General features: G+C 46.8%; 2 protein-coding genes across 3 annotated transcripts; one reads left to right on the forward strand and one right to left on the reverse strand.

The window, feature by feature from the left end:
* The first annotated feature begins 11,902 nt into the window (after positions 1-11,902).
* Positions 11,903-69,611, forward strand: CALU (calumenin). 2 transcript variants are annotated; one of them, XM_086918857.1, is made up of 8 exons: positions 11,903-11,947; positions 18,478-18,711; positions 34,325-34,518; positions 36,082-36,248; positions 61,546-61,606; positions 62,644-62,843; positions 63,804-67,596; positions 67,774-69,611. In XM_086918857.1, exons 2-7 carry the CDS (start codon positions 18,491-18,493, stop codon positions 63,906-63,908), a joined length of 948 nt encoding a protein of 315 aa, XP_086774983.1. In that variant the 5' UTR covers positions 11,903-11,947; positions 18,478-18,490; the 3' UTR covers positions 63,909-67,596; positions 67,774-69,611. The 2 variants fall into 2 exon arrangements, with proteins under 2 accessions (XP_086774983.1, XP_086774984.1); XM_086918858.1 differs by lacking the exon at positions 34,325-34,518 and adding an exon at positions 34,074-34,267 and having other exon boundaries at positions 11,904-11,947.
* A 40,334-nt stretch (positions 69,612-109,945) lies between these two features.
* On the reverse strand, positions 109,946-133,298 carry OPN1SW (opsin 1, short wave sensitive). Its single transcript, XM_086918855.1, has 5 exons — positions 132,953-133,298; positions 118,436-118,604; positions 115,616-115,781; positions 110,766-111,005; positions 109,946-110,431 (listed from the first exon to the last, which is right to left on the reverse strand). Exons 1-5 carry the CDS (start codon positions 133,296-133,298, stop codon positions 110,309-110,311), a joined length of 1,044 nt encoding a protein of 347 aa, XP_086774981.1. The 3' UTR covers positions 109,946-110,308.
* Between the last annotated feature and the right edge of the window lie 10,881 nt (positions 133,299-144,179).

The raw sequence follows: 144,179 nt of genomic DNA on the forward strand, positions 1-144,179 counted from the left end.
ACAGCAACAAACACAGGGGAAACAAATACCGCCATCACAGGAGACAGTGGCAGGTTACAAACGGGCAACAGGGGAGAAAAACCAAGCAGTTTGCAGGCTGAGTGTCTAAGTACAGAACCAAACAAAGAGTCGACATGGCACACATCCCTGTATAAACTCAAAGGGCTCTTTTCTGTTTAAGACTTTTTTGCACTTTCTTTACTTTCTTTACTTTTAGAAGCACTGGGACATTCTTGCATCTTCTATCCAGCTATAATCGTCTATTTTCTTTTCTCTATATTAAGGACTGTATCATAGGCATTCTTGAGCAGGTAACTACTGATATATTATCATATCGCAAGCATGTTTTAATTTTATTTTTTCCATGCCTTAGAATAAGTGGCTATTGTTGCTACACCGTCTCTAACTGACCATCGCTTTACTCCGCGGGTAATGGATTATTAACCAATCGGTTTTAGTGTTGATGCTTTGTGTGGAAGGTCATTTTCCTTAATATGCGTGTTATGACGTAAGTCACACACATTTTTATGCATGCCCAATGTACATCTTCTCCCCTCCAGACCCTCTCTAAGATGGCGACCGCTAATAGCAGTTTTGTTATTTCCGATTGAACAGCGCTATATTCTCATTTTCAGTGTAGGTTTTAGGATCCCCGCTATCGAGTATACTACAGTTTATGTTTAAGCATTCTTAACAGCAGAGTTTTGATTTTAGCAGTATTGATCTTGGATGCGGTTCGCTTTCAATATGGCGGCCTCTCTCGTGGCCAGTAGTCCTTCTTCTATTTCCCTTCTACAGCGTTATTAGCGGCGAGTCACGCGACGGACCCGCGTTTGCCTAATTGATCTAAGCATTTTCGGAGGGTGTTGGTTTTTCGCAGCGTATAACTTTAAAAATAGAGATGAGTACGAACATAGGTTTGAGTCAGGATTACATTATGATATATGTTGCTAGCAGTCAAGTGGAAACAACATTTATTCGTTTTCACAGATTTGTTAAGCAAGCAACCAGGGGACAGTACTGGGTTGCAACCAGAGGAGTGTGGTGTTATCTGCTCGGCGTCATCCCCGCCGGTAAGTGGCAGGAGCGTCATGGCTCATTAAGTTTGTTTAGCATAAACCTTCACTTTTGGCGTGACTAAGTGGTATACACTACTTTCGTTTCAGCAAACGACTTTTATTGGCACCTCTATTGATACAGCAATTGTTGGACAGGGTTCAGCCCTGTTAATTATCAGGTAGGCGGCTTTGTTGGTTTTAGAGATTAGTGATGGCATGTTGTAGAGGTTCATGTAAATAGGTAACCACTAGCATTTTTTGCCTGTTTCTTATAGCTGGTGAGATGTTTTTTCAGCCAGGTAACTTTACACTAATTTCTTTCATTTCCTTTTAAATTTCTTCTTGTAGTCGGGGTACTGATTAACATCACTTATATCTTTTTCCAGCACTGTGAGTGACAAAGTTTTGGTGTTTTGGTTTACCTTTCTATGATTTGATGGCACTATGTGGTGTTGCCACTGGAGCACCTTAGCATATGTGTGATATGCTTGCTTTACTACGATACCAGTGTTCATTTTGAAGCTACACTAAGTCATGACCGGCACATGGTTTTGTCATTATTTAAAGTGCATAGCTCTTTGTTTTATTTGTAAGCATACCTTACTGTAAATTTTGAACAGTCATTTTTGCTTTTACAGATTTCCCCTGAAGAAGGGACATCACTGTCCCGAAATGCATCGGGCATTGCTAAGAAAGTCATTGTTATAAATTAATTGATCAACGATGAAAAACTGCATTTCAATGTCAAGCATTAATTAATTGGTGTCATGATGTAATGGATCTAACAATTGATTCATTTACTGTTAATTGAATGAAATGTGATAAATCAGTTTGTATAAACCAATTGACATAATATATGAGGATACATACATAAAGGAATAACAGGTTTATCCCTTGGAAAAATTGTTGAATATGTATGATTTATTGGATAACTTTTTTGATTTGATTTATAGAGTCCAGTTGGACTACACATACACAGTGCGTTGCGTTCTCTGTCAGTCTTGGTAGTTTTCATATTCTACTGACACATATCTGTGTGCCATGCCCACAGAACCCACTGCCCTGGCATATTTCAGTCACCCCTCTAGCTGGGTGCCCTATGCCAGAGGCGTGGGCACAGATGCATGAGCCCTGTACCTCTACAGTACCATTCCTGGGCACTGTAAGTGCAGTGATGCCATGAAGAGTATATGGTGCTGGGAGGTTGTCATTACGAACTCCACAGCACCATATTGGCTACACTGAAGATTGACAAGTTTGGTACCAAACTTCTCAGCACATTAAACCTGCAATGATGCCAGTGTGGGATTTAATGTAAAATACACCAGAGGGCATCTTAGAGATGCCGCCTGAAAACCTAGCCTATAATCCAAGTCTGGGCTGAGTGCCTGCAGAGGGTGCCACACAGCAGACATGTTGCTGGACCCCTGGGTGGAGAGCCCCCGCTCTCCTGGGCCTGCAACAATGCACATGCTGGGCGAGGTGCTAGGTCTACTCCCCCAGGATGGGCAGGGGGAACCTTCAAAGGCATGTCGCCTCTGTGAGCTTCTCTAGACCATTTGCTGTACTGAGCAACTGGCCCCCACCAGTCCTCACCCCCACTCTGGCGGGAAGACTAGCTGGAAAAACTATGTCAGGAAGGGGGGTGTGCCAGCCTGTGCCAACCCCACCCCTCAGGTGGGGGAGACGAGGTGAAGCACAACCCCGTGCTCCGGCTATCTTGAAGATCGGGAGCCCTGCCCAATCACAGTTAGGCTCCTGCCCCCCTCCCACAGGAGAGGAGCAGGCTAGGGGGTGTACCCACCCCAGGACAAGGACCTATTGGTCCCTGTCCTTGCCCTACCTGTAAATCCCCTAAATTCAGTATTTAGGGACTCCCTGAACCTTCTTTCCTCAGATCCCGATAAGAAAAGAAGTAAGAAGATCAAGAAGAAGACCCGCCGTGCAACTGCTAACAACAGGACGACAACAACTGACTTGGCCCCAGCCCTACCGGCCTGTCGATCCTGGAACCTGCTCCTGCCTAACCCCGGCGACTCCTGCGGACAGCAACCTTGGGACACCCAGAGGACCTGCCTGCCTTGACCCTCTTAAAGCCTGGGACTCCCATCAGCAGAGGCTCTGCTGCAACAACACCCCTGGTGCCTGCCAGGAAGCTCCGGACCAAACCACTCTGCACACGCCGAGCCCGGCCCATGCCCGGGTAATCCAGGACCACGAGGACGTCCCCCCGGAGACTGAGACCCGAAGTCCAGTGCCCAAAGACCCTACTCGACGACCCCGATGACGCCTGCAGCCTCAGGACTGAGGACCCCTCCGACCATAACCAGCAAAGGGTAAGATTTACCAACCTCAAAAGACACCCCTGCACCCGGCGCCCCACGGCCCCCTGGGCCAACTCCTGGGTGCCTACCCATCCTCCAAGATCCCAACTTACCCCTCGAAGTGTTGGTCGCTCAAGAAGATCCTTCGTCCTCGAGCCTGCAGCCTTTGTTCTCTTTTCATGTTCCTCATTGAATAACATTGAGCGCCCGACAACTCAAAAGCACCCTGCACCCAGCCGCCCGAGTGCCCCTGGCAGTGCAACCTGCACCCTATCCTACTTCCCCAATTGCCCTGAGAAAGTGACCAGGAGCCCAGCTCCCACAGCTGCGTGGCTTGCTAGTCAGCAGCCACCAACCGGAGGCCCCCTTTCCCTCATTGGATAACATTGGGCTTAACTACCTCTGCACCCGGCCGCCCCTGTGCCGCTGGGGGTGAACCAACTGTACTTACCTGACCCTGGGGGACCCCTGAGTTTATGCCCAGAACCCTAACTTCACCAGCCAAGTACTCACCTGGAAACCGATAACTCACTTACCTGCCATTGGATAACATTGACTCGTTTGACCTGAAAAATCTTCTAAGTGTGAAGTTTTGGAAACTAAAAATATTGATATAAAATCACCCGAATTCCAAAGTACTCACCTGTGATCAGGGGAGAAGCCAGTACTGTACCTTGTAGCCCAGTACTGAACCGCAAAAGTAATCCTTACCGGGTTTACTAGTAATCTGTATTTTCTCCATAGGAATCCATTGTCTGCTTTTCTATTACATTTCATCTAAGTGTCTACTTTTGAAAATTTTAAATATTCTGTAAAAATCATACGAAATACTGAAACACAATTACTCACCTGTTTTACGTTGAGACCCCAGTGCTGGACCCAGGAGCCCAGTACTGGATTACAAAAGTAACGAGATCATACTTTACCTGCAACCTGAACTTTCTCCAATTGGATAACATTGCCAGTTTTTCATTGAAAAGTTTCTACGTGTGAACTTTTAAAACAGATTTATATTCCTGAAAAATCACTACCATAACTAAAACGATTTTACTAAATTGGTTTCAGCTTAGACCCCAGGACTAAACCTAGGATCCAGTCCTGGAACTACCAAAGTAATCTAGAAAGTAATCAACTGTACATATATGATGAAAACCCATTGAGCTCAATGCTATTGTGTGTTTAGAATTATGTTGCCTACTGCAACCCCTGTATCTATTGCGTTCACAAAGTCTATTGCCTCTTTGCAAAGTAATTACATGAGAGTACTCATATCGAGAAAAGTATATTTTTACACTTGTTGGTTCTAAAAATAAAACAACTATGTCTGTTGATATAAAAACAATTCGCCTGGAGTTCAGTCCTTGAGTGTGTGAAACCGTTTGCTGACTGTGTACAACAAATGCTTTACACTGTCCTTTGGTACTGCCTTCTGCTCGAGCAAGCTACCACTTTTGAGAGTAAGGTCAGTCCTGACTTTAACCTCTGTCATACCTCGGGGGTTTGTGGACTCTATACACACTATACCTTATTCTGGTCAAGTATATATAGAGCCACTTTCTCACACTCCATCACCGTGTAACCTTGCTGGGTCGATTCAGAGCTTTTCACAGAATCGCTCCCAAAAACACAGAGAATGACGCTACATTCCAGTGTGTTAATGTGCCCCCCCCCCCCAAGTTAAGCGGGTCTCCCTGTAATAAGAGGGCACTACCTTTTGTGACATTACTTCCTGTTGTGATGTCACTTCCTGTGACACCACCTAACTTGGAGAGTTCCACCACCACTCCATCTTTTTTTAGGTCGAGGTAATATCCGGTCTGCCAAAGGTAGAACCGGAAGTACAGAGATTGAATGATTCTTAGTATGCACTATTTGTCCCGCCTCTGTTTTTGCCTCTCTCCCATTTGCTGGCTTCCTAAACGGAGGCCAGCCATTGGAAGAGAGAGCTGTCCCTCCGAATAGGCTCCGTCCTTTTCGGATTTGGAGAGTGTTCGGTGTTCTTCTTTCCACTTTTAGGCCACGCCCATTCTGAGAACACCGAACACGCCCCCGAATCCGAAAAATTTCGGAAGCTTGAGGCCGCCATTTTGCTGCTGGTAAGGTTGAGGTAGGCTGCTCTTGCTTTCCTCGTTCCCGCCGTCTCTCGCTTTCCTCGTTCTCGCCGTCTTTTTTCCCGCCCCCTCCCGCTGTCCGTGTCTTTTCTTGGACTTATGTACAGGGGCCTTCTATTATGGGATGAGAGGATGGGCATGTAAGCTCCTAAACCACACCACTTGTAAACATCTCGGTTTGGGCACACTGAATGTTTAAAGTTAATCAAAACCTAGAGATTGTACTTTAGGTGAGAGGTAGCCTGCTACACTCGTACATGCCTGTATTACGGCATTCATTAACAGGAAAAAGTGCACACACGCAACCCCTCCCTGCTCGTGTCTTTCTCTCTTCCACGGAATTAAAGAAAAAAAAGATTGTATCCATATGTTGCAACTGACACAAACCAGGCTGTCTTCCCATAGGCTTGACAGGAAGCGCATATCCGAATTTAAATAAAGAACGGACACAAAGAAGGGACACTTTAGGTATTGACTCAGCATCCCGCCATTGTCTATAGCTCTGCGAGAAACACGGACCTTGAGCCGTAGTGGGTGGATATAAAACCAGGCTGTCTTCCCATAGGCTTGATAGGAAGCGCATATCCGAATTTAAATAAAGAACGGACACAAAGAAGGGACACTTTAGGTATTGACTCAGTATCCCGCCATTGTCTATAGCTCTGCGAGAAACACGGACCTTGAGCCGTAGTGGGTGGATATAAAACCAGGCTGTCTTCCCATAGGCTTGATAGGAAGCGCATATCCGAATTTAAATAAAGAACGGACACAAAGAAGGGACACTTTAGGTGTTGACTCAGCATCCCGCCATTGTCTATAGCTCTGCGAGAAACACGGACCTTGAGCCATAGTGGGTGGATATAAAAACTATGTAAAATAAAACATAACTTCCTGCAAAAGTTACAATTCATCGAGTTATCACAGGTCCACTTTTTTACAGAGCCCCTCCTGGAGGGTGGGCGTCTGTTTATCAGTAGCCACTCAGCCCTCTCCTGTCCTTTGCATCTCCCTCCTGGAAGGCAGGATCAAGAGGCTGCCCAATGTTCATTAAAGCTGCCCGCTGTGTTACAGAGCTCCGCAATCAGGGTCTACAGAGTTCGTTGGAAAATATTGTTTCATTTGTCTACAAATCTATATGATTTAATCACCGAAGTGTGAGAGGTTTCTGTGCCCCTCTCGTTCTTGATCGACGCTCCTTGCTGCTGGCCTCTCCCGCCCTCTCTTACGTTTTGTAGGTCTTGTTTTTGTTGGATTGTTTGCTACAGGAAATCGCTGCTATTTGGCGCGATGCAGTCACTGTGCGTGGTGGAGCCAGCGGTCCTTGCCAAGCGTCGCTCTGCACAGCTACCTCCTGCCTTTCCGTTAGCAGGCACCCTCTGTGTTGTCTGTACTTGACTAAACACCAGAGAAGCTATGAATGAACACACGCTGTTCGTTCGCAATGAGGTAGGTTTACCTTTTAGTTGAAAATTACTTAGCGGGTTTACCTGCACTAACCCAGGACACCTTACCCGTTGAAGGGTCATGTGCTCACAGATGCGTGTGCTCACCTTTCAGCGGGTTGGAGTACTCTTCAGTGCACACTCACCTTTGAATAGGCCGTCTCATTGTTTGAGAACCGAGATGGCAAGTTCTGGAAATGTAGATGACTTTTTTTTACTTTTTTCAATTCAGTTCATTGCGTTTACAAATTGATATTGTAATCCTCAAGAGAGTGCCAGTGTTCGTATTTCTTCTTCTTCAAAATGTATTACATTTTACCCACACTGGGTGGAATGTTGTGATCTCCTTAGAGTCCTCGGGCTATAACAGTTGTGAAAGCCGGTTATCATGGTTACACACCCTTGTCGATGGTTCAGGCCTGTAACTATCTCGGGCCCATCATTCATTATTGCCCTCAGCAGGAATCTCTACTGCTTAATAACTCTTCTTTCTCTTTGGAAACTATTATACTGCCTAATAATGATTTGTCTATCTAAATATTTATTACCTTACAGTTGCGTAATGACCCATTTTTGCTTACTGAATATGTGTGCACATTTTGAAAAAATATAGGGCTTTGCTGGATATCTAGCCTTGTGTTGCAGAACCTAGGCTCAGTATTCGCAGGAAGGCGTGTAGTATCATTGAAACAGTGCTGCCTTTGGACTATTTAACAATATATTTGACTTGCTCTGTTTATATCACTCATAGTTCCATCTCAGTCTCTCTGGCCTCCCCTCAACTCCATTTTCACTGTCTCCCTTTCTATCTATGTCATCCACTATTCTATATCCCTTTTGTTCCCCTCTCATATCTACCTTATTCTCAACTCAGTCTTTGCATCTCTCCACCCTTTCCATAGCTCCATCTTCAGTCTGTCCCCCCCCCCCCCCCCCCCAACCTCTAGCACGCACTGGCATCTATCTTTTCCGTTATATTTATCACCATCAGGCCTCTTCAGAACTTTTCGTCCAAGATTTTCAATACAACAGATCATGGAGCAAATCCGCATCTTGAAATGGCATATAAACATGTTTTTGTAGAAAACAGTGGGCATATAAACATATGTGTTTTGTAGACATAGAATAGTTAACAGCACAACATATGAACTATTTATATGCTTAGAGTGAAACCACAAAAAAGCTGGTCTGCATATAGAAATTCAACATGGAAAATGCCTTCCTATTTGTAATGTGTACAAAAGGCTGATCATCAATCTAGAGTGGACTGTCTATCGTTTCCCATCTACTACTGCGCCTAAATTGTGGCAAGAGGGTCATCAATTGTATATACCACTTTGTAGTCCTGATGATGGTCTTAAGAATAACCATAATAAGACCGAAACGTCGACCTGTTTAGTCCAATTCTGCCTAGTTTGCCCCTAAGTCATCTTTTGATTTTCTTCTGACTTCGGGTAATAACCAATCAACCGCTGAGACGCAGCAGTTTGGACTCTAATTTGGATATGTCCAAGGAAAAGCAACCAAGGCCTTGAATATCCTTATTGTATATCCATGTATGCACCCTGTGTTCTATGATTATTCATTGTTTTTGTACAGATATTTTGCCTTGAAGTTTAATAACAACTTTCAGACAATAAACCCTGGTTCCTTGTTTTATTGAGCATTTTTTGCTCTATCGTGATGTTAGTGTGGTAACATCCTATGTTTATTTTAATTGAATTTAACAGCCACGGATTGAATTCTTGTTTGGGTACTGTGATTAAATAACAAGTCCTAAAGGTGCTGTAAAGATCCTAAAAAACAAAATCCCTTGCTGGCCATTTTTCCTATTTGTAAGGCACTGTGAAGGAAGCACATTACTGTTATCTTAAGAAATGATTTTGGGCACATAAGTGATGTGTGTCAAGACTATGGGCCAGATGTAGGTAATTCGTATTTACTGACTCTTAAATACCGAATTTTACCAATTCGGTATTTAAGAGTCGGTAAATATGAAGGGGGTAGATGTAGGTATTACAGATTCTGTAAATACCGAATCGTTAAGATTCGGTATTTACCGAATCTGTAAATACCGAATCGGTATTGCCCATTGATTCCTATGGGCCTTAAAGCCCATAGCAGGGCTCGACAAATCATACAAAATGCTCTAGACCTGCAGGTCTAGTAAACTACAAAATCTCCTCGACCTAACTTAAATGAACTTGACCTCAAACTCTGAAAACTGAGCAAATGTGACAAGTTAACAAGATTTAAAAGCATTTTTATTGCTCATTTGCGTTGTGAGCAATAAAGATGCCTTTAAATCTTGCTATCTTGTCACATTTCCTCTGCTTTCAGAGGCAGAGGTCAAGTTTGTACTCCTACTCGCCAGAAAGGGCGAGTAGGACCTAAAAATAACTCGTCCTTAATCAATCTCACTCGCAAATGCGAGCGGTCGAGTGAATTTGTCGAGCCCTGCCATAGGAATCAATGGGCAATACCGATTCTGTAATTACAGAATCGGTAAATACCGAATTTTGCAAGGGTGCAGGGGGTGTCACTTTGACACCCTCTGGCACCCCAAAAATAGGCATGTGCGCCATGTGGCACACAGACATGCCCTAAGGGCATGTCTGCCTGTCACATGGCTAGGTGTGCATGCACACATGTGCATGCACACCTGAATTTGGTATTTTAACACCCAATTGGATTGGGTGGTAAAATACCGAATTTGTAGGGCCTTTGGGACTCAGAAGAGTCCCACCTACATCTGGGAATTACCGAATCGGTAAAAATACTGATTCAGTATTTTACAGATTCTGTAAATTTACTGATTCGGTAAATTTACAGAATCTGTAAAATATGGCGCCCTACATCTCAAGATGCCAAATACCGGTCGGAAACGGCCGAATTCGGCCGTTTCCGACCGGTATTTGCCACCTACATCGGGCCCTAGGTCTTAAGTTAACAGAGATTTCTTGGAGAAATGTTGCATGCATATTGTATTCCCACTGCAGGTGGACAAGACTTTGTTAGTGAGAGAATCTTTGTTCTTAGTAGATGAGGAGGTATGTAAAGCTGCAACTGGTATGAAAAAATGCGATAAGATGGGAGGAGAATTATCATGGGACAAGGAGACGAGACAGAAGACGGCTGGAGTAACGATTTATGAGAACAGCAAGGCAGTGCATAGAAACCAGTGTGTTCTGATAGTATGGAAATTTACTGCTTACAGTTTGTGGAACGTCCTTTGGATATGACTGATGCTATGATGTAATGTGGTGAGGGATAGTTGAGATTCTGACTTAGGACACCTTGAGGTACAGATCTCTGCTTTGGTTAGTGTGGCTTTATGCCACTTGACCCATGTTGGAGTTTCTTCTACGGAGGACTCTCACAGCTGACACCGTTCTAAATTTGCCTTAATTTAAATCTGTCTGTTTGTGTGGCTCTGTCTTTTTGTGTGGCTCTGTCGGTCTGTGTGTGCAGCTTTTTTTTGTAGGTGGCTCTGTGTGTGTGTGTGTAGGTGGCTGTGTGTGTGGGTGGCTGTGTGTGTGGGGGTGGCTCTAAGTGAATGACTGTGTGGGTGGCTCTGTGTGTGTGTGTGTGTGGCTCTGTCTGTGTGCGCATGGCTCTGTCTGTGTGTGCGCGTGGCTCTGTCTGTGTGTGCACGTGGCTCTGTCTGTGTGTGCGCGTGGCTCTCTGTGTGTGCGCGTGGCTCTCTGTGTGCGCGTGGCTCTCTGTGTGCGCGTGGCTCTCTGTGTGTGCGCATGGCTCTGTGTGTGCGCGTGGCTGGCTGTGTGTGCGCGTGGCTCTGGCTGTGTGTGTGTGGCTCTGTGTGTGTGTGTGTGTGGCTCTGTGTGTGTGCGCGCGTGTGGCTCTGTGTGTGTGTGCGCGGCTCTGTGTGTGTGTGTGTGTGTGCGCGCGCGCGCGCGCGGCTCTGTCTGTCTGTGTGTGCGGCTCTGTGTGTGTGTGGATCTGTGTCCGCGAATACTCTCTACTACTCTCTAATGCTCACCTATTGCCATTGTAAATGACAATACCATTTATTTTTGTTTTTTGAAAGAAAAAAAAATGTAATGAGCAATCCCAATAGCTCTACCTTTAATAATGCAGAGACCTTTGTATTGTAAATGCTTGTTTTAGGACTTGGGCCCCGTTTGTGAGTGATGTGGGAGCTAGCTTTCATGTTACTGTCATAGTTATGGGTAAGTCAGGATGAGAGCTAGGGCATAGGGTTCTTAGGCGCCTCCAGCCCTGTCAGGAATTACATCCTAGGGAATATCCTGTACATTCTACGAGCTGCCCCTTCCGAAAACAACAATTAGAATCTAACCAATTCACATTTGGTCCACCCCTTTCGGAATATGCGCGGGGATATTCGGCCTTTACCGCACATACAATAAGCATTAGAGGGCAACAAGTTTTATCTGTACAACGCAGGTGTAACAGGATGGCAAGCTTACTTTACACAAAACTAGTGCAGCAGAAGTGCGTTATTGCTCCGTATGAAGCTGCCTCTGACACCCCATCGTTCTCTTTATCCCATAACCGTTTCCACCATGGCCATAAACCTTCCTCTACGCTCGCGCTATTAAAGAAGCACACTCCAATGCCGGGGTTTCTTTTTTCCCCCTTAATTTTAGAAGTCTTCACATCACATCATTCTTTAAGGTTGAATCTTTCTTCTATGTCTCTGGATTTTTCTTCTTGCTTGGCTTTGACTCGCTGGCGAAGACCCTTCGGAAAACAAAAGCGCATGCGTGCTTGTACGCGCGTACCGTCGTGAGACAACTTCGAGCCGCGCGTGCCCGTGTGGACGTGGCGCTTCCACCCAACTGTGCCCCGCCCAAACAAAATACGTATATATTTTCACCAATCAGCTCGAGGCTATTGCAGCATGTTCTTTTTCCGTTGGCTAAATGTCGTGATGGGCGGGGTTTCAGAGTCAGCACGCCGGAGGGCGGGAGTTTCCGGCGGGGGTGGGGGCATTTGAGTGAAGCAAGTGAGAGAAGAACACAGATCTGCAGGTAACGGGCGTTATTGGGGTGATCTAATGTACTTGTAATTTTGCTGGTGCTGTAAAATATAGCGGCCACATTTTATTAAAAAAAAAAGCGAGGCTCATCTATTTCTGGTATTTTTATTGTTTACTGTACCATTAAACAGATTTCCCTTTTGCCCCTACATTACACCCTTTCGTTTGTTCCCGTTGTCAGTATTCACTGCACCCTAGTTAGGGTGATCAGGCGTCCTGTTTTCTCAAAGATTATCCTGGTAGCTTCAACTAATTTAGAAACCGGTCTTGATTTTTGGAAGAGGGTTAGGTGAATGTGCACATAAATGGACCTTTTTACTCGCTTGCTTTTCCATCGACCCACCCGTTACACCATAGGGAATAGTGTATTTCTTTAAATATTCGTCTGCTGTGCTCCTTGCCTCATTCATAATGTTAATGAGCTGTGTATCAGTTTCAGAGAAACCATAATCTAATGCTTTGGATTGCCAGGGTGTCCCAGGAACTCACCATAGCACGTGGGAGGGGGTGTTTTCTTCCAGGTGTCACTCCACAGGGGTTTGCTCCATTATTTATATTGGAAGTTGGCAAAGCAACCTCAAATGTGTTCTTTTTAATCCGTAGTGCAGTATGCAAATAATTGTATGCGCATTCGTATACTCTTAGAGTGCAAAGAAAGTGAAAGTAAACGAGCTACACTTTTGTGACACAACATGCAAATTCCATCTCCGTTCTTGTTTCTTGGCTGGGAGTTTTGTTTTTAAATGGAACAAAGTGCACAACTTATAGTCTTTCTACGATGTGGTTTTTTACATCAGTTTGGTTGCTATTGCAATGCGGTCTTTGACAGTGGATACTATATTGTAGCCTGTAAGTATCCCAGGCCAGTGCCACCATTTAGTTCTACTATTGTTTGTACTGATCACGGTTTTTGGCTCTGAAAATTTGGTTGCCACTGTCCCTGTTAATAGTTAAGATTTTTCTTTTGAAGTTTCATAGTACTTGAAGAGGTGCGTACAATAACATTCTTTACGCTGAACGTTTTTAGTCATTTATTTAGAAATGTTTGATATAGCGCGAACGTCACCCGTGAGGGTATCAGAGCGCTGTACAAATTGTCATGGAGCACTGTAAGGCAAATAACACCTATTTGGAGATGATCTAGGATGTAGCAGCTCCTAAGGTGCAGGAAGTTGCGATCGTTGGGTCCAAGGTGACGAATATACTTACAAGCTAGTAACCATCCAACCATGGCCTGAACAGCTATTTTGCTGACTATGTCCAGGGTTGACCTTGTCATCTGCCGGCATATAGATATGACCAGCAAGTACTTGATTCACGGAGCCATTGAATGGGTTTGATGACAGTCGCACATGTTGGCTCTGCCCGTGATTACATACTTCGATCCCATTTAGCATTTTGTTCTTCATATTCATTCCTATTATTCCCTTCTCATCCGTCTCCTGGTGGTTCAGTTTGCCACTTTTTTAGGACCCATTGCATCTGCCCATGTTTTGTCGCCGTTATCCCCATCTTAGTTGTTGGTTTTTATAATGCCCCCACCTACCACCTCTGATGTTTTCCAAACTAGCAACTTCGTGTTGAACTCTATAATGGACCCCACGGGTTTCTTCCATTTATGCCTTTCTCCCCAGGTGTGTTCCCATTGCATAGATATTTTTTATTGCTTCCTACTGCGCCCTTAATGCAGCTGCTTTTCAAAGCTCGCTTCCCTCCTCTAAGTTGCAGATCGCATTACCCTTGATGCTGGAGCCTGTGGTTTTCATTTGACGCCCCCTCTTATGTATATTTTTGGACAGCCCTTGTTAATCTTTTCGTCCGTGTTAGTTAGTTGTTGTTGCCTTTGTTGATTTCCAGTTTTCCTTCTGCATTGGTTACCCTTGCAAATCTTCTTCCATTGTGATTGTCGCTATTGTTTGGTACCCACGTCCCACCCATCTTGCTTCCTATTAGAAACCCCTCTTATTGCATTGGTTCCCGTGGCACACCACACCCTTTCTTTTTGCCCACCCCACCTTCAATTATTGAGCCTCTTATCCCTTGCTTTCAATTGTACTTCTTTCTTCTCCGCTCCAATTATGCCCCTCCTCTGTTGACACCTATGGCTGTGTGAACATTACATTTCCACAGGCCTACTTAGTCCTGTTGTTTTCCTTTCTCCTTCATGATAGTTATAACTGCCTTGTCTGTTTCCCACTGGTAATGTAAAGAGTTTTTTGTAAGGTGCACTTGTTACGTTCATGAAAAGTTTTGCGCTCTGGGTGGAGTTCTACGGGAATTGGCTTAAGAACTCCTTTATCTTTGTGTTTTCTTGCTGTCCGGTGCAGTATAAACTTACTAAGTGCTGATCCCAAAAGAGTTGGTGTATAGGAATGAGCAGCAGGTGGGGTGGTCACTTGTTTCATCAATGAGAAGTCTAAGTCAGGAACAAACTACTACGGAGTGAGTTCTCTTTATTCTATTGTCTGAATTTGTATAGGGCAAACCACTGTTGCAGCATCTTAGTTCATCCTCATTCTGAGATCCTTTGTGTATTGGTGTGGAAAGACCGGCTATCAAATTGTATGTTTCGTTGTTTGATGTTGTCTTTTGTTTAGTTGGTTGTGGTTAGTAGAAAGTTGTTGATCTCTTTAGGGCTGAGGGTTGCCTGTTGACATCCTCTGCACTACCGCCATATTCCTAAACACGTTGATGAGTTGCTAGCACTAAAACAGAAAATGCTTCTGTATTTCTCATTAAAGAATTTCCTTTTTCAAAATTATAGTTGAGACTCCAGTAACAAGCTTCCCTCGCGCTCCAGTTTTGATTATTTTATCAAAACTGGATCCCGGTGGGTCCACTCAGCCTTTCATCCATCTGAGGTCGATAAAATGAGTATGTTTGAGTTGGGTAATGTTAGACCTGGCTTCCTTGGCGTGGGTCTCCTTGCATTCTCTCCCCTAGGCCTCCCACGTGAATGACCCATTATTCAGGCTGGACTCGTTCATGCTCCACACAATAGCCCCGTGCGAGGCCTTCTAATGATAAACTAACCTCTGACTTCACAGATTCACTATGACGCCGGGGAGGTAACAGAAACTCCAGAGTAGCTCCCCCGATCTCCAGGGTTCATGAGACATACTTGTAGAGAATAACTGTAGAAATCCCCAGTGTAGAAATAGCCCTGGTTCTCAAGATCCATGACTCCTTATCCGCAAACCGGACTTCGGGCCATGAGAAACGTGGAGGCCGAAAACACCATGCCAAGTTGTATCCCCAGCCTGGTTTAGCTGGCAGCCTCTAAGTAAGAGGGTGGGAGTAGTTTGTCGAGCTTCCTGCCTCCCCCAGGGGCCGGCCCCACTCCCCGCTGGCCGTCTGACGACCCTGCCGCCGACTTTGAAAGGAACAAGGTGCCATCAGGCAGGAAGCCCCCACAATCAGGGCAGGGGCACCAGGGAACCCCCTGCAAGATCAAAGAACTTCAAAGACATCAGACACTAGAACTGGAGGTCCCTTTTCTGCTCCCAGTTAGATGACTTTTGGAACCCGAGAGCCCTGCTGACTTTGTCCCGGCTCGTCCGACCCGTACCTCAAGGACGCTTAGTTTCCCACAGCTCGAGCCCTGCTGACCTGGTCGCGGCTCGACTCGTATTCAAGGACGCTTCATTTCCCACAGCTCGAGCCCTGCTGACCTGGTCGCGGCTCGACTTATTCAAGGATGCTACGTTTCCAACAGTTCGAGCCCAGCTGACTGTGTCGCGGCTCGACTCGTACGCTTCACCTCCTGTATCCTGAGCCCTGCTGACCTGGTTGCGGCTCGACTCGTACTCAAGTACGCTTCGTCCCCTACCTCTGAGCCCAGCAGCATTTCAACGCGGCTCGGGACCAGCGAGCCGGATGCCAGGTACGCTTTGTTCCCAACAGCCCAGCAGCATTTCAACGCGGCTCGGGACCAGCGAGCTGGACGCCAGGTACTCTTCGTGCCCAGCAGCATTTCAACGCGGCTCGTGACCAGCGAGCCGGACGCCAGGTACGCTTCGTACCCAACAGCATTTCAACGTGGCTCGTGACGCGAGCCGGGCGCCAGGTACGCCTCGTACCCCCCTCCGCAAACCAGCAGCTACTCATCGCGGTTCCCCGGAACTGACCCGGACTGCCGTACGCCTCGTACCAGTGGATTCAAACCCACCTCCCGGTTAACTGTGAGTACCTGAGTCGCCCATCACGACTCGAAACTAGACCGAACTGTTCCTCGTGACACGCGCATGGGTTCGCCGCTGTCCCCAGCCTTATTGTAGTGTGTACCCCTTTCCCTTATTGACCTGGTGATAAATGTTACATAAAGAACCCCCCCTATTTTTTATATACAACTGGTGGGGTGTCCATTTGTAGTGTGGTGAGACCTTACTGTGCATGACCATAAATGCGTGACCCTCTCATCTGAGGATCAGTCTAAAGTGCTCGGCAACGTTACCAAGGGGGGGTAACTGTCTACCCACCCTAGAGGAGGTGGGTCCCTGTTTGCCAGAAATATCTACCTCGGCCAACCAGAGACCTCCAAATCTAACAGGTAATAATAAACATCTGTTAATCAGCGCCAAGAGACCCCATTGGGATGAACGTGCGCTTTACAAACACACATTATGTTATAACTAAGCGCTATAAAAAAAATAGTGTATTTCGTTCACATTCCATTTCACAAAATATTTTAATTTCTTGAAAATGGGACAGATGTGAAATATTACACAAATGACTTGTGCATCTGTTGAGTTTGTGGTAATTTGCAAATAGAATGCTATTATTTTGTTACAAAGTTATTTATTTTGTGTTGTTTCGAGACAAAAAAAAAAGATTTCTTGCTTTTCCTTGTATTGTGTCTACTTGATAATGTCGCCTCGCTTGTCCTTTGTGTTTTTCATTTGTCCTTCGTCAGGATGTCAGTGGGTTTAGCATTTTTTAGTGTTTACTTACACTGCAGGGCTTCTGTTTCAACTGTAGTGGCATCAAGTGTGCATCTACCAGTTGCTTTGATTCCTGTTAATTCAGTTCAGAAGGTCGGTCCCTTACCAGAATACTATGCTGACCTTTCCAGACTCTCTTCCTAGTGCTAAAATAGGACTGTTGTATGATTGTAGTCTTAGTCGTATCTGTGATAGCCAGAACATTGAGATCCTTCCTTCTCTACAGTAGGAAGAGGTTGGAGTCGGTGTTTGGCAGGTACTGCCAGATTCTGAGTACCTTTGCCTCCTTTAATTTTAAAGGGAGAGTACCTGCACTTTTCAGTGAGTGTGATGTTTTTGTTGGAAGTGTGCAGGGACTTCCCAGAGGCAGGCCTGTACTCTAGGATAGTTAGTGCTGAATAGTGGGCATGCTGAACCGGTTTCATTTGAATGAGAGTAATGCTTTTAACTTGTTCACTGAGTTAGGGATGCACTCTTGCAAATAAGAGACTTTGTTTAAAATATCAGTATTGTGTTCTTTGTTGGCCTGTTTGAATACCTGACTAATGTCAATACTATGTAAGTGCACCTGTTGGCTAGTAGTAGGGTTTTCATTAGGAATTTAGTGCCAGTGGGCATGGTGAGATGGAAGTTGAGGCACGCCTCTGACCAAACGCTCTATTTATGTTCTCGGTTAGTAGGACTGCTCCATAGCGTACTGTATTGCAAATTGACCAAGTTAACTGAATTTTCAGGCTGTAGCTAGACTTTTAAAAATATGTAACCATTTGTAGGTGAACCTGCACAATCACATTATGAGGTCCATCGTTACATGTAGGCATACGTGCTGGGCGTACAAATGTTCTTGAACGAAGATGCAGCAATTCTTTCAATTTGTGTATCTGCTCTAGAGTTCACTCTCCAAGCTGTACAGTGGGAAACTTTGCCATAAATTGAGAACAAACCTTCTGGTTGGACTTCAATCTTTCGGGTTTAACTTGACAGCATCAAATGTTTTTTCTCCTGGTGCTTCTGTAGCTTGTACTCAGTGAAAGTTCTGTCCGATGCTTTTGAAAATGGACGATGCCCCTAGATGGGCAAGCAGTCACAGCTGTCATGCTACAAGTTCTTTTCCTGTATTTCTCCGACTCTGCTAGTGAGAGAAGACCAGTTTTAAGAGTAGTATTACATTTGATTTTGCGTGCAGAAATCTTATCCATTCTTAGGCGATTGGTAGTGTCAGTAGTCTGAAATCGGAGCCCCAATCGACAGTCCACAGTTTTCTCACTGACTATCTAGAATGAAGCAGGATTTGTTGCCATTTCACAGCCTGATAGTTCCAACCATTGGGTGTGGTTTGTTAGCTGGTGAGGGTTAGTTGAGCTAGATCCTTAGGAGAGTTTCAAGATATGACAGTGGCTCTCACAATGCCTCATGTTTAAAGACAAGTATTTTATTACATTGTCTTGCTAAGTTCATAATGAATCCAGCAGTGGAAGTGATTGATTGAACTAGAGCCTTTGGTATGTCACTGTCACACAAGATGACGGGTATAAGATACAGCAGTAGGCTCTTTACTAACTGGACCGCTTTCTTTTTCAAGGTACACCTCCGCCATGGATGTGCGCCACTTCCTCCTGTGCCTTTCATTCTGCACATTGTGTGCTTTGAGCAAACCAACAGACAAGAAGGAGCGGGTTCACCACGACCCTCAGCTTAGTGATAAGGAACATAATGACGACCAGAACTTTGATTACGATCATGATGCTTTCCTGGGAGCTGAGGATGCCAAAACATTCGACCAGTTAACACCAGAGGAGAGCAAGGAAAGGCTTGGGTAAGAATATATGTATTTTGTTTATTAACCAAATTGTATTGATTTTGGGAAATCTTGTACATCAAATGATGTGTGTGAGGAAATGAGTTAATTAAATGGTGTAGTTGTGCAAACTCACAGTGTAAGAAAGTACATTTCGTATCTAGTCCAGTCAGGTTTGTTTGTAAGACCATAGACTAGTCCTGGGTAGCTGTGGCTCAGAGCAGTTGGGCTTTAGAAATAAACACATATAAAGCATTTAGTACTAAAACAGTTGAATAAGAAGAAAATGCAACACTAGTAATCAGAAAATATTTTAAAAAATAGGCTGTATTTTTATCTCTAAATAGGATTCCGGAGATCTGAATTTTTAAAAGAAACAATAAATCACAGATTCTCACTTAGCACAATAAATCATTGTAATCTGCGATTCTTATGTTTAGAATTGGCCACGACAACTTGAAAATGGCTGTAGAAATTCTTGTGATGACCAGTTCAGGCAGGGTGCCAATCACTGGGACAAATAAGGTCCAGTTGAACAATTACCTTGCAGTCAAAGGAGTCTCCAGTCCAGTTTCAGGCACTATAGGCAAACTGCCATAGACATTGGTGGAGTGGTCCTGATGCAAAGGATTCAGAAGATACTTCAGGGTGCTGAGAATGCTGAGCCGGTGTTGGAGGTCTTCCTGGGGCCACCCCTCGGTCCCAAAACTTGGTGGGGCGACTTTAGACACAGGGTCCGATGGCCCTTGAACTACGGGTGAAGTCCAGACAAAAAAGTTTCTACTGGTCTCTGGTTACAGCGAAACCAATGGTTCCCTTTAACTGGCAGTAACTTCCTTACTGTGTGACCAAACTACATTCTAACATCTCTCCTGGGTCTAGAAGACTTTATTGCAACTTTTGAGGGCCCCGCATCTGTCTCCCAGGCTGCACTTCGGCAGTCAGCGGCGATCAGGTGCTCTTGGCTACCAACTCGCCGTGGCAGACTTTGTTGGCTTTTATGGCCCTGTGGCTGTAACAGGGAGCCAGCCAACTGATTGAAGTCACCTTCTCTGTCGGGTTATTGGGAGTGACTTTTTCTCAAGCGGGAAACCACAGGCACATTTCTTTTTGCTGACCCCAGGTGCAGTAAAGGCTTTGGTGCAGCCTGTCTTTGCTTGGTTCAGGGAATAGCACGGCAGGCCTTCTTCGGTCCTGACTCCAGTACAGATGTGATCTGAGGTCTGTGTGCCACCTTTATGCCCACTACAAGCTCAGAAGGATGGCGTGGCTTACTACCCAATCAGCCTACAAGGTCCCTCCTGCCTGATGACAACTGCCTGTGCAGTGCCTGTGAGCAGCTTCTAGCTTGTTCTGCACTTTTCTGCCCACTTTCAACATGGCAGAACTATTCTCTTGGTGTGTGGAACTTCCCTAACCGGTTCCAGAGGTGTGGCTACCTGGTGGCTACAACCCCCTTGAAAACCTAAACTATTTGACAACAGCTTCTCCTTCTCTGTCAAAGATGCCAGCCTGTCTGCTAAAACAAAAGAGCACCTCCCTTTGAAGCTCTCCATTTGGGCTCACATTCTGTTTGGTCTACTGGGAGGGTTTAAGGTATTCCAGATTCGGACAGGCGCGCAACCAAGTAACCGCAAGGTATTGTACTGCTAGGGGGTATCAGAATCCAGGCAAAAGGGCGGGCGGTAATCCCTCGTAACCGCTCAAAGGTGGATCACAAAATCCACACAAACTTACACAAAAACAACAAAACCCCTGCACTGGGAAACCAACAATAATGTCTGAGTGATTTCTAGTTACTGTAGCATAAGTAAAATGTGCACATCGAAAGTTTCTCAAAGTCAATAGATTGCAAAGTGCCGAGAAAGGAATTTCAATGAAGTAGAGTTCTTGGTATAAAACACCGGTTTATTGTTCCTCTTGTACTGGCCAACACGTGTTTCATCGCAGGGAAACAGACTGCGAATCTTCAGGGCCTCTTGAAAGAAAGAACCGGAAGTGGTGTTGTGGCCGACGCCCGAAAGCGCTACTGCTTCAATCTCTTCTCCTCCCGGTTATGGCCTCCTTACGACTACACTAAGGAACCATCAAACTACGCGAGTAAAGTTCATCACCCATATTTCGCCCTTTCGGGCGTCGGCCACAACACCACTTCCGGTTCTTTCTTTCAAGAGGCCCTGAAGATTCGCAGTCTGTTTCCCTGCGATGAAACACGTGTTGGCCAGTACAAGAGGAACAATAAACCGGTGTTTTATACCAAGAACTCTACTTCATTGAAATTCCTTTCTCGGCACTTTGCAATCTATTGACTTTGAGAAACTTTCGATGTGCACATTTTACTTATGCTACAGTAACTAGAAATCACTCAGACATTATTGTTGGTTTCCCAGTGCAGGGGTTTTGTTGTTTTCACATTCTGTTTGGCCTTGCTGACAAGGCGAGGTTACACCTCCTGTCTTGACAGATCCATTGTGTAGGAAAGTGCCCTTTCTGCATGGTTGCCTCTAACTTTTTTGCCTGATGCAATTTGACTGAGTATTGTCTGGGTCCTGGCCAATCAGGCTCCGAGGGCTTGTGTTCTTATCTTATATCTGTATAATTTTTTTTTTTTGTAAGGGGTACCTATGGCACCAAGGGAAAGGCCTCTGAGGGCTGCAGCATGTATTATGCCACCCTCCGAGACATCTCCTCGCAAACAGGCACCACTGCCATTGCAGCCTGCGGGTTTTGGTGCAGCTAAAAGTGAAGAGTTGACACGGCACACATCCCTATGTGCCATGCCTGCCCAGCTCTGCATGAGGCCTAGGTAAATCACTCTTATGGTAGGGTGCACTCTCTCTCATGTGAGGGCCTATCAGAATGAGAAGACAGGCCTCTATAATATCTAAGGACATTCTTGGATATTATAAGTGCACAGTAAAGCCATCCTGAGTATATGGTCTGGAAACTGGTCATTATGACTATCCTAGCAGCCACCGAAGTCATCTGTGGCGTCCCGCAAGGATCATCACTCAGCCCCACCCTCTTCAACGTCTACATGAGCCCCCTCGCAACCATCGCACGTCAACACAACCTCAACATCATCTCCTACGCTGATGACACTCAGCTGATCCTCTCACTCACCAAAGACCCAAACACCGCCAAAACCAACCTACATGAAGGGATGAAAGAAGTAGCCGAGTGGATGAAGCAAAGCCGTCTGAAACTGAACTCGGACAAAACGGAAGTCCTCATCTTAGGTGCATCCCCTTCCGCCTGGAACGACTCTTGGTGGCCAACGGCCCTAGGAAAAGCTCCCATACCGACGGACCACGCACGGAACCTGGGCATCATCCTGGATTCCTCACTCTCGATGCCCAGACAAGTCAACGCCGTCACATCATCATGCTTCAACATCCTACGCATGCTCAAAAAACACTTTGCTGGATCCCCGCCGAAACAAGAAAAACGATCACCCACGCACTGGTTACAAGCCGTCTGGACTACGGAAACACCCTCTACGCCGATACTACCGGAAAACTGCAGAAAAAACTCCAACGCATCCAAAATGCTTCAGCCAGACTCCTACTAGACACCCCCCGCACAGACCACATTTCCGTTCACCTGAAAGACCTTCACTGGCTCCCCGTCAACAAGAGAATAACGTTCCGTCTCCTCACCCACGCACACAAAGCCCTCTACGAACTTGGACCCGATTGTCTCAACACGCGCCTTTCCTTTTACACCCCACCCGCCAGCTGCGTTCGTCCAACCAAGCCCTCGCCTCTGTTCCGCGCATCCACAAAGCCACCATGGGGGGACGATCCTTCTCCTACTTAGCGGCCAAAACCTGGAATTCCCTTCCCATCCACCTCCGCCTTACTCAAAACCACTTAGCCTTCAGAAAACAGCTTAAAACCTGGATATTCGATAAATAACCCCCCCCTTCCTCAAGCGCCTTGAGACCCTCTGGGTATGTAGTGCGCTATATAAATTTTGACTTGACTTGACATGATGGCTTTACTGAATCCGGGGATGTTTGATATCAAATATATCAGAATAATAAACCTGCACTGATCCCAGTGTCAGATTTATTATTCCCCACACTCAGGGGTTTCTTTTAGGGGGGAGACCCCTGAACCAAACCAGCCTCTGGTGGGTTTCTGACTAGTGACCACCAGCTTCCCACCACGAGACAAGTATCTTGACCCCCTGGGGTGGGAGCCTTCGCTCACTGGGCCCAGAAATAAAGCCTTTCCTGGGCGTAGGTGTTCACACCTCCCCAGGTCAGGCAGAGCCATATTCAGCAGGGGCGCTTCAAAGCCCTTGCTACCTTTGCAAAGCTATCCCCAGCCTCTCCTACTGTCAGAACAGGCCCCCTTCCCACCCCCTTTTGGGCAGGAGGCCAGGCAGAAAAAAAGTAGACCAACCCTGAAGATGTGCCCACCTCTGCCGACCCAACCGCTCATGCAGGGTAGGCAAGGTGAAGCCCATTATTCAGTGCCCGCCATCTTGTAGATGGCTGGCACCTTTCAATCGGGTATAGAGATGGTGCCCAACCGCCCAGATGGGGTGAGCAGCCTAAGGGTGTAGTAGGACAGTAGCCCATTGGCTACTACCTTGAGACCCCTAAATACAGTGTTTAGGGGGCAGCCCTGAACCCAGAAGCTAGACTCGACAAGAAGAAGGACTGAAGAACTGTGCTGCAGAAGAAGAGAACAATGAAAACTGCTTTGGGACCAGCCCTACCGGCCTGTTTGCTGCTTCGGATCCCCTGCCATGTCCTGCACCCAGCAGTCTCTAAAAACCCCGGGCACCTGTCCTGTCCAAAAGACTCTGTTCTCCTGTGGAGACTGGATTTGTCCAACAGCAACCCAAACCAGGACTCCACAATTCAGCTGGAACCGTAAGACTCACCACTCTGCACTTGATGCCCAAGTCTGAGTGGCCCAACACCCCAGCGAGGTCCCCCCGGCGATTCTGACCTGGGATCCAGCGTTGGGCGATTTCCTCTTTCCCTCTCCTCGACGCCTACATCCTCATCTTGAAGAGTCCTCGGGACCGAAATCTGTGAGAAGAACCCGACCTGAAAAGACAACCCTGCACCCGCAGCCCCTGAGTCGGGAGGTACCCAACCTATGGTGTCCAGCAACTCTTCAACTTCATCCCCCAGTCGTTGGTTCCCTTCGTCCAGTATTCTGGCCCCAGCCTGCAGTCCTTTTCCTCGACCTGCAACCTCCATAGGAAAACATTGGGCTCCCGACGCCTCCTAAGCACCCTCCAACCGCCTGCTGGTGATGTGGACTTGATGCTGACCTGGAACCCCCTTTGTCTTAATCTTAAACCCTGGAGCTTGCTCCCCAAGACAGAGTGGCCTGCTCGTGAGCAGCCCCCAACCGAGGTTCTGCCTAGCCCCATTGGCTAACATTGGCACCCTGCACCTGGCCACCCTAGTGCCGCTGATGGTGCACCTCGAGTGCGGACCTGAACCATGGTTCTACCCCCTAAAACTCTGTTAACAAAACCGTTTCTAAAGTACTTGCAACCTATTTCTTTGACTGCAAAGTGATTTATATGCTTCTACAAAAAAACAGTGCACACTGTATCTTGCAAAATACAATTGTATTGAAAGTATTACTTACCTGCTACTAAGTAAGTCTTGGTTCTAGAAATAAAAAATAATAAAGTAACAACTTTTCACACAGGCAGTTGGTCTTGATTCAGTCTTTGAGTGTGTGACATCATTTCTTGCCTGAGTGTGTACAACAAATGCTTACCTTTACCCTCTGCTAAGCCTGACTGCTCAACCACACTTCCACAAAAGAGAGTAAGGTATTATCTACTTTAGCCTCTGCTATACCTGTCGGGGTTCATTGGACTCTGTGCACACTATACCTTACTTTGGTATAGTATATACAGAGCTAGTTTCCTACACATTTTTTCTTTCCAGAGAGTCGTTCACATCATTCCCCAGGAGGACAGAAGACTATCTTGAGGACATCAGCTTGTGTGCAACCGTAAAGAGTCACTAGAAAACGTTGGGCAGCAAAGTAGTAAATTTTTAAATTGACATTTTGTGAAAAAAGTTGCATTAAATTAGACTTGTGAGTCTGAGTGTAACAGTTCTTCTGATACTTTGAAGTAACTATAGTAGTCCCGTTCAGGAGTTTGCGCAGCTGAGTTTGTCAGTCTGTAACCTGTACTCGCCAAAGGGGCTGCTAGCCTTTCTTTAGAAAAAAAAATGACAGTGTGATGTTTTTACTGTCTGGACATGTAAAAACACCTCCTACATTTTAGTATACAACACTCTGCCTTAGGTCTCGTTAGGCCTGCCTTAAGGGTAACTTATATGTACTAAAAGGGAAGTTTTGGGCTTTTCCATTAATTTAAATGGCACAGTAGAGTTAGAAGTTTAAAACTGCTCTGCCAGCCTGCAGTAGCAGTCTGTGTGTCATGTTTTACCTTCTTACACTCGTGGTGGCACAACCAGTGCTACAGGCCATGAGTCACTCTTTGAATTACAAGCCCTCGTTGCAGGGATTCTGCTCAGGAACAGAACTATGCTTGGGACCATAGAACATAAGCAGGTAGGGAATAGGTCTCCATACCACCTCAGTGCCATGAGCTCGAGTCTGACTAGCTTTAGTGTCTCATTTTCCCTCCTACTCATAACCAAAGGAACAAGTGACTTGACACCCCAGACCACAATACTACTGACCCTCTCAGGAATCGTGGTGACGGGGCACTCCCTTTTGCGCACACAATGGTACTCCATAAGATACGAAAGAGACACGCAGGAAGTTTGAAATGTTTATTTAAACTATTGTGCTCTGAAATGCAGTATTCGTGCCACAATAAGAAAACAACTCCCTAGCAAAAATACCGTTAGCATTGTCAATAAACCGTAGATTATAAAAACCCTGTTATATTAAGACTGAATACCCTAACCCCCTCCCCTTCTACTGGAGCAAAACTGATTATACAGCAAAGAGCTCTAGGTTTAGTAGCATACACAGATGAATGTATTACATCTCCGATGCAGCTGTGATCGTCTCTCAGGAAAAATCGATCTCTCTCTGTGTGTTACATTACTGTGCGTACCTCTTTAACAAGGTACATGTGTTCATACACAACATCTGCATTTCTGTGTTGTCGGTGTGAGTGCCTGACCAGCACATCATAACAAGGGACATTGTTGTTTGACCTTGTCTGCTGTTCAAACTAAATCCCAGGAAAGAACAGAACAAGAAAACAACTGCAAGTTCTGTGTGAAAATATAATGTAGCACAAAAGGAAACATGATTATGTTGTAATGTGTGCAAATCTAACGCCTCCTGTGTTGTGCAGTCACGCTAACATAGGGGAAAACTACAATTGGCCCTGGTACAAAATACAAGGGCCCTAAATAAGTTACCTTGTGCTAGTTGGGTATAAACCAATTAAGCATACACATTTAAGAGTCAGAGCACATGCACTAAGGCCTGATCAGCAGGCACTAGAGTCATTACATCAGTGCCTAATTAGACCCCAGCACAAAAATGGAAACTTTGCAGCACAAAAATGTAAATGTTGCTGCATTATTGCAGCACTTTATTTTACTTGTAATCATTCCTTTTCAGTCTTAAATCCATGGAAACTGTATTTAGCAGAGTATTCTACTTTGAAACAGGCATGTTGAAAGTGGCAGAGAGTGTTTATCTTCGCTCATGGTATTGCCAGAAAATTACTTTTCTCCTTACCAGATTTAGGGCCCTCGTTGTTTAAAAGCGGTCATCGAACGTGAATAGATAGTTTCATCAACAGCTATTATGTCATAATGTAGTAGCTGTAGAATGGTAAGAATACTCGCATGCAGATTACCGGATCCTTTTTGAAACATTCAGATTATGGATTTAAGCAGGATAATGGCAATAGGCACCCCATATACCTTTATCTGTCATCTGTGCATACTTCCTTTGTTGGCACAATGTATGATTGACAATTGCAATTACTCTTCATAGAATGCTGCATATTTTTGCAACTATTTGTGTGCAACTTTTGAGAATTCCATTTAAAATTATTGTGTGGAATTATTTTAACCAACATAGCAAAGAATAAAAAGTGAAAGGAGTGTGTCATGGATGGGTCGTGTGAATGCTTTGCATCAACGCGCTAAACGCTCGCTGCTGACATCTAGATAACCTGTAGGTCACATATTCTTACTATATCAGTGTTAACTCGGCGTTTTGTACTTTCAAGGTTGAGGAATTTAATACCATTACATCTGGTGCAGGTATTGTCATTTTACAACCTTTAAAAGAGCAAAAGTATTTAAAATAACAGGATTATTTTTTATTATCTGAAAAGGAGCATTTGTACTGGATAAGCACAGATTTTGTCGAGTAAATTTGGCTTTGAAATTTGGGTTGCAAAATTTGAGAATTAATTGTAAAGTGTGCATGATTGTTGCAGTGCTTTTATTTTAGAAAGGTTCAGAAAAGTTTCGAAAGCTGATGAATTGTTCAAAAACAACATAGACATCTCTAGCAATAGAAAGCTTTCTTCAGAGATGTTGTAGAATTAATTGACTTTGTAAACAAAATTCTTATAGAAGTGAGAGTACAGGAAAATATCCCCTCCACGAAGTACTGGTATCTTCCATACGCCCCGAAGGGCAATGGGGACAGAACTTGCCATGTTTCAATCTGGCATAACTAAAATATTTAACAAAAATTACTGTCACTATGAATAAATTAAGTGACGGCCAAAGGAAACAGAGCACAAAAAAAGAGTGGCCAAAGATGTAAAGTGAGGGGCCACATTCTTGTGGGAATCGCTGCACTGAATGATGTTTTAAACAAGAAGCTTTAGAAGCCAAACTACTCTCTACACTCAAGACGGGCAGTCTTTCAAATGTGTCTGCTGCAGCCAGCTGTCATCATCTGTGCGGTTCTCAGGAGGATGTCGACCATGCTGCCATAAATTGCTGCTGCCCGCTCTCTGCGACCGGCTTCCTCTGCTGTTTCAAGATTTTGTTCTGCACTCTTCCTGGGGTGTCAGGCTTCTGCTGCTCTCTTGCAGAGCTTAGGAGTCAGAAGGCCGGCTGCATCGTTGATGGACATGGCTTACTTGAAGCTCACACTGCACCCGAGCCCCAAAGCAAAAGGCACCTGTGGGGCTGAAGAGGTGGGGGGTCAAGCTCACCATTAGGACTCCTGAACGTAGACCGAGAGGGGCTTGGCTGCCATGGGGACAGTCGGACCCAAAAAGACGTGATTATTAGGGCGAGCCCAGCAAGATTAAAAACAGTGCCTCTGTGTCTGCCAGCCTGCTGATTTAATCAATCTCCTTCCTGTGTGCAGGGTCATAGGGGTAGATCACTCTCCCGGCACAAAACAAGGCAAGACATCACCCGTATCCGTGAGTGCCCCTGTCTACCCTGGCAATGTCGAATTCCTTTGACATTAGGACTGGAGCTACAGCGCATTACATACCGGACCTGTCTGCTTGCAGAAGCCCTGCTTGTGTGTGACCAAGTCCGGTGTAGCCTATTTCTATTCCCTAAACCTCGCTGTATTTCCTGACCGACAGCTGTACGTAAATGTAAATGTATAGGCATTTATATAGCGCACTACTTACCCGGAGGGTCCCAAGGCGCTTCGACCGCTGCGAAACCCTTCCTGGCTTCCCTGAGAGATGGTCCCTTTATGGGTATCTCCAGGGTGAGACCAGGCATCCCCAGCGGTCTGGTGGGGTCGTTAGTGAAGATGAGGCAAGCTAATGCCCAGAGTTGCCGAGTGTGATCGCTGATCAGAGTGGGCACCGAGGCGAGAGAATTATCGAGTCCGCTGACCCTGGTCCAGAAACCTGCCGCGCCGGGAATTGAACCCTGGTCCCGGGCCGCCCTCTGCTCTCGGGTCTGCCGCCTCTAACCAGTGAATCAGTGTGTGCATGCTGATAATTATAATGGGCCAGTCTGCCGCGAGACCTTTTTTTGCAGATAGAAATTTAAATATCGCGCTCTTCATCTGATTGCATGATTATTTTGTGAATCGCATAATCACGAAATGCTGGAGTGTCTGCCTAATGGTCAAAAAGTGGGGGTGAACCTGCAAAAGCCATTTCCTCACACAGTGGAATCACGACAGTAAAAATCATCCCATAGACCTACATCATAATTCATTATATCCATCACACTAAACCATAATAGTTCCACCATTTCCTCCAGATTTTACGATGTTTAGGAGGGCAGCCTCTTGTACTGCAAATGGGGTCCGCTCCTTTCGCATACCAGTCCATTGCAGAACAGTATGATGTTTCAAGATTAATTTTGCCCTCTAATGCTGCCAGGTGCAAACTCAAAGTTAAGTGTTGTTCATGGGCTTCTTTCTCATTTTAAAAGGGACAGCTAGTAAAGAGTGTGGACGTTATAAGTTTCATAGCAAATAACATGCCATTTGGCAAATCCTCAGCGTACATAACCTTTGTATCTTTAGTACTCTCACTGAACGTGTGCTTCCCTCTCTTTCGTATGTATGCTTTTGCATGTCCCATCCCATCCATAGTTTCTATCTATTTCTATTTTGAGGTCATCCATATTACCCCATGAGTGTGCAGCCCTTTTCAGGGCAGGTTGATCAAAGTGGGTCTTGGGTTCGCTTCCTCTGCCTACGGGCAAAACATCGCAATTTCACACCATTCTGGGAGAATGACGTGCTAATGGAACGCACCCTGTTCCGTTTCAGTCCTAATTGCCAATACAAATACCCTCACACCGACCAAAATCCCATTTGTAACTTATGCCTTTTGCCAAGCATTGCGAAGACACCTGTGAGGCCTACAAATCTTTTCGGTCCAAAAAGACTCTTTGGGACCGACATGCGAGACAACAGGAAAAGCAGCGCAAACAATCTGACGATGTCCCGGACATCTTGTTGTTAAGAAGAGGAGGATGAAGCTTCGCCACACCAGCAGGATTATAGCCTGACAATCTGAAACCCACAAACAAAGAGGATCAGAATGCTTTGATGTCTCTAAGAGCCATACTGGCCCTAGACCGAATAGCCTACCTGAAGCAATTTTTAAGTCTAATTCTACATTATGGGCAGAGATTTTGACACTTTGAAGTATAAATTGTCTTCAAAACAGTGCTACTGAGGGTCAGTCTTGTTTTACTATGGATTCAATACATAAAAAAGGTTCTCCACCCAATTACCGATTGCTAACTCTACCAGACCTAGAGAGTAAATGCTTTTCAAGACTCTTCACATGACACTGGACTAACAGTAAAGGCCTCATCCAGTACTATAAAATGGTTTTTCTATCTTTTTTTCTAACTATAAAAAAAAATGGTTGCCACAAAAGACCGCCTTCTCTATACCGCCTTTATCAATCTGGCAACTGCTTTTGATGGCATTGATAGTGAGGTTGTATGGAAAATTGGCAAGATGGAGAATCTCTCCACTTCTCTTGGGTGCAGTTTTATTACTATATTCACAAATGAGGGAAGGGGTAAGACTAAGCCCCGAAATTGCAGTGTCGGAGACCTTCTCTGACAGAGCTCCTATGGTTGTGTACTTGAGCAGCGTCTTTTCAATTTATATATTCCTTGATGTGGGTTATGATATAAGAACTGCAGATACGTATCCTCCTATACTACTTTTTATGCAGACGATACAGTCTTTGAGCAAGATGCCAAGAGAATCCCAAAATGCCCTGAATTCTCTTCCCAGATACTGCCATGAAAATAATAGAGCAATCAACAAAACTGAACTAAAACAGTAATCTTTGACAGAAGGCTAATGGAAAAAAGGCAAAGGCAGCTAGACAGTATCAATTTAGAGATAGCAAAAAGCCACAAATATCTGGGGTTGTGGCTTGACGAACAGGAGGATGTTCAGCTATCCAGCCAGAGACTCTGAAAGCTAAAGCTCTTACATTAAATTCAGCCTTCAAATGACTGTCCAATACACTTTCCATTTCCGTCCTTTCCAGTAATAGTAAAATCCTTCTTTCCCTTATTTATGGCACAATTGCTGTTTTGGCAACCAGCCTCTTTACCACAAGCACAAGTGCTCCTGGAGTTCAGTTTATGGAGTCAACCCCATGTCCTGCAGGCAGGGTTTTGGATCTGCTACATAAAACTGAGCGTTGCTCCAGCTCACATACTTAACCTTTGAAGTGCACTTGTCGGCCAATTGCTGACACCCACACTACCTCCCAAGTGCAGGTGTCGGCCAATGGCCAAACATTGGGAGGTATGTAAAGGCCCCTCTGGTGTTCTTATCAGAAGACTTAGAGGAATGCTGGGTGGAAGAACTTTGTGCCTCCCCGCAGATTCCAGAACTTTTCATCACAGAACTGTGAGGAGAATGTGTTTTTTTAGTTTAAGTTCGAGGTGTTCATGGGATTCTAGGTAGAACAACCTGGCGATACCCATCCTGGGTTCCCCTATGAGTTTAGTTTTCATAACTGTGCAGATTTGCTAGGTTTCCCTAGGTGCCGGCTGAGTTAGGGCCCAAAATCCACAGCTACCCACTTTGCAAAATAATCAGGTCAGTTTTGAGTGGAAAAATGTGGTGTATACATGTTGCGTTTTGGGAAGTGTGCTCCGCTATTATGGGGTTAAGGAACTTATCTGGAAAAACCTTTTGAAGGGGAAGAATCCTTGGAGTACACACTTTGTTTCTGCTCTAAAAGAATGTGTGAACAGATTTGGAAGAAAGTTTTCCCCATTCTGCATGCTAATGAAGCAAGCTAAACATCTTTCCTTCAATGAGGATCAACAGCTGGATTCATGAAACACTCCTAAATGGTTGGAGCACATATAGATTTAATGAAAGACAATTATTCCTTAATCTCCCTTTCACATTATATCAAAAGCATGCGATATTTAAGTTTTTTTCCTGATTCCTCTTAAAATTTGTCGTAATGGTAAATAAAAGGAGGAAATGAATCTTATCTGTCATTTGTGTGGCCTGGCTATAGGGTCTGTAATACACATACTGTGTATATGTAAATGTAAATCTCTGATCTCAGAAACCAGGTGTCTACTAAGACCAGTTTTCTTTAGAAATGCAGTGAGTGGTAAGGGCATGGTTATCCAACTCAGACCTTCAATTAATTGAAACATTTTTAAAGTGTATGTCAATTGTCTGCAACAAAATCCAAACTGCCCCCATTATTCGGTTTACCTTGTGCTCAACGTGTACTGATTCGAATCTTACTATGTCTCTTATATGTTTTTTTTTTTTTTTCACTACTTGCTACTAGGATTTTATGTCTGTTAAGAGCTCGAAATATAATGATTTTAATGATGCAATAAAAATATTTCTCCTTAAGTAAATGAGATACACAATCGCACATACATTGGGTCAGTCCTCTTCCTAAATTTGTCTGTTAAATTGTCATTCACATATTTCTTCCTCCCGCCACAGATTACAACATGGGGCAGTGGGTCCGCCCACTTCAGCCATTGACTGTTTTAAGACTGTTTTTAATGTGTATGCATCCGCCTAAAAAGTAGAGAACTTCAGAGCCAAGACTCTGGACTAGTGCTTTGCGCTGCTAATGCTTTTATCTTTTCATTCCATATCATTTTATTTAATTTTGTTATTTCTAGTCCTCCTTGTGTTTAAACTGTTTTCAAAAGTATCCTTTCTTTACAAAAATGAGAATCGTTCTCTTAGGACATCTACCTCCTAGAAAGCACTTGCACCGTTCTGTTAAAATTGCATTTGAAAGTGCGTTTTAAAAAACAAATTCAAACTTTTATTGCAAATATATGTCTGCAAATGTGTAGATAGTTCTCTGTCTTCTTTTTTTAATTTAATTTTCTGACATGGTTGCAATATAAATAAAAGTAACAATACCACCAACTTGCCAATGTCAGACCTATTTGCTTTGTCGTTTGTGGTACCCTCTGTGCCCCAAACGTTCTTCTTCTTTTTCCTACCCAGCTCAGTCATGAGAACATCTCATTGAAATGTGGTGATACGTCTCTGTCTTGAGCATAATGTGCACCATAGTGCAGGGGCTGTGCCGCCAGCATCAGAGTGACATTGCTGAAGTTCGGGTGCGGCTCAGGGATAGTCTTGCTTTGCTTTTGCTGCTTTGCTTTTGCATGTGCACTAGTCTTCGGTTTGGGGCTTTGGTTTTCCATTGCTTCACCTGTACAGGGCTGAGGGGTAAAAGAGGAAGTATTCAAATTGTTAGCAATGATTTGAGTAAACAATACAATAAAACAAAGAGCGAGACCATTTTTGCCAATAATCTACTCCCACATATGTGATGGAAGTGCTTACTTAAGTATGTGGGATTTTTCAATTCTGTACAGGTGAACTAAGCAACTGTTCAAGCAGAGCGTCTGTGATAGGAGTGCTGGTACATGCTCCCTTCCCAAACAGAGAAAGCCTCGCTCCTGATACAGGATATCAGCCATGTTAACCCAATGGGTGAATAGACGTTAGTACTCCAGCCTCTTTTGTACCTCCTAACACCGCCGGCCCACAGGAGGTAGGACTTCTACATATCACATGGCCAACCCATGGATCATTGCCCATTACATTTATCTCCCCCCAGTACCCCTCTGCCCTGCCTCTTCAATTACTATTCAACTGGGAAAAGAACCATTAGTACATGGTCTTTGGCTGGAGCTCAGATAAAATACACACAGAGAAGGATCACAAGTACATTCATCTGGTCCAGTAATTGAAGGGCTGGTAATTTTCTGCAAGGGACAGTACCTTTATACTCCCTTTTGTCGCTGGTAAAATATCCCATCAGTTTGAATCGGTAATGATTGTGCACTTCTCCCATTCTTGCCAAAATATAGGGTTATTCTTCCCTGGTGGTGCCACAGTCTCGCTAAGCGTTCTAAGGCATCAGCAGTGATCACAACACCTTTGCAGTTGTTCTTTACATCAACTATATGTCAGGTCTTATGACCATGAAGGAAAATAGCATGGCTTCCCATCTTAACCCCTCCTTTTTTCTAATAAATACTGACAATGCAGGGGAAACGAAAAGACTGCTGTATTTCTTAAAGATTTAGTTTTGGATTCTTTAAATTGGCTTCTTAGAACCACTTTCTGATGGGCTTTATCCCTTCCCTTTTTTCCCAGTATTTATGAGAACCGGTTCTTAAATCTGAACCTCCTGAAAGTGCTACGATTGTCCTGAAATGTGTGCCCTGAATATCTTGCTAATGTGTAGTGGACATGATTTATGGTAAGGGGTCCCTGAAGACTGCTATTTTGATGTGTATCATCACATTATTGACCAAGCGTCCTCTGGTCCTGCTTACTTCTTTTTGGGCAGCATTTACCAGCCTTCCTGCCTACAGACTAGAATTCTTTTGCTTGCAGGTCAATGTAGCGCGTTGCCACTTTAATCTCTTGCTGGATTTTCTGCATTTCCCACAGAAAGATTGTAAGTAAAATAGATGAAGACAAGGATGGGTTGGTCAGCGTGGAGGAGCTGCGTGACTGGATAAAATACGCCCAAAAGCGTTGGATTTACGAGGACGTGGAGCGCCAGTGGAAGGGGCACGACCTCAATGAGGACGGCCTCGTTTCCTGGGAGGAGTATAGAAACGCCACATACGGCTACATTCTCGGTAGGTGCTCCTCTCTCGCGGCCGGCTCTTTGAAACCTGCCTGTTTTGTCTTCGTAGAATGATTGTAGATAAGATAGATGCTGATAAAGATGGGTTGGTGACCGAGGGGGAGCTGACTGCTTGGATTAAGAAGACTCAGCGGAAGTACGTGTATGACAATGTGGAGCGACAGTGGCAGGAATTTGACATGGACCAGGACGGGTTCATCTCTTGGGATGAGTACCGCAACGTGACCTATGGCACCTACCTTGGTAAGGGGATGGTGCTGAATTTATATGTTTAAAAGCCATAATGCTATATGAGACATCTGCTAGTAATGAGAGCAAACCAGAGGCTTGAACCCTCCGGTTTCAACAAAATTACTGCTTTTCTGGGGGTGTTTATGTTAAATTTTGTATCACTTTGCCATTCCTTTTTAGACTGGGGACTTTAAAGTTCTGCAGATTTTAAAAATGAAAGAGTAACTGTTTCAAATAGTTTTGCAGTTTAATTTAGGAAAGCTTATTGTGGCACAATCACTTTAGGGAAAGCATATGGACACATTGGATACCAAATAATTTAATTTATTTATTTATTTAAAGTTTTATATAGCGCGAACAAGATCTTTGCAGATATGAGAGCGCTTTACAGAAACAGTAGGTAGGATAAACAAGACTCTTAAATCAATATGAGATTCCGTAGACAGTGAGTTGCAAAAATAGGGTATCAATCATACAAGAGTATACAGAGTAATAACAATCAAGAAACAATAATATGGAAACAGTACAATGTCTAAACGGATAAGATTATAGCAGTGTTCCTGCTCAAACAAACCTGGTTCTTAGAGTACACATTAGAACGGTGACCCACTCACCATCATTTGAGTCTGTGATCTAAAGGTGAGACCGAAGATCCAGTCACATGTACCTGACACTTGCAACCATCCTAAAATAGATAAGTTTTAGTAACAGGAACAGTGACTGCATGTTCTGTTCCAGCCTGCTATGACCCCTATCTGCAGTAACTGTTCTTACAACAATGAAGATGTGAAAACCCCACTTGATTTGCTTGAAATTAATGGTTTCAGAAGTAAGGCATGCAAACAGAGGTGGAAGGGGACGAAAATCCCTGTGTAAGGAGAAAATCCCTGTGAAGCTTACAGCGAATCAGTTAAGCTAGCACAGTTGGTGATAGGAAACTCCAGCAGAATTTACTGTATAAGGGATCTCTCTGCAGAACCTACATTAACACTGTACATGCAGGCATGGAGTGAACATAATTTGCATGCATAGTTTACTGCATTGAATTCTTGGAATGGAAGCTTTGTGTGGACCCTTCTGTAGCAAGTCATAGAGACACTGGATTAGAGTGAGCCACCTGACCTTCAGAGCTTACAGTCCTTAAAAGCAGAATGGTGATCTTTGGGGCGGTTTGAAGGAACTCTGTGAAAAATTTAAACTGATAAAATATGAATGCTTACAGTAACATGCTGCATAGGCTTCTGAGGAAGCCTCCTGTTGTGCTTACCATAATACAAGCCACGGGCAGGGAGAAAAAAAGACATGCAGACATAGGGCAGCTCACTGTTGAGCTGATAGTACCACAGTTCTAAAGTCTGTGAGGACATTTTCAAAACTGAGCTTTGAATCTCAGGATTTTTACAATATAGGGAGAGCGACATCGCCTGTAGAGAATTGGGTCATATACACAGGAGGCAATGGCTACATCTGCAGCACATGCCAGGCCGTAAGTTCACGGGGGAGACTAAGCCGTCCTCAAACAAGTGCTTAATATTATTATGTTAGTAATACAAGACTCTTCCACTGTCTGCTCAGATGATCCTGACCCTGATGACGGTTTTAACTACAAGCAGATGATGGTGCGGGATGAACGAAGGTTTAAAATGGCTGACCGGGATGGCGATCGGATTGCCTCAAAGGAAGAATTTACAGCCTTCTTGCATCCGGAGGAGTATGACTACATGAAGGACATTGTTGTACTGGTGGGTCACCTAATGCTCATCTCTGTGTTCTATTCAGCTTGTGGTAGAACTCTAAAACTTAAGTGATATTCCATCCAAGCAGGTGGTGCTTAATAATTTCTCTGTGGATAAATATGTTCACAAACTGCAGTTACAACTGCTACATGGTGCCTTTGTCAATGTGGCACTTATTTCATCATTACATTTAAGAGCAATAAATTCTACAAACATTATACTCTGCCCACCAGTGAGCTGGGGGTACATACTATATGCCTTTTCAACCATAGACCTTTATTCTGCTTATGCCATCAAGAAAAGTCAGTTTTGCATTGTTTCTTTTATTATTATTGAAATGAGCACCTTAATTTCAAACTGCTAAATTGTAATACATATTCGTCACTTTTGACTACATTAGGGCTTGAAAATGGGATGTGTGAGGTGTTATGTTATGCAGATTTGTGGAGCGCACTATCATCCGGGAGGCTATCCTGGTGCTGAGCAGGTGTGAGTCTAGGTTTACTCGAAAACCCAGTTCTTCAGCTTCTTGCGGAATTCAGCAAGTGAGGAGGGGGCTTATGTGTGGTGACCGGTTGTTCCATGCTTAAGGAGCACTAGATCTGGTTTTCTGTTAGTGCGGAATTTTTGCAAGTAGGAGTTCAGACAAGTGGAGTTGTCTAAAAGGGTTTGTGAAAGCACATTCGATTATTGAAGTATTCTAGGGCAGTGTTATGTGGTGGCTTGAAAGTGTGGGTGAGGAGGTTAAATTGTGCTCATTTGTGAATAGGGAGCCAGTGGAGCTCCTTCAGGTGTAGTGTGATGCAAGTGCAGCTTTGGAGGTTGAGTGTGATTCTGACCACCGATTTCTGAATGTTCTGCAGCCTTCTGGTATGTTTTTTTGTTCATTCCGGCATAAAGGGTATTCTCATGGTTAAACTTGCTTGTGAGCAGGCCTTGTGTGATTGTTTTCTGGGTGCTAATTGGGAGCCATTTGAAAATCTTCCTCAGCATCTTCAGGCTCTGGAAGCATGGGGCGGTGATGCATTGATGTGTGCAGTCATGTCGAGTTTGCTGCCTGATGATCGTGAGGTTTTTGGTGTGGGTGTCAGTCCTGGATCTGTTGACTACCAGGCGGAGTCCCATAGTGATGTGCTCTTCCCAAAGATCACAATTTCAGCCTTGTCGGTGCTCAGCTTTAGACAGTTGGTCATCATCCAGTAGGCGATTTCAGTCATAGGTGCATTGAACTTGATTGGGTATTAGTCATCTTTTCCTTGAAGGAGAGAAGAAGTGACGTGTCACTGGCTTAGGAGAGTATGTTGACATTGTGAGAGAGGATAATGCTGGCTAAAGGGGTTCTTGTACACTTGGAGAGCGTTGGGCTCGAGAGGACCCTGGCACAACTCCGCATATGAGATTGCAGGTGTCTTGGTGTACAGTGCCAAGCTCACTGGGTCCTTCCACTCAGTAAGCAGTAGATCCATCGAAGTGCGTGTCCTTGGATTCGAATGTTTTGTAGGCTTTGGATGCGTTTGGGTTGAGACACTGTTAAACGCTGCAAAGAGCAGACCCCCAGGATATAGCGGCATAAATTAGTAAATTTAGCGGCACAAAAACATGAATTTTGCGGCACAAAAATTGAAATTTTCCGGCATTTTAGCGGCAAATAATGCTTGTTTCTTTTTAAAAGCAAAACAAAATTTGACCCCAGTGCGCCCCCATTTTTTCTTTTAAAAAGGAAACATTTTTCCCCCTCTATCTCTCTCTCCCTCCCTTCGTTCTGTCTCTAGCTCACTCTTCCTCACCTGCTGAAAACTGAGTTCAAGAAACTGCGCCTGCCCTCTTTTTTAACTTCATTGGTTCCCCTGTGAAATGGGTCCAAAAAGACATAAGAAAACACATTGCTTTAAAATGTTGTCTTTTTTGGACAATTTCCCCTATACAGTGCAGCCTCGGTACAGTAAAAAAAAATGGACAGGGTGATATCTTGCTAAATCAACAGGTAAGCCCTGTAAGCCCCTTCTAACTCTTGATCCTCTGAAGCTTTATTCGCACCAGTAGTATACAGTTTTTATCTTTTTTGGGCGGGACCATGGGCTGGTACAGGGGTGGGCCATGCCTCTCTCCAGGTGCGCAACACCTATTGGATTCACCCCCCCCCCCTATCCCCCCCGGGGGGTGGGGGCATCATTTCTAGGCAAAACCATAATTTCTAGGCAAAGGCGATGCCTATCAATCCGTGGTATGATCGTGCCCACCATGCTTCACCACTGATGCAAGGAAGGCCTTGCAAGCTACAGTGAGAGGTTAGATATCTGAATGAATATTATCCTGAATGGTTGTTGCTAGACAAATAGAATGCCAGAGCGGAGGCTCAAGCAATACTGTGCCAGTCGTGTGGAGGGACAAGCGCGACGCAAGGAGTGCACTGCTCTTACCTGCACCAGGGTCTTCCATTGTTGATGTCTGTACTCACCTCACCTTGTGATTGTTCCCTTCTTTCATTCTCTTTAGAAAAGGTTCAGTATTCAGATACTGGAAGGGGGGTGACAGCGAGGGTTGGAGGGAGGTGGGGGATGGGCGCAGGGCCTCCAGCAAGGGGTGAAAGAACAGCAAGGCCTAATTAACATTCAAATGGTCTGTGAAACGTTCGGGTGTGGCTGTGTGTGTTTGCCCGGGATCTGTCCCATCCGGGGCGTCATACACGACTGCCCCCCCTCCGCCCCCCGTGTGTGCCAGCCCCAGATGAGACAGATCCCGGGCACACACACAGCCACAGCCGAACGTTTCACAGACCATTTGAATGTTAATTAGGCCTTCCTGTTCTTTCACCCCTTGCTGGAGGCCCTGCAGCTCCACTCTGCCGACTGATCAAAGGTTCAGACCCCCCCCCCCCCCAAAAGGCCGAGCTGCAGGTTCAGCATCGGCAGACACCAGCAAGTTAAAGGCTCCATGAGCAGACAACCACCCCGGGTTCCTGGAGCCAAGACCTCGATAAGGACGTGATTTGTATTTCTGCCCTGAGACTCCTAACATAGCCCAGATTTCGCGGCCACTTTTGTAAAAAGCGCGGCCTTTTTACAAAAGTGCCGATTTCGCGATTTTTTTGCAAATCGCGAAATCCTGGAGGGTCTGGTTGTTGGTCGTTGAAGTATTCTATGAGGTGTAAACAAGAGTATCCCTTGGCTCAGTTCAATAGCTATTGAAACCCAAATACTAGTCTTGGACACAAGCAACTAGAGGTTAAATCATAAACATGGCAACATTTTTTGTATGAAAGTATATAAAATATTTTATTAAAATCCTTAACAATTCATAAATATATAGACAGAACCTTGAATAAAAATAGAGTTAAACTACTCTATGCAGAAATTATAAAACATTATCACGAAAAAAAATTTTTCTTTGATTTAAAAAAAAACATGAGTGAAACATATGTATACAATATCAATAAACAATCAATCAAAAGGAAGACCTGCTCAAGTTAAGTAAGGACATAAAGAAAATAGGGGAAAGACGTTTTTGGTGGCAGAGAAATTAAACAAACACAGACAGTCACAATTTGTCATTGAATTTTGCACATTAAATATCCAATCTGACTCAAACCAAAACCCGATTTCTTCTCGGTGTTCTTGGGGCGAGTTTGGTGGTTTAATTGTGCACTAGTATGCGTCGACGCGTTTCGATGGCTTTTTTAGATGGATGCCATCTTTATCAAGACTTGTGCTCTTGTTATTGACTCTGCTACAATGGCACTGGATGGTTGCCTTTGTGTATAGATCCTGTTGATAAATATATTTCAATAAGTATATGGCATGAAGAAACAAGTTTTTGTCACTGAAAATCTTTCTTTAGGCCTGATCGACTTTTCTTAGATAATAAGACCAGCATTAGCCATTACCGTATACATTTATATTGTCCACAGGTTTGACAAAGCAATAATCAGCTAAACCTTCTTCTTATAACATACCCTAATAGTTTTAAGGCACATCCTCTTAGAAAACATCTTTACATAAGAACCTCCTTGTCCTACCAGTATGTGGGCTTCCATTATAAGAATAACCCCAGGGCTCTCAGGCTGGGTATCCGTTATATTATTCCATAGTATTGGCATGGACCCTCCCTCGGGCAGGCCCTGGGGTAATTGCCCATGTATAGACGGGGGTGAGACAAAAGGGTGGATTACCTTATATCATTGTCTTTTCAGGTGTACAGCTCTGGATGTTTTAAATTGATGGATGGTGCTCAGGGACAGGTTTGTCCTGTAAATACAAGGTTTGCCACGATTGGATTCTAGTACTCTGTTTGTAGTTCTATATTAGCGTTATTATTAAAGGAGAGGAGATTACCTGAAAGATATATTCCCTCCTGGCAATGTTAGTCTTGCTTAAACATTCTTGCACTTGGATTTGTAGATATGAGGGCATGGATGCAATCACACCTGCACAGTAGATATAGATATTACTTTACAAAGGTGTTGTCATTTAGTTGTATTTTTATTCTAGAGTCTCTTAGTCACTATTAGATTCCATATGCCCAAGTACCTGTGAATTTATTCTCAGTTTAGTACTCCCGTTTCTTTCTGCTTCCTGTTTCCTAATCAGGAGTGGTCACACTCTGTTAGCTTCATATCCTAAAATAGATGTTAATGGTAATGAGGGTACCGCTACTCTAATCTAATTTTTATAAAACTGGCTTGCTGGGGATATTGCCTTACCTATTAATGACAAATGCAGGGTCTGAGGATCGGGTGGTAAAAGCACGGTGCCCAGTTCCTGCTCAGGAGCGCCTGGCGTGCCTTAGAGGTGATAAAGAAGAGGAGAGTGGTTAGTTCGCTCTCTCGTTTTATAGTTAAGGGCTCCCAGGGTCATGGAACCTTACCTGTATTTCTTTTCCTGTTCTCGTCCCGCCCGTCCGTATCGCTGCTGCTTTCTTCGCCGTCTTCCGAGAAAATGCTAATTCTCGTGAGCGGTAGCGGTCTTTTATATATACCGTGTTTCCGGCAAATGGTTAGCTGATCAATGATCTAAAACAGCTGTGTGGTATAAGCTACTGAGCGGGGATGTATCAGAGCCTGAAGCGACGCGGGTTAAATTACTTCCGCGTTCCAAGTCTCGTGTTGGCTTGATACACGCCTCGTTATGGATGTGCTTTGCATATTTTCATTCGGATCCCGACCGTTTGGATTTCACCCTACAAGTTTTGTTTAAAAGGGCACAATTTGTTACTTTCGGGTTAAAAGACATCTTGGTTTGGTATTATAAACCCATTTGTCTACATTATACAGGGTCCATGAGTTTACCGTCTGGAGTGAAACGCTGACGCGTTTCAAACCTCGTACTGAGTTAATAATCCCTGTTAGAGGCTGAAGCGCATGTGGTGCTATTTCCGCGTTACAAGCCTCGTTTTAATTAGGTGCGCATACCCTTTGCATTGTATTAGCGCACATGCAGCTTTGCTAAGGCTTAACCCATTTATCTTATGCGCACCTCGTGATAATCATATCTCCCCACATAGGGTTCTGATTTACACAAGCCTGTGTTGTGTGCTTTGGCTGTCAACCCTACTCACAGAGGGTAGTCATATTATTCTCAGCTTAACACCATGGATTTGTTCATGTTATTAATGCCTAGTGTAATTTACACGGTAATCCGCCCCTAATTGAAAATGGAACATGAGGGACCCTAAATAAAGTTCTTGTCAGCTGACAAAGTGTTTTACGTCAACCCAGATAAAACCATATACTGATAGGGGTGAATGTTATGAAAATCACTAAAGTTAATTTTACAGATTCAAGATAATTTTCCTCCACTCCTCCCTAGAATTAAGGCCCTTTTCAATGGTTTCCAAATAGCATATGAACCATTGTTCTCGTTGTTTCCTTTTGGCCTCAATACTCCCTCCGCGTCTACTAACAGTTATTTTTTCAAGGATGTACCACGTGAATTCTTCACAGCCATGTTTTTTGTCCTGGTAGTGCTGTGTTAATGGTGCATTTTCTTTATTATTTCTGATTGATGATTTGTGTTCCAGGAGTCTAATCCGTAACTCCCTGCCAGTCTCTCCCACGTAGCCTAAGGCACAGGGACACACTAGCAGGTACACCACATTCTTACTTCTGCAATTATTTAGACTTCTGGGTATTAAAGTTCTGTTATTGAAGATTAATTTCTTTGTCACAATGCAATTCGGGCAAATTGCACAGGATCCACACTTATAGTTCCCTCTTGCCTTAGTATTATCTGTTAAGGTGGTTTGAAAGGTCTCGCAGGGATTTTTATAGGTTCTCACTAGACTGTTCTTAATAGTTTTATTTCTACGGAACGAGAAAAGTGGTTTGGATAGTGGTGTAGGTAAGCCACTATTGATGATTTTCCAATTTCGATATACAATGTTTTTTATTTTATTGCTTATATTAGAATATTGGCTTACAAAGACTATTCTATCTTGAGTTTTATTGGCCCTTTCTTTGTTCATGTCTATTAATTTTTCTCGGTCATAATACCTGGCACGTTTCAATGATTGTTTTATTAATTTCTTAGGATAACCCCTATCTAGGAGTTTCTTTTCCATGGTTTCTGCATGTTTGTAAAAATCAGTTAGATTTGTACAATTGCGCCGTAAGCGTAAAAATTCCCCAAATGGGATATTGTTTTTCTGAGCTTTTGGATGGTTGCTTTTATATTGTAAGAGAGTGTTTTTGTCGGTCGGTTTGGTGTATAATTCTACTTCCAACTGACCGGCATTCTCTTTGATTTTTATATCTAAGAAGTTTACGCTTTTGTTGCTATAATTTGCGGTAAACTTGAGATTCCTGTCTCCAAGGTTTAACCATTCCAGGAATGAGTCCAGTTCCTCACTAGCACCGTTCCAGATGAGGTGTCTGTTTATGATTTTCTCTAAGCCCATGGCCTAGAATGGTAGCAGAGAGATTAGTCTGTAGTTCACCAATGTTGAAGAGTCCGCAGAGGGTTTCTTCAGAAATGGGAGGACAGTTGTGTGTTTCCAAGCATCTGTAAAGGTTGCAGAAAAGGTGGAGGCATTCAAAATGGGTGTGAGTATGGCGCTGATGATTTGCAGTCTGGAGAAAGCATGGTAGTAGTAGTTCGATGGGTCCCCTGAGTCGGTGGACTTCATGGTGTCAAGCGGTTTCTTTTGGAGGTGATGATGGACCATATGGTTATCATTGGTTCTTTTAATAAGAGTGAACTAACTGTGTTGTAGTTGTGAGTGAGCCAGTCCTGTTGATGAAAGGCTCTTTAAACCATGACCATGCTTATGCACTGCCCAGCCAAAGCTGTAAAGGGTCCCCTGATCCTACAGTACTCCCTGTAGCTATCCATTCCTCCGTATAAAAGGTTCTGCACCATAGCACAGGCCCATTCAGTCCAAATTGTGAAAGAGGGCAGGCTCCAATGTTGGTTTGGTGCCTCTTAAAGTTGATATTGTGCTGCCTTTTTTTAACATATTCAAAAGTCCTTTTGGAGGAATGATTTATGAACATAATTTCTACAGAGTATCAAGATGAGTTTGGGCAGTTACAGAGTAAAGGCAAGCACCCACAGTGCACATCTCAAGTGGCCACATTTAGCATTTGACGTACTGGCTCTTAATTTATCCTCTGCTACATCCAGGATTGTGTAGCTTGCGACACCCAAAAACAGTTAATGGATGATTGAAAATACTCCTTATTTTAGTATCCTAGTGCTGACACCAGTAATTTTAGATAGATTTTAAGATTGCTACAGAATAACTTTCTGATGGAAAGTTCCTGCACGTGATCGCCATCTTCAGATTCTTTTTTCCGCTTTTGGATTAGGAAGCACGACAGTGGGGCTCCAAATAATTTCTTAAAAGCATTGAAAAACACCAAAGTTTCCTTCAACAGAGAAACACAGAAGATCACCAGAAAGCACAGCTCTCAAAACTACGGAGAAGGGGAGCCTTCATGACCCAGACACAGGGGACCCCGCTGGTGGGCACTGCGTGGTCAGAGAATGCAGAGACATGGAGAGCACCCCCTTTGAATTTTGCCCCAACTCCCATCACAAGTTCGCACAGATGATTAGTGCAACCTGTACCTCCTAAAGGACCACTGCTCTGAGAACTGCGAGGCTTGTGTGGAATTTGTCCCGAAGACCTCGTAGACACCAGGAGAGGGCGCCCCACACCATGGCTGACACCCAGAGGATCCAGGAGTCCTTCAAGGACCTAGGCCTCTCAGTTAGGATGAGGAGGGAAATATTGAGGTCGAGAGGACGGAGAGTTAGAGACCATAGAAAATGTCATCCACGTCTAAAGGGTCAAAGCCGCAAGGGGAGCAGCGAGAGACGCTGAGAAGGCCAAGTGGGAGAAGGTAACCAAGATACCAAAAGACACAGGCTAGACCCTCGAGACCCACTTCGGCGTTAACTTAACAGCTGAAGGATCGCAAAAGCTTAAAGAGCTGCACGATTAACAAACAAAAGACACTGTTGGGGGCAAATCTTCTAGCCAAATCTCGATGCCAGCTGGCGCAAGAAAAGGGATGAAGAAGGAGGACACAGAACCAATGCCCAAAGAGTCAGCAACCTTAAAGACGAAAGCTTCTTTGATTGTTAAAACTGAACTATAGCTCAAGGTCGTGTGGAAGACACATCGGCTCGAAGCAGAGATGGCACCTCTCCTGCAGCGGAAGGAGGAGTTCAACGACTCCTTTGAGAGATGCTGCATCCCTTCGAAACCCTTGGAGTTGAAGGAGATTGGCGACGACCAACTAGACATTGTGTTACCCTTGACGCAGAAGCCACATGAAGGGGATATGGAGGAACTCTTAGACTGCAAAGGAGGATGAATCCACCTCACTCGAGGGCCAGGGGCAGCTTGGTGATACGTGGCAGTATCTCAACGATGGATCCCCCGAAGATTGTGTTGACAACTACCCCTCGAGGCCCTCGCTTCCAGGTGACATGTCCATTTACAATTGACTAATCAATACGGTGGTAGACGCATATGGGGTCTAACTCGAGGAAGAACGGGAGGACTCATGCTTTCTTCTTGAAATACTGATGCCATCCTAGAAGGCAAACCTGTATCTGCTTATGCTTCCCAGGATCTTGGACCATAGTAAGGAGGTTCCGGAAGCCGTTGCTCCTCCTCAAGTGGAGAAGTACAAATAATACACACCAGATCTCCTGTACATCAAGCAACTGGGCCACCACCAGAATAGGAGAACAAGACCGTGAATCTGGTTGGAAGGAAGATGAAAGAGGAAGCAACTACGCAATGCGGAAACTAAAAATCCAAGCACACTTCTCAACTGTTATGGCCACCAACAATGCGAGGACATGGAGGACCTCCTACAACATCTCCTGGAGGAGTTTGAAAAGAGAGCAAAGGCAGTGGCCATCACCAGCTCATCCCTCAAGTCCTCATTGAGCACATGTGCACAGGTACCACTCTCAGAAATCATTCCTGGCTAAGAGTATCTGGGTTCAAGGCAGAGGTGCAGGCATTGGTGATCAGCTTGCCTCCCACGGGGAAAGCCCTCTTCGGAACAGCTGTGGACTAGGCGTTACCGCAAATAAAAAAGGACAACAATACCACCAAAGCAATCGAGGCATTGCAATTCAAGGGATCCTTCAGGAGAGGAGGAATGCCCACGAGGAGACCAGCAGGCAGGCCAAGTTTTTTCACCAGCTTTATCAACATCGACAGCAAGGCTTCAGCCAACAAGCCACGCAGCCCTCAAAACAGCAGTGGCAACACCCAGCTAGACAGCCCTTTTGTGGGGAAGAAAGAGGGTGAACCCAACCCTTAAGGGGGCGTGGGGGAGCTGCGCATGCTAGCAAGTGACTCTGACAACGACCTCGCCACGGAACACCAGTTGGGGGATGAATAGGAGGATTCTTCCAGTAATAGAGGTCGATGACCTCAGCCAACTAAATGCTAAATATAATAAAGCATAGGACAAGAGCATTAAGAGATTAAGAACTGCAACGATTGCAGCAGGAAGTCAAAGAGTACTCAAACAAGACCTTTACTGGACCTTAAATATCTAAATAATTTCATAAAAACACAACACTTCAAGATGACAACAGTACAGGAAGTAATTGAAAAGGGAGACTACATTGCCACCATAAACCTAAAGACCTTGGTGGACCAAGGACAACAATGAATCACAAAGACGGACGATATCTCACCTTCATCTTAAGACAAAGTACATTACCAGTTCAGAGTACTACCCTTCAGCATAAAATCAGCACCAAGGGTGTTCACAAAATGCTTAGCGGCAGCAGCTGCACACCTGATAAGACAGGCTATTCACATCTACTCATACCCAAGTAGTTGGTTGGTGAAATGAAGCTCAAAGCAAAAGTGCCAACAGGACATACAAACTGTCATCTCCACGCTACAGCAGCTAGGGTTTATGATAAAACACAAGAAACAATCTCCGTACCAGGAACAGGAGAGGATTTTCCTGGAGGCAACACTGATTTCAAAGACCACACACGCATACCCAATACCCAAGAGGGTGAAGACAGTAGAGAAGCAATTTTGCTTCTACCAGAAGGGTCAGTCTGTGACAGAGAGGACTGCTTTGAAACTAACAGGCATGATGCCATTGTGCATCCCTCTAATTCTGCATGATATATTTCACTATACTAATTTTCAACACTAATCCTATATGGGCTCCGGAGTAGCGTGCTACTCGCCAAAAAGCACTTCAAAATCCCATCAGGGGTAACAAGCGCTATATAAATGCAAACCTTTTTTCCCTCTGCTATCCTTTTGAATCCAAATAATTGACCAACCTATCCACCACTTAAATTACTTTAATATTTCACTAGACTAATTCAACACTAATCCTTTATGGGTTCCGGAGTAGTGTGCTACTCACAGAAAAAGCGCTTCGACGCCTCGTCAGGGGTAGTAAGCGCTATATAAATGCAATTACCGTACAATACAATGCGGCCCATACAGGAATGGGTCTGCTACAGACGAGGGGCTAGTAAGATCTAGTGGTTGTCACTCCAAAGGTTCGGAAAGGAGTGAAATAGTGGAACACAAGTAATTCAATTGTGGTGAGACCTTTCAAACTACCAGCTCCCACGGTGACCATAACAATGGATGCATCCCCCAAGGGTTGAGAGGTGCACAAGGGCAACCAAAAGGTCATAAGGCCCTGGAGCCCAGCAAATGCAGTGAAACGCATAAACCTTCTGGAACACAAAACGGGTGTTCCTAACTTTGAAAACATTCCATGCACACATGAAGGAGCTGAATGTGCTGATCCAGACGGATAACACTACTACGTTCTACCTCAACAAGCAGGGAGGAACAAAGCTGTTCTACTATCAGCGTCATCACAGGAGATTTGGAAGTGGGCACTCCACCAAAACACAACTCGGGTGGTGTAACACCTCCCATGAGAGCAAAATGCAGAAGCGGACATACTAAGCAGAGAACAAAACACTCCCCAACACTGGGTAATGTGTTCAGGCAATGGGGCACCCCAAAAATAGAACTATTTGCAAGCCCAGAAAATGCAAAATGCCTTTGCGTCTAGATTTCCACACCACCAGTTCAAAGAGAATGCCCTGTTGATAAACTGGTCGAAGAGATTTCCATACTTCTTTCCACCCATTCCCCTGATCCCAGGAGTATTGTAAAAAGTCAAATAAACAAGGATGTCACTCATAATCATCGCCTCACAGTGGGCCAGACAGATGTGGTACTAAGACCTGCTATAGATGTCCAGGGGACAAATATATCCATAAGGGCATTGATAGGCTTGCTAAAGATGCAGAATGTTGGAAATGCCATCCAGAACCCACCACACTCAATCTAGCAGCATGGCTTCTGAATACCTGGAATTCAGACACCTTCCACTCCCTCCCAGGTTAATGGAGATTTTAGAGAGGCAAGGAGAGGCAAGGAGACAGAGCACATGGGCCAAGTGAACCATATATGTCCACTGGTGCAAGGACCACAAGAATCTAAAGGCAAGAACACGGCCCAGTGCTAACATACCTCACCCACCCACTGGACAACAGCCTGACCTACTCATCATTAAAGCAGACTTACGGATATCCCTCATCTACTACCTACAAGAGACAAAGACCATGAGTAAGGGGAACAAACTCTTGTTTCCTTTGCCAGGGCAAGCAAGAACACACAAGAAACGAAAGGTGTAATCTCACGGTGGTCAGTAGAGATAATCTGCAACTGCTACGCAAAGGCAGGAGGAACTTTACCTATACAACCTAGGGCGCACTCCATAGGAAAGTAGAGTGCAAACCTGGTGTACACGCCCATCAGCATCATCTCTATGACTGTGACATGATCATCCACACACAATTTCACAAAACACTACTGTGTGGGCATCTAGATAAACGAGGAAGCACAGCTGGGACAGAGAGTACTACAACACCTGTTTGCAAACTAGAGCTCATTTCAGCCCGTCCTCCCCAAGAAGACAAATAGCACTATGTAATCAATGCACAGCATGTGAATCCACAAAAGGATTCGAGATGGCAACCACACACATTAACTTTTGGGTTGCATGTCTGACGTCACACAAGGGATGGACTTACCAACAAATGGTGGTCCACAACACCCACAATAGAAAAGACAGAAAATATATCATTCCAAACCCAACCTCTTGATCGTGGAATAGATGCACATCATGTGAATCCAGAAAACATTTCGAGGTGCAAAACTACTCGTAACCATTTTTTCTTACCTTCTGTTGAAGTAAAAAACAACTTCCTCATGCAAGAGCTTCAGCCTGGACAGATCTCCTCGGAACCACTAGTTCCGTTTAATGAAGGCCTGACTGACATTCTCCTGTCTGAATCCTGTTCTTGTCCACCTTTCAGCCGCACGTTGCTACAGACCCACTCCAGGTGACCCTGCCTTTTTAGGTCGAGTTTATTCGAACCTATTGTTGTCAACCCAAAAGCTGACTTTTTACGATCCGGATTCTCAACAGTTCACGTGAAATCACGTGACCACAAGCTCCTTCGTGCACGAGCTTGCATTTCCCCACAGGCTTCCCCCTGCCAGCAGCAATCAAAGGCTTCCGCTGCCCCGCCCCACCGCCGTCACTTATTCACGGCCGCAGGCCCTGACTTCAAAGGGTTGCGCTGCCCCGCCCCCTGCTTCACGGCTATCTGTTCCCCAGCACCTCCCCTCTCTCTACCCTAATTATTCACTGCTGGCCGGCCGGCACATCTAGTTTTCTACGGCTTTCGACTTGAAAGGAAACCTCGCACACCAAGCCTCGCACACCAACATTTGTCTTTATCTACTCCCGATATGCTCGTTCCCTCCCCACACCCCCCCACCCCCGGCTCTTTTATCTACTTGTTTGTCTTCCTGTCTCATTGTCCCTCGGTCTGTTTGTGTATACCTCTATCTCACTGATTCATTTGTTTGTCTTTTTGTATATTCTTAGTATCCGGTTACCTCTGTCCCAGGGCCATCTCGTCTCCTGCGTTCTTGCTTGCCTATCACTTTTGCCTTCATCTCAAAGCCCCGTATCAGTGCCCTGCCCTGTGTACCCGTCAGGATCCATGTCTCCCTGTCCTAGTGAAAGGGCCCAAATGCTTCCTAGTAAAGCTTCATTGTTGAGATGTGCAGTCTGTGCAGCAGCAAAGAGCAAGTACATCGGAGCTGAAGGGAAAGGTGTTCACTCCAGTGTGCGCCTCGAAGACCAGCTCGGCCTCTCCCATAAGCACGAGGAGTGTCTTATGTAGGTTACGTCAAGGTGAGTGAACACGGGATCCGGCATGTACACGCAGGTGTCACGGTGATGTTTACACGTGTCACAGCTGCTTGGCAGTTCCATATGACGTGGGAGGTGACTTGTCAAAAGCAGTTTCAAGACCACGTTATTTGAAAGTGCGGCTGTCAACAAGATATGCTGTCGAGCAACACAAACATTTATTATTCAACAGCATCCTTCAGTGGCCCTCATGCGCGAGAATGGCAGCTGGTGCGCGGAAAACATTGCTAATCACAGAGGAGCCGCAAGGTGGCCGAGAAAAACTGCACAATAACTTTTTGAAGGGATCTCTTGGGGGAAAGCAAGAAACGCGTTGAATTACACATAAAAACAGAGGAGAGGGTGTTTGTGCAATGCCAACAATGAGCAGAGGGTTGAAATTAGAAACTAGTTTTTTAAAGCAGCCGCTCTTAATCCTAAACAAAGTCGGCCACAGGACCCACCCAGCTCTATTTTTACATCATTCAAATTTTTTAAGCAGTGCGGCAGCGGCCCCTAATCACCAACAACAGAGGCCGGGCCATTATTTCAGTGTTTACATTTGCTTTGCATTGTCTCCCTATACATAGTGGGCATCCTCACATGAAATGTTTCATTTCTGTGGTGCAAACATATGGGCAGCCATCTCCCTCGAAACAAGCGCTACACACCAGCCGCTTTATATTTATATTTATATTTTACATTGGCAGCCCACCTTCAAGCTTTAAAGTCGGCTACTCTCTTGCTGTGCTCTCCCAGTTCGGTTTTAGCCCTCCCAGTGCAAATCTTGCACTCCCCCACCCCCCCCAGATGCCCTTTCTCTGCGCATCGAGTGAGGCACCATCCACGTCCTTATTTGGAGGGGGAACGTTTAGAGCCTTTTCTGCAGGTCAATGGCCTGCAGTTGAAGAACACCATGGTATCCCAGAGGTAATACTGGAGGAGAGCAGGAAATACGAATGGGAGAGGAGCAGTTATTTGAGGACTTTTGAAAGGTAGAATTCCAATCTTGCTTTGCTATTCGTTGCTCTTTATGTTTTTGTCACAACAAAATCCTTGCATGCAATATTTAAAAAAAATATATTGATGAATGTTTTCATTAGCTATTACCGCTTTGCACTTATATCTTATGAATAATTGCCTAGTTTGTGTCCTTCTGCCAACTGTTTCAATCGTTTTTTGTGTCCTTCTGCCTTTTGTATCCCTCGTTTTGTGTCCTTCTGCCCTTTGTTTAAATCGTTTTTTGTGTCTTTCTGCCCTTTCTATCCCTCGTTTTTGTGTCCTTCTGCCCTCTCTTTCAATCGTTTTCCCCTTGTTTTTCGTGCCCTTCTGCCCTCTGTATCCCTCGTTTTTTGTGTCCTCCTGCCCTCTGTTTCAATCGTTTTTTGTGTCCTTCTGCCCTTTGTATCCCTCGTTTTTTGTGTCCTTCTACCCTTTGTATCCCTCGTTTCTTGTGCTTCTGCCCTCTGTTTCAATCGTTTTTTGTGTCCTTCTGCCCTTTGTATCCCTTGTTTTTTTTTGTCCTTCTGCCCTCTGTATCCCTCGTTTTTGGTGTCCTTCTGCCCTCTGGCCTGCAAACTATCCCTCCCCCCCCGCCCTGCCCACAAAACTACCCCGACCCCAGCCCCCCTACCCTGAGCCCTGAACTCCATTCCCTACATCCCTAAACTACCCCGCCCTGCCTCGACTTCGTAAACTGCCCCTTCTCTGTCTGCTTTGAGCCCTACAACTTAAGCCTAGGCCCAAATGGATGGATGGGTGGATTTTTTGGTTAAAGTTTTACTTAATGCGATTTTATATAGCGTGAACTTTACCCGAAGGTGTCAGAGCGCTTTACATAAGAACCAGTTGCAAAACATAAGGACTTTGGATTTCATGCATTTGATAAAAGATACAAATATAAAAAATATTTAAATGTCTTCACGCAAAGAAGACAAAGAAGAGACTGTTGATTATAGTTATCTCCTATATATATGCGCGCTCACTCACAACCCATATGCCTGCTCCCCCTCCCCATCTGCGAGCCTGGACATTCATTCATCCACCCACCCATCGATGCATACACCCATCCATCCATGCATCCATCCATCCATGCATCCATCCATACAGTCATCCGCCCATCCATGCATACACCCATGCATCCATCCATTCACCCACCCATCCATGCATCCATCCATGCATGCATGCATCTATCCATCTGCAATGCATCCATTCATCCGCCATGCATTCAAGCACCCATCCATGCATTCGTCCATACACTCATCCATCCAGCACCTATCCACTCCACACCACCACATTATCACTCCGCACCACCACAGCATCACTCCGCACCACCACAGCATCACTCCGCACCACCACAGCATCACTCCGCACCACCACAGCATCACTCAGCATCACCACAGCACCACTCAGCGCAACTCAGCACCACCACAGCATCACTCAGCACCACCACAGCACCACCCCACCATCACTCAGCGCCACCCCAGCATCACTCAGCGCCACTCCAGCACCACCACAGCACCACTCAGCGCCACCACAGCATCACTCAGCGCCACCCCAGCATCACTCAGCGCCACCCCTGCATCACTCAGCGCCACCCCTGCATCACTCAGCGCCACCCCTGCATCACTCAGCGCCACCCCTGCATCACTCAGCGCCACCCCTGCATCACTCAGCGCCACCCCAGCATCACTCAGCACCACCCCAGCATCAATCTGCGCAACCATTCAACAACAACTGGTTCAAATATGTTCTCTCAATGTATCAAGCTTTATTACAAATGTCACAAAAAGATGTTAATATATCACTTCTGTTCTTGGATTTTTGTCACAGTAAAATACACTGAACATAATCTTCACAAAAGTTATTTACAAAAGTTTAAGCTATTGCCATTATAAATTACAATCACTTTTATTTAAGTATTAATTATTTAAAAAAATTAAAAGCCATTGTTATTTGTAATATCAATACATCTAAGTCACGTAAATTCAACATATGTTGCATTACAAATGCTATAGGTGTCACATTTGCAAAAGTTAACACTATTGGCATTGTAAATGACAAAGTTATTAATTTAATACGAGGCTCCCCCGTCTGGGGAGAGAACACCTCTGTGCACAACCGGGGGGACTGAAGTCTTATTCCATACACAAGTTTATACGAGAATCAAAGTTATCCATCTCAAGGTTTTATTTGAGAATGTAGAATATTTAGACATTCCAATCAGGATAAGACTGAAGTCAAAAACATGTCTCTGTGGTAGTTATGTTGTAACATAATAATCCTCACACATCCCGATGCATTTCGGGCAGACGCCCTTCGTCAGGGGATTACTCTGAGTCTCTCAACACAGACTGGCAAGGAAAAGCAGTTCGCTCCCCTACTCCAGACCTGTTGGTTCTCGCCAGGATTTATTCACCTGCACCACGCGCAGGATAAACCTCCTTCGCGGGCTGCGAAGGAGGTTTATCCTGCGCGTGGTGCAGGTGAATAAATCCTGGCGAGAACCAACAGGTCTGGAGTAGGGGAGCGAACTGCTTTTCCTTGGCAGTCTGTGTTGAGAGACTCAGAGTAATCCCCTGACGAAGGGCGTCTGCCCGAAATGCATCGGGATGTGTGAGGATTATTATGTTACAATATAACTACCACAGAGACATGTTTTTGACTTCAGTCTTATCCTGATTGGAATGTCTAAATATTCTACATTCTCAAATAAAACCTTGAGATGGATAACTTTGATTCTCGTATAAACTTGTGTATGGAATAAGACTTCGGTCCCCCCGGTTGTGCACAGAGGTGTTCTCTCCCCAGACGGGGGAGCCTCGTATTAGTTCTACTGGATCTCACACTGCCTGGCCAGACAGTGTTTATCCTCTTGTTGCACACTACAGTCCGTTACAACCCTTCACCACTCCACCATTTGACTAATTTGGCTGTGCGAGTTCCCTCAATTCTTGAAAGTTATTAATTTCACTATTTTCAAAACAAAAACATAAATAAAAAAATTGTCATTTACAATACTAATTCCTCTAACTTTACTAATGCGAGACCTATTGCATTGCAAATGCTTGTTGACCAAGCATCCTACTCTTAAGAGCCTGGTAGTACAGACCTCCACCAGCAGTCTTAACTCTTAATTATTTTCAACTAACCGAACCTTAATATAGAAGAATTGAGGCATTTGGCCAGATTAAGTTTTTTTTTGCTAGCCTCGCTGTTAGATCAATTAGTATTAGCTGTTTGCTGGAAGAGTACTCCCAGTAACATGGGACATGGTAAAAGATTTTGCCAGCAGTTTCTGAAGAATTTCATGCAAACTGATCACAGACCATTCAAGATGGTCAGGATGAGGCAATAATATCAGGCCTCTGCACAACTAATTATTTAGACAGTGCAGTTGGCGACAGCGTGTTGCACCGGTGCCATGCATAGACTAGATCCAGGTTTTGTTTGGGTGTGTTGCTCTTTGATATGCCTTTTGACGCGTCTCACCCTTTTGCAGAGAAGGCCAACTCGGCCCTCGAACGCTTCAAAGAGAGCAGATCCACTGTGTGCTCCCTCAATGTTTCCACACTCACAAGGCAGTATCCCCAACAATTTTGCCTCATTCTAGTAATTGCTAGAGGCTTTGCTTGGAGTACATGTCAAGGCCTACCATCCAGACATGAGGTATTTTCAGCAGGGACAGAGATCCTTAATGCTCCAGAAGCAGCCTCCACACTGCTTTAGTTTGCCCTTAGTGGCAAACAACCAATCTGTGGAAGGCAGTGTCAGCCATTTTCTCCATGGCTTGCAAGCCATACCATCCAACAGGTGGGCCCTGTAGTTAGTCCAATGAGGGTATGCTCTGCCATTCCTTTACTTCCCGGTAGAACATTCAGGCTGTTTTGTACAAAGGAGCAGTAGAGAAGGTCCTAGCCTCTGAGATCGAAACTGGCTGCTGCTCCTGCTATTTCTTGTGCTGGAAAAGGACAGAGGCCTCAATCCTATTTTAGGCCTTCAACCCCTCAGTGTCAACCTGTGGATCGACAAATTCAAGATGCTTGTGCTGGTTCATGTTCCGTCTACGCTGGATCCAAGAGACTGGATCGTTGCATTGGACCTGTAGAATTCCAATTACCATATTTCTTTCCTGCTGGCTAAAAGGTGCTACCTATGGTTCTGGGTGAGCCACAAGCTCTTTCAGCTTACCATGGTGTTTTGGGGCTCACCAGTACTCCGCCGGTGTGGACAAAGGTGTTTAAGGTGGTTGCAACATATCTTCGGAGGTTGCTGGTCCCAGCGTTTCCCCTACCTCAACGACTGGCTGTTGAAGGTGGGTTTTTAATAGTCTGTCGTAGACCACCTCCAGACGACTACAAACCTCCTTACTTCTCTGGGATTCATGATCAATATGCTGAAGTCATTCCTCGCACCTTCGCAGAGGCTCGCTTTCATTGCAGTCATTCGGATATGGTGCATTCTTTAGCCTCCTCTAATAAGTCCAGGAATTTCGGGCCATGATCCTTATGTTTCAGCCTCGGTCATTGGTATCTTTAAAAATGTCTGTTAGGCTTCCTGGCCTGCTGGTTTCCTGCATCCTGCTCGCCGACCATGCCAGATGGCATACACTGACTCTAGTGGGATCGGAAGTCTCAATTGACTCGCCCCAAAGGGAGCCTGTCAGATTCCATCCAAATATCAGAGGAGGCTGCAAAAGATCTTCAGTGGTGGCTGCTAAACCTCCATCGGACCAGCAGCAGACCCCTCTCCGTACCCCACCCAGATCTGACGTTGGTGACAGATGTATCACTGCTGGGTTTGGGGTGGTCATCTAGGAGAGGTGGAGATCAAAGGACTCTGATCTGCAGCAGGAAACTGCTACCACATTAACTTGCTGAAGTTGCTAGCCATTTGGTTAGCATTCAGGTCCTCGTGGACAAACCACTGCCATGTGGTAGTGTAACAAACAGGGTGGTGTGGGATCCTGGGCTCTGTGACAGGAGGCCATGCTCCTCTGGACTTGGCTCAATTGTCAGGGCATTTCTCTAATTGTAGACACCTGGCGGGATCTTTATAGGCCAGGTCAGATGTCAGTCTGTGATGCCTAGTGGATTACGAATAGCAGCTACACCTGGAGGTGGTGCAGGGCATCTTCCAGCAATGGGGAGAACCATGTCTCATTCTGTTGCCCACCACAGAGAAAAGCCATTTTTTTTTTACTCGTTGGAGTTCCTAAGAAGGCTCTCTCTTGGATACACATTCCTGCTTGAGAAGAACAAGAGACTCCTATATTTCTTCCCTCTGTTACCTCTCCTGCCCTGATTTCTGAAGATCAAGAACAACCAGGCCCATGTCATCCTGGTAGCTCTGGATTTGTCCTGGAGAGTGTGGTTCTTGGAACTTCTTGGCATGAACATCTGTCATATGATAAGACTGCCGCTTATGTAGGATCTCCAGTCACAGCAACAAGACAATATCCCTCTCTCAGGTCATGTCAGTCTACAACTCCATACCTCGAGATAGACCGACTCCAGTTGACTGCATTCAGTCTATCCTCAGAAGTAGTGGATGTCATCCTTGCGACTAGTTGTCCTCCTGCAGTCTGACGATTGGACATGTTTGTGGCATTGTGTGACACCTGTACCACTAGGCCGTTGCAGTCCAAACTCTTTTACATGTTACTGTTTGTTTTATCTTTGGCCCAGCAGGCAGGACTTGCAGTGGGCACTATTAAAGGTTACCTGTTCCCTCCCCCCCCCCCCCCCCCCCCCCTTTCGGGCTTGTGATGTGCCTTCGGTAAGGTTTCTTCTGAAGCCTTGCGTGATTCCACAGTGATAGATTAATTTGGTCCTCACTTTTATAATACCTACCCAGTTTGAGCTGTTATACAGATGTTGCCTATGTCGACTGACTGACCCTTAAAAATGCTTTTTTCTCATTGTTATCACCTCGGCTTGTCGTGTGAATGAGCCAGCCACCCTATACCACCTTCTTTCAGGACAAACTGGTGCTGAGTACTAGGCCGGCGTTTATATCAAAAGTCATGACTCCATTTCATGTGGGCAAGACCATCACACTCCCAATGTTTTTTGGCCATGCCTCACCCCTGACATTGGAGGGGAAACTCATTGTTTGGACCCCAAAAGACCGCTGAGCTTTTACATTGATCACACCAAGGGTAATTGGGTGGATGATCAGCTCTTTGTGGGGTTTTCTGAGGCAAAGAAAGACCCTGTGTTGCGGTATTTAGTGCATTGTGAATCTTTTTGTTCAGTCCTCAAACACGGCTCAAGTTTGACTTTATTCAGGATGAGGTTAATGATCTACTCTTCCATGTTCAATTTAATTTAGGTTTACTCCAGTTCTTGCATAAACTATTTCATCATGTTAGATCTTTATCCAACGAGAAATCTTTTTGAAACCAAGCACTGAGATCATATTGTATTTTTTTTATGTAGCGCTTTCAGTACCCCTTGCAAGGCCTAATGTGCCTTCTGACTGGCTAGGATGTATTTTTTATATCTTGCTCCATGCTTCTGTTAGGGCTTTGAAGTACTTCGATTTCCATTGGTTTCCTCAGTCTACCATTCAGCTGACACGATTGCAAGGCTCGGCTCTCGTTTGTGGTTTGTTCTATGTGGAGACATGTTGGTGAGGTTTGATGGAAGATGGAAAGACTGAGAATAGATGCAACCGTGCTTGGAGAAACTTAGCATCTTTTGAGTGGACAGTATTTTGCTTAGAAGTCACTGATGAATGTGTGTCATAAATGGTATATGGAACAAATTGCTGGAGCATCTAGCCACGAGGGGCAGAGGAGCAACTGCTGCTAAACCACCCTGGGGTATTATATGGTGGTATAACCCGTAGCAATAGAGGAGCAACTCATTCGAGGCAGTATTAAATTTGCTGTTGGTGTTTTATGGAGTCTGTCTTGGAGGTACGGATCAGCAAGTCATTGAAGGTACTCTTAAAACAGCAAGGTATATTACATTGTAGTTTACAAGGATGCGGTAAAGAAGCAATCTGGTGAAGCTGCGGTTAACCTCTTCGCTGTCTTTATGATGTACATGTAAGCTATACATTGCTGAATAGTAGGCAAAATTCTGAATTCACCAAGGGATCATTTGTGAAGGTAGCTCCAGACTTTTCCAATCAAGCTGTTTAAATATAGCGAATAAATGTGTGGGGTAAAAGATAAATGGGTAACAAAGTGTTTGAGGCATGTGTGGGTGTAGATACACATGATCTGCATAGTCCTGCCATCTAGTGTTGGTACCGGATGTGTGTAAGTTGTTTTTCTTCTAAGAAGTCTTTTCAAGTCACTAGGTAGGGTGACTCTTCTTGGTGAAAATGTGCATGCACTCCATTGTTAATATAGTTTTCTTTCCTCTGGCGGGTTCAGACGTGTGCTCCGGTTCGACCGTCTTGGTGTCCTTTTTGGTTCACACATTACCTTCCCTCTGTCGGAATTTTACTTCGAACGTGTTCCTCTTCTTCATGTGCGGGTCGACGTTCAAATACATTGATCGAGCCGAGCTTGTATTGAATCCCCCCCACCGCCAGCCCTGGGCCTTGACCTTCGGGGTCTACTCCTGTCTCTGTCAAATCTCTCCACCATGCCTCGACGGTGATGGAACGGACGCCACACGAAATACCCTCTGAACAATCTACGTCGGGTCTTTAATTTGTGCCTGTTGCCGAAACACGAGGCTGACTGCGTCGCTGCTGCTCCTTTTGCTTCAATAAGATTCTTGGCGCCCGTTGCCCCCGTCGACTCGAGATGTTGCAGAGGAGCATAGAAGATACACCAGACTTTTTTGTTCCCGGCTGCGATGAGGGACAACATAGTCCACAGCCATCGGCTGCAGATGAAGATCATCTCCGGCTCCGACCTGATTTTTGACCTGCAGCTCAAGGTCCTTCCACCTACTCAGCAGTCCATGAGTGCGTCACCCTCTCCCCCTTGACACTATCCCGAGCAACTTTCTGCCAAGAAGCATGCAGTCCCTCTGGAACATCAGAGATAGGCTTTCGGTCCGCCACTGCCTTCTGGCCATGGTCGGCACCAGCAACTGCTTCAGATGCCCTTCCCAGCTGTGGCTCTACGCTGAAGAAATCTTCCAGACCGAGTGCTGTGGCTCTGACCACCCTCTCACAGAGTTGACCCTTTGCATCGATTTCATCTGCCTCGGCACCAAGCAGACTATCAGTGCTGAATGCTTTGGCGTTGACCTTCAAGTCTCCTTGTAGTTCCTTTAGCTACCCATCCTACTGTGGAGGTTCAAAGACCATCTCCTCTGAAGCCTCCAATTCTTACCAATGCAACTAGGGCCAGGATACCTCTTCCTGGGGTTATCTCAGATGGTCCTATAGAGGCAACAACACCAGAGGCAGAGGTAAGAATAAATCCACAAAAGGAGCTACAACCACCGTCAAACCTATAAGGGTTATTTCCCACATGTCAAACCATCACCTCAGACCAGTCGGTGCTGGAAACTATCCAATAGGGTTATTATGTGAAGCTCACTTTACCTCCAACCATTCCACCTCTCAAACAGACATTAAACGCTACTAAAAGATGAATTCAAAGCCCTCATTCTCAAAGGGGCTATAGAGCTCTCTCCAGCCATTAGCAGGTTAATATGTGAAGCTCACTTTACCTCCAACCATTCCACCTCTCAAACAGACATTAAACGCTACTAAAAGATGAATTCAAAGCCCTCATTCTCAAAGGGGCTATAGAGCTCTCTCCAGCCATTAGCAGGGTACAAGGGTGTACTCACTATACTTCCTCATAACCAAAAAAGACGAGTCGTTCAGGCCAATCCTGGACCTCAGGACTCTAAACGAATACATCCTGTCTGAACACTTTCATATAGTAACCCTTTAGGATATCTTTCCCCTTCTCCATCAGGGCAATTTTATGGCTATGCTAAAGGATGCCTACTTCTACATTCCAATACATCCTGCTCATCGCCGATATCTCAGGTTTGTGGTTGATGGGAGGCACTATCAGTTCAAAGTCCTCCCCTTTTGGTCACTACTGCATCTCGGTTATTCACCAAATGCCTTCCGGTGGTAGCCCCCCATCTCCCCAGACAGGGCGTTCACATTTTCCCATATCTGGACGATTAGCTCATCAAAGCTGCCACCCGGCAGCAGTGCTAAAAACACGCACAAATAGTAGATCTACTTCATCAGTTGGGGTTTACTATCAACGCCACCAAATCCCACCTCCAACCCCTACAGATTCAGCCTTACCTAGGGGCTCTGCGCAACACATGGGTAGGCTTAGCCTAATTCAATTTTGCAAGGATTCAGTCTTTTCAAGCACTAATTCCCATGTCCCAACCAGATCAACAACTCGCAGTCAGGAGGGTCATGTGCTATTAGGCACGATGGCCTCCTGCATAGCTGTAGTACCTCATCCAAGGCTTCACATGCATCCGTTGCAGGAATGCTTAGCACAACAGGTCCCTCAAATAGGCACAACGCTCAATGCCCAAACTTCAACTCCAGGTCATTCCAGTGGCAATGCACTATTGATGAATTGGTCAGGAATATTTGCCTATGCGTGTCTTCCTCTCCCCTTTTTCCATTTCTGGTTTGGAGGCTTTGGCAATGTCCCTCAGACTGATCTTGGTAGCTCCCACATGGGCTCGCCAGCCGTGGTTTACAGCTCTGCTAGACTTTTCTTTGGTCCTCCATGAGAGGCTTCCCAAGAGGGTGGACCTTCTTATGCATAACTCTCGTCCTCCTGCTTCCACACCCTCCGCCTCCTACCTAAGACCTTCAAATGGATCCCCCTCGAACACATAAAGACCGTCACTCACGCCCTGGTCACCAGCAGGCTCGACTATAGCAACGCACTCTATGCCGGAATAAACAAAAACCTCACCCGCAAGCTAAAGAACATCCAAAACACCGCCGCAAGAATGGTCCTCAAGCTGCCAAGACACTGCCACTTCTCCCAGCACCTACGCACACATCACTGGTTCCCCATCGAATCTTGAGTCACCTTCAAGATGCTAACCCACGCTCACAAGGCCCTCCATGACACCGGACCAACATACCTGAATAGCCAACTGAAATTCCACGCACCCCAAAGGACCCTACGATCAGCCCAGCTCTCCTACGCCGTGGTCCCCCGCACCAGAAAGACCAGATTGGGAGGCCGCTCCTTCTCCTTCTGCGCAGCCAGAGCATAGAACGACCTTCTGCTCCACCTCAGACCTATAACATTGCTCCCCATCTTCAAAACCTTGCTCATCGACCGTCCCCCTCTTTGATGGACTGAAACCTGCGAACCCCCCCACCCTCCCCAGCGCCTTGAGACCCCTACGGGTGAGTAGTCAGGCTTAACAAACACATGATTTGATTTGGTAGATTGTTTTTAAATATAAACGGATACTGAAACTGCTGGTGTGATATAAAAACAGGAGTGCTTCCTTGATTCGTGGCCAGACCAGTGGGGTGGGGAGGGGGGGGCAGTGTTTGGCAGCTCCCTGTTATTTAAGAGCAGCATATGACGTAACCCTTTTACTAGGTGTTTTTCCCTAGCTGAATGTCGTATCCTTCATTTTATTTTAGGAAACAATGGAAGACATTGACAAAAACGGGGACGGTGTCATTGATTTGGAGGAATACATTGGTGAGCACATGCTTTTTTGTATGGGTGCCCATTTCCAGTTGTTAATGTTACAAACTTTTGCCTCAGATTTTTACTCTAAAATGCAGCCCACCATATTCTGTTGTCTGTTCTGAGCCTGCGCATGAGCCTTCTTGCCGATTTACCTCAGTTGTTCCCTACCGGTTTCTTTGCATCTACTTTTGGGCATGAGTGAGCCATCAACTATGGTCTATCCTAAAGCAGTTTTGGTGCATTATTTTAATGTAAGTCATGTGTGCCCTCTAGACTGGTGATGGCCTTGGCATGCATGATGTATGTGTACAGCCTAGGTGATAATTTGTCTCAGATCAGAAGACTGTGCCTGTAGAAACAAACAAAATAGCCACGTAGAAATTTTGAGTTTTCAAATACAACATTGGGAAATTAAACTCAAAGTTTCAGTATACACATGAAATCACCCCATTTAAGGATTGTCTCCCATTTTCAAAGCGGGTGACCAAAACCAGTTTCACAGGAGCGCAGTATACGTACCATGTGTATGCATGTGGCTGCATTCCTTTCCACACTGAGATAAATCTTCCTCAGTTCTCCTTCATTCTGTTTTCTTTGATTTCATTAGAACTCTGGCTACAGTAAGGGCCCAGAACACAATTTAATATGATATTTTCATTTCTGATAATCTGTTAACGAAAACATGCTTCTGTTACCCCGTGCCTTGGGTGAGCGAGAAATTTGAAGCTCTAGTGTTAATTTTCTTATCCATTGTCAGCCATTTCTTTGTGGCACAGGAAAGGAGCTGAAGGCCAAGGGATCCTTCAATGTAAAGCAAGCGCTGTCCTATACAAAACCGCCTGCCTGCGAAATGGGGCACATCATCTCATTTTATTTGTTGCTAGGATCTCTTCTCATGCTGGAGCGATTGTGGGTGGCAGTATTTGCATGATTAGTCGTTTCAGAAAAAAAATATCCATTTAAGAAGTTTAGATAGGGGTTATATTTGTAATTTATGTACACCAGTGTGTTTTCATAGATATTGATATGTGTCTTTATATATGCAGGTGATATGTATAATCAGGATGGAGATGGTGAAGAACCAGAGTGGGTGAAAACCGAGCGGGAGCAGTTTGTCGAGTTTAGAGACAAGAACCGTGATGGGAAAATGGACAAGGATGAAACCAAAGATTGGATCCTCCCATCGGACTACGATCATGCAGAGGCTGAAGCTCGCCATCTCGTATACGAGTCAGACCAAAACAAAGTAGGAGAGCTCTGCCAGTCTTGTCATTGCATATTCTTTAAACAAATGCACTCGAAGGGAGTTGCTTATTATGAAATTTTACACCGACTAGCTTTGTATTCTAATTTAACCCCTTCACTGCGGCGGCTATTCCGCCCGCTCAATGGAATGCTCAGCGCAAGCGCGGAATTCGCGCCGTGCAGGAGCGTCGGGCGGGCCATGACGGAACCGCTCCGTCATCAGCACAGCGCCACCGCAGCGGACGACGGAGCGGTTCCGTCATCAGCAGGGGAGGGGTTAAATGTGTTGGCCTATCAAACGAAGTTGTCCTTTGTGCACATGGTATATTCTAAAAAGCAGTGATATGTACATGATGGTGACGGTGGTAGCTGTGACTTCGAAGAGTCACATGAACAGTAGGGGTCCTGGAGAACTGTATTGTGATGGGATCTTGGATAAATACTGTACGTGACTTTGTCATAGTGTAAAGAAATGATCCATTGTGTCGGCCTGCATACTATCAGAGATTTAAGTGGGCTTAGCTTGGAGAAACTGACCCCCCCCCCACCCACCCCCCCCCCCCCAAAAAAAAACTTTCACCTTCCTTGTATAAAACCACCCACCCTAGAAATGTGCAAGTAGAGTAAGTCGCACCACATTTCTTTCAGCCTGTGTTCAAGTTTCCGCTATTACAATATAATTTACTGTCTGATGTAAAACGGACAGTGGTAGAAGGGATTGAGAGTTGCCTGTGCCGTCACATCCCTTCTCTGACCGGGCTGAGTGTGTCTGGGTATTGATTTATTGATTTTTAACTTGGAAATAATGTGGCCTGTTGGTGGGGGGGTCCTGAGCTTCTCATGAACTAACAAGTTAGTAACATTTCCGGCAATGGCCTGCAATTTGGTTGTAGATTTTGTTTTTTGTTATTGCCTTGCTTTGGATATTTGAGTAACCTTTACGTCTCCTGTTTTTCCACAGGATGGACGGCTAACCGAAGAAGAAATTGTTGACAAATATGACCTGTTTGTGGGCAGCCAGGCCACGGATTTTGGTGAAGCCTTAGTAAGGCATGATGAGTTTTAGGATCCTTCCTACATCTGCACTGGGAGGAGCTCCTCCCAGCCTAGGTCCTGAAAAGAAGTTATTTATTAGGACAGCGGGGGCACAAGAACACATTCGCTGTTGTTGAGGTCTCTGAAGAGGAGTATGAAGTCCAGTCAAGCCCCCACGAGAAGTGAATACTGCGCCCTAATCATGGAGCAAGGACAGCGTTGTGCTTATTCTTTCGTTATCGTTTGATCACTCTTTGCAAATTTTGGGGGGAGGGTTTGAGTGTTGGGCAGTGTGTGATTTGAAGATCATATATTTTTACACTTTAACCATACTAGTATTGTTTGATTTTGCAAATAGAGTGCAGGATTTCTATATCATTATATTGTACTCGTGGTGAGGAGTAGCTTCACCATTACACGAACAACTTCTTGTCCCTCTGCTTACAGGCCCTCCTCCATCTCCTCTTCTCCTAACCTAACAATGTTTACAAGAGGTATTCTGTGTCTCCCAGCTTACTTGTCTGGGCTCAAACTTTGCATTTATTGTCGTGTTAGGCACTGTCTTTTTTTGGATGTATCAGTGTTCCTAGTTGTGTGGCACTTGGTGCATGACCCTTCCTGCAATGCACTCTGTATCACCCCTCTCTGGATATTCAGAAGCTGCTGCAACCTTTGGTTGGCTTGATGTTTTCTGTTAGACTAGAATCTTTACAAAAGCCGTCCTTCAGCAGTTTAAGCTTTATCAGAAAGAAACAAATGCTCAAAATACAGGGCAGGATTTGTTTTAAAAATATTTGTCACTCGTTGGGCTGACCCACAGAAGCAATATATACGGTGTTATCGTATAATTTTTTTAATGAGATCTATGTTAAAATAACTAGTTAGCCACCTCTCAATACATATTTGTTATCGTGCTAGTGCTATGCCATCGCATGTACAAGCTGTTCACGATCACCTGGTAGTGAACGTGAGGGGCTTTGTGGAAGGTGAAAGGTTTCTTATTGTTCTCTAAACTCAAATCATAAAGGGAACAACACATTTTTTGAAACATTGAAAGAAGGCCAAAAACTTGATAGTGATGGACAAAGGAAAGAAAAAGGCATCCTTTGCATGATCATCAGAGCTGTTAGAACCACAAAGCGCCTCAGTGCAGCTTCAATAGCTATAAATATTCATGGCTTACACACAGCCATGGATACAAATTGTGCAGCTGTTGCCACATGTAATTTGCTAGACATCGGTGGGTGAATGCCAGAAGCAAGAAGCTACATGCAGAACTGGGGGCATCCAGAGGTGACCATGGCACTTTTTTTCTGTGCATTAGCTGTTGTCTCGAATGACAGCATTGCAGCTCCTCTCCTGCCTCCTGTGTTACACTGAGGAGGCCTCTGCCATGACTCTATTTAAAGCTTCCTCCGATAAGGGTCTCTTCACAGAATATCCCTTTTTTTGTATAGAATATCATAATTCACATATTTTCATAAACTGTTCATTGTTAGCTCTTCAAGGGCTGCCACATGCGCACAGTCAGACATGCTTTTTCAAACTATGTGAAGAATTCTGTCTGAAGTCCTTTCTTTAATGTGTGTAGGTAGTTTGCACAGATAATTGAAAATAAGTAGTAGTTTTGGGTGATTGCATAGTGTCATGATTAACACTTTAGTCTTGGTAGATGAAACCGGTCTAATTAGAATTTTCTAAAGCAGTGTCAAAATTTGACTGGAGCGTTGCATTGTATTTATTTCGGTATTCTTCCTGGGCAAAAAGGGTAACCACATCGCTCTTTGATCTGCACTGATTCATTTGATGATTTTCTCTGTGGCTTTTTAGTACTTTATTGTATTATAAAAGTGCCTTTTCCGAGAAACACGTTGTTAACATGCAGATGGGTGCTTTCAAATAACAAAGCGAGTGCTGGGTTGAGTGTACCCCCATGGAGATTTGCCCTTTTACTTTTATGGTCATTTGATAATGTAGGATGTAGTGTATTTAAGATCCAGAATCTTTCTTTTACATCTGTGGTAAAGGTGTTTCTGAACGGTCTTCAACGTCACTGGAAGAAGACCGGTTCTTTTAACATATCTGCCTGCCAGATCATCTTTGCAGATCATAAGGGAAGTGGTATGCTTATGTTCACTAATTGCATTTGGAGATCATTGGAGAATTGAATGAACAAGGTCGGTAATAGGAAGCCCCTACCAATATACTTGGTCTTGTTCAGCTGCCTAAATTGCTGCAAAATAATCCTGCCAAGGACTGGCTTGCTAGAGACTTTGATGTTTTTACCAAACTAACTCCAGATAAAGAGAATATGTAAAAATGACAAACTATATATCTTTGTTGGTGGATTAACAGGAGACTTGAGCCCTGCTTTACTGAAAAAGTTGGTTGCCTTGCCAGTTACTACAGAATTTCAAAAGTTTTTTATGGATTGTTTCAGTGAAGCTTGGTGTTTTGACAATGATGTAGCAAAGCTGTGGCTTGAGACATAGCTTCATTTTATTTACAACACTTGGGAAATAGTTTCTGATGTAATCTTAAATGTACTAGATTGACTAGAAAGCCATTGGAGTATGAAGGCCGTGTATCTGGTCTTGGTGAGTGTTGGTGTGACTGAAAACCTGAAGACACTGATGTCTTTGAAATGTGATAAGCACCAATGTTTGCATCGTTTCTAGACGACGACAGGAATCTTTGTGATCTGTAGTGATGTCAGGATTTTCATTCTTAAGCCCCCACACCCTTAGGAAACCAAAGCTAACATCAAACACTGACCGTGCTATGGGTGATTTCAGCATGGCACATTCAACCCTATGTTCTTCTTTGAGATTTAAAAAACTCTTCCCTCCTGCATAGTCCTGTGCAAAACATCATCAATATTAGTGCAGTCTTTGCAGCGATTCTTTACTTTTAAGTCACCTTTTCTAATGCTTTCCTTGCATTAATGTTGGCCTGATGACACTCCATGTTTGTGAATGAAAAATCAATATACACAGTGGAAGAAATTCTATAAGAATTTTTTTTAACCGTGCGTTTCTTATTTCTTTGTGTCAAGTTTTTATTTTTGCTCTTTTTAGACCACTTTTTATTCTTTTAAAATGTGAAGCTGGTTAGTTTGTTGACTGAGCTTAACTGGATGGTCTCCCATAAAGAGTGGTCAGATTATATTTCATCTGAAACAAGAGAATCTCCCTAAAAATAAGAAAAGCCTGTGTAACAAGGTAATCTTGACATGCTCTGGAAATAACCTTCCATCTGATTTTATTGAACTCAACATCCTGGCTTCCTTAAAATAATGTTTGCTCAGCATTTAGAATGACTCCTAAGTAGAGGGCAGGGCAGTGAGGCCATCTAAATGGTAAAAGAAGATGGGGAGGGGGACAAAGAGTTCACACTGAAGAACACGTTGGCAGTGGAAGGTGATGGGATGTGGATCTTAAATTCTATACATTCAGAATTTCCTAAAGTTGCGAAGTACCCCACTGTGTGTCAAGACTTAGAAGTGTTAGGAAGCGCTCCCCTTAAATGTCTGGTTGCTACTTGTCATTGGGAAATGTGTTTGAATAACTTCAACAAACACTTTCAGAAATGTTCTCATAGAATCTTGGCCAGACTAAAAAATCTTGCTTTTCAAGAACAAAAAAAGGTGAATGTAAGGAAAATGACATGTTCATGTGGCTCTTCCTTACTGTTCTGTCCACAGGCATGGTAATTTAACCGCATCGCTGCTGCGGTGATTTTTGCGCTGTGCGGCTGTTTTTGATTAACCGCGATACATGACGAGCTCAGCTCGTCATCCGCACACGTCACCCGTGGCTGATGACGAGCTGAGCTTGTCATCAGCATCGAAGGGGTTAAGAAGCAATGTTCTTTGTACAAGACTCTCGCGTATGTAGCACTGTCATGTGCAAAATTTTACCTGGGTTTACAGTGAATTGCTGCTGAAAATGTTTTCAAAAAACTAATAATTAATAGTGAATTTAAAATAATCCTTTGATTTGTTGCCAACGTCTGCATGACCTCAACACATTGCCCCACTATACTAAATTTAGCATCTAAACGACTGACCATATTCAGTGTAACAAGTTTCACTTAAGTATATTTATACCCTTCTTCTTTCTGATTAAGCTTTTGTTCTTAAAAATATTTAACATTCTGCACTTTTGTAGTAGCTCGCTACTTGTCTGTTTATTCTACTTTTATGTTGAATAGCACTGCTTTTGACCATTAACACAAAATACATTTTTGTAAGAAGTTGTGAAAGTATTGCAGATGATGACTGAAAATGTCACTGTGCTTCAGGTGGTCAAATCAGCATAGTTTTTTAAAAAGCTCTAGAAATGCTGAAACGTCATTGTGTTGTGTTGGGAGAAGTGTAGTGGTAAGAGGGTAGACGGCTAACCTATTTTGCCGGCCAAACTTGCTTTTTGTTTTTTTTTTCATTGTTTTGTTTCTGATGGAAATTGCAGTGTTAGGATTATTAGATGAATGTGGACCCCACATATGGTATTGTCAGTGACAGATTGTTGACTTTCCAGAAAGACTGGCACCTTCGAATGACCGTTAGGTCTGGTCGTTCAGTTGCACGTAAGGTCCTGATTCTGAGTTTTCAGAAACCTGCGCAAACCCATGTTTGCATAATGGTCGGAATCATGAGTTGGGTGGTATTTATCGCACCTAGTAATTACAGGTGTGTTAAATACTTCCTACTTCAGTAAATGCAAGCAGGTCAAACCTGCCAGAATTTAACAGGGGGAAAAAATACAGCATGTACTGTGACATGATTTTGGTGCAATAAGCACCAAAATATGCATATTCTACAAGAACTCTGAATACGTACTATTTAGTCAGAACTCTGGGGAGTTGGATTTTATTGGTGTGCTGATAACAGACTCTTCCGACTAACCCACGTTTGGGGCCTAAGAAAAGTTCTTTGTGTATGTAACAGTCCTAGCCTTCCAGATTCATTTGACTTTGGAAAAAAACACTTTGACTATAGTCCAGGTCTTCTCTGGATGTCAGCTAATTTTTTTTATGTTAAACCTCCTTCCAGGCCATACATTAACACAGTTTTAAAACTAGGACTGCTGTCACTAGTTGTACATTTTGTGTGTAGTGTAGAAGACTGCCAGGATATGAATTCTAGAAACCAATGTTTACACACTTGCCCCTCACACTGTTACTCTCTGTTCATGTGAGATTATAACATCCGCTTTGAAGACCAGTATGTTGGGCGCACATTTTCACTTGCTGCATGTCGATTAATTTGAAGGCAAAATCCCCTTGTCACTTGTGACATTTACCTAATCACACACATGCCATCTAAGAGATGCAGACTGTTAAGATATGAATGTTGACCTAACAGCAACTGAGGATACATTATGCCTCGTTTGAAAGGCGTGTCCTTTTCTCATGGTTTGTAACCATGCCCCTGCTGGATACTAAATCAACCTGGAGCAACAAGCCTAGAGGTGGCTTTCAGACATACATTACTGAATGTAAACCACTGTCGTGAATTTTGGCCACATTCTTAAGGCCCCTCCCCAAGTGTTGTTTATCTACTGAACAGTCAGAACCTCAAGATTCTTATTCCCTTTTGGCAGAAGTATCTACCCCCACGAACCTCGTGTTTTCACCTCTGGGGCTTTCACTTTTCCATGAGTGTAAACATTTTATATTGTGTATAACAAATCACAAATTGTGTTTTTTTTTCAATAAAATTGTTTACATTTGCTTAGGAGTTGCTCTTGTGTTTTGTTGTTATCAGGTGGTGTTGAGTGGGTTTCCTTTTAGGCATTAAGACTTTCCGTGATTGTACAGCTGATGCCTCCATGCTAGAAATTCTGGGTATGTCCCTCCCTTCACTTTCAACACAAACCAGCCGGCAAGACAACAATAGTACCTTTGAAATTCTGTTATATATGTATATTTTTTTAAATGTATATATTGTTTTTAACAAGGTTCAAAAAAGAACATAGTAGGTCAAATATATATGTACATTTTTGTTCGGAATTCCTTCAGGACTCAGCACTCCATAAATAACGGGTATTATCTAAGACAAGAGCAAAGAAGTATAGCAAGGACATTAGTCAATATGGTAAGCAGTAACAGTCAAGGTGAAGACTCTGAGTAGAAAAGGAAATGATAAAGAAAGAGAGGGAGGGGGACATCAGTCAGCTTGTCCCCTGACTGGTTGAAACTAAAACTAGGGAGATAGTGTCAATTGGTGCAAGAGGGGAGGCATTGGGAGACTCTGTAACAAGAGTTAACAAATAAAGACAAAGGGGTTGCCAAATATCCTTGGGTCTGGAGGAGGGGGCTTGCAGTGTGGCATTAATCTTCGCTGGGTCGGTCGCAGTAGGTCATGTTTTTGAGCCACGAGGTCACGGTGGGGTGATGTGTCCCGCTGATCTCTCTCTTAGCCAGTAATAGAGCAATGGCCGAGAAACAGCGAAGATGTTTAGGTTTAGGCGAGACATTGCCCAAAAGTGCCATAAGGTGGGGTAGTCGTGAGGGTAAGTGTGATCATATGTGACTGGGTTTCAAAGGTAGCTATTTATTATGTAGCGAGAATGGTGGCATTGTCCATGTCATATGTGTGAAATCGTAATCTTGTGCATTGCGAGGATTTGGAGGCATCTATCTTGGCCAGGCTAGCTGGGGTGGTATATGTTCTATGTAGAAACCGGAAATGGAGTAGTTTGACAGTGCTTGGGGCATACAAACTTTATTTGTGTGCAGCAATACGCCCAATCCCCATCAGTGAAAGGGTGGCCACGGTCCAGCTCCCGTAGCTATTTACAACAAGGGGTGGTGAGGGACAGAGTCTCTGAATTAAGCAGAAAGCTCTCACCCAGTCAAGAGATCAGGGCTAGATCCAACACCGTTTTTTAGCTCACTGCACCATCCCAGTTTCAGAACCTGGCTGTATGCAAATTAGTCTGTTCCTGTCCCAGTGCATGATGGGAACAGGGCAAACCAAACTACAAAAGCCAATTCTTACACTGGGAAGGAAACAAGCTCCCGGGGACCGGTTTCTGGCATTACAGCCGTCTTCGGCCCGGTTTGCTTGAATCCTGATGGTGCAATGAGCAAGGGTCTCACATCTGAGAATACCCTTCCACGCTTAGGGTGGACAAAAATATTTACAACAAGGGGTGGTGAGGGACAGAGTCTCTGAATTAAGCAGAAAGCTCTCACCCAGTCAAGAGATCAGGGCTAGATCCAACACCGTTTTTTAGCTCACTGCACCATCCCAGTTTCAGAACCTGGCTGTATGCAAATTAGTCTTTTCCTGTCCCAGTGCATGATGGGAACAGGGCAAACCAAACTACAAAAGCCAATTCTTACACTGGGAAGGAAACAAGCTCCCGGGGACCGGTTTCTGGCATTACAGCCGTCTTCGGCCCGGTTTGCTTGAATCCTGATGGTGCAATGAGCTCCCGTAGCTGGCTGACTTTGCTTTCATGAGTGTGTTCAACAGCCATGCTAGTGCGATAAAGTCTAGAGACCAAGTGCTTACTATTTGGGTCTGTAATCAAATGTGTGAGGGACACAGTCTTCAGGTGCCAGTGGACAAGTAGGAAAGCGTGAGTGGACAGTCCCGAGTAATCGTCAAAATTAATTGATCCATCTGTGTGGCATGGGAAAAGTTGGGGTCTGTTGTAGGGGAAAAAAGTGACCATTCGGAAATAAGTCACCTAACGTATGGAGAACATGTGCGGTGAGAGTATGCTGTACCAATTTTTCTGAGGTGAGTGGCAGCCAAGGATTTAGAAATAGCAGTAGTGCTGCTGGATATAAGAGGCCTGCCCCAATGTCCCGCTGAGTCTCCAGAGGGCCCAACTAGTGGTTGAAAGAGTCTGTATTTCTGTGGGGTCGAAGTTGAGGCCTTATAGGAGTAAGGCTGTCGGAGGGTCAGGGTCCGACAGGTTGCGCTCTGACTTAGCATATGGTTAGCAGATGTCGGGTGATACCAATGGTAAGCAAACTGTGCGACTGTAAAATACGTATATAAAAATCGGGGACTGCAAATCCTCCAATCCTCCACGTTATATGAGAGTATACCAGGTCACCCGGCATCTAGGGCCCGCCCAAATCAGCAACCCGCAAAAATTTGTAAAAAAACAAACAAACTGGGAGGGGTATAGGAATATTTTGAAACAATAAAGGAAACTGGGGAGGACAAACCGTTTTATAATTGCGATCCTGACCACCATGGATAAGGCGAGGCAACTCCAGCATTCTATCTGGTCTGTCAGTTTGCTAACGTCCGGGCCGTACGTGAGGGAATAATTTGTTCCTTGTCTCTGTGAAAAATGATACCTAAGTATTTGGTGGTTTCAGTACGCCAAACAAGTGGATACTCAGTGAGATGGATCAGTAGCGTCTGTGAGGGGGGATTGCTCTGATTTTCTCCAGTTGATGTTTAAGTCCGAAAGGATGCCAAAACGTGTTATCTCCTGTAGGATGTGGTCCGCGTTCATTGAAAGGAGTAGCAGGCCTGGCTTGACGTGAAGTCCCTGGTGTAGGTGCTTCTCCTGTAAATGGCAGACCAGGGGGTCCATTGCAATGATAAATATTAGTGGTGAGAGGGGGCACCCCTGTCTGTGGCCTTGTGTAATGGAGAAGGGGTCGGATAAGGAGTCATTAACTCGAATGCGGACAGTTGGTGCAGAATTTGAGAGCGGCCAGGGCAATAAATTGTGTGGGTACGCCCAGCCTTCGTAGAATGGCATGCAGGAAATGGCCACTCTAAGGAATCAAAAGCTTTCTCTGCATTGAGAAGGGCAACAGTGGCTGGTATCTCTGGGGAGATTCTGTTCAGGACTGAGAAAATGGCACAAAGGTTTGAGTGATGTGGATCTGTGGCAGGGAGTGTTAGCCATTGCCTTGGAAAGGATTTTATTTTTGAAATTTAACAGGGATAGAGGCCTGAACGAGGTGCAGAGAGTTGGGTCTTTGTCAGGTTTTTAGCAGGAGAGAGCACAGCTTCTCTCGTGGTGGGGGGAGGACCCCCTTATCCAGAAGCCTTGGCGTACACCTCCAAAAGGTCAGGTATAAGGAGACCCTTGTACAGTTTATAGAAAGTGCCCATGAGGCCGTCAAGACCAGGAGCCCTGGACCCATCCAAGGAGTCTATGGCTGAGTCGAGTTAGTCTGAAGTGAAGGATTCAGCGAGGAATTGGGATTGTCCTGTAGTGTGCCAGACCATGGCTATTTCTTCAACGTAGGCTAAGCCTGGTAAATCCTCAGGGCCGAGGAGTGTAGTGTATAGTGATTTGTAATAGGAGATAAGCTCACATAGGGTATCCTCATTTGCTGTAACCTGAGAGCTGTCTGGAAGAAGCAGTTTGGTGATGCATTCTCTCTCCCAGTGCTGGTCATTCACCCTTGCCATAGCGGTGGGCCTTTTCATTTTTACCGAGGTATGCAGACTCTCCGCTAGGTCTTGAAAGTCTTAGGTAGATAGGGTTGGGATGTGGAGAGTTCAGATGATCGAGGACCGCCAGGTCAGACTCCACTCGGGCCAAATCCCTGTGCAGGGTATGAAGACCACCAGCATGCTTCGATATGCAAATCCCTTGGATATATGCCTTTAAGGCATCCTATAACAAAGCGTAGGTGTCCACCGTGCCAGCATTCAGCCTAAAGTAGTCCTTAATCGCCTCTCGCAGCTCTAAGTGGAACACCGTGTCGAAAAGAGCGGTTGAAGGGAAGGACCATCTGAGTTCCCAAACACCCCCATAACGTATCATGAGAGTCAACCGAATAGAGGCGTGATCTGACAGTGTGTGTGGGAGTACCTTAATATCTTGCTTCCTGGGGATAGCATGTTTGGATAGCATCAGTAATCCAGCTGAGTCTATATCGATTGGGGGGCTGAATAAAACGTATGACCAGGAGTAAGGAGTGTGCTAGGCATCCATGAGAGTATTCGTCCAATATATCGCGAATGGCTCGCAATGTACGGGGCTTGCCACCGAGCCAAAGGGCATCAGCGAATCCCAAGTTGAACAACGATATAAATATAGAACCCAACGGGCCATAGGGGTCAGTGCCCATTATGAAACCTGATATAACTTCAAATATGGGGCGGCCACACAGACAAAACAGTGTCTTAGGGGGACACATTAAAGGGGAAAAAGGGTGGTGACCAGGCATGGCCATCATGGAGTCACTGAATCGCAACCTGGGTTAAACAGGTCCACGCTTGAAGGTAGGTTCAATTTAGTGATGGTCCGCTGGAACTCTGCTGTTTGCAAAAGACTCTGACCTCGGCCGAAGTGTCAAAGAATCTGACTTTGTTGTCCACAATGACACGGAACCTGGTAGGATATAGCATACCATACTTGCTTCCATTTTTTCAGAGAAGTGCCTCGGCGTTGTTGATCTTTCACTTAGCTTTCTGGACAGTGAGGGTACAGTTGGGTAGATGGAGACCGTGGTATTCTGGTATTGCAGAGGATCTTTTTCACTGGCCAGTCTGAGCGCAGTGTCCTGGTCCCAATAGTTGAGGAGTTGTGTGATTCTAGGACGAGGGGGGAGGCCGGGGGCCCAAGGATCTGTGTGCCCTCTCGACGATGAAGGTGGCAGAGAATGACTCCGGACCAAAGATTTTGGTGAGCAGAGATTCAGCAAACCGCTCCGGGGGACCCACATTCATCGTCTCCGCAATGGCCGTTATTTGTGTATTATTATGTTGTGATTGGGCTTCCAAGTCCTCGTTCTTGATAGCAACTGCATTTAGGAGGCGCTCCGTATTCTCCAGGCTGTGTCACAGCGCTTGCGCTGCCCTCAACTCCTGACATCGTTCCTCCACCGTATCCAGGCGATGCCCATGTCCCTCCAGGCTCTCCTCCGATCAAGAAGAGAGATCAGGCATTGAGGCGGACATTCATGGCGCCAAAGCCAGCACGCAGCTCCGCCACGGCGCCATCCAGTGTGTCCAAGGGCCGCATAGGATTAAGGGTTTCCTCTGTGTCAGATGATGTCCCGGGGCGGTCTATGGTCTTGGAGGGCTCTAATTTTAGTCTCTGCTGTTTGGAGTCCCCGCGGCCCATGGCAGGAACGCAGCAGCACACACAAGTGGCCGAAGAATTAGAGTTGGCAATGGATAGGGCAGTCGACGATCACCAAGTGTAGATACCCTATGAGGCAGCAAGATTGGAAATACCAAGGGCTGTGCGCTGCGAGTATGTGAGCCGATGGTCTGGGCATGGGGGGTGGATCGGCCGACCTGCTGTGAGATGCCAAAGATAGAAGATTGGGGAGGGGAATCTTTACAGGCAGCTCGGGCGTCATGAGGCAGCACCACCACAAACATCCCTGACGTCACAGATTGGGAGTCCTGTCTCGTAGCCCCGACTGGTCCACCCAGCAGCCATCAGCACAGGAGCAGGAGATGTAGAACAAGGCCCCAGCCTAGCAGTGAATGATGAGAGGGGGTGCCAGTGGCTGCTGCCGAGCCTCTCCACATGGATGTCTCCAGTAATCCGGGGGGAATGGAAGGGTCCCCCGGATTGCAAGGCGCGGAGGAGCAAGATAAAAAAAACAGCTCAGCAGGACTACCACCCAGGAAGAGGGAGCATGAGGGTAGCGGGGGGAGCAGCAAGGTTTCCAGCCACCACACCGTACCTTTTAATATAGCCCTTCATTTGAGTCGGGACGGCAATACCACTATCCGCATCAAGGAGGACAACATCACAGCCCCAATCCGCGGCCCACTAGTCCGGTCAACACCCAGTGGGCAGAGAGTGCAGCTGCCGGCCTGGAGCCTCCAGAAAATGGCAGCCCAGGTCACTTTCGTTGAACCTCCCGGTGTCATGCAGATGCGACCACCAGTCCGCGGAAGCACAGGTCGGGCTCTTCCATGCCGGTGGCCAGGCAGGAATCAGGCGGCCAGGCAGGAATCAGGCAGCCCCATGCAGTCGGTGGTGATGAATGGGCGAGCAGGGCTCTGCGGGGACTTTAGTAACCCTGGCCTCAGGGTCGCCTGTGGCCCCTGTCGCTGCGGGACCTTCGAGGCAGGCTGGGCGTCAAACACCTCCCCCAACAATGATGGTGCGTATCGTCCAGGCGGCTGAAGTGGTAGGGCTCAGGAGTTCGCCGCAGCTCCCAAAAAGCTAGGGGGGAGGGGTTCCGTGCCCCCTTGTTAGGAAGAGAGGAGAGTCAAGGCTGCAAAGCCTTCATGATGTGGCAGAGGCTCTAGAGCCTCAGAGCCGCGTGGCCTTGTTGGTCAGCGGCTTAGTCACGCCCCTTGAAATTGTGATATACTTAATGGATCATAGCAGTGTCCGTGAACCATATTATTAAAATAAATTCTTAGTATTAGTGTTGTGTAGTACTAAATTAGCATTGACATAGCCATTAATATTGGCTGGTGTTTGTGAAAAGCTTTTCTAAAGCCTAACAAACTTGCAGAGTGTACCATACACAACGTGTGTTCCATACACAGTTTCAACCTGAATTACCTGTTAGATTTCTGAGATGAATGCTGATCAGGTTACCCTTAGAGCATGCCATTGCCATTACTTCCTTAACTTTTTGTGAGGCTGGATAAGATGTACCTGCAGCAGCCAACAGTGCCAGGATATTGTGTTTAACTTGATTAGCTTATAGGTCTAGCTTCATGGTGGTGTTTATTGTTGTTACGAGGTTAACTTGATTAGCCGACAGGTCTAACTTCATAGTGGCCATTATTGTGGTTGGTGGCATGTGCTACATTTAGCAGAGTTGGGGGCATTGGAGGTTCTTGAGCGAGAACTTTACTCCATGCTGCCCAGCTGCAATTTCTTGGTTTCACTATCTTAGAGCTGAAGATGTATGGTGGAAATCCGAAATCTTAACCGTTTTTGGGGTGAAGACTGGCATAGTTATTCTTGAAAGAAACAATTAAGCTAGCCATTCTGAATTTTCAGAATACTACAAGCCTCCCCAGTCTACCATTCTCCAATGGTAGGCCAGGCTCTTATAGTATTCTCAACATGCCTTGCTATATACCCTTTAAGATTGAAATTATGCAATGGGTCCATTAAAAAAAACATAGAATGGATGCCTGATTGAGGTTCTTAACTTTCCAACAACCATCTATTGTTCACCTGGGACAATTCCACAAGGACTGTTCTGTAGCCTCTCCTTAGACAGTCTGCAAGAGGTGTTATGGTGCACCCCCTTCACATCTGATACTCCACTTCTTAGACAATTACCCCATGTAATTACTTCAGAAAACCATTTTTAATGCATTAACCTTAGGGGTGATCATTTTTGAGGTGCACCCTGTTAGTAAGCTGAACATTCTGTCCATACAGGCGCCATTTACTACCTTCTTCTGGATTCTGGCATATTTTCTACTGAAAGCAGTATCACCTTTTGTTATGGGGCAGACCATCGTGCTTCCTGCTTTTTTTCTTCCTACCATATCCCTCTATGGAAAAGAGGAATCATTGGTTGGATTCCAAGACCTTTAGTTTTTACAGAAATGAACTAAGGAGTACCAGGTGGGCAACCAGTTTTCTGTTGAATTCGCCAGTGCTAAAAAAGGAAAAGCAAGTCATAAAGGAACAATGTGCCAATGGATTTTCCAACATCTTTCAATCTGCCACATGAGCTTCTGGCACACCTTTGCCAGGCATTACTGTTTCAGCATGAAATCCTCAGGGAGGCCCGTTTCACCAGCCGGATCCAGTAGGATTTCCTAGCGCAAGTACACGCCTTTGGCTCTAACCTTTTGGGAGGTACTGCGTGGACATCTTCGATGCAGGGGATGTCGAGGACGAACCTATCCAGGACGTTTCTGAATCAAACCCCGCGTCGGATGTCAAAGATGACTATGACGCGGATGCTGAGATGTTCGAGGGCGAAGAAGTCGTCGACTAGGTAGGGGACGACAACGGGGCCCTCGGGGCCATGGAGGATTGCTCGGATGAGGAGCTTCCCCGAACTGACTCTGGGGCCGTGCTGTTTTATAAGGCCCAGGTCGAGGGATCGCCTTCGGGCCTTACCCAAGATCTCGCTATGAGTTCCACGGCCCCGCCTTCGGGCTCGGCCACGGACATTGTTGCCGAGTCACTCCCTGGCAAAACGAAACCGAAGGCGAAACCTACGGTCTCGACGCCAGATACTGCGCAGGTGCCAGCCTCGAAACCGAAAGTGCGCATCGCTTTGGTCGGCTCCAAGGCCTCGGAGACGATCGACACCGGCAAAAGCCTTGTCGACCCGAAAAAGGCTGTGGGCGAGCCGAAGAAGACTCTCGGCGACCCAAAGAAGCGACTCGATGACTCAAAGGTCCTCACGACCCCGCGTCCGCAGGACAAGGCCAAGGGCGCTGCGCCCCAAGGGTCGACTCCGAAAGTGGCCTCGAAGGATTCCATTGAACCGGCGCGCCCATCCGCCGCGTTCACCAAGAGGGTGACGGACTCCCTGCAGCGCATCCGTGAGGGCACCGCGTCGGTCGATCCAAAGGATCCTCCGCCTGCGAAACCTGTGGAGAAACCACTTAAGGCGTCAACGCCAATCCACTTCACGTTGCCGCCTAAAACTGCGCCGAAGGCTTTCGCTCTTAAGGCAGTGGCCGGCGTGCCCGAAAAGGTCTCCTCGGCGCCGAAGGCGTCATCGGTGGTCCACGGCCCGCGACCTCGACGACCTTTGGGGGACGAGCGTCAGGAACACTTCATCGACGCCGAAACGGGCAGGCTTTCCCTCCTGAAGCAGAAAATCACCCCGGAACCCCAACTGGAGTCTTACAAGATCCCTCTCAAGAAAAAGAAGGACTCTGCTTGCTCTCCCGTCTTGGTGGAACCCCTTTCCCCACAGACTCATGATGTGTCGCCCACTTACTCAGATGTGGACGCTGGTGAGGGAGATGATGAGGATGAATACAGTTATCCAGTCTATACAGACCCTGAGGATACCAATGAACCCTGGGCAGCTGGTGGTGACCCTGGGGATCCTCAATCAGGACAAGACCCTCAACTTTTTTCTGCTAAAACGTCCCCTACAGAAGACTCTACTGCTTTCAATGCCCTCATTGAGCGGGCAGCTAACAATCACGACGTCCAGCTACATGCTGACCCTGTGGATGTAGATTTCCTCTTTGACACCTTTTCAGTATCAGAAAAAACTGTTAAAACTCTGCCTATGCTGAAAGGTGTTTTAAAGCATGCTGCTGAGATCTTTAAAGAACCTACCAGGGCAAGGGTGATAAACCCTAAGATTGACAAAAAATACAAGTCGGCGCCTACTGATCCTACCTACATCAAAGGACAGTTGCCTCTGGACTCCCTTGTCGTCTCGAATGCCCGGAAGAGGGCTAATTCTCAGACTTCGGGTGATGCTCCTCCCCCAGACAAAGAATCCAAGGTCTTTGAAGCTTCGGGGAAGAGGGTAGCAGCACAGGCAGCCAACATCTGGCGCATTTCTAGCACACAGGCGCTTCTGGCGCGCTATGACAGGGCACACTACGATACACTGGAGACCCTGTTGCAACACCTGCCTGATCAATACAAGGAAGGGGCTGAGATGCTGATTCAGGAAGGCAAGCTAATCTGTAACGCTTCGATTAAGTGCGCTCTGGACGCAGCTGATACCGCTGCCAGAGCTATAAACACTAGTGTTACGCTTCGGAGACATGCCTGGCTGAGAATCTCTGGATTTAAACCAGAAATCCAAACCACCTTCCTGAACCAAACGGTTAACCCAGATCACCTGTTTGGTGAGACTGCAAAATCCATGGGTGCCTTACAGTCCCAGCAGTTTCGGGGTGGGTCCTTTCGTCGCTCCAGCACTAGAGGCGTCTCCAGGGGCCAGCTCTCCCAGTCCACGCAATACTACAAGGGCAACACTCAGACCACTTACGCCAACAAAAGTCGAGGTGGATATCGTGGCAACAGCGCCAAGGACAGAGGACGTGGAAACAACAGCTCCTGATCCTCTGCCAACAGCAAACAGTGACGCCTTGTCACTGCCCCCCGACCATACAACACCCGTACGGGGAGAGACTCCAGCAGTTCCTGCCCATCTGGAAGTCCATCACCACGGACAGGTGGGTCAGAAAACTTATCCAATACGGTTATTTTCTGGAGTTAACATCCACTCCACCCAACATGCCCCCAAGACACCGTCCTATGTCGGACGAGCACTTGCACTTATTGCAGCAGGAGGTCACCGTCATGCTGCAAAAAGGAGCAATAGAGCTCGTGCCACTGCAGGAGAGAGGCACAGGGGTATACTCCCTGTACTTCTTAATACCAAAAAAGGACGAGTCCCTCAGGCCCATCCTGGACCTCAGGCCTCTCAACTACTACATCCTGTCGGAGCACTCTCATATGCTGACCCTGCAGCAAGTGCTCCCGTTGCTCAGGCAGGGGGATTTTCTCGCAACTTTAGACCTAAAGGATGCGTACTTTCACATTTCACTGCACCCTTCACACAGGAAATACCTCTGTTTCACCATTCAAAACCAGCACTACCAGTTCAAGGTTTTGCCTTTCGGTGTCACCACAGCACCAGGGTGTTCACAAAGTGCCTGGCGACAGTGGCGGCGCATCTCAGGAGACGGAACATCCACGTCTACCCTTATCTGGACGACTGGCTCATCCAAGCGAAGTCAGCCCAGCAGTGTGCCGCCCACATGTCCCACACCATTCACTTCCTGCACGGTCTGGGATTCTCACTGAATTACCCAAAATCCCACCTCCAGCCCGCCCACGTACGGCAGTATCTGGGCGCGACCATAAACACTCTGGCGGCCACAGCACAGCCGAATTCAGTGAGGGTCAGCAGCATTCAATCGTTGATACAGAAATTCAGACATCAAAACTCGCTTCCAGCAAGAGTGTTCATGCAGTTGATAGGCATGATGGCCCCCTGCATTTCCATAGTCCCGCACGCGAGGCTACATATGCGTCCGCTTCAGGAGTGCTTAGCACGTCAGTGGACTCAGGCTCACGGGCAGTTGAAAGACCTAGTGTTGGTGAGCGGTCGGGCATACAACTCTCTGCATTGGTGGAATCCACGAAACCTTTGCAAGGGCCGACCGTTCCAAGAGCCTGTGTCACAGATCATCCTGACAACGGACGCCTCTCTCCAGGGATGGGGAGCTCATGTACTCCATTACACTGTGCAGGGACTATGGACGCAACAGCAACGGAAGATGCACATCAATATTCTCGAACTGATGGCGATCTTCATGGCACTCAAAGCCTTCAAAGTACATCTGTGCAACAAGGTTGTGTTGATCCGGACGGACAACATAACAGCCATGTACTACATTCAAAAGCAGGGGGGAACACACTCTCCGCAGCTGTCTCATCTGGCTCAGAGCATGTGGAAGTGGGCCATTCAGAGGAACATCTTCCTCATGGCAGAACACCTCCCGGGCAAAGACAATCAGATGGCGGACCTGCTCAGCAAGCACAGCCACCAAATGCACGAGTGGGAGATACATCCATCAGTACTCCAACCGTACTTCCAAAGGTGGGGCCATCCAGAGATAGACCTGTTCGCCACAAGGTAGAACGCAAAATGCCAAAGTTTCGCCGCCAGGTTCCCACACCCACTGTCGCAGGGCAATGCGATATGGATGAACTGGTCAGGCAAATTTGCGTACGCTTTTCCCCAGCACCTCTGATACCGCTGGTGGCACACTAGCTCAGGCAGCACTCGATGACTCTCATCCTGGTTGCTCCAACGTGGGCTCGCCAACCATGGTACACCACGTTTCTAGAACTGTCCGTGGTACCGCATCAGAGGCTACGTCTCACACCCAGCCTTCTGACGCAGAGCCATGGCGACATTCAGCATCCAGATCCGCAACAGCTCAACCTGGCAATCTGGCTCCTGAAGTCTTAGAGTTTGGCTACCTGCACTTACCTTCTGACTGTATGGACATCATTCGGGAGGCAAGAAAGCCCACCACCAGAGCATGCTATGCGGCGAAATGGAAGCGGTTTGTCATTTATTGTGCAGACCACAACATTAACCCGCTAGATGCTTCTAATCAGAATATCATCTGTTACCTTTTCCATCTGTACAAATGTAGTCTGGCCTATACTTCCATTCGCATACATCTATCTGCGATGGCCGCTTATCTCCAGAATAGGCAGCACCTCTACCTCTTCTGAGTGCCTGCCATTAAGGCCTTTCTAGAAGGACTCAAACGAGTCATTCCTCCGCGGACTCCACCAACTCCGGAGTGGAACCTCAATGTGGTCCTCACCCGGCTGATGGGTCCTCCCTTTGAACCACTGCGTTCCTGCGAGATTCAGTTCTTGACGTGGAAAGTGGCTTTCCTCATAGCGATTATATCGCTACGGCGAGTTAGTGAACTGCAAGCCCTCACTATCCAAGAGCCATTTATTCAAATTCAATCTAACAGGGTGGTGCTTCGCACTAACCCTAAATTCCTTCCTAAGGTTGTGTCTCAATTCCATATCAACCAGACTATTGAATTGCCTGCTTTCTTCTAAAATCCTGAGTCACTGGCGGAGAGAATGCTCCACACCCTTGACGTCAAAAGGGCCCTGATGTATTACATCGATAGGACCAAGGATTTTAGGAAGACTAAGCAACTCTTTGTCGCCTTTGCACCACACCACAAAGGTAACCCTATTTCCAAGGCTGGTATTGCTAGGTGGATCGTTAAATGTATCCAGATCTGCTATCTGAAAGCCAAACGTACTCTCACCATTCCACCAAGGGCCCACTCCACCAGAAAGTTGGGGGCCTCTATGGCATTCCTTGGAAACATTCCTTTGGAAGACATATGTAGAGCAGCCACATGGTCTACTACACACACATTTACAAAGCATTATTGTGTTGATGTGCACTCCAAACAGCAGGCAGCTGTAGGACAGGCTGTTCTCAAAACACTTTTCCAAACTGCTGCAGCTGGCACGGGCGGCCGCCGTTAATGGAGGGACTGCTATGTATTCTATGCACAGATATGAATTCAGCAGCCCACATGCCTCGAACCGAATATGCTACTTACCAGTATGCATCTGTTCTTGGCATGTAGGGCTGCTGACATTCATATCGCCCGCCCTCCTCCCCGGCGCTTGTAGCAGCTGCAGAATCCACACATACTTCTTGCATGGTCATCATTCACTTAGTTTCACTCCATCTTGGCCACAATGGCTAAAAACAATCTGAGGATGGAGTCGATGCCCATGCGCACTGTAGTCCAGGGGAGGAGCCACCTATCTCGTGATACTTCGAAGACTCTTCCAGGACAACAATGTGCAATCATCCGGACCCAACACTAGGCGGCGATCTATGCACAGATATGAATATCAGCAGCCCTACATGCCAAGAACAGATGCATACTGGTAAGTAGCATATTCGTTCTAAGGTTTTTAAGTCTAACACTTTCTTTAGGGCTCCTTTTTCATTTGTGACACTTCTTAGTCTATTAAACTCATCTGCTCTCCATCCGCAATCATTTCTCTGGTAATTTTGGATTGGACTGGGTAATCCCAGAAATATATTTTGAAACCCGTTATGGTTTCTAGAACCCAAGGATCTTGTGTTATTCTATCCCACTTGTGGGTGAAACATTTTAGTCTCCCTCCTACTTTTATGGTGTGTCAAATAGTCTTGCTCACCTTGAATTTCTTGGTTAGAAGATCTTGATCTTCCGCCACGGGATCTTGAGCCTCTTCCTCTTTGTAGGAAAAAATTGGAGTTCTGGCGATAACCTTTGTTGTAATTAGAGGGGCCTCTCTGATCTTGTGGGTAGAAGTGGGACCTGTATGTTCCGCAGCTGACAACCGGTCCTCTCTTGTCTGCACACCCAAAAAGGGAGCGTGAGCCAAAGACACTATACATATTGGTTTGAGCTTTGCTAAAAGCTGTGAAGGTGGAGATGTACTTTTCCCAGCAACGTAAAGAAGTCTCCAAAAAGAAGACCCTTTGCGTTGCCCATATCCTCCCTAGAGGATGTCGGCTAGTTTTGGGTTCACCCCTAGTAGAACTGCTTTACGTTTTTGGGTGATTTAGTTAGCGTTGGCATTACCTAGAAGGCATATAGCATGATGGGACCAGCCTCTCAAGAGGTCGATATTCACTAGTGTATTATTTCCTCTTGCTTCCTCTGTGCGGGTAAGTGTGCCGCGAATGTCCAGGAGTTTGTCCTGGCATTGTTTTAGACGTTTCTCAATGCCCTTCCTGGGGTCCTTCCCAAACTTAAATAAGAATGTAATTAATTCTAGATCTAGGTTGGATGTATTACAAACTTTAGCCACGGTCGAGGGTCTGGGGCATTCATTTCTCATCAGATTATGAGTTTCTTTGTCAAAACCTTTTCTTACCCATTGAGTCAAATGTGTTGTTACGTGATCCATAGGCCACCATTCTGCACTACGTGGGTGCCTAATGGTGGTGGAGTTGAATATTTTCCCCCTGAAGGGATTTTTAGTCCCTGAGGAAGTTGGAGCTTGCTCCAGATCTTGATCTAACATTTCGATAGTATCCAAGGCGTCTTCTGGATCGAATATAAATGTGTCAATTTGCATTTCATCATAATCAACGTTCTCCAAACAGGAGTTAAGAACATCATTCCCATCTCAAGTGCCACAAGGGTCACTTCTTTCTGTAATGCCACTACGGGCAACCTTTCTATGTGCCCAGAAAGGGTGGCCTTTCTCTCCTATGCTTTAAAGAGCACCATTTTCTGTTGTAGCGCGAAGGCATTTCAGGTCGAATGAAGATGAGTCGTCATGGCAATGCGTACAGGAGACTGAGGGAAGTGTCAACACAAAGGAAGGATGCTCGCCTTCTTAAGTGATGACTCGTTCCCATGATGTGGTATAGCACATCACCTCGTTGATGGCATTACAATGGGCTCCGGTTGCCAGGCTGCAACAAGGAAACCACGGTAAGGGACTCTCCTCATTACGGTCAATGTTGGTTGAAAGCTGCCGGGACATTTGAATTAGGGAAATAGATGCGCGTGTAAGCGCTTCCAAGGACGCGATGCAGATCAAATCAGTGATCGCGTCCTCGGTATCTTATTAAAATCAAGGGGAAATGTTGAATTTTATATTTCCAACAGAACTAGAAAGGAGGTATTCTTATAATAACCAATCTTGTGGAAATACTAAGATTTACCCCTACCGTAAATTGGAAGGGCCTAAAATTAAGGTTCTAAACACTAAGCTTTACGAAAAGGCATTTTTAAGAAGAAAATAGATTTTAAGAATACTAGGAATATGTCTTAAATCATTCACAGTAAAAGAAACATGCCTTAAAAATCTTTCCCATTATAACCAGTAAAATGTATATAATAATAAGGTAGTAGAACCATAGAAGTGAAACTGATATACTTACCTTGGCGATGGGCAGCTAATGAAAGAGGTGGATGAAGTGGTGCACGTGATATTTATAGTGTCTAGATGAACATTCTATTGTTTTGTGATGCATTCAGTATTCTTTGAAGGTCTGCATGTTTGGTCAGCAAATAAGTCATTGAATAATGTTAGCCTCCGTTGTCTTTAATTAAATCAAGATTCTCTCAATAATAATAATTATTAATAATTATTATTGAGAAACGTCATTCTGCCCAACCAAATTCGGTTTACTGCACCATGTTTACACTAAATTAACACTTCTGACAAGCAACTAATGAAACATTCCAATTTTTATGGAAATTAGAAAACCCAAACGCAATATTTCTTCAAAACAGAAAATCTTGTTTGTGCTTAGAAAGAAATGTATGGCAGGAACAAAAATCTAGTGTAAAAAAAGCCAGTGTGTATTCTCTGTCAGGTAATACCATTTGCTCTCTATCAGGACATAACGCCTGTTACTGCTCGTGAGCCTATTAACGTTTACCGCGGCTGTCATTTCGGCGCAGTGAAGGTGTGCTGAGGAGTGGGCAGGGCCACGTCAGCCGTTGGACGTTCGCAGCACCAGGCAGGTAGTGCTCGTGACGGCCGACTGGAGCATGGAAGGGGTTAAGAGCGTACTAAAAGTTTTCAGAGCTGCTAATAACGTGACGCTAAACAACCCTGTCTTTCCCTGAATTCTGGGTAATGCCTGCTGTGATGCACTGTTTGCATTGCAGTGAAAACCACACATCTTGCAATGGCAGTTTCTACATATGTACAATACCACTGTCATACTAGAAGCCACATATCTGAAAAAGACACGTTAGTGATAGATTCCTTACCTTGGAATATCCCAAGGCGTCAGACTGGATCTGGAAATTTTGGCGTAGCATTACCCTTGCGTGTCGGTAGGCGTCGTCTGCGGCTCCGCGTCCTTCGCCGGCGTCATGGGCGCCGTGATGACGTTGTCGGAGTACTTAGACGCCGCCTTCGCGTGCTGAAGTCAGTTCTTCTTTTTTCCGCGCCAGCAAGCGCAGATCTGGAAAAAGCAGTACTTCTATTCACTTTTTGACTAACTTTTTGGATCATTTTGATCATCTTTTCGAAGTCGTTCCACTCTGATCGGTGCCATAGGGATGCCTGGATTCAAGCACTGCGAGGATTGCCACTGCACGATGTCGGTCACGGATCCTCATCACCTGTGTCTAACTTGTCTAGGCGTCGACCACGACGACAAGGCCTGCTCCGACTGCCGGGCCCTCTCTTCGAAAGCCAGGCGGGAGCGGTCCCGCAGGCGACTCGAACTCCGGCAGTCGGCCCGCGCCGCGAAAGGGCCCGGTCCCACGGGAGGTCGAGGGACAGGTCGCGGGGTTGAGCCACCACAGCTCCGAGAGTCGGCACCACTCCTCCGGGTCGAAGTCGTAGTCGGGTAAGAAACACAAGAAGTCGAAGAGGGGGGGAGGAGCCAGGACGGCGACCAAGATGGCCGCGCGGACGCCCAGCTCCGCCGCTCACCCTCGTCTCCCATGATATCCTGCCCGTGATCCTGCACCCCAGCCGCGGCCCCGTGCAGAGGAGCAGCGGCGGAGCCCGACCGTGTGACTCCGGTCCACGCACCGCCCCGGATGGCTGAGAATCGTCGTCCTGAAGTCTCCGGCCTTCAGTCCGGATGAGCCGGGACCTCGGGTTGCGGCATGACCGCCTCACAGGCGATAAACAACGGCCCCGATCGGCCATGATAGTCCGGAGCCCCGGAGGTGAAACCGAAACCACCTTTGCCGCAGGCATCGAGTGCGCTCGCAGCGCCGGACCTACTACCTGCTTACTAAAGCTTTTTGGCTGGTATTCCTGACTTTGGGGAAGGTACGCTGCGAGGCAGAATCTATTGCCCGGGCCAGATTACGACCGAAATGCGGTAAGAGGTGCGTGCCGCTGTGGTTGAACGGGGCTTGAGTGTGACTCTCCGCAACTCCTTTACGAACTGCACGTTCTTTGTTTAAGCCGAATTGCTACTGAGGCGGCTCTTTCTTTGTTCCTTGAGTCCCGAGGTCCCGATTAACTGCCTAGGGTGAAATGGCGCCTACGGTGAGAGAATTTTTGTTGGCCATCAATGACCTGCACAATGCCCTGAAAGGTCTGTGGACGAATGTGCGCCCCGCGCAGCTGGTACCTTCTCCTGTTATGGCACACCTGGTCGCAGATGCATGCAGCAAGGAGTGTATGCCCACCTTGTCCCCGGCTACCGCGGCAGTAGTTGACTCCCAGGAGTGTGTGACGCTGGATGAAGAGACTAGGGAACATTATATCTGGGACGATGCGCCTGCTACCCTCTTTGATCTTCTACCAGCTCATCTGTTTCCCGATCACGGGCGCCCTGCACCACCGCGGACTGTTGGGATGCCCTGGAGAAATGCTCCTTTGCTATTATTGTGGTCTTTGTTGTGGAACTGTGTGGCCCCAACTGGTACTTTTGGTATACTGCGACTCTTTGCGCACGGATTGAGAGGAATGCTGAATTTTTCCCGGACTGGTCAGGGCTGACTGCTGCTTCGACATCTCCTAAGTGACCTCGGTGCCGAAACGGAACATTGTTTGAACTGGAGACTTTGTACGGCTGGGATGACCATACACTAATGCCCGCGCTCCTTCTTAGTGGATTTCCGCTTTTTGGGGGTGGGGGAGGCTGGGGGTGAGCCTGGGGCTGGAGCTACGGCCCTCCTCCATTATTTCCCGCTTTTGGGGTTTCTTGGGGCGACAGGCATGCCTATGGGGGGGTGGGCCGTGGCCTTCCGCTGGTATGCAGGGTGGGGGTTGGGGGATGGGATGTGTTTTGTGTTCTTTCTTTGTTTCTATGGCCCTCTTTCTTTTTCTTCTCTTACTCTGTTTCTTTTCTGTTCTTATATACCTTTTTGCTTAATTTGGGATCGGAGTCCAGTGTTATTGGGGAGTTTACTGTACTGTGTCTTTATGTGACTTAGCTGTTGGTCCTAGTTTCTTGCTGGTGGGACACTGCGTTTCGGCGAATGCTTCCTTTTATCATGCTTCCCGCTATGTGCTCCTTTAATGACGACTGCCCTCCTGTTCTGAGATTAGCTCCAATTTTCTTCTTTTGTTTCATAAAATTGCACGCTATAATATCCTCGAATCCTATTAGAAAAGGCAATCCTCCCAACTCCTGGAACATTGTGGACATATCCATTTATTGATCCTTAATATAAGTCTGCGTTGACCATTGCTGTAATGTTTTCCCTCGCTGCGCGAGGCTTTCTATCCTTTTATGCTGTTGTCGATGATCATTTGTCTGTGCTGCCAATCTCCTGTAATGGTATATTTGAGGATTTCCAATAAAAAAATTTCAACAAAAAAAAAAAAGAAGTCGAAGAGGCGTCGTCGCTCTTCTGACTCCCCCCGACGCTCGCGCGACTCGGCCGGTGGTTCGGGTGACACCGCCCACTCGGCTCCGTCGGAGTCGCGGGCGTCGCGTCCAGCCCCACACCCGGTCCATGGGCGAGACGAGACGCCCGGGGAGATCGAGCGTTTCCTCATGGCCATGAGGTCCCTCTCTCCGACGGGCTCCGCGAGGCCTTCGGGCTCAGCGGACCCGTCTGGGGCCCCTGGCGGGTCTGGGGCTATGGCCCCGACGCCGCTTGCGCCTTCGGGCCCGGCGCCGTAGGGCCCCACGGTCCCAATGCGCCGGCGCCTTCGGGCCCGGCGCCGCAGGACCCAACGGTTCCGACGCCGCCGGCGCCTTTGGGCCCGGCGCCGCGGTACTCCACTGGACCCGCTTCGGAATCTGGGTCGTCGCCGGTGGACCTTACGACCCCCCCGGCGTCGGTCTGTCAGGTGTCACCTCCGGCGGCGCCGTCCCCGATGCCTCCTTCGCTCCGGTTCCGACGTCGGAACGGCGCCACTCTTGACGGCGCTTGGGGAGTTTTACTTCAATGAACCGGCCCCATTGGTTGAAAACCCTGTATTTCAGGAGATGGGTGATGAGGAGTATTGGGAGGGGTGTGAGGACCCTCTGACCTGAGATTGTCAGCCTCTAGAGGACTGGACAGGTGACCTTGGGGATGCCAGTGGTCTGGACACCTCTCCAGACACTGGTTTTGTCTCGCCTCCTACCGTGGCTTCGGAGGAGGGGGCAACATACGGTGTGGTGTTGATGAGGGCTGCCAAGGCCTTGAGCCTTGAGCTCCCCGTCGCGGCCGTGAGGACTAACTTTCTCACTGAGGTCCTTAAACCGCAGTCATGCCAGACAGAGCGTCTGCTGCCGTTTAATGAGGCCTTGACCGACGTTCTTTTGGGCACTTGGTCCAGGCCCGCTACGGGTTCGCCTGTAGATAGGAACGTGGCCAGACACCACCGCCCAGCCCCAGGCGACCCAGTTTTCCTGTCCACCCACCCCACCCCGAGAGCCTGGTCATCCAGGCGTCCACTTCCAAGACCGCATTCCCGTCGGCTCCGCCGGACAGGGAATCCAAGAGGTACGAGATGTACGGTAAAAAGGTCTTCTCCTCCCTTAGTCTGGGACTGCGGTCTTCCAACACCGCTTGCCTCTTGGGCCGCTACACCCACTCTTAGTGGGATACGGTCGCAGAATTGCTGCAAGAGTGTCCGTTGGAGGTACAGGCCAAACTCGGCCAAACCCTTGTGGAGGGCCGGGATGCAGCCAGATATTCTATCCGGTGAGGACTGGATACCACCGACTCACTAGGTAGAGTGATGGCAACAACAGTGGCGATTAGACGCCACGCCTGGTTGAGGTCCGACAACTTTTAGGCTGATGTCCAAAACACATTGATGGACATGCCGTTTGATGGCCGTCGCCTTTTTGGCGACAAGGCAGACCATGCGCTTGAGTGCTTTAAGGACTCCAGGGCTACGGCCAAGCCCTTGGGCCTCTCGGCCCGCGCCAGCAAACGGGTGCCTTTCGCTCCTTTCGTGGCCAAGGAAGGGTCGCCCCCACACATGCTGCTAACAACCAGCGCGGTGGTGGCCGTGGAAATAGCCGTGGAGGCGGTCGGGGACAACGGCGAGGCCAGTCCACACCCTCCCCCGCAGCATCCGCCTCTAAACCCTCCTAGTCCGTGCTTCTCGGCCCATGTGACGCCAGTGGGGGGGCAGGGTTCGCCATCACCACTCTCACTGGCGCACTGTCACTTCAGACAGGTGGGTGCTTCAGATCGGGGCTACTCCCTCCCCTTCAAGACGACCCCTCAAGCCATGCCACCTCAACACCACCGCGTATCAGGGATCATTTGCGGCTTCTGCAGGAGGAAGTTTCAGCCCTCTTGGCCAAGGGGGCCATCGAGCGCGTTCCTCGGCCAGAAGTAGGACGTGGTTGCTACTCCCACTACTTTCTGGTACCCAAGAAGGGCAAAGGGGGCTTACGCCCTATCTTGGACCTACAGAACGTCAACGGCTTCCTTCGGAAGGAGAAGTTCAAAATGCTGGCTCTGGCTCAGGTTTTAGCTGCCCTGTACCCAGGAGACTGGATGGTAGCATTGGATTTGCAGGACGCTTATTTCCACATCCCCGTCCCGCCGGCAAACCGGCGTTGCCTACGGTTCACGGTAGGCCATGAACACTTTCAGTTTAGCGTGCTCCCCTTCGGCCTTACCAGCGCCCCACGGGTGTTCACGAAGGTGATGGCGGGGGTCGCAGCCCATCTGCGTAGGTTAGGGGTTTCAGTCTTCCCCTACCTCGACGACTGGTTGTTGAAGGCGGGCTCGCCCCAGACAGTCGTCAGCCACCTCCAGACGACGACAGACCTCTTGCACGAGCTGGGGTTCTCCATCAATGTGCCGAAGTCACACCTGTGTCCCTCTCAGAATCTCCTTTTCATCGGAGCGTTTCTCGACTCGGCGCAGTTTCGGGATTACCCACCCGAAAAGCGGCTTCGGGATGTACAGGCTCTCATTCCAATCTTTCAGCCTTTATCCAGAGTCTTGGTCAGGTTGACGCGGCGGCTTCTGGGGCTGATGGCCTCCTGCATCCTTCTGGTGCATCACGCCCATTTGCGGATGCGGGCTCTGCAGTGGGACCTAAAGTTTCAGTGGGCCCAGCATCAGGGCAACCTGTCCGACCATGTCCTGATCTCGGAGGGCACTGCGAGACAGCTGCAGTGGTGGCTCACGAACCACGATTGGGTCAGCGGCAGATCCCTCTCCCTTCCCCAACCGGAGCACGTGGTTGTGACGGACGCATCCCTCCAGGGCTGGGGAGGCCACATGGGAGAGGTGGAGATCAGAGGCCTCTGGTCTCCGGCGGAGTCCCGGCTCCATATCAACCTTTTGGAGCTGCGGGCGATTTGTCTAGCACTGAAGGCATCCCTCCCCTCTGTCCGAGGGAGTGCAGGTGTTCACGGACAACACCACCGCCATGTGGTACTGCAACAAACAGGGCGGGGTGGGGTCGTGGACCCTATGCCAGAAGGCTCTGCGCCTCTGGCAATGGCTGGAACATCAGGGCGTGACCCTGGTAGTTCAACACCTGGCAGGTTCTCTGAACGCCAGGGCGGACAAACTCAGCCGACGGTGCATGATGGATCACGAATGGTGTCTGAACTCGGACGTGGTGCAAGGTCTCTTTCTGCAGTGGGGAGAGCCTTGGTTAGATCTATTCGCCACCGAAGAGAACGTGCAATGTCATCAGCTCTGCGCGTTGGAATTTCCAAGGCGGCACTTGCTCAGAGACGCTTTTCGTCGCGAGTGGAGTTGCGGTCTGTTGTACGCCTTTCCGCCTATACCACTTCTGCCCAGAGTGCTGAAGAAGATCAGGCGCGACCGGGCACAAGTCATCCTTGTGGCTCTGGACTGGGCACGAAGGTACTGGTATCCCGAGTTACTCAGTATGTCAGTCGATCCCCCGGTTTGTCTGCCTTTTCAGGAGGACCCTCTGTCGCAGCAGCAGGGGATGGTCCTCCACCCGCACCTGTCCAGTATCCACCTCCATGCTTGGAGATTGAGCGGCGACAGTTGAGGCCATTTGACTTGCCTCCTGAAGTCTGTAACCTCATTCTGGCAGCCAGGCGTCCCTCCACAAAGTCGGTATACGCCTGCAGGTGGAACAGATCTGTGGCATGGTGCACAGCAAAGGCTGTGGATCCTCTCTCTGCCCCTCTTTCTGAGGTTCTTCTCTTTCTTCTTTCTCTTGCCCAGCAGGGCTCTGCTCTGGGCACTATCAAGGGCTACCTTTCTGCTCTTTCAGCCATTTTGATGCTTCCTGATCAACCTTCTTTGTTCAAGTCCCCTATTGTTAACCGATTCTTGAAAAGGCATCACGCATACGTTCCCTCCTGTGCCCTTTGTGATGGCTCAGTGGGACTTGAACTTGGTTCTTACTTTTCTGATGTGCGCTCCCTTTGAGCCACTTCACAACTGTCCTCTTCGCCTTCTTACTTTGAAGACTGTCTTCCTGGTAGCCATCACCTCTGCCAGGAGAGTGAGTGAGCTCCAGGCTCTATCCTGTAAACCTCCTTTCCTTTCGGTCCATCTGGACAAGGTTGTATTGCGGACAAAGCCCTCTTTCCTGCCCAAGTTAGTCACAGCCTTCCACATCGGGCAGTCCATCACCTTGCCCACCTTCTTTCCGCCTCTGCATCCCTCGAGAGAGGAAGAGAGGCTCCACCGTCTGGACGCAAACGTGCGCTCTCGTGTATCTGGATCGCACACGCCAGTTCCGGGTGGATGACCAACTCTTTGTTGGTTACGTGGGCGCTAAGAAGGGGAAAGCGGTGCGCAAACGGACCATCTCGCGGTGGATCATTCTGTGTATTAAGGCGTGTTACTCCTTGGCTAAGAAGGAACCCCCTGTTGGGCTGAGGGCTCATTCCACTCGGGCCACAGCGACTACAACGGCCTTGGGCCGAGGAGTGCCCTTGCAGGACATTTGCCAGGCGGCTACGTGGGCCTTGCTGCATACGTTAGCAGGCCACTATTGCCTGGACAGCCAAGTCCGGAGGGATGGCTTCTTTGGCCGTTCCGTCCTCCAGGACTTTCTGGTGTGATTATTGGTTCGCAGACCCACCACCAGTGTTGGTATTGATGGGGTATCTATTCTAAGGTAAGGAATCTATCACTAACGTGTCTCTTTGAGATGCACAAGTTCTGTAGTAGGGGATCTCTGTTATAGTCCTAATCTAGTGAACAGTCCCGCCCATGTGCGTGGACCCCGGTAATCAAAAATAATCTCTTAAGCAGTCAAAACATGCAGAAAACTGCAAAGACACTTAAGAGAGAATTTAAAGACAAATAATGCAGCCTATATCCACAGGCTACACTGTCCAGTACTTCAACTAGAAATTCCACCAAATAACACCACACATAATACAGCCTGCCCAGTTTCTACCATAGAGAAACTTGCCTCCCCCAGTAAAAGACACTGGAATGATAGAGAGGAAGGCATGGACAGACAAGCCCCATAGGCTGCCATTATGTGACTTAAATAGGATACTGTGCCTTTAAGAGAACTTTCCAGAACTTCTCCCAGTATCCCAGAATGCATAGCAGGTCCATCTACTTTCAGATCTTTTTTCCGGCTCCTGCTTACAGGACCCTGGCATTGAGCTCTCCCTTATTTCAAGGGTTTATTGGATATTTTGGCACTTTTGTGTTTTAAAAGTGTTTCAGTTTACTTTCTTGGTGTTCTCTCTCTCTTTTGTGTGCTCATTCAGGCGTTTTAGGGCTCTAAAAAGCCTGGCCTTTTTGATAAGTGTCCAGCATGTGGGAGGAAGAAGGCCAAGAGTGATCCCCACGATGTCTGCATAGTCTGCCTCCCTGAAGATCATGTCCCTGAGGACTGTGTCATCTGCCAGCAGTTTACTGCTCGGACTCTGAGGGACAGGATGAAGATCAGGCTTCCTGGCCTTGAGGAGAGGCGTCTGCAGGCTGCAGGTGGGTCTGGGCAGGCTGGGAAGGTTCCCTCTGCCTCTGCTGAGGCCTCTGGGGGGCTCCCCAGAGGCAGGAAGTCCAGCAAACGGTCCGGTCTCCGTCGACGTGCATCGACGACGACGTCGAGAGGGATGACGGCGGTGTGCTCCCCTTCTCCCCGGGGCTCCGGGTTGAGACGGCGTGACGGCTCGACGTCGAAGATCATGGAGAGGTCGCCGTCGAAGCCACCGTCGACGTCATCGTCTTCGTCGACGTCAAGGTCTTCCTATCGACGTCGGAGACGAAGTGACAAGCATCGACGCTCGCCGTCGAGGCGACACCGCCGATCGCCGTCGAGGCACCGGTCGACGTCGAGGGGCTCCTCGACGTCGAGCATCAAGACGGAGAAATCGACGCTCGTCGTCGAAGAAGGAACGTTCGACGTCGCGGAGGCGGCGTACGACGTCACGGAGGAGGAGGTCGACGTCGAGGGGTCGGCGTTCGACGTCGCGGAGGCGACGTTCGACGCCGGAGTCGCGGAGGCGACGTTCGACGCCAGAAAAGCGACGCTCAGCGTTGAGAAGAAAGAGGTCGGCGTCTGGGAGTCGTTCAGCCTCTCCAAAACGGCGCAAGAGGGATTCTGGTCCCAGAAGTCAGACTGCCTCTAGTGGAGGGCGCAAGAGGAAGCGATCACCTGCTGAAGGGGCTGGATCTCAGCCCCCCTCGCCTAAGGGGTAACCGGGCTCGGTGTACTCCGAGGTGTACATGCCATCTCGGCCTCAGTCGCCAACTCCTCCTCCTGTTCCTAAAGAGGATCCTCCACCCAACCCTCCACTTCCGTCAGGCGACCCACTACCACGCCAGTCCCTCCGCACGGACCGCCCCACAGCCGAGGGTTCCCCTGCCGAGGTCCATTTCGCTGCCGTCTTTGCCTGTACCTCCTAAGGGGACCCCAAAACCGAAACCCCGAGAGGAGCCAAGGAAGACCCCACCACGGAAACCGGTGGAGAGGCCACGGGCTGGCAGGTCTCGCTCTGGGAGAAGGGAGAGATCGCGACACAGATCGTCCACGAGGTCGAGACACCGCCATAGGAGGCGCGACTCTCGCTCCCATACAAGGTCCTCTGGTACCAGAGACTATTCTCCTACCTTGTCGGAGTCCCCGGACACGAGGGTGTCCCCAATTGATGACCTGGTGGCGTTCCATGATGTCCTTTTGAGGGGCGCTGCGAAGTTGGGCATATCCTTGACGGTGCCTACTCCTAAAACTTCAGTCATTTTTGAGACATTGCATCAAAAACACCTGTCTCGTCCTCTCCTGCCTCTGGTGCCGGGCCTGGAGGAACCGGCTATGGCCCTTTTTCTCACCCCTGCGGTGACAAAGGCGGCTCCATCGAGGCTGCTGAAGAAGTACCGGGCTCCCGACTCGGACCCGGCCTTTCTGAGGGCGGAACCCCCTCCAGACTCTGTAATTGTGACGGCGGCCCGCAAGCAACATGCGGGCCGCCGTCACAAGATAAGGAGTCCAGATGGATGGATTCGGCAGGGAGGAAAGTGTGTGGAACATCGGCTACCTCCATGAAGGCTGCGAGTGCCACGGCGCTGTTGGGACGCTACGACCGCGCCCTCTGGGACTCCCTCCAGCAGTTTGCGGAGTTGTTGCCCCGCGAGAAGCGCAAGGACTTCCAGGAAGTGCTGAATGAAGGGATGCTGGTGGCTAACCAGATTATCAGCGCTGCAGCGGACTCTTCCTTGTTCGGCAGCTCATGGGTTCTGCCATGGGGTTAATCAACGACGTCACGCCTGGCTCCGTCTTACGTCCCTGAAACCGGACGCTCAGCAGAGGGTGGCCAACCTACCATTCTCCGGCGAGACCCTCTTCGGGAAGCATGCGGACGATGAGATGGCCCGCATGAAGACGGAGGCTGAAAAGCTCACGGCTGTGGGCCTGGAGAAGCCTAAAGACACGAAGAAGTCGTACCGTCCATTCCAACGGCGGTTCAGTGGGCAAGGCAGAGGACGTGGCCAGGCTTCGGGACAGTCGCAACAACAACAACAGTTCCGTAAGCCGTTCCAGAAGTGCCAGAAGGGCAGAGGAGGCCAGCAGTCGGCTCCGGCGCCAAAGGGCCAGGCTGGAGAAAAATTACTCAGGACAAGTGGGTGCTGAATATTGTTTGCAATGGATACAGTCTTCGGTTCACCAGCCCTCCTCCAGCAATTCCACCGGTCAGCTCGCAGTTTCAGCTGCGCGAGCTTCAGGCGGAAGCGGATAGCCTGTTAAGGAAAAGGGCGATAGAAGACGTACCGCTGTCTCAGAGAGGAAGAGGTCTGTACTCCCGGTTCTTTCTGGTTCGCAAGAAGGACAAGAACGAGTTCAGGCCCATTCTGGACTTGCGACAGGCAAACAAATGGATTTGCAGGGAAAAGTTTTGCATGCTGTCGTTGCATCAGATTTATCCTCAGTTGCAACAGGGAGACTGGCTATGTGCTATAGACCTACAGGATGCGTACTTCCATGTGCCCATTGCACACAAACACAGGAAGTTCCTGCGGTTCCAAGTCGGCACCAATCATTATCAATACACAGTACTCCCATTCGGACTGAAGTCTGCGCCGAGAACATTCTCGAAGTGCATGGCGGTGGTAGCAGCACACCTGAGGAAGAACAAGGTGTTTGTCTACCCGTACCTGGACGATTGGTTGATCAAGGCATCCTCCTTCTCGGAAGCGCGAGCACACTTCCAGAAGACGTGCGTTCTCTTGAACAAGCTGGGGCTGCACATCAACATGGCCAAGTCTGTCCCGACTCCGGTCCAATGCATACAGTACTTGGGAGCCTCCATCAATACGCTGTCAGCAAGCGTGTCTCCTTCGGAAGAGCGACGATTATCTCTCCTTCGGAAGGCTCAGGCTCTTATGACAACTCCATCTACAACAGTGAGGATGGTGTCTTCTCTACTGGGATCGATGGCCTCTTGTATCTTCCTGACGCCACACGCACGGCTGCACATGAGACCGCTGCAGGAGTGCTTGGAGGACCAGTGGGATCAGAGGAAAGGATCTTGAGACGACAAGATTCGACTGTCGCTGCATGCTCTTCAGTCTCTGAAGTGGTGGTGTTCAGTGGAAAATCTCCTCAGAGGGGTTCCCTTTCACAAGGACATTCCCACGCAGACTGTCGTGACGGATGCTTCTCTCCTGGGATGGGGAACGCACTCCGGGACTCTACAGATTCAAGGAACGTGGTCACCAATGGAGGCCACATATCACATCAATTTCCTGGAACTCAGAGCTGTTCACTTGGCACTGAAGGCCTTTCTTCCGTCCTTCCAGACCAACTCTCTGCTTGTACAGACGGACAATACCACCACGATGTATTACCTCAACAAGCAGGGGGGCTCGAGATCACGCACCCTGTCACAGGAGGCGCAGGCGATCTGGCACTGGCTCCTAGCCAGAGGACTGACGATAACGGCTACCCATCTGCCAGGTGTGCAGAATGTTCAGGCAGACGCACTGAGCAGACTGGTTCAGGAAAACCACGAGTGGGTCATAAACGACGAAGTACTAGGAGAAGTCTTCGCAAGGTGGGGAACTCCAGACGTAGATTTGTTCGCCACCGCCGAAAACAGCAAGTGCAGAGACTTCGCCTCCAGGTACTACCAGCAAGGGACGCTGGGGAATGCGTTATGGATCGACTGGACGAACAGCTTTCTGTACGCCTTTCCTCCCATTCCTCTGATTCCAGCGGTGCTCATCAAGCTGGCCCGGTCCAGGGCTCGGATGATACTCATTGCCCCGGAGTGGCCCAGGCAGTGGTGGTTCACGGACCTACTTCACCGGTCTCTCCTTCCTCACATTCGGTTGCCGTGCAGGCCGGACCTTCTCACGAAGTTCGGGGGACGGATGTTACACCCCAACCTCTCGTCTTTGAGTTTGGCGGCATGGCTCCTGAGATAGTGCAATATGGCCATCTGAATCTGCCTGAGGATTGTATGGACATACTGAAGGAGTCTAAGAGGCCTTCCACTCGAACTTCATATGCTTACAAGTGGAAGAGGTTTTGTATCTGGTGCCAGTCTAAGAACCACGACCCTACGACCTGTAAGGAAGATGTCATCCTTCCTTACCTTTTACATTTGGCACAGTCTGGCCTTAATGTGCATTCCATTAAGGTTCATCTTGCTGCAATGACTGCCTACAGGAAATGCCCTTCACAGACTTCCTTTTTCCAGCTCCCTGTGATCAAAGATTTTCTGGAAGGATTGAAGAAAGTATTCCCTCCTGTCAGGCTTCCCTCGCCTTCATGGGAATTGAATGTGGTGCTGTCCAGATTGATGAAGGAGCCTTTTGAACCTATTCATAAGGCTTCGTTGCAGCACCTGTCCTGGAAGGCGGCGTTCCTCGTGGCCATTACATCGGCCCGCAGGGTGAGTGAAATTCAGGCGCTGTGTTGTACTGAACCTTATACTGTGTTTCATGCTGCTAAGGTTGTTATGCGCACTCACCCTAAATTTCTTCCCAAGGTTATTTCTGATTTTCATGTCAACTTTGCCTACGTTTTTTCAGAACCCTTCGTCTCCAGCGGAAAGGTCTCTCCATTCCCTAGATGTTAGGAGGGTGTTGAAATTTTATCTGGATAAAACTAAAGCTATTTGTAGGTCTGACCAGTTGTTTATTAATTATGGATCAGTCAGGACGGGTCTTGCTACCTCTAAGCAGTCCATCTCTAGGTGGATTGTGTCCTGCATACAATTATGTTACCAAAAGGCTACTAAGACCTTAGGAGGTAAGCCTAAGGCTCATTCCACCAGGGGCAAAGGCCACGACGGCTCTGCTCCGTAACGTGCCGATTTCTGAAATCTGCAAGGCAGCCACTTGGAAGTCGGTTCATACTTTTGCTGAGCATTACTGCCAAGACACTGACGCCAGGGCAGACGCTCAGGTTGGGCAGGCATCGCTGCGGAATTTGTTCGCACAGTAGTGGCGTTATTTTCTTCTCCACCGCCGCTTTGGTGTGGGGATGGGCTAGCCATTCTATTCACTAGATTATGACTATACACAGAGATCCCCTACTACCGAAGGAGTAGTTTCTGTCCTGTAACTCCAGTTCTGTAGTAGGGGTATCTCTGTTATAGTCATAAGCGCCCGCCCTCCTCCCCGGTGGATATATTTCGTCATGTACGGAATGCGACAGGTCTGGTGTGCTTCGCCTTCAAAAAGAACTGAAAGTAGAGGGACCTGCTATGCATTCTGGGATACTGGGAGAAGTTCTGGAAAGTTCTCTTAAAGGCACAGTATCCTATTTAAGCCACATAATGGCAGCCTATGGGGCTTGTCTGTCCATGCCTTCCTCTCTATCATTCCAGTGTCTTTTACTGGGGGAGGCAAGTTTCTCTATGGTAGAAACTGGGCAGGCTGTATTATGTGTGGTGTTATTTGGTGGAATTTCTAGTTGAAGTACTGGACAGTGTAGCCTGTGGATATAGGCTGCATTATTTGTCTTTAAATTCTCTCTTAAGTGTCTTTGCAGTTTTCTGCATGTTTTGACTGCTTAAGAGATTATTTTTGATTGCCGGGGTCCACGCACATGGGCGGGACTATTCACTAGATTATGACTATAACAGAGATACCCCTACTACAGAACTGGAGTTACAGGACAGAAACTACTCCTTACTACTTGTGTAACGATATATCTGTAAGAGACATTAGTTAGTGATAGATTCCTTACCGACCCACCCATCCTCCCCGTTCTGCGAACCGATATCTAGGGTTAAGGTCATCCCCTTTCAGGGCCCTAGTTTCAAGGCACCAGTGTTGGTTTTTAGAATAGCTTTGCGTTTCTGGCGCGGAAAAGCTGTGTCTAAGAACTGACGTCAGCACGCGGAGGCGGCGTCTAAGTACTACGACGACGTCATCACGATGCCGATGACGGACGCGGAGCCGCAGACGATGCCTACTGACACGCAAGGGTACTGCTACGCAAACATTTCCGGATTCAGTCTGACGCCTGGGGATATTCTAAGGTAAGGTATCTATCACTAGCTAATGTCTCTTACAGATATATCGTTTCACAATTAGTAACTTGTGCTTCAGTGGTATGTAAACAAGCATTGGCATACCAGGAATCACATTGGCCAGGTATGTATAGTGCCAATGTCATGCCAGAAACTCATTGCTCCAGTAAGTAAAGCACAGTTGCATTGCAAGCATCCACGTTGTCATGCTTTGCACAGCACCATTGGGATTCTGGCCAAAAGCAGCTTTGGCAAGGCCTTTAAAGCTCTATATTCATGCCAGAATCCACATCGTGCTGGTAGGTGTCACCACTGTCCTGTCAGAAACCAACCTTCTGTAGTAGGGGATCTCTGTGTATAGTCATAATATAGTGAATAGTCCCGCCCATGTGTGTGGACCCCGGAGCAATCAAAAATAATCTCTTAAGCTGTCTTTTGTGCAGTCCTGCATAGACACTTAAGAGAAAATTAAAGACAAATAATGCAGCATATACCTACAAGGCTACACTGCCCAGTACTTCAACTAGAAATGCAAAGGATATTCCACCAATATCACATTTACCACAATCTGCCAAGTTTCACCCACAGAGAAACTTCCCCTTCACAAAATCCTTGGAATGATAGAGAGGAAGGGATGGACAGACAAGCCCCCGTAGGCTGCCATTATGTGTCTGGAAAAGGGATACTGTGCCTTTAAGGAACTCTCAAGAGACCCTCGGTATCCCAGAATGCACAGCCAAAGTCCTTTTACTGTCAGTTCTTTTTTCCGGCTCCTGCTAGCAGGACCCTGGAGCATTGAGCTCTCCTTTTTTGGGTGTTTTTCAATTTGTTGGCACGTTTCCAAGTGTTTTGAGTGTTTCACTCGACGTCTGACTGCGTTTTCTTCCTTTTGCTGGGGTTTTTGGCCACTCTTCTGTCGAATATGCCAGCTTTGTTCGACAAGTGGCCTGAGTGTTCCAGGAAGAAGGCTAAATCGGACGCTCACAGAGTGTGTATCCTGTCTACCTTCCTCTCATGTCCCTGAAGACTGTGAGATTTGCCAATCCTTCCCCAGGAGGAAAATAAGGGACAGGGAGAAAATTTGTCTCGAAGGCCTGGAGGTATGGAGACATCAGGACCAAGGTGGGTCTGGGCATGGAGGGACTTTGTCCTCTGCCCGTGCTTCGGCCTCTGGGGGGCCCCCCAGTCAAGATAAGGCCAGAAAAAGGCACAGATCTCCGTTGACGTCGATAGCCTCGGTGTCAAGAGCGATGACCACCATCTGCTCCCCGTCGTCCCAGGGCTCTGGGGCGAAGCGACGTCGCCGTTCGACGTCGAGGGGACGGACGTCGAGACCTTGGATGAGGTCGACGTCGAAGACTTCATCGACGTCGAGACACCGTCGACGTCCAGATGGCTCCAAGAGGCACCGGTGCACACCGTCGAGGTTGACTCGACGTTCGACGTCGAGGAGACGAGAGTCGACGTCGAGGGACGTATCAAAGAGGTCGACGTCGAGGAGGGAAAGATCGACATCAAGGGGGCGGTCAAGGGCCAGGACTATGTCCTCTGACTGAGTGGTCAGCCTGTCTTCTGCATCCAAGAGCCCACGGTCGCACCGGCGGAGCTCGGCTTCGAAGAAGCCAACCTCGAGAACTTCATCATCAAGGCCTGCGCAGAAGAAAAAGAGGAGAGTGGTTAGGTCTTAGGACTCTAAATATTCTCAGACCTACTCACCTTCTATGCCCAGGACGCCTACGCCTCCTTCATTGCCTAAGGAGACTCCTCCTCATCCTCCTACTCCTCCTCCTCCAATTCCCCCTCATCAACCTCCTCCTTCTCCACCGCGGCCTACTCCGCGGTCTCTATCTCTGCCGCGCCTCCCATCACCGCCCACGAGGCCTCCACTACCTATGGTTCCGGTTCTGCCTCCGCAGATTCCGCCTCCTGTACGGCCAGTGGATTGCCCGAGGCCTAGGAGGTCGGGGTCACGGTCCAGACGGAGACACCGATCAAGGAGTGACCACCGATCTTCGACGCGGTCCCGGCGTAGTCACCGGAGGTACAGGTCAAGGTCCCGTCATACGGATTCTTCCAGTGCCAGGGAGTACTCACCCACCTTATCGGATTCCCCCCGTACGAGTGTGTCACCGGTGGATGACATCGTATCGTTTCAAGAGGTGTTATAGAGAGGGGCAGCGAAGCTGGGGATTACTGTAACGGTTCCCACACCTTCTACATCGATGATTTTTGAGACCTTGCACAAGCGGCAGCTGTCTCGACCCTTGTTGCCCTTGGTGCCAGGGCTGGAGGAACCGGCTATGGAGCTCTTCTTGACTTCGGCGTCAACGAAATCCGCTCCTTCCCGGCTGCAGAAAAAGTACAGGGCCCCAGACTTCGATCCGGCGTTCCTTAGATCGAACCCGGTGCCGTATTCAGTGATGGTCACTGCGGCCAGGAAGCAGCACGCTACTGCCCCGTTGTCTACGGTGCCTCCGGATAAGGAGAGCCGTCTGCTGGATTCAGCGGGACGTAAAGTCTGCGGTACGGCTGCTACGTCCATGAAAGCAGCTAGTGCCACAGCTCTCTTGGGTCGTTATGACCGGTCTTTGTGGGAGTCCCTGCAGCAGTTTCTGGAGCACCTTCCTGGGGACAGGAGGGAGGACTTCCAGGAAATCATCAGTGAGGGCATGATGGTATCCAATCAGGTTGGCTGCAGATTCCTCTCTCTTGGTGGCTCATGGATACTATGAAACATACAACAAAGCAGACCAGGTCGAGCAATGGTGTGTAGCTGTACCAGTAACTGGAAACCAATAGCATGCAAGTGCGCATCTGTGCCGAAGGTAATAAATGGCAACTTATAGCTAGAAATAATCCCATCAGACCACCCTTCTTGGTGGAGTTTGCGTCATGTGGGAGTCAATGATCATACCATAACACTTATGGCCATATAGTGCCGCAGTGGAAATGGATGTCAGTGATCTAGCCATAGTGTATGCCAAAAAGTGGACATACTAATGTGCAGTGCTCAAGTGATAAATAGTGAATTTGAAAGTGAAATAAAATTGACTACCTTAGTCCTGGCAGAATGTACATACATAAACCTTGGTGTCAAGAGATTAATTAAAAACGCCTGGTGAGAAAATCTACCCTATGGCGCTGTGCAGGACGGTCGACATGTTTCAGCCTGTGGGAAGTTCTCCCGGCTTTCTTCAGGACCATAAAACTCCAAAAGCTACTGCAACTGTAACCACAATAAAAGTGTTGGGTAAGAAACTGATACTTATCAATCCAAACGTTTTAGGCGTCCACTAGTGGGAGAAGACTGTCTTCTTCCTGTCGACAAACAAAAAATGATTGTACATGGATACTGCCTTGAAATTAATCTGAGACGCCATGCCTGGTTGCGCCTGACATCGCTGAAACCAGAGGCGCAGCAGAGAGTCGCCAACTTGCTGTTCTCTTGCTCGACGCTCTTTGAAAAGCATGCGGATGAAGAGATGGTCCGCATGAAGGCGGAGGCAGAAACCCTGACGGCCGTTGGGTTGGAAAAGCCAAAAGAGCAGAGAAAGTGATTCCGTCCCTTCCAGAGACGTTTCGGTGTCCAGGGAAGAGGGCAAGGTCGTCAAGCTGGCCAGCTACAACAACAGCAGCAGCAGTACCAGCGGCGGCCATTCAAGAAGCGCCAAAGGGCAGAGGCGGCCAGCAGTCCTCCTCGACGCCCAAAGACCCGGCCGGGTCTAGGCCCTGAGGTGTTTCTTCCTCCTCGTCCGTTACCCGCTCCGGTGGGGGAAGCATACAACATTACTTGGCAGAGTGGAGAAAAATTACTCAGTACAAGTGGGTGCTGAATATTGTTTGCAATGGATACAGTCTTCGTTTCCTCAGCCCGCCTCCAGCGATTCCGCCGGTTTGCTCACAGTTCCAACTGCGAGAGTTTCAAGTGGAGGCAGATACCATGTTAAGAAAAAGGGCGATAGAAGACGTCCCTCTGTCTCAAAGGGGAAAGGGTCTTTACTCACGGTTCTTTCTGGTACGCAAGAAGGACAAGACTAGTTCAGGCCCATTCTGGATTTGCGACAGGCAAACAAATGGATTTGCAGAGAAAAGTTTTGCATGCTGTCTTTGCACCAGATTTATCCTCGGCTGCAGAGAGGAGACTGGCTTTGCGCGATAGATCTGCAAGATGCGTATTTCCATGTGCACATTGCACGGAAACACCGGAAGTTCCTTCACTTCCTAGACGCCACCAATCATTATCAGTACACCGTACTACCGTTTGGTCTGAAGTCTGCACCCAGGACTTTTTCAAAATGCATTGCTGTGGTGGCAGCGCAACTGCGAAAGAAACCTTACCTGGACGATTGGTTGATCGAGGCCTCCACCTTCCAGGAAGCACAATTGCACTTCAACATGACGGCTGTCCTGCTGAACCAGCTGGGTTTGCACATAAACATGTCCAAGTCTGTCCCGACTCCTGTCCAGTGCCTACTGTACATGGGAGCCTCCATCAATACGCTGTCAGCAAGCGTGTCTCCTTCGGAGGAGAGACGCTTATCGATCCTTCGGAAGGCTCAGGCACTCATGGATGTTCCATCTACAACAGTGATGAAGGTGTCTTCTCTTCTGGGTTCGATGGCTTCTTGCATCTTCCTCACGCCACATGCACGCCTCCACATGAGGCCGCTGCAGGAGTGTCTGGAGGATCAGTGGGACCAGAAGCGGGGGAGCTGGGACGACAGGATCTGGCTGTCCCTTCATGCTCAACAGTCCCTGAGATGGTGGTGCTCAGCAGAGAATCTCCTCAAAGGGGTTCCATTCCACAAGGACATTCCCATTCAGACTATCGTCACAGATGCCTCTCTCCACGGCTGGGGAGCGCATTCAGACCATCTACAGATCCATGGAACGTGGTCCCCAGCGGAATCCACGTATCACAACAATTTCCTGGAACTTAGAGCTGTTCACTTGGCACAGAAATATTTACAACAAGGGGTGGTGAGGGACAGAGTCTCTGAATTAAGCAGAAAGCTCTCACCCAGTCAAGAGATCAGGGCTAGATCCAACACCGTTTTTTAGCTCACTGCACCATCCCAGTTTCAGAACATGGCTGTATGCAAATTAGTCTGTTCCTGTCCCAGTGCATGATGGGAACAGGGCAAACCAAACTACAAAAGCCAATTCTTACACTGGGAAGGAAACAAGCTCCCGGGGACCGGTTTCTGGCATTACAGCCGTCTTCGGCCCGGTTTGCTTGAATCCTGATGGTGCAATGAGCAAGGGTCTCACATCTGAGAATACCCATCCACGCTTAGGGTGGACAAAAATATTTACAACAAGGGGTGGTGAGGGACAGAGTCTCTGAATTAAGCAGAAAGCTCTCACCCAGTCAAGAGATCAGGGCTAGATCCAACACCGTTTTTTAGCTCACTGCACCATCCCAGTTTCAGAACATGGCTGTATGCAAATTAGTCTGTTCCTGTCCCAGTGCATGATGGGAACAGGGCAAACCAAACTACAAAAGCCAATTCTTACACTGGGAAGGAAACAAGCTCCCGGGGACCGGTTTCTGGCATTACAGCCGCCTTCGGCCCGGTTTGCTTGAATCCTGATGGTGCAATGAGCAAGGGTCTCACATCTGAGAATACCCTTCCACGCTTAGGGTGGACAAAAATATTTACAACAAGGGGTGGTGAGGGACAGAGTCTCTGAATTAAGCAGAAAGCTCTCACCCAGTCCCCGGTAGCTTGTCTCCTTTCTGGTGAAGAATTGGCTTGGTAGTTTAGTCTGCCCTGTTCCCATGATGCACTGGGCCAGGGACAGACTGATTTGCATATAGCCAGGTTCTGAGCTGGGATGGGGCAGTGAGATAAATAACGGTGATGGATCAAGCCCTGATCTTTGGACTGGGTAAGAGTGGTCTGCTTAATTCAGACACTCTGTTCATCACCACCCCCTTTTCTGAATCGTTTTTGGCCACTATAGGTGTGGCAGGGTATACTCAGACATGAGTCCCTTTCTCACTGCTCCATCAGGATTCAAGCAAGCCGGGCCGACGACGGCTGAAATGCCAGAAACCGGTCCCCGGTAGCTTGTCTCCTTTCTGGTGAAGAATTGGCTTGGTAGTTTAGTCTGCCCAGTTCCCATGATGCACTGGGCCAGGGACAGACTGATTTGCGTATAGCCAGGTTCTGAGCTGGGATGGGGCAGTGAGATAAATAACGGTGATGGATCAAGCCCTGATCTTTGGACTGGGTAAGAGTGGTCTGCTTAATTCAGACACTCTGTTCATCACCACCCCCTTTTCTGAATCACTTGGCACAGAAGGCCTTTAATCCGTCCTTCCAGACCGACTCCTTGCTTGTACAGACGGACAATACGACCACGATGTATTACCTCAACAAGCAGGGGGGCTCGAGATCGCGCACACTGTCACATGAAGCGCAGGCGATCTGGCACTGGCTGCTAGCCAGAGGACTGACGATAACGGCTACTCATCTGCCAGGTGTGCAGAATGCTCAGGCGGACGCACTCAGCCGGATGATTCAAGAAAACCACGAGTGGGTCATAAACGACGAGGTGCTCGCAGACATCTTCGCCAGGAGGGGCACTCCAGATGTAGATCTGTTTGCCACCGCCGAAAACAGAAAATGCCGAGACTTTGCCTCGAGTTATTACCAACCGGGGACTCTGGGGAACGCTTTATGGATCAGCTGGTCGAGCAGCTTTCTGTACGCTTTTCCACCCACTCCCCTGATTCCGGCGGTGCTTATCAAGCTGTCTCTGTCCAGGGCACGGATGATCCTCATCGCTCCGAAAGTGGTGGTTCACGGACCTGCTTCACCGGCCTCTCCTGCCTCACCTGCGACTGCTGTGTCGGCCGGACCTTCTCACGATGTTCGGGGGTCAGATGATGCACCCCAACCTCTCATCGTTGAGTTTGGCGGCATGGCTCCTGAGATAGTGCAATATGGCCACCTGAATCTTCCTGAGGATTGCATGGACATACTGAAGGAGGCTAAGCGACCTTCCACTAGTACTTCTTACGCTTACAAGTGGAAGAGGTTCTGCATCTGGTGCACGTCTAAGAACTATGATCCGACGACCTGCAAGGAAGATGTCATCCTTCCATATCTTTTTCATTTGGCTCAGGCTGGCCTTAATTTCCATTCTATTAAAGTTCACCTTGCAGCGTTAGCTGCGTACAGGAAATGCCCTTCACAGACATCCTTCTTCCAGATTCCTGTGATAAAGGATTTTTTGGAAGGATTAAATAAAGTGTTTCCTCCTGTTCGGCTTCCTTAGCCTTCGTGGGAGCTGAATGTGGTGCTGTCCAGGTTGAGGAAGGAACCTTTTGAACCTATTCATAAGGCTTCACTGCAGCACCTATTGTGGAAGGCGGCGTTCCTCGTCGCCATTACATCGGCCCGCAGGGTGAGTGAAATTCAGGCATTGTGTTGCCAGGAACCTTATACTGTATTTCATGCTGCTAAGGTTGTGATGCGTACTCACCCTAAGTTTCTTCCTAAGGTGATCTCTGATTTTCATGTTAATCAGACTATAACTTTACCTACGTTTTTCCAGAACCCTTCTACTCCAGCGGAAAGGTCTCTTCATTCCCTGGATGTCAGAAGGGTGTTGAAATTCTATCTGGATAAGACCAAGGATATTCGTAGGTCAGACCAATTGTTTGTTAACTATGGGTCGGTCAGGACTGGTCTTGCTACCTCTAAACAGTCCATTTCTAGGTGGATTGTGTCCTGTATCCAGTTATGTTACCAAAAGGCTAATAAGACTTTAGGGGGTAAGCCTAAGGCTCATTCCACCAAGGGCAAAGCGGCTAGAACGGCTTTCCTATGTAATGTTCCCATTGCAGAGATCTGCAGGGCTGCCACGTGGAAGTCGGTAAATACCTTTGCTAAGCACTACTGTCTGGACTCTAATGCAAGAGCAGATGCTCAGGTTGGGCAGGCTTCGTTAAGAAATCTGTTTGCACAGTAGTGGTGTTGTCTTTTTTCTCCACCGCCGGATTCGTTTGTGGGGATGGGCTTGCCATTCTATTCACTAGATTATGACTATACACAGAGATCCCCTAACACAGAAGGAGTAGTTTCTTACCTGTAACTCCAGTTCTGTAGTAGGGGTATCTGTTATGGTCATAAGCGCCCGCCCTCCTCCCCGGTGGAGAAAATGGTACTGTATGGTATGCTACAGGCCTTGCTCTATACACCTTCAAAAAGTACTGAAAGTAAAAGGACTTTGGCTGTGCATTCTGGGATACGGAGGGTCTCTGGAGAGTTCCTTAACCCCTTCCATGCTCATGGCGAGCTCAGCTCGTCATGAGGCACAGTTGAGCTGTGCTGATGACGAGCTGAGCTCGTCATGAATATAGGAGAATAGCAATTTCCAGCACAGGGGAAAAATAACCACAGCAGCGATGTGGTTAAAGACACAGTATCCCTTTTCCAGACATATAATGGCAGCCTATGGGGGCTTGTCTGTCCATCCCTTCCTCTCTATCATTCCAAGGATTTTGTGAAGGGGAAGTTTCTCTGTGGATGAAACTTGGCAGATTGTGGCAAATGTGATATTGGTGGAATATCCTTTGCATTTCTAGTTGAAGTACTGGACAGTGTAGCCTTGTAGGTATAGGCTGCATTATTTGTCTTTAATTTTCTCTTAAGTGTCTATGCAGGACTGCACAAAAGACAGCTCAGGAGATTATTTTTGATTGCTCCGGGGTCCACGCACATGGGCGGGACTGTTCACTAGATTATGACTATAACAGAGATACCCCTACTACAGAACTAGAGTTACAGGTAAGAAACAACTCCATCTCCGTTAACTAAACCCCTCTTTCAGTGCAAACATAATTGCCAAAATTCTAACTGCTTCACCTCTCATCATTCCTCTGCTTCCTCCTCCCCTTATCCTACTCCTCACATGGGACTTTGGTGCATCACGTGTCCGGGCCTACAGGCTGAAGCTGTATGCTTTGGAGTTGCAGGGGCTGTTCTCCCACCAGTGACCAGAAGACCAACATCTTAGGACACTACAAATAGCTGCACTTCCTTCTTCCTCTGTGGTACTTCTTTGTTGACTCCCGTGTTCAGGTACAGGCGTACAGCAGCTGTTTCACTAGAACCTCGCGCTCAAGCCACCTGCCAATGAAAGTTACGCATGTACGTGCACGCGCTGTAGCGCCATATTACAGTCAACTTGTTTTTCCAGCCTGGTAAAATGAGAAACTCGCAAAAGGAGGTGTGTCCTTTGAGTCAGAAGAGCAGGTACGCTATACAAATGCGAATCACAACATAACATGAAATAACATCACCCGAATTAACCAGTACAACAAGGAGAAATAAGAGCTCAACACATAATGTTAGCAGTTGTGGCTGCTTAATTTGCTTTATTGTCCAAGCTACACCAATGCTAAAGTTTCTATCCAAGCCATACAAGTTTAATCTACAATTCTTTTCAGATCATTAGGTTTAAAAATATATATTTGTGCTTGCTGGGCATTTTTTTCACAAATGACAGTGGTTTAAAAATTTGAAAACCCGGGATTTATGTCACTCGATAATTTGTTTTCCGATAATTCAAATAAATGGCGTAATTGCTGTGAGTTACGGAGTTTAACATGAAGCCTATAAAATGTTTGACTCTGTATATTGTATAAAAAGTACTTTATTGCCAATATATGTTACCGACCAGTAATGACATCCCTGTATTCCGGTGATATTTACAAACTATCAAGACACTGTTACCCAGAGAAAAAGAGAGAGAAAATGACATTATGTAGTGTCAGGATACACATATACCTGCGATAGGTTCAAAGAGTATGTTTCCCAGTGCTGCACTGAGACATGTTGTAAATTTACAGAAATTGAATCTATGAGGTTTTGCACCCATTTTGGTAAGCGATTAGGATAATAAAGTAGGCAGAAAATGGGGGGACATTAGGATTCACATTGGTTACCAACTTCTGCATCCCTCTGCTCAAGTTAGCACCTCAGTTCCTTGGCTAGTTCCATGCAATGTGCGCAGACCAATGAAACGCACAGTAGTGCACGATGATCCAGCTGTGATCCAGCAAAAGCAGGTGATTTAGAGCTGCCTGCCAGCTGTGGAGTCGGTGGGCCTGATGTTTGACAAGCAGCATCCCTCGCTGACCTTGCACCCTGATGGCAGTCCACTCTCCTGGGTGGATCAGCGGTGGTGAGGTCATGTGGTCTGGTCTTAGTTAGGGCTGACCTGGCTACTGGAGACGGATGAAACTTCGGTTTTGTTGCTGGAACTAGATACATCGGACTCGTCTGTTATAGGTGTCCCGCACACAGTTTCCATGATGCAAGCACGAAACTAAACAAAAGAAAAATAAATATTTCATTTGTATCTACATTTGCTCTGAAGACAGTCTCAAAAGCTCTGGTATAGTGGCTTACAACATGGAAGACGTTTTTAGGTCTGATTAAAGGAGCCCTACGGGGCTGAATGCTTTTTTACAAACAAATAAATATAAAGGAGCTACTATAACTGCTGAATTTCAATGGTAAGTGATGTGGGCCTCCACCAAAAAAAAGAGTGCAGTGTTTAGCATGTACCCATTGAAAGAGAAAGCAGTAAATGGAACAACTCCTACAACTGCACTATTATCCTGTCTCAACTCTTCCCCTAGCCTAGGCCTGGCTCTTACCTGTTTGTTCATGAATGAGTAAATGATGGGGTTGTACACACAGGCGCTCTTGGAGAAGAAGGCGGGGATGGTGACGAGCCGCAGATCCAACCCATGGTTACGATTGTTCACCATGTACATGGCCATGGCTGCATAAGGAACATAGCACAGGCAGAACGACACCACCATGACGACCACCATGCGCGTCACTTCGCGCTCTGCCTTCTGGGTGGTGGCAGACTCTTGCTGCTGGGCAGCCACCTGCAGGAAATCAGAAGGTATTCAGGACCAGCTGAGCCCATGCAATGTCTAGCCACTTCATTCATTGGACAGTGAGGTCTTAACAAAATCTACACTTTGTGTAAAACTACATCACCACCATGCTCTTCTTCCTTCTCATAGTCCACCCGCCTCCCACCCAGAAACCTTTACACAGAGTGAAGCAATGAAAAACGTATTAATAACCCACTCATTCCCAGAGCTGTGCTCGAGACCTTTTCCCCCCCAATCCTTATTGGCAATTTCCTGTCTTGACTGAGATTGGGATTGGATGTTGAAAGGGCCCCTACTGGTCTTCGGCTTTCATCAGGGGTACTGTGATGATTTCCCACCATCTCTTCCAAGCGGGGCAGCACTGCAGAGTATATGGTCTGTTCTCTGGGACCCCAGCAGTCAACTGACACATGTTTAGCATGTAGAGGTTGTCGAAGTGACATCACTTGCTATTCAGCAAGCTAAGAGTTGACCGCTTGTCCCGCTCTTGATCCCTGAACAGTCTCCTTTTCATTGCTGAAGGGATATGCCAAGGCAGGGATTCTAAAGCGTTGTTTCCTTTCTGTTCCTCCTGCTGTATTAATCACCCCTGAGTCACCGGTAGAAGGGACACTGCCAGAGGTACCTAATGGCTAGCCGGAGTGGTGAGATGCTACTCTGAACAACTACTAACTGGCATCCATGCTTGAGGGAGGAAATAGACTCACCTGTTAAAATGCAGAATCAGGTGGAGAGTTGGGTAGAGAGGCAAGTGTTTAGTTCTTTAAACTGTTAGAGGGGTAGTAATAATCAACCACTTGTGGAGCGTGCAATTGCTTCAGAGAAGCATCTCGGCACGCAGAAGGATTGTAACCTGGCGGCGGAGAATTAGTGAGAAACTTAATAGAAAATAAACTTTTGTATCTTCTTCCTGAACACAGATATCATCGGGGCCTTGCGGAAGGCTAGAAAAAACATATTCCAAAATTTTGAAGCTAGAAAAGATCTGCCACCCATTCTAGCCTTGTGGATTTTGGGACTTGTATTACCAGGTCCATACGCTTAGCAACACTGCTATTCATTATTATGCAATGTGGCACTGAGGCTAACTCGCACCCAAAGTGTACGGACCACCCAGGCTGGTAAATTAAGTTGGGTGTTTCCTCAAGTGCAGGACCTGACCATGTGTGTTCTAAGGTGAGATTTATCATCCTCACAGGATAGTTTTGCTGTAGTGGTGTCATTTCCAACTCTCTGGATTAAGTGGACAGCCATGAAAGCATTCAGGGAATCGTGATACAGAGGTGGTTCTGAAACATGAGGTGCTCGTGACCCATCTTTTAAGTCGTTTTAGGATTGTTCGCCCACAAAGAAGGCCACAAGTACTGGCTTCGGGTTTGTCTCTTATTCAGTTTATCCATCAAATTCATCCCTTTGAAGCTTTAGAGAATGTGGATGTTTATTTCCTGATGATAAAAGTTGTTTTTCTGGTTGTATTAACATCGGCTAGGAGGTTGGGAGATCTGGAATCTATTTTATGCAAAGAGATGGTACAGATGTTCAACAACATGCATTGGTTTTGCGTTCAGATGCGGCGCTCAGGCCCAAAGTTCTTTTAAGGTGTCACTGTGCACATGAGGCAGTGTCACCAGCCTTTTTATCTCCACTCATTGGCTGAAGAAAAAAAGCTTCTTTGTTTGGATGTACCCAGGACCGTGTTGCCCCACCCAAAGATTGATTGATTGGCTGTGGTTTTGTGCATACACATCTCAAGTATAGAGGTGGGCATAACTGACGTAATTCTCTCTGGCGTAATTGCTGCAAAATGACTCATAATTATGTGTAATTAAGCGAGAAGCTTAATCCAGCATTTAGCTATTTTTTCTTAGTGCAAAATGCACCCTTGCATCTAAAATGGGCCAGCAGATGCAAGTTTGCTCTAAGAAAATAGCACTAAATGCTACATGACACGAACACCAATAGCCAGCTGTCGCTCACTCTCTCTAGGTTCGTTATTCCTGTGCTGCTTGGTTAGGATTTTTGCCCCAAGTTAGTCTTAATTACTCAAGCTGGCGTAATCGCGTAATTTCGATAATTTCACATTATGAACATTTCGCCCACTCATGACTAACAACCAAAAAACATTGAGAGCAACAAAAGCACTAGAAAGTCCAAAGAAATAAAAAAAAGTGTGAAAGACGAGCAATCAAAAGAGAAGGATGCCTTGAGGGACCACCTAAAGGCAAAGTACTCCCGAAACCTTGTTTTTGACTGGTAGGCTAAAGCTGAAGGGAATAGTTCGTGTACGGAAGGCAGATCACCTCTGTGACTTCGGCATGTTTATTTATTTATTTATTTGGAACATTTATATAGCGCAACAGATGCTTCAACAAAGAGGCGTCCCGGCGCTAGTAGACATGCCAACGGAGTGCAGAAGCTAGGCCCTAGAAGAGAAGGCTAGGTCCTGGAAAATAAGAAGGTTTTGATCGCTTTACGGAAGGACAGAAGGCAGTCAAGACGGCAAATGTGCACAGGGAAGGAGCTCCATAGTTTGGCAGCAAGATACCGAAAGGACCGACCCCCTGCTCTAAGCCGCTTCACCCGGGATACCGTGGCAAGGAAGTGCTCGGCCGAGCACAGCTGGCATGTAGGTACATAGGGGATCAGCAAATTAGACAGAATCTCAGGAGAGGACCTTTTCAGGATTTTAAAGGTCAAACAAAGTACCTTAAAATCGATCCTACGGGGCACAGGCAGCCAGTGCAAGCGCCGCAGGGCACCCGTAGCAGAACACGTTCTAGGGAGCCGCAAAAGGACTCGGGCAGCAGCATTCTGAACCCTTAAAAGTTGCCTAACTTCCGCCTTATTGGCTCCCAATGTAAGAGAATTAGCATAATCCAGCCTGGACAAAATAGTTGCTTGGACTATCAGCTGGCGGTGGGAGGATCAAAGAAACCAAGCAAAGGTCGTATTCCTCGGAGGAGACCGAAGCAAGAGCCTGCGATCTTCTTGGTATGCTCTTGGAAATCCAGCTTGGTGTCAAACCAGACCCCTACGTTTTTCACAACCGACTTAGGGGTAGGGGCACAATCCATAGAATCCGGCCACCAATGTTTGCTCCATAGTCCCTTGTCTTTCCCCACCAATAGCATAGCATTGAGTTGCAAGCAGTTAGTGGTCATCCACTGCGCAACCGCAGCAAGGCCAGCCTGAAACTGCGCGGCATCCCGAGAGTGGTCTTCAGAAAGGGCCACACCAGCTGTGTGTCGTCAGCGTACGAAATCACAGTCCGACCATGGGCGCTCTTGCTACCGCAGTCAGAGGTTGCACATAGAGGTTAAACAGGACCGGGCTTAGAGCCGAACCCTGAGGAACCCCCTGCTTGATGGCATGAGCATGGGAGAGGAAGGGGGGGGGCCGCGACCTGAAATGATCTGTCAGATAGAAAAGAACGGAGCCATGCCAGGGCCGGACCTACCACCCCCACCTCTTCTAAGCGGCGCAAGAGGATTTTATGGGAGACAATCAGGCATGTGATGGCCGTCGAGAAAGACTTCAGTCATGTCACTGTCATAATGAACTATTTCCTCTCAAGCCGAAATTTTTGTTACAAAAGAAGTGTACTGAATGTCAAACGGGGAAATCGCAATATCTTTGGCTGCAATTTAGCGATCCATCTGGTAGAAGGCTGCATAGCTGCAACCTAGGCAACACTACATACTTTTGTTCTGCGTTAATGACTTATGGTATAGAATGTCTCAGCATTAGAGCTTGTTTCTGATTCATTGTGCAGGATCACGAAGTAAACTGTTTTTTTTATTTTATTTATTTTTTAAGAGTACATGTTTGGTTTGCAGCAGCCTCTTCTGGTTGTTGTGTGGGTTTGATTCACAGGGTCTTTGTGACACCTCATAGAAGGGCGGCTCCTCCGCTATGGCGGAGGAGCGCCGCCCCACTGCTAGAACGAAGCAGACTAAAGAAAAATAAAATGACAATAAAACCATTTTATTGTCATTTCATTTTTCACTTCCATTTTGGAGTCTAGTGCGTGAATGGGCCGTGCCGGAGTGTCAGCCGTAGGGGAAGGAGGAGTGTTAGGCAGGCCGGGCAAACCGACATGCGCACTTGGATATCTCCAGGCTGTTTCTTGGACATATCAGCAGTGCTCAGGGGACCAGGCTCCCAGTCCCTGCTGGAGAGCAAAACCAGCCCACTGTGCCCAATCCCAGCGCTTCTCTCATGCTAGGAGTAATAGCATGAGAGAAACATTGGGATTGCGCGGTGTCTGGGAGACTGTGCTCATGGGAATTACAGTGCTGGGCCGGGAGCAGAGGAGCAGAGGAGCAGCATGTTGCAGGAGCACAAGATCATGGCGGCTGGCAGGGTATGCCTCTATTGTTATTCTTTTTTTGACGGAGCCCTTCTTGCCAGGATTTGAACTTGTGACTCTGAGGTTACACTGGTGCTTTGACCAAATACTATAAACAGTACCATATAGGGGAAATTAACTACACGACAGTCACCCAAGTATAAACATGTTCCTTTCCCACACGTGTGTGTTCTCTTGGTTCCAGATTACAGCATACGCTTCCCAATAGATCCATGGTGTGAGTACTCACAGCTCGTAGGGCTCCCAGGAGTTGAGAGTAGCAGAAGCAGATGAGAGAGAGCGGTATGATGAAGCAGAAGATGAAGAGGAACCAGGTGTAGGTCTCACTGTTGTACTTGGTTCCTACTGTGTACCAGTCTGGGCCGCAGGAGCACTGGAGGCCTTCTGGGATGTAGCTGAAAAAGAAACCCAGACAGAGCAAGCATTCAAGGATGGTACTCTACCCTCTGGTTAGGGCGATAACAGTGGTAACAACATCTGTAGAGGAAGTTTACTGCTGTTATTCACTCCACAGTTATGAGCCAAATGTAAGGCACATGGCTAAGAGAAATTAACAGCTATTAACGCCCAGCTGCATCTGGTCAATAAGGCTATTAACATTCGTCATCCTGCTCTCACCAAACACTGGCGAATAAGCATGCCTACTGCCCCAGTTTCATTAAACTGCTCCTGAAGTTCAGACAAACAGTAGTTAGTGTCAGCATTCTACGCACTTTGATTGGCTGAGAGACTTTTTGACTAAAGTAGAAGGTGCTAATAGGAATAATTGCCCAACAGTCATTGGAAATGTTCTAAAGCCAAAGGTCCGTGAGTTACAAATGAACTACTATCATCCTGACAGTGCAACAGAGAAAACAAGAACCTATCACCACAAACGATACCCCCGTCTTTGAAAACCTCAGTCACATTGGCTCATCTTTTGACTGCTGCTAGAGAGGGCACCAGTATTGTCCGCACCAGCTGTGGTATGTGGGCAACCAATAATAGGAGTGTGTGCGGCATATGCCCTCCATAGGTCATTCCCGTGTGCCAGTGACGTTTGATCTCTTGGGGGCAGTATGTTCTACATTTGCCCCAGAGTCTGCCCTCAACACACAGAGAATAGGATTTTCCTATGGGTCTGAGACCAGTCTGTGGAGCCAGAAGTTTCTCCAGCTCTGACAGGCACCCCATCGGAAAATGCTCCCAACATGAATATGGGGGGGGGGGGGCAGAAAGAAATGATGGAACCCCTACCTCAGCATTAACGTAAGTCAAGGGGTCTCAGTGATTCCTAAAACAAGGCTCTACCTCCCAAACCACACCTGAATGAGAAGCTCTGCTACAATATATTGCTCTGGATAGGGGACAGCTTATAGTTTGTTTTAGTTCATGAGATGCAGAGTTCTTCTGTAACAAACATTAGACAGTCCTATTGACAGCCCTGCCTACACCAATGCAAGGTGCTCCCCTTTAGCCAAGACGCGTTCCTACTGAGGTGTTGAAATAGATGAGGGGGCTGCAAACCCAGGATGAAAGGGGGGGGAGGGTGTGTTGCACACCCAGCTGCAAAGCAATGAAACGCAGTGCAGTTTGGGACATGGGAAACAATGTTTCAAGCGGCGTAGGTGGATAGAGGTCTGCTACAGCAGGGTGGATCACTGCAAGCGTGGCATGGAAGGCCGGGTATGTTAGAGACATGGGTGGGCCGTGTGTTGGGGCAGCAAGTGGAGCAGGGCATGTTGTGTGTTGAGCAAGCGCAGTAGTGGTTACAGTAGGCTGTAGAGTAGGAAGAGCAGTGCCAAGGGAGAGAAAGTCTGATTGCGAGTGAGATTGCAGCCAGGGCCTAGTGGGCACTGTATTGTTACTGGGGCATCCAATGGATTTATACTAAGGATTTTCTGAAATCTATAAGCAACCGGTGTTCTGTGACTTTTTTCTTGAGATGATTGCTGCGCTCCACACTTTCTGAGAACATGGTATGCCCAAAGTCCATTCTAAACCAGCTGCTTAGTTTGACCCATGACTGCTGAGGAAGTTCTTCAGCAGACCTCTTTCTTCATTGTTACCTCTTAGTAGCATTGTACTGCTTGAACTTTACTTGGCACTTGTATTCTGTACACTTACTTCATCAGTCATTCTTTCATCAAGTGTCCCACCCTCTGTTCATGCTTCATGGGGTTACATATGTTTATCCTCTTGTCACACCAAGAGAAAAGAACTGGGCGAGGGAGCTATGTCGGGCACAGAATTAAAGCTTCCTTTGAAATATAGCCTAAAACTCTTGTCATTTCCTTCAATGTGCATCCAGCCATTACTTTACGCTTCCAACTCCTGAGCTGGTCAGCTGTCCTTGCTGGAGCGGAGAACTAATAGTAGGCTAAGAGTGCATAGATTGTTTGCTTGATTCTAGCGTCATCAAAATACTTAATATAGCACTATCATCTCATGCAAATTATGTTGTTTCCTTCTACAGCCACGCATCCTCAAATTGCATGCTATCTCAAAAGTCATCATCTAATTCCTAAAATCTGACATTAAAAAATGCCCTTTACTTTAAAACTTTTGATTGTCACATCATTTTGTTTCCAATGGTCCTCTCCCCCTTTCATCCTCTGCAAGCCTTCTATCTGAACACAACCTTTTCTAAATCGCATGCATGTTTGCCTTAATCTCTATTAATGTACTCCTGCAAATTGCCAACAACTCATTTAAAAGTTCACAACCTACCCTTTGAAAGTCATACCCCTGCAATCCAGTAATACCTAATCTTCTCTAGCTCATCTTTTAAGACCACCAATCCTTCTGCATGAACTTACACAAACACCCCTCACCCCGCTAATGCACACACCTAACTCCTCTTAATTTAATCTACCACAAAGAAACTGGAGAAAATGCAGGGAATGGTTTGCCTGAGTGCCCAAGACTAATCCTAGTAATCAACAAGACCAACAACACTGGACTAACCACGAATTCTGCATATTCAGCACTTGATATAGCACAGAACAATGATCGACTGAGTCTTTCCAACTGATGGAAACCCCTGAGCTTTCTCCGGAGAGTTTCTTACCGACTCCAGCCAACAAGAGGCCCAATGGAAACGCTAAACCCAATGAGCCATGTGGTAAGCACAATCATCAAGGCGTGCTTGGAGGAGAAGCGGAAGTTCCCCATGGGCTTGCAGATGACGATGTAGCGTTCAATAGCAAGGAAGGCCAGAGACCATCCTGTGACCAGACCTGGAGAGAAATAAAAACAGGCATGTTTGTTGAGGAGAAGACAATACTTCTGACATCACCATCAGTCCCCGCAAGAAACTACTGTTTTAGTTACTGCTCCATGGACATAATTAGCATCTTACCAGTATTCCATACCCAAATCAAGAGGTGTTCTTCCAGTCCGACGTTGATATCACAATGCATAGCATCAACACATAAGATCATTTCAAAAAAGCTATTTAGCGCACCATAAAAACATCCCCCACAGGGAACATCCAGCAATCACCAAAATGAAATTATAACTAGTGTCAGCTAGAGAAAGATGTATAAAGGCGGTGAATAAGGAATAGATACATTGAGAGGTTTCTTATGCGCTGTAAAATGTATCCTCACAGTATGATGGGCAATAGTGTGAAAGCTAGACTGTAAAACCCTGTGTCCTATCTCTGTTACACTCAGTGAAGAGGGACAGGCTACAGGCTTGATGGGCAATGACTCGTACACAGTTTGCGATGGGGATAGAGGGCCTGATTAAGATCTTGGCGGGCGGGTTACTCCGTCACAACGGTGACGGATATCCTGTCTGCTGAAATATAAATCCCATTATATTCTATGTGATTTATATTTTGCCGGACGGGATATCCGTCACCGTTGTGATGGAGTAACCTGTCCACCAAGACCTAAATCAAGCCCAGAGTTCATGGATTGTGTCCTTAACCCCTTAAGTGCTGCCTCGGTGCATTGGCCGACGGCAGCACTACCTCCCCAGTGCTGCGCACGACCATTGGACGTCCATTCAGCACTAGTTCCAATGGACAGCGTAGCACTGGGGAGGAATGTTTAATAGCATCTATGAGGTTAAGCCTCAGTAGTTACACCATAGTGCGAGGACAGGCTTGATGGGCTATGACTCCCTCATTGTCTGTTTTCCATCTTGTACTGTAGGAAGATTTCATGGATCAAGTCCTTATGTCATTGTTAAACTCCATCATAAGAGACAGACTTAAAGGTCTAGGATTCTCTTGTGCTTCTTGTATGGTGAGTGGTGGAATCGTACTTCATCGGCTTTGTCCTACGTCTTTGTTAAACCACGTGATAAGAGACAGACTTAAAGGTCTAGGACTCTCTTGTGTTTTTTGTATGGTGTGCAGTGGAAGTGGACCACATGGTGGAGACAGGCATTGTGGCCCAAGTCCTTTGTACTTGTTACTCCATATAATGAAGGACAGATATGACAGCACATGCTTCCAACATTCATCTTTTACAGCGTGAGGAGTAGGCAGACTTAATGGCCTTAGCGCTCCAATGCCTTTTTTTATACCTTGCACTGGGAAGATACTTTATGGATCTTTAGTGTATCATCCACAGTGTTGTGGGTAGGCAGACACAACAAGCCATGATCCCTTTCTGCTGTAGACTAGATAAACCACATCTGCCTTAAACTTCTTTGTACCACTTTAGAGCAGTCAGGGATGGATAGCTTGTTTATCCGCGTTTTTTGCTTTTTATAAAATGATTTTTTTTATCGATTAAGGCAACAACCGAAACAAAGAAAACCTATTGTTTCAGAGCTTGAGCATACATAGTAAACATGTGGAGCTAGTGAAATGTGTTACATGATAGAAATGTCTCTGAGGCAAGTCTGAAAGGTATCAGTAAAGATGAGATGACAGAACTCAGAGGAAGAGGTAGAGGCGGACGGTTGGGCTCCAGAGCCCCATTATGTAGAGATATAGAAGCTCTGTGCACACCCCAGTGCATTATTTTATAGTTAACTATTATTTTATTGAGCCAAATTTAATAAACCAATGGCCTCATTTAGCATTCGAAGGGAACCTAAACTTCAGTTTCTGGAGGAAGCTGAATATGGAGCAGAATCCATCTACCGAATTTACTCTAAAATAATATTTCTGTGGGGGTAGAAAATCAGCCTATGGATTGTACTCTGTATTTAGAGGATCTTCCAAAAACGGATGAGTTTCACTTTTCTAAAGGCTCTAAATGATGCCCTTAATGTTGTTTGTGCTGTCGGGGCAAGCTTGAATTTGGATTCATTCTGTCTGCAAACTTTAAATTTCTGATGAACGTTGAGCGTGCATTAGGGTTGTGTAGATTGTTTTGCCACACCCACTTTATTACTCCAGGATTTATATTCTGTGGTGTTGCTTGCAGTGACTACTTTTCCTTGTTCTATGTCTACTGGCTGCAGTCTATGGCAGGTTTTCTTTGCCTCCTTTGAGGTGTATCCCTGCTTTTCTATGCACTTTTTATATCTACCGTGGCAAATTCTCTATTGTGCTTGGATCACCACTCTAGGCTTCGTAGGGTACATTCTGTTCACTGTGTTTAGGTTTGTTTGCAGTATTTGTGTAGTAGGTATCCGACACAGGTGTGGTGTATTAGCATCCATGGGTTATCTGAGCTCCATAACTGTTTTTTCCTGAGCTGCTTGGAGTATACACTGCTGCACGTATCTCGGCTGGTCAAATGTATATTTCTGGTTGGCTCCAGAACCGGACCCATAGAGCTGACCCGGTTATGGTGGCTTGGTTAGCACCTGATGGCATAAACGTGTTGGGTGTTCAGGTAGGTAATATTCTATAAAGTGAGGTGGAGCCCCATGAGATAGCTTTGTTTAGGTGATATAGGCGTACAAGTGTAGCTCTGAGCATGGTAAGTGGCCATATGGGAGATTCTGATGTGGGTCTTTTTATGTGTGCATGCAGGGTAGGTGAGGTGTGCTGGCATCAGGCAAGGGTATGATAGCAAGGGGTCGGTGGAGAATTCTGTTGAGAGTGGCAGCTTGTCTGTGCATTTGTACTGTGATGGGTTGGAAGAAAGTGAGGTGGCTTGCTGGAGGGGTGGGTGTGCACCTTGCTGGAGGGATGTCTGTGCACCTAAGTGGCTGCATGAATGGTGCTCCCTGACACACTCATTGAAGCAGTACCTAGGCCATCGCTAGGTGCACCAGGTGTGCATGTACTGCTAAGTTCAGCATCCTAGAGACCAAACTTTGCCTAGATTTCCATTCCATTCTTAGGTTTCAGCGTTGTGGTGGTTGGGGTTTCACGCTATCTCTAGAGTTATGTTTGGACTTTGGGCCACTTTCTAATCTCTGTTTAGATGTGCATTATTTTTAGTCTCATTACAAGTGTTATTTGTTGAATTCTAACCAGATGTAACACTTTGGGCCTACCCTGTTTATCACCTCAGGAGCAGCACCAGTGAGTGATTGTGACAGAATCAAATAGAGTTTATTGTAGTTCTCCCTTCCTTCAAGTTTAGGTAGGTCCGCTATCTAGTGTGTCTTTTTTGGGTGTTTTGTGTTTTTTCGGCTTTAGGCTTTCTGGTGCCTCGGTGCTGCCTGCGTCTTGTAAGATCATCCTTGAATGTTAAGTACGTCATTCCCATGTTGTTGTCTGGGCGCCATTTCAGCACCAAACTCTGCCACCAGATCTTTCTCTTCCGGTGCTTATTGTTGATATTTCCTCTGTCGGTTTCTTGCTTTGTGCTTGTGATTTTATCTGTCCTCCTCTTGAGATGGATTTCTGGTGCTAGAGGTTTCCAAATGCCCTACTCTGTCACACAAAAAGGAGTTCGAGGGAGAAGGGGGAGGCCAACACAACCTTAAGTATATTTCTGTTTCTAGAAGATTATAGTGTGCACTGCCAAACCTCTTAGATCTATGGTGAGTGCATAGTTACATTTTTTGAAAAGCAGGACAGTAGTGAACTCAATTAATAAGCCAAAAAAGTAGAGTTTCCATCCACCGCTTTGCTATTCCACTAGCCCAACCTAACAATTTAGTCATTTGTGTTTCTTTTTCCCTTTGTTTGTCTTTCAATATGTCTCTACAACCTAATTGAACTATAAAATGTATGACATTGACTTTTTTATTGAATATGTGTATTTTTATAAAAGAAATTTTTCAACAAAAATAAAGAAAATAATGTAAATAAACTAAAAAGACTATTTTGTACACAAACAACATTATTTGTTTCAATTAATTTTGTCTACATGTCACACTATTTATTTGAATCATTTGTATGTGGTTTCCTTGGCTTATTAATTGAGTTCACTATTGTCCTGCTTTTCAAAAAATATTTCAATTTATTCCCTACTAGTAGTGAATACATCAAGAGCAGGGGTCCCCATTTTTTCCAAATTGAGTGCATAGTTACAGACACACCAATGATTGGAGGGATCCCCATACCATCCCCTTTTAAACCAAGAAGGACCTCAGAAACATACAGTGGTGGCGGTTACCAGGTAGATATGTATGTGTCCTATATGCCTTTACCAGGAACACATGTCTCAAAGTCTTCTTTACACAAGCATGCTTCTGCGCAACCTCTGCGTACAATATGCCTCGATTCCTCTTAGTGCGCATATGTGCTGGAAGTAGGGGTACTGGGGGTGCTGCATCCCCCAAAATTACCATGCTGGAGTTCAGAAGGTGAATGAGTATTAAAGATGACTTTAAATGTTGTTTTATCTCGTCACGTTTGCTATTTGTCAAATGCCAGCCTAGTCTTTTGACACATTGCTGCTTATTCTTTTAACATGGAGACTGGTGTTTACTTCTCTTTCTCGTACTGCAACGTAAGGATTTTCTAAAGTTAACAAGCTTTCTGGTGTGAAAGGAAAGGCTACATAGGATGTTGTTTTCTTCAAATGCAACAAAATGTAAATAACTATAAATTAAACTGTACAAATATGTGAAAATAAATAAACTGTTAGGAAAGCCCAAAAGAGGTGCGTTTTTTCCTAATTCCGACGTGGGTTTTAATAGGATCAAAACAAATCAAGACACGTTACTTGGCGATGCGCAAATGACAAATATTCACCGAAACCCAATTTCCACACATTACCGTTTGTGCGCTAAATAGCTTTATCAGTAAAACAGTATGTCCGTGCAAATTTTGTGGCCATTTCAATGGAAAAAGTGGTGTCTGTAAATGAGAGTTTGCTATCACACCATGCTTTAGTAATATGTTTGTGACACTGTGCTCCTAAATGCAACATCAGCTACATAATTCACCCATATCACTCTCCTGCTGAAAGGGCGTGGCTCATTTGTGACAGGTGTTCTTTGGATGCTTGATTTTTCGGACTCCCTATGAGTTCAGTGAGGTAACATTTCAAAATTTGCAAACATTCGTGACAAGAATTTTCAATTCTATTAAGGACTAGGAGGCGAGGATTATGCTTAGTCTCATTTCTTTACTGACACATAGCAGCCAATCACAATACAGTAAAGAAAAAACAGAAAACAGGGCAACCATAGAGTACACCCATAGTATATAAACAGTCTCAGAGGTAACCACTTCCTCTTTCTTTGTCCAAAATCCAGTAAGAAGAATTAAGTAGATATCCGAACCAAGGAAGACATCAATCGAAAGGACCAAAATCTGAACGTGGAGGCGGAGGAACTTCCAAGAGCCACAGGAACAGAAGCAGGCCAACGAGGAGCAGAAACTCGCAGCAGAACGACCATAAGGGCTGAGCCGGAGGAACCTCACTTGGGATCAGAACCTGAAACAAGATACAAAGCCGTAATACACATCCTGTGTAATCATGAGCAAATAAGGGTGGGTAAAGAAAATATCAAAGCATTTATTACATTTCATTAGGAGAAAAATCCATGAAGCAATGCATAGTAACAACATAATAGATACATGCATATATAACGGGTGGGATAATCCTCGCCTCCTAGTCCTTAATAGAATTGAAAATTCTTGTCACGAATGTTTGCAAATTTTGAATTCTATGTCAGGACAGGAGGCTCCGATTATGCTTGTTTAAAGCTGATCTACCACCACAGAAGCAACACTATCGATAGGCTTAAAGTAAAAGGTTTTAAACACAGAAGCAGATGACCAATCTGCAGCTTTCATGATATCAAACAGAGTTACGCCCATGGAATAAGCTTTGGACGCCATCGCTCCACGTGCAGAGTGCGCGCCAAACACAGAAACATCAATTCCAGCTTCAGACATAAGCCCTCTCACCCAGCGCGCCAAGGTAGCTGGAGAAACAGGTCGAAAAGGCTTTTGTAATGCAATCAGCAGTGGACCCTGCATGTCTGAGCGCAAAGAAGCAGTACTCACCTCGTAATCCTTCAGGCATTGAACCACACAAAGGTTGGGGTGAGAAGGAAAAGAAGGATAAGAAATAGAAGGTGTATTAGATTTGGTACGTCTGGAGAGACGAAAGGAAACACCTTCAGGAGTGAAGCAGCGACCTGCCAGATCCAAAGCGTGTACATCCGACACGCGCTTACAAGAAACCAGACATAGCAACATAGTTAGTTTCGCGGAAAGTTGCTTGCGGGATAAAGAAGCATTGGGAGGCCAGGCCTCCAAAAATCTGAGGACAACAGAAACATCCCACAAAGTAACATACTTAGGGGTGGGAGGTTTCGCAAATCGAACTCCTTTAAGTAACCTGGAAACAAAAGGATGTTCACCCGCGGGCTTCCCATCTATGTGGGCATGACCCGCCGAAATAGCAGACCGGAAACCGTTAACAGTCGAATAAGCCAGACCAGAGGTGGCCAAGGAAGCCAGAAAATTAACAATCATGCTGATATCTGCTGAAACGGGATCAACTTGTTGTTGTGAACACCAATCACACCAACGCTTCCAAGACCCCTTATACCGTTTGTGAGTATTGGGAGCCCAGGCTTCACTAAGGAGCTTGGAAGCGTCGCCTGAAAGGCCTGGGAGCGACCAGCGTTCCCCGAGATCCTCCACGCGAGAAGAGGAAGGGAGCCTGAGAGGATCAGGGGATGAGGACCTCCGAGAGGGTCCAACAGGAGATTCCACAATGGGGGAAGGAGAAACGGTGGGGCCGAACACATTTCTAGAAGGACCGGAAACCACGCTTGAGCCCTCCAGAGAGGGGCAATCAGAATCAGATCCGTCTGAAATCGTTTTGAGTAGGCCAATACCCTGGGAATCATTAGAAATGGAGGGAAGGCATAACATAGGGTCGCTGGCCACAGCTGGAGAAAGGCATCCGTGGCCAGAGCCTGAGGGTCCGGTCTCCAACTGTAAAAATGCGGTAGTTGCGCATTGAGGCGTGAGGCAAAGAGATCTAGATGACAAGGACCCCAACGCCGATGGAGAGCACGGAAGACCCGGGGATGCAGCCTCCAATCGCTGAAATCCCGAAGGTGCCTGGAGTGCCAGTCCGCTATCTGATTGTGGCATCCCGGGAGGTACTCCGCAATAACAGTGATCTTGTTCTGCAGACAGAAGTGCCAAAAATCTTTGGCGATCTCCGCCAGGATTCTGGACCTGGTCCCGCCCAGTTTGTTCACATAGCGGACTGCCGAGACATTGTCCATCCGGAGAAGGACACAACAACTGGTCTGTAGAGGAGAAAAACATTTGATCGCAAATGAGCCCGCCAGGAGCTCCAGACAGTTGATATGAAGCTTCAATTCCTGAGGGGACCAACGACCCCCGGTCGAGACCGAGCCGCAACGGGCTCCCCAGCCCCAACGACTGGCATCGGACTCTATCACCAGATCCGGAGACACACCGAAGAGGGCCCTGCCGTTCCAGGCCTCCATGTGGTCCAACCACCACTGCATCTCCCACCGGACCTCCTCCGTAAGAGGAATCTGATCGGAGTATCTGAGCCCTTTCCGGAGATGAAGAATTTTCAGGCGCTGCATCGCCCTGTAATGAAGGGGACCCGGAAAAATCGCCTGAATGGAGGACGCCAGGAGGACGCCAGGAGGCCGACTACACGCGCCAACGACCTCAATGACACAGTCGGTCTGGAAATAACAGATGTCAACTCTCTCTTGATATAACGCATCTTTTGGTTGGGCAAGAGAAGCTGACAAGTAATCGAGTCGATCTGAAAACCCAGGAAATCGATACGCTGGGCTGGTACCAAAACCGATTTCTGGACATTGATGAGAAACCCCAGAGATTGTAACAGTGTGATGGATAATTCCAGATGATGAAGAAGTTTGAGAGGACAATCCGCCATAAGGAGAATATCGTCCAGATAAATAATCAGCCTGACACCCAATGACCGAAGATGTTCCACCACAGGTCTCAACAGCTTTGTGAAGCACCATGGTGCTGACGACAGACCGAACGGGAGAACCTGATACTCGTACCAGACTCCCTGCCAGAGGAACTGGAGAAAACGGCGATGAGGTTTGTAAATCGGGACCGAAAGATAAGCATCCTTGAGGTCCAGCCTGACCATCCAATCCCCTTCTCGAAGGAGATCCCTCAACAGATGGATGCCCTCCATCTTGAAATGGCGATAGACTACTTCGCTGTTGAAGTCTTTCAGGTTGAGAACAAGACGAGCACCGCCCCCTTTCTTCTCGACCAGAAAGACAGAACTGGCAAACCCCTTCGGATGACGGGTGGTTGGAATCACCGCCCCTTTTTTTAGTAGAGAATCTATCTCCTCTGAGAGACAAACCTGATCCTGAAGAGAAAAACTTAGACAAGGAGGGGGACAAGACTGCTGCACCGGGTGATAGAATTCTATTCTGAACCCCTGAACAGTTTGTAGCACCCAAGCATCGCTGGAGAGCATGCGCCAATTCTGCAGGAAAGATTGAATGCGACCCCCCAACATCACATCGCATGCGCGAATCAGGCTCACCTGTAGAGTGGGAATCTTGGTATTGTCCCTGATGACCACCGGAACGTCCTTTACCATACTGGCCCTTTCCCTTTCTGGAAGGGTAAAAGTTGGCGCGGGTGGAGTAGCCAGAGTCGTATTGGCCACCACGATGCTGCGATCCACCCTTCTGGGACTGCTGATGAGAACCGCGGCCGAACGACCGTCCCCTTTGTCGTCCGGCCTTGCTGAAAACCGGACGCATGGCCCGGCGCAAGGAGGCTTGTGCCTTATCTATGCCACTAAAGGCAGAAACAAACTTAGTTAATTCCTTCAGGAATGGTTGGCCAAAAAGGAGACCCTGCGCCTCCAGACCTGCCTCAGAGGTGGCCAGCTCTGCCAACTTCGGATCCAGCTTCAGGAGAATGGAACGTCGACGTTCTGCTGATATGGCACAATTGACGTTCCCAAACATACACACAGCTCTTTGTGCCCATTCGATTAGTTCGTCAGGGTTAACTGTCGCCGAGGCCTCCTTGGCCTTGAAACCAAGGTCCAGGATCTTGGATAAGGGACCCAACATGTCCATAAGTTTGTCCTGACAAGACCGCCAGGAGCGGTCCAAGCCCTTCTTGGGGTCTTTAGAATATTTCTTAAGATAGGTGACCATCATAGGGTCCACCTCCGGTGTTTCAGCAATATGGTCTGCCAGGTCAGGCCTCGGGCACTCTGAGCGCAGCCGAGCGCGAACAGACGCGTCAAAAGGTTGGCGAACATGCGCCTCTAGGTAAGCTGCTACCGCTGGAGCGGGAAGCCATGCCGTGGAATTTGGGTGGATAATGTCCTCAGGTTCAAAATTGAGAAGGGGGGGACACTCAAGGGCGTCAACAAAATGCTCTTTGCGGAGACGTTTCCTAGGAGGAGAGTCATGACCTGAAGAGGCTTGACCATGGTCTGACTCCTCCGCACCAAGAGAAATAGAAGACCTGGATTTGTCAGACGATAAAACCTTCGCCAGTCTCTGAAAATCCAATTTGTGGGGGTTAGCAGGAGACTTTGCGGATTTTTGCGAAGGAGGCAACCAGCCTTGTTGAATGGCATATTCACTAAGATGGCGTTTAAGTGGATTAATGGCTCTCACCAGAGCCTTGTTGACGGAATGCTGAACACCTTTATCCAACTCCTCCACTAGGTCATACTCAAGAGAAGTATCTTCCTCCTCCTCAAAATAACAGTCTTCATCCTCTTCATAATATTCAGCCATTGCAACAACGTGCAAAAGTCAATGCCCACAAGACTGTAGAAATATATGGGGTACCAGAGATACCAGTAATGGGGGAGTGTGACCCCAAAAGCAGGCTTCACTGAGGTAAAACTCGAGTAAAGAAAACAATTCAAATGTGGAGGGAGAAAGCCTGCCGTCAAAACACTCTAGGCAGAGCCTATGCACAAATAGATACAACCGAAGCTCTTTCCTGAGCTCCGGCGTCAAGCGGGGTCAAAAGTTCAGGGCTGTGGGCTGAGCGCAGAGAAAAAAGCGGTCCTTCACTCAACCGGCAGGCGGGCGTGTGAAGAAACGCCTCGAGCCGGAAATAAAGCAGCGCGCATGCGCGACCTGCAATGCCACTGAAACAACACCGGCTCGAGAGCGCTCGCGCTCTCAATACGAGCCGCGGACCCCTACTCCCGCTCCACCAAAAGCGACCGGCACAAACGGCCAGGCACTGGGAGGCGAGCCACGCGCTCCCAACAAACGCGCCGAGAAACGGACGTCGGACTAACAAATACCGGCACCGAAAGGCGAACCAGGCAATTAAAGCATGCACAAGCCGCGCGCAGGCTGTAAGAAGCGCAAGATAAGGCAAGTGCACAATGAAATATATAACAATAGTCACATTAGCATTAGCATGAAAAGATAAATAGACTTAACTGGCTGCGGAGCAGCAAAGAAAGAGGAAGTGGTTACCTCTGAGACTGTTTATATACTATGGGTGTACTCTATGGTTGCCCTGTTTTCTGTTTTTTCTTTACTGTATTGTGATTGGCTGCTATGTGTCAGTAAAGAAATGAGACTAAGCATAATCGGAGCCTCCTGTCCTGACATAGAATTATGTTAACACCCCCAGTTTGAAAAGTGTTTCAGCTCTAATGAAGGTGGTGGAGAAATACAACTACAATACCCCGCAATATGTGACTCCAAGCCCTCCTGGGAGAACTCACGGGTGACTTCGAACACTTCCCAATCAGCACACACGTCAGCCACGCGCTCTGCCAGCCATGCATGCGCGCATCGGTCTGCAAACACCCGCACGAGGTGCAGGGAATGCTACAGAGTCACACTTCCGGCAGCAGCTCGTGCTGAACAAACCCCAGCATCACAAGCACAGCCTCCACCGATAGCAGACAGGGACCCCGAGTGATCCCTGTGGTGCACTTTGGCACTACAGGCTCCAATCAGCCTCTGACAATATCCTCCCGTTGTAAACTCGGAACCAACAGGAAAGTAACCGGATTGTAGATAGCGCCCCGAGGCCACGCCGATCACAGAATATACACTTCAGCTACGGTTACTCCGAGGACCCCTGGGGGTCCGAGAGGCCTACTCGGGGAGTCCACAACCGTTTAAAAAAATTATAAGATTGAAATGAATACATTGACGTTAAATACGTATATACAAATTAAAAAAGCAAAATTTGAAAACGATTTCCATATCTAATTGAGAATTAGAATTAAACAGAATCTTTCAATATATGAGCATTTGTTTGATGCATACTTGTTTCTTTACTTTTGCTTATTGTTGTGAGCTTCGAATCTCAGAACATGCTTCGGCCGGGGTTCCTCGCGCCCAATAATGACTCGGTGTGGAATTCTCCGATTCCAGTAATGGTTCAGTTGTGATCCACAGAAGTGAAAAGGTTAAGAACCGCTGCTCTATAGAACCACTCTCTCACGTAATACTACTAATCCGTCACATACTACATTCATTGCAATCGAGGGCTCTGTGTAAAGCAGGGATACTCACAAACATTCACCCAGGGGCCACAGAGTACGTTTTGTGGTGTGCCCGAGGGCCACAATGATGCCAGCAGGGTGGCGGGTGGGGGTCTGGGTGGGTCATGGATTGTGTAAGGAGTTTTAAAAACTTTAAATAAATGGGCAAGCATTTATTTGCAGGTCAATAAATGCTTGCCCATTAATTTAACATATTTTTCTAAATATTCGTGCTAGCAAATAAACAGCAGCTAGTGCTGCTCTTCACCAAGGAGGCCGTATTTAAAGGTTAAGCGACCCGGGCCGTACTTTGAGTATCACTGATCTCCTGTGGCCACTAAGAGGGTGGAGCAGATTTGCATTTCCAAGGATCACTCTTTTTCCGTATCTGTTAGTTATATGATACCCTGTGCTGGGGGCAGACGGAGGGACCAAAAGGCTATTTTGTCTCACCAGACTAAAGACCCTTTCTGTCACACCCAACTGTCAGGCTGATGATGGACCAAGAGCTCTTGATGTCTCATCCAGCTACCAGGCTCACCAGGTTGTTATTCCCTTTGTGTCTAAATCTGCTGTCAGGTTTGCCAGACTAAATCTCCTTTCCGTCTCAGCCAGCCCTCACACAGACTCGAAAGGCTATCATCGGTCCTTGATGTCTCACCCAGCCGTCACACAGACTCGAAGGGCCATCGGTCCTTGATGTCTCAACCAGCCGTCACACAGACTCGAAGGGCCATCGGTCCTCACCCAGCCGTCACACAGACTAGAAGGGCCATCGGTCCTTGATGTCTCACCCAGCCCTCACACAGACTCGAAGGGCCATCGGTCCTTGATGTCTCACCCACCCGTCACACAGACTCGAAGGGCCATCGGTCCTCACCCAGCCGTCACACAGACTCGAAGGGCCATCGGTCCTTGATATCTCACCCACCCATCACACAGACTCGAAGGGCCATCGGTCCCCACCCAGCCGTCACACAGACTCGAAGGGCCATCGGTCCTTGATGTCTCACCCACCCGTCACACAGACTCGAAGGGCCATCGGTCCTCACCCAGCCGTCACACAGACTCGAAGGGCCATCGGTCCTCACCCAGCCGTCACACAGACTCGAAGGGCCATCGGTCCTTGATATCTCACCCACCCATCACACAGACTCGAAGGGCCATCGGTCCCCACCCAGCCGTCACACAGACTCGAAGGGCCATCGGTCCTTGATGTCTCACCCACCCGTCACACAGACTCGAAGGGCCATCGGTCCTCACCCAGCCGTCACACAGACTCGAAGGGCCATCGGTCCTTGATGTCTCACCCAGCCATCACACAGACTCAAAGGGCCATCGGTCCTCACCCAGCCGTCACACAGACTCGAAGGGCCATCGGTCCTTGATGTCTCACCTACCCGTCACATAGACTCGAAGAGCCATCGGTCCTCACCCAGCCGTCACACAGACTCGAAGGGCCATCGGTCCTTGATGTCTCACCTACCCGTCACACAGACTCGAAGAGCCATCGGTCCTCACCCAGCCGTCACACAGACTCGAAGGGCCATCGGTCCTTGATGTCTCACCCAGCCATCACACAGACTCGAAGAGCCATCGGTCCTCACCCAGCCGTCACACAGACTCGAAGGGCCATCGGTCCTTGATGTCTCACCTACCCGTCACACAGACTCGAAGAGCCATCGGTCCTCACCCAGCCGTCACACAGACTCGAAGGGCCATCGGTCCTTGATGTCTCACCTACTGTCACACAGACTCGAAGAGCCATCGGTCCTCACCCAGCCGTCACACAGACTCGAAGGGCCATCGGTCCTTGATGTCTCACCCACCCGTCATACAGACTCGAAGGGCGATCGGTCCTTGATGTCTCACCCACCCGTCACACAGACTCAAAGGGCCATCGGTCCTTCATGTCTCACTCAGCTGTCAGACAGACTCCGTCTCCTCCGCTGCCAGACAGACTCACTGGGCCATGAGCCCTTTCAGTACACCCTTCTGTCAGATCGACTGAATGCACCACGAGTCCTTCCTGTCTCACTGTGCTGTAAGTCTCAGCGAACCACGGGTCCTTCCTGTCTCACCCTCTTGCCAGTCTCCCTGGTCCATTTTTCCCTTTGTCTCTCTCCCGCCCATCGATGCTCTCTGTTGCATCCTACTACCAGGCTCAATGGACCATGAAACCCTGCAATGAAGAAGAGACTCACTGGGCCTCAAGTCATCTCTGTTTGCCCTGCAGTCCGGCAGATTCAGTGGACCATGAGTACCTTCTATCAATGGGCGCTTTACTTCCACTCTTGCACCATGTGGTGGAGCACGCACTCAATGGACCATTAATCTTTTCTGTGTCATGCACATCATGATCGGCTGCGAGTCCGTTCAGTGCCTGCTGCACAATATGATGAGGACAGGTATATTACAAGGGTTTTGATTACCTTTGCAATACATTTTTAGTGTGAACTTCCCAGAGCAGCCCTCTCTCCTACATTTGCACCATGAGGTGTATACAGGCGCTTGCTCCGTTGTACAATGGACCAGGAAGAGACTTGATGAACCATAAGCCCTTCTCATCTCCGTTACACTACCCTCTAGGCTGATGCTTTGGCTTGTGGCCACAGAACCCATCAGGGTCCACTACACATGGAACGCCCTGCTGCACCATGATCTAATGTGGAGAGAGCCAGAAGAAGCATCTCAGGACCCACTCCATACCGGCAAACTCCACACAACACATTAATAAAATAAGAAGCGGCCAAACCAGCCGGTGTGAATCTCATCACCTGAAACTGATCCCAGGAATGCCTCCAGCTCGCAGATGAACTTCCCAAAGACGAAGTAGCCCTGAGAGCTGGCTACGAAGACGGTGAAGACCGAGAAGATGCAGAAGGTGAAGCCAGCCAGCGAGACGTTGACCAGGATATAGTTGAGCGGCTGCCTTAGCTTCTTGTACTTCACAGTGACGATGAGGACAATGGCGTTGAGGGGGGTACCAACGAAGAAGACAAAGCCCATGAAGGCGGTCTGGAAGTAAAAGGTCCATGCTGGGGCAATGTGATACTGAGGTCCATCCCATGGACCGACTTTGGAAATGTTCTTAAAAAGGTAGAACTCATCGTCCCCCACCATCCTTCCTCCTTGCCCTAATTCTGCTCCTTGTAACCCTGGTGGGTGTTTTTTTACCCCTGTTATATAGAGTTCCTTAATGGAAAGCTCATTAAATGCTCACTGCAGGATCAGGCATTAATGTTGCGTTTGGATGGACAAAGTTTTGGATTAGAAGCTCCTTAAACCTCTGCCTTCTGTCTCCTAAAGTCCTTTAAGAAGGTAATCTTTCTTAGTACACAAGTTAAAAGATTAATTCTCCGCTCTCAGGTAATCGACGAGAAAGCAGACAGAGCAGATTAAAGATAGTGCTATGGAGCTGGAAGCCTGAAAGGGAGTGTTAGGTTTCGCTTCCAAATTATATATATATATATATATATATATATATATATATACACACATATATATACACACATATATATACACACACACATATATATATATATATATATATATACACACACACACATATATATGTAAATATACATGTATATATATATATATATATATATATATATATATATATATATATATATATGTATACACACATACGCAGATACGTATAAACATGATTTATGTATGAAATTGTCTTGTCACAAAATTCAAGATAAGAGCCCCAGGCTTCTCAGTCCCAAATGTGTGGGAACATCTGAAAAGGCTTCTGGCAAATAAACTAATCCATTACCTCTCAGGCAATGGACCAGTTTATGTTCCCAATAGCTACTAAGTCCCCCCACCCCACATTTCGAGCCCCCCTTTAAATACAATATGAAGTGTACTGGGGACTGAGCTCGGGCCTTGCTGTCAACAGTGCAGCATGTGTTCGGGCTGAGAGCCCATCGGCGTGAGGGGGCATTTGCTCCTTAATTGTGGGGGTGGATGTTTTGCTACCGAACCAGGTGATGGGGCCCAGGCTGGCTACTTGCATCAGGGCTCAAGGCACCCTTGCCTTACCACTGGACTGTGGCCTAAGGTCCAGAAGCACGTGCCTTGAGGTGTCCGGTCTGTTCGCCTGTTTACTGCAAGACCCTCTGGCGGAGGAAGAGCGCAGCAATGGGAGGAACAGCACACCGGGAAATGGCTGCAGCCACAGCAGGGGGGCGTTTAATCTCATAGTGGCCCGGGTGAGCCGGAGCTGAAAGTGTCCGGAGAGAAGAGAGACTGGCTTGCATGTTCTGTCCGGTGTGGTCAGTGCGCCCCTTGTTTCACACTTTTAAACATTTTTACTTTCCTAAATGTAAAACGTTTGTCATCGAAGTTCAGCTGCACCTCTGTCACCTGCCGAGAGGTGGGCAACCTGATAACGTAAACCAAGCGCTATATTTGTTAACACCCCTCTCCATTGCAGCTCGGGAAGGTTTTCCCCAGGTTGTTCTTGACGGAATTACTCCCATCTGTAAGCTAAAGAGGCACCAGAGGTAGAAGGGAGGGAAAGCATCTCGGATTAGGTAAAAACGGAAGTAGTGAGTGCGAGTTCTTGCAGTTGCCGGGACTTGGGCAGATTCTAAAAACATCCCTTCCTCATCTTGAGGCCGCTTTCAAGAGAGCGCCCCCGGGCATAGCGAGAACGAGGGTAACATCTCCATTCTATGAGGAAGGGACGGTGATAAACGTGTGTGTGTGGGGGGGGGGGGGGGGGGAGGGGGGGTCCATGGTACAGAGAAGCATTGGGGAAGATGGCATAGCGTGGCACTGTTAAGAGCTGGCAGTGCACTGTTGAGGAGCTGACAGGGGCATGAATTAGGGAAGAGAAGTGGTGCGTTGATGAAGCAGTGAACGGGGCATGAAGGAGGAAAGTAAAAATTCTAGGCGTCTGGTGGATAACACTTTAACTTTTAAAGCGCGGGCGAAATCGGTGGCAGGCACGTTTGGTCTTTTGCGAACACTGAAGCAAATTTTTGATTTTCTTTACCCTTCCACCCGTTAGATCATCATTCAGGAACCTATTTTAACTCGGTTAGACTATTGCAATAATCTATACTTGGTTGTTAACAAGTCAGTGGTTAGAAGCAGGGCCGGCGCTAGGCATGGGCAGCGTGGGCGGCTGCACAGGGCCTCGCACTCAGCCCACCAGCATGGGGCCACGCACTGGTGATGTGTCCTGTTGTTTCCCTGGCGATCTATTACAAGAAAGGTGCCGCCTGCAATTAAGGTCCATTGGAGGGGGCCCCCTCCCTGGGCCTCTCATGGATGGTCTCAGGAGGCATAGCGGAGGGAGACGGAGACGCTCCCTCAATTGCAAGGAGACCATTCACAGACACTGTGAGGGGCCCATTGTCCAGCATTTTGTTTTCCCCACAGTTTTAACTTTTAGACCACAATCAATTCTCACACCTATGAAGGTGTGAGAAATGCTTGTGGAGTAAAAGTTAAAACTGTGGGGGCGCCAAATTGCTGGACAATGGGGCCCCACAGTGTCTGTGAATTGTCTACTTGCAAGGGGCCACTTATGTAAATTAGAGGGGGCCTCGCACATTCCCTTTCAGCCCAGGGCCTCGCAAATCCTAGAACCGGCCCTGGTTAGAAGACTCCAGGGGGCTCGAAATGCCGCAGCTAGACTGCTGTTTTCCTTTCCAAAAGGTTGCCCTGCCTCTGGTCTACTTCGTAAACTGCATTGGCTCTCTGTGGAGAAGATTGTGTACATCAAGACACTGTGTACCACACATATGATCTTACTTTTCAGCCCTCCCCTTTGGACTAACCTGCTATCCCTGTATCGTCCTTCACGCCCCCCTTCAGCCGACCTTAACCTGGCCACTGTCCCTCTGTCAAGAGAGTGAGAGTGGGAGGATGCTCGTTTGGTGCAAAAGCCTCAGATCTCTGGAATGCACCCCCCCTTCCATCAGGAACATCCAGAACCACTTGTCATTCAGGAAGACTCTAATGACCTGGCTTTTATCCTCTTATTCTTTTGGGTATCCTCGTCTCAGGCCATTGCTGCCGTTGTGTTTTTTACTTCTGGACTAGCGCTGGGAAGCCGCGACGCAGGGGCAGCAATATGCCTTATACATTTTATAACATAACACGTGGTGCATTGATGAGGCAAACAGGGCATGAATGAATGAAGTGGTGATTTGATGAAGCGACAAACGGCACGAATTAGGGAAGTGGTGCACTGATGGAGAGGCAAACAGGGCAGGAAAGAAGAAAATGGTGCATTAATTAAGAGGCCATGAATAAGAAGTGGTACATTTACAAAGAGGTGAACATGTGCATGACTGAGAGACATTTTTTTGCTTATTTTTCTCCTACTCTTAAAGTCTCATCAGCTCACATAGTCTGATCACTTGGTTATTTAGCTCCTAGCTTCATGGACCTCCGGTGCTAGAAGGCCCCTTTAGAATTTATCAGTGAGTTTGGAAAGCAAATTTCAGTCAATGATTTTTGAAAAGCAAATTTCAGTCAATGATTTATTAACCCAATAGTTCAGTTCTAACCCTTTCCCACTCCTACCAATTGAAAACTAGTATTCAATGCCTTTAACGCATAACGTTATTATAAACAATGTCTATGCTGCCCCAGCACAACTGCTGCAGATTCATCCTAATGCATGTTCCAAAGGGAAATGAAAGTCATCTGCTACCTCACTAGTGAGTCCTATTCTGCCTTGCAAAACAGTGTTCTCCTCAATTCCACATTTTTAGGTCGAGCATTCGAAACGTCTTATATACTTTACTATATACTTATATATGTATGTACTTTGTGTGCTCTGGGTATCATCCCTAGGACTTGTCTGCTTCCGCTTAGGGACTTTTTTTCTGTTCAACTGCCTTAATTTAACTGTCTTGATAGAAAACGACCAGTAGAGGTCAGTAAAATACCAGAATTGCTATCCGCTGAGAGATTTTTTTTTTCCTGGCATGTGCCTCTATTTAACTTTATTGATAAAAAAACGACCAGCAGAGGTCAGTACAATACCAGAATCACTTTAGCATTCGCTACATTCCAGTCCATAGAAATTGTCTTCCACAAGCACCGGTAGCCAATAATATTTTTTTCAAATCTAGTATTTTCAGTGATATGACCACCAAAGGCCCTGATTTTATATTAAAAAAGAGCTTTGGACTATACCATTTCCCGCTGAAAGGCAATATTTCTCTCCATGTGTTCCCATATCTGGCATGTCATGCCGTTTGGTGCTTACTTTCCCTCCATGTTAAAGAACAGTAGATGTTTCCGCACCCAGGCTAATGTGCAGCATAGCTAAATACGTATAAGGTCCCAAAGGTGGAACAATTGCATTGCAAATGCTTGTTGTACATACAATGTGGAAAACGTTAATGTGGCAAACGTTAATGTACATTTTTCAATACTCCATGGCCAGCCTTATAACCGGGCTCACTAAGACTTTTGCCTGAGGATACAGGAGATGAGAGATTGCTTGGGGCCAGATGTACTAAACACTAGTTGCAAAATACATGTAACAGTTTTTGTGTGACCAGTGTGGTATTTTGCGATCCGACTGATGTACAAATAGGTCAGTTCATAAAACACCAAATTGTAGTGTGCCACAATTCACCCTACCTCATGAATATCTTGTTTTGAGGTTTTTTTTTTAATTATGATCTTTATTTACATTTTCCAGCAATAGAGCATCAATAAAACCTTTTCTGTATGTGCTCACCCAACTGAAGGATCTTTGCAAAGTTTTGAAGAACATACCTCAATAGATCACATGGACCCATCCTCCTGGTATTACCAGTCCTGGTTCGTGCCCTCCTGTGTCCCCCTCATGTGTGGTCCTCCTATCCTGAGTGTGACTATGCAATGGTTCCCTGTTCCATCAGTCTGCCCCCTGCCTAGGTTCCCTTTTCGTAATTCATGTCTGTGTGTTAATAGGCAGGCCTTAGCTGTCCTGGGATTGAGGGGGTTCAGGGTCTACCTCAGTTCCGCTCGCCTCCCCTTTCCTTGCCTGTCCCTGAGAGACTGCATCCTTTCAGCTCTGAGTGCCAACTCTTCTTGCGCCTTCTCCTCCGCTCACACCTTTTCTAGTCATACTTCCTCAGCTGGTGCCCATTCGGTTGTATCTCAGCTCCACATGCAGACTGTGGGGCATTTCTTTGAGAGCCACTGCACCGCTATTCATTCTTGGCTAACAGGAGACCCACAGCAGTAAATGAATGCTACATTTGTCCATTGTTAGGCTTCGGAATTAAGCCAGATAGGCAGTACTGCACGATTCCCATGAGCCTAAGGCGTCGCCTTATTAAGTATCACCACTATCATCGTCCAGCACCGCTCTAGTGCCCTACTCATCCAGTTCACGTGCAGAGATCGTATTGGTTTGTTTGGGAAGAGTCTCTTCAATCGAGCAGGCGTCAGGTATGTGCCGTGGAGGTAATGATACCTCATGAATATTAATGAGGTCGGTCGGTCAAAAATTACGACCCTCTACAATTCGCTGCTGTCACAGGGATGGTGGCTGGCTGGGGTCAGCAGACCAGCATGTCTTTGATTGCTTTTAAATAAAGCAATCATTTCTTTAATATGCAGCTCATTTTCCTCAATGGAAAATTGGATGCGTCTATAAAAAAAGAAACATTTTGCAAACTTTTCTTAAGAGTAGGCAGTGGTTCCATGGGCCACTACCTACTCTTTAAATATGTTTTTGTCAACATTTACATAGGAGAAGGGGCTCTTTGCGATTGAATTACTATTACCTTTCAGTAGTCAGAAAAATATTAATGTTTTGTGAGTGGATTTTGGTCACAAAACTGTAATACGTCCCAATGCAAATCGCTATGTGGAATGTGGACGAGAGGTCCTAAACACACCACTTTAAAATAGTGATTCCGTATGTAGTCACAAAAGCAAATTGCAATTTGGAAGCGTGTTACTGTATCGCAGTTTGGGTTTGGTGCATACCAAAAGGCAATTTTGTTGTCCCAAAGGGTCTGATTTGGTGAACCAGGCCCTTTGCAACTGCAAAGTACATTTGGGCCAAAAGATCCTTACTTCCAAGAAAAGCATTTTATTCCAGTGAGGTGCTCTGCTGCTTGTTTGCCTGTCACTCACTAAATAACATGACCTGCTTAAATATTTTCAAATAGTTAATGCATTTGTGTTCCATTCTTCACTTAATACACTAAACCATCACCTTTTTAAACAAGCATTCCCAAAGCCAATAGTTCTGGCATTGGCAAGCTGCTGCAAAAGTTTTTATTTTTTATTGCAAGCATATACCACAACAATAAAAATAAATTAGACTGTCTTCTAAATGGGAATGCTGTAATACACCACATAACCAAGCTCTCAAATCACAGATAGCTACAATGTTACAATGTCACTTAAATACTTTTTACCAGCAACTTTATAAACCAGTTACAAATTAAATCATGATCTCACTGAGCAGTGGAAGTGCAGGAAATATAAATAGCTGTTATTTTAATAAAATTCAAACCAGCTTTGTCACTGAAGTGAAGGGGACTATTTGTAGGGGGATTTGAACAATATTCACAGGCTTTGTGTAGCCTTCAAAGAGAGAGGAGCAAATGACCAAAGTGGGCTGACCCATTGGCCCATGCTGCATGCTGTGGTGGGCAGAAGAAACATGTGATTGATAAATTAACAGACCAATGGATGAAGCCCATGGACCAAAAACCCCTCTGTTTATGCATATCACTTATTAATTTTTGGGACAAATAATAATCTTACAAGACAGCTATACCTGTCTCGAAGGCCAGATCTAAAAAATATAAGTAGCACATTTAATTTACTCATTGACTGTAAAAGTGCACTTTTTAAATTGGCTAGCCAATTATATTTAAAAAAAATTCATTCTAAGGTAAATTATTCCTGTAAAGGCCTGATCACAATTTCCCCGGAGGATATACCATATTTTTTATGATCTATAAAATCCAACCATAGGGCTCGGAACTTATTGAGTAAGATAAAAAGGACCTTCTCCAAGTTTTTTCTCTGTACTGGCAAATACCATGCAGATTATGGTGCTCATGCGGCAGAATTAGCAATTTTGTCTAATTGCCAACCCTCATTCACTCATTAAATTCCGGCAGGATTGATCTACTGAAATTTGCAGGGGTGTGAACTTTATCGTACTCTATAGTTACTGAGTGTGAAAAACCGCACATCACTAATGGATGCGTCCCCTGCACAAACTATTATTTGTGTAGGGATTGCAATTTATTGGGGTACTCAAAATTAGGCCCTTATTGTGAAAAAGATGTGTATGAATGGTCCAGTCTTTTTTTGTATGCAACCAGCATAATTATATCTGCATCATCGACTGATACTCTGAATGCTTGGTTACAGTCTGGAATTGTCCCTTCAATGGGATTATCCGTTTCAAGAAGGGGGTGGTGGAGACTAGTCTGATATTGTTCTGCTTTTTCCTCTCTGATCGTCCACACTCAGGTTGCTCCGTCCCTCTTTTCCCATGTGCTACCCATATTGTGACAAGTGGGGTTCTTTGTGGTTCCCCTCTGTCACCCACCCTTCATCAATTCTCATCCATGACACCCGGATCCTGCTCCTGTTGCTTGACTTCCATTCATGTAGGTCATGGCTCTAGGGAGTGTCCTGTGGACATCAGTGCCTGGATTGGGGCATGCATTGGTTGAAACTTCATGGTGATATAATGCGAGCTGATGATTGTGGTAGGCAACACCATGCTATGTGATGCTATCTGTTGGCTCTCAGCTATGAAACTCTATATAGATGGTGAAGTCGGGTGGAGGCTTTCGTGTCCAAGGTAGGTAGGGGCGTCCCTTGGAATCACATGTCAGCTTCCTGGTGGAACCCTAGGGCTCCAGGTGGAAATTTCTGAGGAAGCAATTATCCAGTAAGAACACCCTTATCTGCACACGTTTTAATCACTTTGTGGTCCACAAATCAATGACTGGGTATTGGGTGCTGTCAAAGAATGCCCTCCAATCCCATTGGGCACAAAACGTAAACGTGCATATAGCTTTCTCCCCAACTAAAGCAAGTCCTTTGACACATTCCTTAATTTGCTAGCGGCCTCCTCAGTCCATCGTGGATTCACACTTGGGTTTCACATTCATCAGCTTCCTAGTACTCAAGAGTTTCTTACATGCACGTGCATAATTAATTCATTTGAACAAACTTTTACTTAAAAACACCATTCAGTTGACTATCCAAATTCTTAATATTTTTCTTTGTTATTACAGGTATATCCAGGGCATTCAATCGCTCCTAATGCTCCTCGCTTAATCTCCAATGCATTTCTGACCAAACATTGGCCCTTCCTCAGTAGGAGTGTTCTAGTTATTGCATCAGGAAAAATTTGATATTTTGATGCATCCTCCTTTGAGTGCAGTCAGCAAGCGGTCTTACCTTTGAGTCCTATTGGTTCTGCCAGTGACTTTTGTTCCTGCTGGAGAGCATGAACAAGAACAGGGAAAAAAAGGCCTGATGAGACAGGCACTGGTGGTTGTGTCATTTTAAAAGCATGCATCATTATACGTGCCCACAATTACAGAATGACTTGATGCCTTTTTTAAATTTACCAATCTGAAATGGATTGTTAAAAAAAAAGTCACACGCAAGCATAAAAAAAATAATCAAAAATGTAATTAAATATAGAACTGCAGGTATGGGGCAATAAAGGAGTGTGTGGGGCAGGAAGAAATGAGAAGTGAGCGGATCTGGGCAATAGAAGCACATGAAGGACAGCTGCATCGAGAAAGGGGAAGCACAAAAGCGAGAAAATGCAACATCGAACTTGCAGAAGAAGCAAACGGACAAGAGAAAGGAGCATGGGGAAGGGAAACACATGAATGAGAGAGAACAATACGGGGGGGAGAGAAGCACACCAGGAAGGCAACTGGAAAACACATCCACTTTCAAGGAGTGCTTAAGCAAAAAGAAACAAGCATTTACAATGCAACGGTTTCGCCTTTGCAAAAGTTAGAGCTATTGGCATTGTAAATGACAACATTTTTTATTTATGTGTTGGTTTTGAAAACAGATAAATAAATGGCATTGTCATTTACATTGCCAATAGCTTAATCTCTCGCAAATGTGAGACCTATTGTCCCCTACTGGACGAGCTCAGCAGACAGCAATTACTACCACACACACACACACCCAGAGCCACAGACACCCAGAGCCACACATACCAGACCCTCCAGGATATCGCGATTTCGCGATTTGCCGCGAAATCGGCACTTTTTTAAAAATGCCGCGATTTTTACAAAAATGCCCGCGAAATCGGCATTTTTGTAGAAATCGCTGCATTTTTCGCTATATCCTGGGGGGTCTGCTTTATCCAAAGACATGCACCGGTTGCCCCACACCTGTAGATGATCTACAGACACTGGGGTCAGAGGGTTAAAGCAGCTCGGCTGCAGCTGGCAGTGTGAAGGTCTAGGCTCTTTGTCATTCAGAGCTGCCCGGGACTGCGCTCGTTCGCACCTCTTCCTGGCCCACAAGAATGACAATGGGAGCCCTCACCTTGCACATCAACAGGAGGGGAGGGGGGGATCGGTTGTTGTCACAGAGGATGGAGCAGGAATCGGACAGAGCAGTTTTCCTTCGAGTGTAATGTGAAAGGGTTTGCAGTGACAGGAATAGGAACTTCGAGTCTTAGGCCTGTGAGAAGGCTCATTTACTGACCTGGCAAATTTAAACACAGTCAGCAAGTCCATTTGGGAAAGAAACGGAGAACAATTTAAATTGAAAACAAAAGACACGCTACCTTAAATCTGTTAATATTTTTTTTTTTAACTCGAATCTTGCATTGCTGAGAGATTATCTGCAGCATGCACACCCGGAACTGTCTATGTGCTTGCACTTCTACTCTAATGTGAATTGTATTAGCAAAATGTCTGACCTTGCTTTAAAGATGTTGCACTAAGTGCTCCATCCATGTACGATTTTTAGCATTGGATCGTAGCAAGCTTCTCCTTAAAGCTGAAGTTTAGTGCAAAAACGCTGGGCTCTCTATGAGCATACTATGAAATCATGGTTTTATTCTATAGATTAAAGAATTAGCAGAGTATCAATTTTCCGATTTAAAAAAAGGACTACAGGCCATAGAAGGCAAACAAGCAATGGGACCTTTCTGTACTCCAGGATATGGGTTGAATGGATGAATGAAAGATTGAATAAATGGATAATGAGAGAGGATGGATGGATTGATGAGAGGGGAAGGATGGAGAGAAAATTTAAATAGCTGGATGTATGGGTGGAAGGGTAGCTGGGTGATGGATGAGGGGAAAGATGGATGAGGGGAAGGATGGATGATGGATGAAAGGAAGGATGGATGAGGGGAAGGATGGATGGATGAAGGGAAGGATGGATGAGAGGAAGGATGGATGGATGAGGGGATGGATAGAGGGGAAGGATGGATGGATTGATGGGTGGTTGAAAGGATGGATGGATGATGAGGGGAAGGATGGATGATGAGGGGAAGGATGGATGGATGGATGATGAGGGGATGGATGGATGGATGTTTGATGAGGGGGTGGGTGAAAGGATGGATGATGAGGGGAAGGGTGGATGGATGGATGGATGGATGATGAGGGAATGGATGGATGATGAGGGGGTGGGTGAAAGGATGGATGGATGGATGATGAGGGGAAGGATGGATGGATGATGAGGGGAAGGATGGATGGATGAAGAGTGGGTGGGTAGATGGATGGAACGGGCATACTGTGGGATATCAGGTTGTGTTCAAAATACACTGTACTATTTAATGTGCTTACTAATAAAAGGGGCGATAGGTATAGCCATCATTAGTGCAGCAGGTACAGTGGCACCAAGCGCAAAAAAGCAGCGCAAGGGGCTTGTAAATCTGCCACAAAGTGTCTACATTGTAAAGAAACCAAATATACATAGCTTCACGTTGTTAAATAACTAAAAAAACTAAGATATCTGTGTTTGTTGTAGGAAAAATGGCCACATAAAATGCAGCAAAATTGC

Source organism: Lissotriton vulgaris, chromosome 1_1, assembly GCF_964263255.1.
Source record: "Lissotriton vulgaris chromosome 1_1, aLisVul1.2, whole genome shotgun sequence".
In the NCBI taxonomy this organism is placed as follows: Eukaryota; Metazoa; Chordata; class Amphibia; order Caudata; family Salamandridae; genus Lissotriton; species Lissotriton vulgaris.

Coding starts and splice junctions, on each gene's coding strand:
- CALU (XM_086918857.1), top strand. CDS start 18,491: ATGGATGTGCGCCACTTCCTCCTGTGCCTTTCATTCTGCACATTGTGT. Junction 18,712..34,324: donor GAGAGCAAGGAAAGGCTTGG/GTAAGAATATAT, acceptor TTGTCTTCGTAG/AATGATTGTAGATAAGATAG. Junction 61,607..62,643: donor TGATTTGGAGGAATACATTG/GTGAGCACATGC, acceptor TTATATATGCAG/GTGATATGTATAATCAGGAT.
- OPN1SW (XM_086918855.1), bottom strand. CDS start 133,298: ATGGTGGGGGACGATGAGTTCTACCTTTTTAAGAACATTTCCAAAGTC. Junction 115,782..118,435: donor CCTCTTGTTGGCTGGAGTCG/GTAAGAAACTCT, acceptor TTTCTTTTTCAG/CTACATCCCAGAAGGCCTCC. Junction 110,432..110,765: donor ACTCATTCATGAACAAACAG/GTAAGAGCCAGG, acceptor TCTTTTGTTTAG/TTTCGTGCTTGCATCATGGA.